A 144,179-nucleotide genomic window follows, 5' to 3' on the forward strand; every position below is an offset into this window, starting at 1 on the left:
ATGTGTATGGGCCCACATACCTGGCCCCTTCTCCTCCAAATGGCACTTTGTTCGTGTGTCCATCGAGCCAGGGGGACGGTATCGGCACGGCTGATAGTGGCAAGCTGATCTGCTACTGCATTATGTTGTGCCATGTTTGTCGTCACATTGGTATGGGCATCAATGTGATATACGGTTATCACATTGATGGGCAGCATCCCACAACAGCTGCCACAACTGTTTGCCCCATACTGGGAGGTCATGTATCAGCCAGTCGTTCTTTTGCCAATCAGGCATCCATATCACTAGTCCATTAGCCACAGCCCAGGAATCAGTAAACAAGCGAAGAGGGTGATCATGGGGGTCTCGTGGTAAAGTGACCACCTTCACCTCAGCATACTGACTGGAGCCATCATCCCCCTCTTCCAATAAGTGAGTTCCTGACCTGGGATGGTAAGCCACCGCCTTCCATTTCTGCTTTCCTTGCACCCACCGGCTGCTACCATCAGTAAACCAGGCATCCTCTTGTTCTGCTTTCTGTACCATCTCTTCCGTGGCCCCTTGGATCACCACATCATCAATATAATGGTGAATTGAGAGGGAAGGTGATACTGGCACCGTCTCCAAATCACGGGCAATTAGGCTGTGGCAAATAGTGGGAGAGTGTACATAGCCCTGAGGGAGGTGGGTGAAGGTATACTGGCGCCCCTTCCAGGTAAAAGCGAACTGATCCTGTGAGACCTCGTCTACAAAAATACTGAAGAAAGCATTAGCGAGATCAATGACAGCATACCATATTCCTGAGTTCCCAGTAGCAATGTTTTCAATAAGGGTAACAATGTCCGGAACTGCCGAAGCAAGTGGTGGGGCATGTTTGTTCAAAAAACGATAGTCAACTGTCATTCTCCAGGAGCCATCTGGCTTCTGGACCAGCCAAACAGGGCTATTAAAGGGCGACGTTGCGGGCCTCACTACCCCTTCTTCTTGCAAAGCATCGATGGTGGCAGTAATCTCTTCCTGCCCCCCAGGGAGGCGATATTATGGAATGCATACTGGTTTCGGGGGAGGGAGGCACCATCACAGGATCCCACTTAGCCCGATCCACCACTAATCTTTTAGTAATAGTCCAAATTCCAAATGCAAATCCCCCTTGGATTTGTATTAAGGGCCATACCAGCCAACATATTAATACCCAGGGTACACTCGTCAGTGGCAGCCACCAGGGCATGTAACCATATAGGGGAAGGGCCAGCACCCACCGTGGCGCGGACTTTTATTTCCTTCGCCAGGGTTATCGCTCCTCCCATCCCCTCTATTCGAAATGTTGGTCCAGTCCAGAGGTCAGGGTTACCCGGAATCACCGAGTGCTCCGCACCGGTATCAACCAAGGCCAAATATTGGCGGTCATTGGACTGTTAATGGTATGTAGGGCCGGGGTCCCCGTGTATCCGCCATATCTCAGTGGAGTAGACACGGGGGCCCTGCCCACACCCTCATGCTTTAGTAGGGTTCAGGGGCTTCCAGGCCACATGCCACTATTATCTATAAGAGCCTTTTTAACCATTTGTTGTATCTCATCACGGATAACTGGAGCAAGAGAAGCTGGCTCGATAGGAGCAGCAGTGGGAGCAGAAGGCACAGCTGGGCCAGGAGGACTCAACAGCTGGGGATGATGTTCCCCTGCCTTCCTCTTATAAAGGACATAAAGGACCGTGGTAGGTTTCCCATCAATATCACTTTTAGGTACGCCTAACTTTAACAAGCTTAGGAAAAGGTCCTTTCCTGTCGGTCCGTTATTAGCAGCAGACCATCTCTTTTCATCCTGCTTGTCTGATTTAACCTGGGTTGTACGTGAGTGGATTTTACCTCCCAACTCTAATTCTCAAAACCCAGATAAGGCGTGCACCATCTCAGACACAGGGTGCCCAATTAGCGGACTAATTACGGACAGAACCAGTCCCTGTACAGTGGGTTGGGCAGAACGAACCAATCTGGTATGCATTCCAGCCGTGAATATCTCTTCATCAGGGCTCCCCCCATGTACCCACAGCCTCAAACGGGCTGCATACAAGGCAGAGGCCAGGGCCTGTTGACGAATTACTGCTATACCCTCCTCTGGGGTGCCCCAATTATTCTGTAAAATGTAAATCCCAATCTACTGGTGATGGATATACTTGTAGCAGCGAATCCCCTAGAGTGGCAAGTAAGTAATCCACCTCTCTTCCTCTACCCCGCAGCTCAGCAGTGACCCGGATATCAGTAGTCAATGTTCCTAATCCCATCAATTCCTCAGGGGTTAAATATACATTACCCTCTCCTTGCTCCGAAACACGCAGGAGCCAGGCTGCCAGTTTTCTCCCGCCTTTTGCCTATATCGATCTCCAATGGCAGCCAGCTCTTTTATAGAGAAGTCACATATCATTGACTTCTCTTGACCTCTGCTCCCACTTTGGCCCACAGGGTCCTTTGCCCAGTGGACGGGACAAGGCCTAGGCCTTCCATAGAGGGAGTAGGCCATAGGGAATAAGCAGGGGTTCGGGTATTTTCCCCTGGGTCCGCTTGGGAGATCGGGGTATCCATCGCTTCAATCTCTACCCTTACATCATCCCCTTCCATTTGTTTGGGAAGTCTGCTGCCTTACAGGGTGGGCGTGAACAGCGAGTGGAGAGGGTATATGTTAGCCACATGCTGAGGAGTATCTGCATTATTACCATTGTCATTATTCCAGATATCCCCGTCCCATTCATCAATTACATCAGGATCGTCGCCATTCCTTATCATGGCACGAATACGATGTGGATCGGGTTCTACTCCATGCCTTTCTTTATCTACACAGAGCTGCTGCCGGAGTTTAATATTACAGCAGATCATTTGGACATGCTTATCCTCCCATTCTTTGGCTTGGTCCTGACTGGTGCAAACAATCTCACTCATCATGGAACAGCGTTGTTGCAGGGCTTCTAGCTCCTCCTCTAGTTGCTCTCTCTAACGCTGAGATTCTACTTCACACTGAACAGAGTGGCATAAGGCTGTGGCCAGCAGCCAAAAACCGTTTTTCAGCACCCCCTTTTTAACAGGAAATTTACTTTCTTGAAGGAGAATGGCAACCCGCTCTCCCAGAGGCGCACTTGATGGATCTAACTTCTCATCCCAACTGAGGGGCCAACATGCCAAACCCATCGTCTTTGAAAGTCCATCCTGGAACCAATAACTGCTCAGGGCTCACCTCTTTCTTTCGGCGAAACATCTTGAGACCAACCCTGCTCGCAGCGCCAATTGTCTTGGGTAAACTTATACCTACCATTTTGTTCGTTTTAGATTGGTCACAGTGTTTGAGCTACCGAAAGAACACGAACACACACACACACACACACACACACACACACACACACACACACACACACACACAGAGCAGTTCAGTTTATACAAGTCTTTATTACTAAATCTAAAGCTGAATTCATACTACAACATGCAAGCCCTTCCCAATTATACTTATCAATGCCTGGACTGGTCCCAACTGCCAAAGCGAGGCGACGACTGCACACTTGTAGTAGGTTGTCTGGGCGCTGGTAGCAGCTTCTCCACCTCCCCGGACCGGGACGTTGGTTGGAATCTTGAAGTTCTTCTTGCTGAGAGATGTTGCCACCTCTTGGAGAGTCTCAAACTTCAGCAGTGGGACCATGGCTTATATTACCCAAAAGTTGTTTACTTCAGATCTTATCTCTTTGAACAAATGATTTAATTATCTTCAAGGTCTCCTGACAGTCTACGACCAACAAAAGACAACTGCATCTCTGGGCCTCATGGTGGAAGTTGGATAATGTCTACTGATTCATATGCATCCCTGGGCCCCATATAGTGTAAATTTAGATAATAATGTCTTCTGATTCAACTGCATCCTGGGTCCCATGGTGGAATTTAGGTGTCTACTAATTCATATGCAACAAGCAGGTTCTCAGCCTTGCAGAAGCAAAGTCTGAAAAAGTAGGAAACACGGTTTAAATCTTCCATTACAGACGGGCACTAAAAATAAACTGTCATCCAACTTCTTAGCTGTTGTGTTGCTTTCCTGTCCTGTACAAACTGGGCTTGTCAGCATCAGGTGCTTTAACCTTGAATCTGTACCATCCTTTTTAATATTTAACATCTGACTTTTCTTTATAATAACATACAGAACTGCAAACAGCATTTGTGCAAACATGTCAGAGGCAAATTTTGCGGCTATCCTGGGCCTGGGTATTGTGCTTTAAAATGGACAAGTATGGTATCTTACGAAAAGCACACATCCTTTCTGTTAACAAACAAGTCATATTGAGGCAATGGTACAATCTAAGATTGAAAAACTACATTTAAAATTATGCCATTACACCTTTCCACTATCTTTACCTATCCTTGATTACTTATTGACATTTGGTCTAATATTTTCACCGTTTTGGTCAACAATAGAGCGTATCTGCAGTTTCAGCCAACTTTGATTGGTAGTGTGTTGAACAAGAGTAGGAAATTCTCTTCCCTTCGCAGCACAACATAAGTGGAGAATATCACTGTAAACCAATGGTTCCCAACTTTTTCCTTCCACCCACATACCACCTTAAGCAATCCCTTGCTAATCACAGAGCACCTATGGCATAGGGAATACTTAAAGTGGTATGTGAGTGGAAAGAAAAAGGTTGAGAACCACTGCTGTAAACAAATATTGCTGCACTGCTAAATATTTTAATGTTTGGTTTTCTCTGGAGTAATATAAGTTGAGAGATTTCTTGATTCTCTATTTGGTTTTGTAGTTTATATCTTATAGTACGTGGTTTTGGTCCTTTCTAAGAATAGAAACAACCTCATAAGCACATTATCAAAACCTTCTGAATTCTCGAAAACCTCTATCAGACTATCTCTTGACTATAGAATGTGCAGCCTTTTAATTAGCTATCCTTCTTCTTTGGCTTGGCTTCGCGGACGAAGATTTATGGAGGGGGTAAAATGTCCACGTCAGCTGCAGGCTCGTTTGTGGCTGACAAGTCCGATGCGGGACAGGCAGACATGGTTGCAGCGGTTGCAGGGGAAAATTGGTTGGTTGGGGTTGGGTGTTGGGTTTTTCCTCCTTTGCCTTTTGTCAGTGAGGTGGGCTCTGCGGTCTTCTTCAAAGGAGGTTGCTGCCCGCCAAACTGTGAGGCGCCAAGATGCACGGTTTGAGGCGATATCAGCCCACTGGCGGTGGTCAATGTGGCAGGCACCAAGAGATTTCTTTAGGCAGTCCTTGTACCTTTTCTTTGGTGCACTTCTGTCACGGTGGCCAGTGGAGAGCTCGCCATATAACACGATCTTGGGAAGGCGATGGTCCTCCATTCTGGAGACGTGACCCACCCAGCGTAGCTGGATCTTCAGCAGCGTGGACTCGATGCTGTCGACCTCTGCCATCTCGAGTACTTCGACGTTAGGGATGAAAGCGCTCCAATGAATGTTGAGGATGGAGCGGAGACAACGCTGGTGGAAGCGTTCTAGGAGCCGTAGGTGATGCCGGTAGAGGACCCATGATTCGGAGCCGAACAGGAGTGTGGGCATGACAACGGCTCTGTATACGCTTATCTTTGTGAGGTTTTTCAGTTGGTTGTTTTTCCAGACTCTTTTGTGTAGTCTTCCAAAGGCGCTATTTGCCTTGGCGAGTCTGTTGTCTATCTCGTTGTCGATCCTTGCATCCAATGAAATGGTGCCGCCGAGATAGGTAAACTGGTTGACCGTTTTGAGTTTTGTGTGCCCGATGGAGATGTGGGGGGGCTGGTAGTCATGGTGGGGAGCTGGCTGATGGAGGACCTCAGTTTTCTTCAGGCTGACTTCCAGGCCAAATATTTTGGCAGTTTCCGCAAAACAGGACATCAAGCGCTGAAGAGCTGGCTCTGAATGGGCAAATAAAGCGGCATCGTCTGCAAAGAGTAGTCCATGAAAGACCTCAACAATGAAGACGCTGTTTACATCCGGTACCACACGGATGGCAGTCTCTTCAATCTGAGGCGCCTGCAAGCTCACACCAAGACACAAGAGAAACTTGTCCGTGAACTAATTAGCTATAACAGCACTTTAAATGTCCTTGTGAACATGACCTCGCAGTGGCAGTCATCAGCAGAACTGTGTCTGATGACTATGTTCATGTAAAGTGGTAGACATTGTTCTCACCAACAGCACAGAAGATCAGGAATGGATCACCTCTATCCCCATTAAAGATCCTTATGGACCTGTTGTATCTTTTGAATCATTTTTGCTTTTATTCAAAAATTATATAGGCTGCATAGATCAGCAACAGGCATTTGGGTCCAATGTTTCCATGGTGTTTATGTCTGTGTTATTATTATGTGGTGAGTTGTGAAAATCAACTCTAAATCTGTCTCCTTCCTCCCCTTTTTATGCAATGTTATAAGTAACAATGTCCATTCAATTATTCATCAGGATCTCCCAGTTTGGAGCTCTTTTAATTTTAAGAAAGCCCATCCATAAGGAATGGAATTGTTTGACATTTGGATCTTTCAAAACTTAACAACCAATACTTTATGATTATGAAAAGTAGATATTTTAAGAACTGAGTGAGGGTTAAGTATAAACAGAACATCGATTGATAACACGGTCGGAAAATGAATGTCCAGGTTCATTGCAAGCATTCAGAAAACAGATGTTTAAAAAGTAAAGGAAAAGAAATGACACGAAAAATCACAGCAATAACTACAAGGAAACTGTGTCAGTGAAGGGTTAATAGTTACAAAGTATGCTTGTAAAGTAACTCTCAGTGATGATTGAAAGTAGACACTATGCGTGACTGACAGAGGTAATATCCATTCACCTTCACCCAGGCCACGTCGATGGAAAGAAAAAGCAAGTTCTCATTTCAGGTCAAGGTTCCTGCATTAGAACTGACTTGCTAAGTGCTTCCAGCATTTTCTTACATTATTCAAAATATCATCTGCAATGTAATAACATCCTTTAATCATTCCTCTATTGCGCTCATTATGAAAGTAGTACCATATTACAACATCTGATATAAGACTGTAATTTTAGATCAAGAACAGTTTCCAAAACTGTAGGGCTCCAAGTACCAATAAGTTTTTAAAACACTTTCAGCTTATGACGCACACCATTAGAACAAATTCTAATATTGCAATAACAACAATATTATCAGGAATATGTTTATGATTGTATTATGAATCACATATAGTAGAATTATCCGGTACATTGTTTCCTACTTTCTTATCACTCCTATTCTTTCTTATTTATTTGCTATTCTGTGAGACTCCTACATCTAATAATCGCACAGCAATTTAATCACTCCATCTTTGACGTTCCACTGCCAAAATTCTAAGGTCCAAACATCCTTTAAATATTTTCCATAACTTTATCTTTCCTCCCCCTAACAATCCTCGTCAAACCTACTTTAACTCGTCTTATGGTCCCTTCCCCAGATACATGGCTTAATATCAGTTACTTTTCAGAATCAGAATTTACTGTCATGAACAAGTCATAAAATTCATTGTACACTGAATCACAGTACAAACATTATATAAAACACCTTACAAAAATAAATAAAAATAGTGCATGAAAAGTCAAAATAAGGCAGTGTCCGTGGTTGATTGTTCATTCACGAATCTGATGGCAGAGAGGAAAAAGCTGTCCTTGTGCCGTTGAGTGCTCGTTTTTAGGCTCCTGTACCTTTTCCCACATGGTAGCAGAGTGAAGAGGGCATGGCCTGGTTGGCGGGGGTCTTTGACGAAAGAGGCTGCTTTCTTAAGACACCACCTCTTGTAAATGTCCTTGATGGAGTGGTCTTGTACCCATGATGTCGCAGGCCGAGTTAACAACCCTCTGGAGATTTTTCTTGTCTTGAGTGTTGGCACCTCAATAGCAGAGAGTGATGCAACCAGCCAGAATTCTCTCCATGGTACACCTGTAGAAGTTTTCAAGAGTCTTTGGTGATGTACCAAATTTCCTCATTGACACACCATCAATGACTCCAAAAGACTGAAGTTGAGTAAACCGATAGGCTTTTATTTGCTATAGAACAAAGGCACATCCATGCTGCTTGACTGTCCTGCACTGAGGAGGGGGTGTGGAAGAGTCACCTTTATTCAGGAGCCTGTGAGAGGAACCATAGGTACACTCAGCCAATGGTTGCGCACCAACAGATAAATATATACATACAGTGGTTTACCAACTCATACACCTCACAGTGCATACCTGTCAAAGTACAGGAACTTTTAGCAAATTTCCTCTAATGTGTCTTGGTATAAAACTACATTAAAGTAACATATTATTAATGATAAATCTTCTGCATGCCCATGTCATTTATGCATTGTTAATAGATTAGTCCTTTTGAATATTAAGATATGTTGAGGCATTGATTGTAAGTGACTAAGTTTGATCCAACTTTTATGAGCACCTTGACATTTTTTTTTGTAAATCAGAGACAACCAATTATCATATATTTGTACAATTGGTTTCCAAGAAACACTAGGTAGCTACCCTGTGAGAAGTCTTAGTTTTGTACATCACTTTTATATTTAATTTTAAAGAACAAATTATAGCTCAACACAAGTCTGCAATATTCAGTTGCCTTGAGACACGAAATCACAATCAATGCACAGAAACAAATCCTGCATCTCACAAAGTCTGCATTGATCATCAAAAACCAAGTTAAACTAATCCTGTACTAATCCATTTTATTCTCCCCACATTCCCATCCAGATTATATCACTCACCTACACACCAACCCACGTGGTCTCAGGGAAAGCATGCAAACTCCACAAAGACAGCACCATAGATGAGGATTGAACCTGGGGCTCTGGAGCTTAGATCTACTAATTGTACCATTATGGCTAATAACCACATCCATTTATATCAATGAAACACGCCTTGCATCTTATGGGAAATTTTAATTCTATTTAATCATATTTATGCATGGAATGTGAAGATTATTGGCTGGGTCAATGTCTTACTGCTTTTTTTAAAAACTGAACAACCAATATTTTGTGATTCTGAAGATAAAAGTAGATATTTTAAGAAATGAGTGAAGGTTAAGTATAAACAGAACATCTATTGACAACACTGTCAGAAAATGATGTCCAAGTTCATAGCAAGAATTCAGAAAAAGGTAAAAGTAAAGGAAAATAAATGACAAAAGAGAAACCACAGCAACTTCTTCAAATAACTGCAAGGAATGAGTGGTTTGCTGGGAGATTTCAGGGATGGTTTAGAATCACTCTCCCTGCTTTGGATATTGAGTCCCAAATTGACTCAGACTGGACAAGGAAGATGGATTTCCTTCTCTGAAGAATGTGACTGAACCTGAGCAGTTTTATGATAATCTGCCATCTTCAGAGACACTATAAATGATCCTACATCTATATTTCATGTTTTAATTCCCTAGCTGCTATGATGAGGTACAAACATATTTCTGGATAGTTATCAAATAATATAATCATTTTACTATTGTAGCCTAAAAGACCAAATTAGTTTTTAAATGCAAGAATTCTTCCTTTAAAGCAATATTACTTAAAATCAATTCTACCTCCAAACAGGGAAGAACAATGGAAAACCTATCCTCGATATCTATTAATGTTGGGCATTTGAACAAGTTAATTTTTAATTTAATTCAATTGTAATGATACAGCAAGATAGAAGACCCTTCCAGGCCATGAAATCAATCTATGGAATTAAACTACCAACCCCGTAGTAGGTTTTTTGGAGGGTAGGTGAAAATTGGCGGACCTATGTGAAGAACATACAAACTTCTACAGAGAACGGTTTTGATCCCAGGTTGCTAGCACTGTAATTAAAAGGTATCTCAGGATGATTTTCACCTTTTCTTTCCTCTCAGACAGTGTGAAGCATTCTTCCCTGATGACTTAATCTTTACTTACAGGCCATCCATGGAAAATTGCAGGCACCTGCCTTCTTCCTTTCTCGCTTCACAGCAAAGCTCTCTAATGCATTAGGTTACCATTCCTATTCAACAGGAAAAGGATCTGCTCCTTTCTGTGCCACATATTCATCTGATTCCTCTGTAATTGATATTGAACCTAACATGAAATGTCATCTGCTTTCTCTTTCCACAGTTGCTGTTTGTCTGGCTGAGTTCTTACAGTGCAGCATTTCTGTTTTAAGTTCAGATCCCTGCATGTATAATGTTATTTGCTTGCATAGTCTTCAGTTTAATCTTTGTAGACCTAGTGTGAGCTCAGAGCTTTGAGACATTTTTCAAGATCCTCTTCAAGATTTAAAAGTTATAGAAAGTGGTTGTTGATTCACCTGCTTCAAAAGGACATCAATCATCCTGGTGCCCAAGAAGAACAGGGTGAGCTGCCTCAATGATTATGACCCAGTAGTACTCACATCTACTGTATGAAATGCTTTGAGAGGTTGGTCATGACCAGAATTAACCATAACCATATAACAATCACAGCACAGAAACAGGCCATTTGGGCCCTTTTACTTTGCACTGAACTAAGTACTCGCAGCTCAGCAAAGACATGGATCTGTACCCACTGCAATTTGCTTATTGCGCAATCATTCTACAACAGATGCAATCTCACTAGCTCTCCACTCGGCCTTGTATCACCTGGACAACAGCAATTCCTACAACAGGCTAATTTTCATTGATTATATCTCAACTTTCAACACAATCATCCCCTCAAACTTCAAAACCTTGGCCTCCGCACCTCCCTCTGCAACTGGATCCTTGACTTCTTTATCAGAAGACTGCAGTCAGTGCAGATCAGTAACAACATCTCCTGTGCAGTGACAGTCATCACAGGCACACCTCAAGGATGCATGCTTAGCCCACTTCTCTACTCTCACTACACGCATGACTGTGTGGCTTGGCATAATACAATTCACCGATGACACTATGGTCATCAGCAGAATTACACACAGCAATGTGGAAGCATACAGGAGCGATAGGTTAGCTGGTTGAGTGGGGTCACAATAACAGCCTTGCACTCAACATCAGAACTGATTATGGACATCAGGAGGGGGATATCAGGAGAACACAAACCAGTCCTCAACAAGGGGACAGCAGTGGAAGGAGTTCAGAACTTCAAATTCCTGAGTGTCAACATCTCTGAAGATCTAACCTGGGGCTTTCATGTTAATGTAATAACAAAGAAAGCTTGCCAGTGGGTATATTTCTTTGGGAGTTTGAGGAGATTTGCTGTGCATTTGAAGACTTGCAAATTTCTAAAGGTGTATCATAGAGACCATTCTGACATGGTGCATCAATTTCTGGTCTATAAGTGCCAATGCGCAAGAGAGGAACAGGCTACAGTGGGCTGTAGAATCGGCCAGCATCTTCCCTCTATTAATAACATCTTTAAGAGACAGTGCCCCAAGAAAGCAGCATCTATCATCAAGGACATTCACCACCCAGGTCATGCCCTTTTCTCACTGGAGGTACAGGAACCTGAAAACACACACTCAAAGTTACAAAACCAGCTTCTTCTTCTCCACCACCATCACATTTCTGAACGGTCAGTGATCCTGTAACGTTACCTCACTTTTTCTCTTTTATGGCTACATTTTTTTTAAAGCTGAATTTACGTACCATACAAGTTGCTGCAAAACAAGAAATTTCATGCAATATGTTCATGGCAATAAGCTTGATTCTGAGACTGATATTCCCTTGCAGTGAAGCATATGAACAAAAATAGAACATGTCATTAAGCCTTTCAGCTTACTTCTTCATTCATCTAGATGACAGCTGCCATCGATCTCATCTCACCTTATTTCACTATTCCATGCTACCAGACTCCAGTAGAATCTAAAAATATTTACCAAGCATTTTGTTCTAGTGGAAGATTACAAATTTGCTCCTTACTTTGATTGTTCAAAATAAAATGTCTGGGGTTTTTGTACTGCAACTTTTGGGTAGCATTGTGGTGTAGATGAGATGCTAAGCCTGACCGCTGTCTGCATAGAATGTGGATATTCTTCCTGAAACCACTTGGCCTTTCCCAGTTGCTTCAATTTCCTCCCAGATCCAAAAGGCCATGCTGGTTGATAGGTAAATGAAAGTCAAAAAGAAGAATAGCAGATTCTGGAAATAAAACCAGAAAGTACTGAAAACACTATTCCACAGATACAGGAGACATGTTTGTGGGAAGGATAAATGGCCACTGTAAATACTGCCTTAGTTCAGGCAAGTGGTGAAAGAATAAAAGGGAAATTAACGATTCTATATAGAAGAGAAAAGCTTACCGAATTGCAGAGAGGTAGAAAGGTCTGATGGGGGCTGGCACTCACATGATGGGCCAAATATCATCCTATGGGGTAATGGTCAGTTCAAACACCTTGGTGAAGTTTTCTGGTTCAGGGTTTCGCTTGCAATATCGAGGGGTGTCCGTTCTGTCGGTTAGTTTTTCTGTGGTACAGCTGAAGTATTAAAATTCATCTGCTCTCTTGAGTGGAAAATACCAGATCTAATGGCACTTTTCCAGCAGGAGCTGGGAAGTCATCTTCAGTGGACTAATTAATCCAGGAGTAGGGTAGCCATTCCAGAGGAGGACATGTTCATATATTACCATACCGTGTTTAAAAATATATTTATTTTTATATTTAAACAGTATTGCAAAAACAAATGCAAACACACTAAAAACAGTGTGTGTATATATATATTATATATCGCTGAGAATATTCTCCCAGAATCACAGTGCGGCTTTCGCGCTAACAGAGGAACCACTGACATGGTCTTTGCCCTCAGACAGCTCCAAGAAAAGTGTAGAGAACAAAACAAAGGACTCTACATCACCTTTGTTGACCTCACCAAAGCCTTCGACACCGTGAGCAGGAAAGGGCTTTGGCAAATACTAGAGCGCATCGGATGTCCCCCAAAGTTCCTCAACATGATTATCCAACTGCACGAAAACCAACAAGGTCGGGTCAGATACAGCAATGAGCTCTCTGAACCCTTCTCCATTAACAATGGCGTGAAGCAAGGCTGTGTTCTCGCACCAACCCTCTTTTCAATCTTCTTCAGCATGATGCTGAACCAAGCCATGAAAGACCCCAACAATGAAGACGCTGTTTACATCCGGTACCGCACGGATGGCAGTCTCTTCAATCTGAGGCGCCTGCAAGCTCACACCAAGACACAAGAGAAACTTGTCCGTGAACTACTCTTTGCAGATGATGCCGCTTTAGTTGCCCATTCAGAGCCAGCTCTTCAGCGCTTGACGTCCTGCTTTGCGGAAACTGCCAAAATGTTTGGCCTGGAAGTCAGCCTGAAGAAAACTGAGGTCCTCCATCAGCCAGCTCCCCACCATGACTACCAGCCCCCCCACATCTCCATCGGGCACACAAAACTCAAAACGGTCAACCAGTTTACCTATCTCGGCTGCACCATTTCATCAGATGCAAGGATCGACAATGAGATAGACAACAGACTCGCCAAGGCAAATAGCGCCTTTGGAAGACTACACAAAAGAGTCTGGAAAAACAACCAACTGTAAAACCTCACAAAGATAAGCGTATACAGAGCCGTTGTCATACCCACACTCCTGTTCGGCTCCGAATCATGGGTCCTCTACCGGCACCACCTACGGCTCCTAGAACGCTTCCACCAGCGTTGTCTCCGCTCCATCCTCAACATCCATTGGAGCGCTCACACCCCTAACGTCGAGGTACTCGAGATGGCAGAGGTCGGCAGCATCGAGTCCACGCTGCTGAAGATCCAGCTGCGCTGGATGGGTCACGTCTCCAGAATGGAGGACCATCGCCTTCCCAAGATCGTATTATATGGCGAGCTCTCCACTGGCCAACGTGACAGAGGTGCACCAAAGAAAAGGTACAAGGACTGCCTAAAGAAATCTCTTGGTGCCTGCCACATTGACCACCGCCAGTGGGCTGATAACGCCTCAAACCGTGCATCTTGGCGCCTCACAGTTTGGCGGGCAGCAGCCTCCTTTGAAGAAGACCGCAGAGCCCACCTCACTGACAAAAGGCAAAGGAGGAAAAACCCAACACCCAACCCCAACCAACCAATTTTCCCTTGCAACCGCTGCAATCGTGTCTGCCTGTCCCGCATCGGACTGGTCAGCCACAAACGAGCCTGCAGCTGACGTGGACTTTTTACCCCCTCCATAAATCTTCGTCCGCGAAGCCAAGCCAAAGAAAGAAAGATATGCCTGTATATATGCGTATAGAGTGGCTATTCCAAAGGAAGATCTGGTCAAACGAGATAGAGAGATATATTGTCGTCCACTTACATGTGGGGCCACCGTTAGTCTATGTGTATTCTAGGTCAGTGGCACTGTTGCTCAAGGACTCAAGCTGATTTCTGCTCAATCCCGAGGATTGCCTGAATAATCAAAATAAGTTATTTAACAATATAAGAGTATGAAACATAAGAAAAGCTAGAAGGAATTGGCCCCTGGCTTCTGTCCCACTATTCAAAACAAATTTAATTGATTAACCTTAAGTGTAGAGCTGTAAAGGCGTGACATGGCAGGGAGAAAGAATATTGTCTTGGCAGATTGTACTACTGGCTTGGCAGATTGTGATCCTGAATTAGAATTGGTTTGGATGAAGTTAAGAAAATGTTAGTGTGAGTTGCTTACAGGTTTCTGAACAGAAATTGTGATGGAGGACACGATGAATGAGGAAACGGGTATTGCATACAACAGGCGTAATACTGTAGTCATGGGAAATCATACAGTACAAATCAAATTAGTATGTGAATTTGGGATAAATTTCTATATCAGTAAGTTGAAGGACAATTTGGGAAAATCCATTTAAAATCAGGTTCTCAGCATAATATGATAGAAATTTATATTAAATTTGAAAGCGATTTAGCTCAACAGGAGGGTTTTCAAGCTCCCTAAAGTTAGTAGGAAAGTCTTAGACCAGAGGACCCAGCCTCAAAGTAAAAGAACATTCATTTAGAATATAAATGAGGAGGTTTCCTCACGCAGAGGGCTGTGAATCTGTAGAATATGTTGCCACAGTCATCTGCAGAGGCCAAGTCATTGGGTATATTTGATTAGTATGGGCTGTCAAAAGATTATGGGGAGAAGACTGGATAATGGGGTTGAAAGGAAAAATACATCAGACATAATTTGAATGGTGGAGTTGATTCATTGAGCTGAATGCCTAATCTGCTCCTATATATATAGTCTTAAAGGGAACAATGAAGATGGGTGATGGCCAGGTTGGTTGGGGCACAGTTTGAAACTACATTAAAGTCTTAATGCTGGTGTGGTATCACCTGATGTTTGAAGAAATAATACATAATTTGCAATAGAAGTGTATTATTCTAAGGCAACAAGAACAAGTGATCAAACCATGGATTATGGGTGAAATTAAAGATAGTATTATAATCACAAGCAGAAACAGGAGAAAATATGCAGTAATGGGGAATAAGGAAATAACAGAGCAACCAACATATTTAGTACATCTAGGCAAAACAGGTCAGTCAATGTTTTGGGTCTGGACCCTTTCTCAAAACTCAAGGGAAAGGGTTGATATTATGTATATAAAATGGGAAAGAAGGTGGGGAAGGGGCCCAGAGGTGATAGACTATAGGTCAGAAGTTGTAAGAGTTGGAGAGACAGGTAGAATGAGAGATCACCAGAAACAGAAGGGGGGGGGGGGGGGGAGGGGGAAGTAAAATTAGAAAGGGGAAAAAGTAAGTACAGCAGTGGGTTAAAAAAAAAGATGGAAACAGTGGAACCAGATGGGGGTGGGTGTTACCTAAAATGAGAAAAAAAATCAAATGTTCTTGCCATTAGGATTAAGACTGTGCAAGAGGAATATGATATGTTACTCCTGAAGTTTATGCCTGGATTCACCCAAACACTGGATGAATACATTGTTTGCTGAGTTCCTCCTGCAATTGTTTCTTTGCTCACCCCTTCCCAGCTTCTTCCCCCTTTCTACATGTAATATCACCCACGCACTTGATAAAGTGTTGAGACCCAAAATGTTGACTGACCATTTCTTCTCATGGATGCTGTCTGACATGCTGAGTGACTCCAGCAATTGTTTGCTCAAATATTCCCTCTGGATAGCCTGAAACCCAACAGCATGAAAATTGATTTTTAATTTTTTTTAAGTTACCTTGCACTCCAGTCTGGTTTCACTGTTCCCATCTCTTCTTAACTCACTCCTGTACTTTAACTTTTCTACACCTCCCCTTCCCTTTCCCAGTGGTCTCTCCCTTCTCACACCTGTATCACTCTGGGCCCCTCCGCAAGCTTCTTTGCCGCTTTATAGACATCAATCATCCCTTTTCCATTTAGCCTTGATAAACGGTCCAGACTGATTGCTAACATTGGATAGTCTAGTCTGCTGAATTTCTCTTGCAATTTTTTGCTTGCTCAAGGTTCCAGCACCTGACTCTTTTGAGTTTCTCATACGCCTTGTAACTGTCTTCACACAAGGAGGCGCAAAAAAAAACCTTCTGAAAAATACTGGGGAGACAGACATTTCGTGTAAACGAAGGAGTAAAAATCAATATTAGCAAAGAAAAGCAGCTGATGCCGTCAAGTGCAAGCGATCGGATGAACAATATTGCAAACTTGTTAGTACCTGCATTATTGCTCGGATTGACATCTGCCACAATGCTAGATTCCAGAATAGTTCCTGCAGGTTTGAATAGAAATAAATATGATGCCGTCGAGTAAGAAGGGAAGGGAGGGAGGGAAGGGAGAGAAGGGGAGGGAAGGGAAGGGAAGGGAGGAGGGAGGGAAGGGAGGAGGGAGGGAGGAGGGAGGGAGGGAAGGGAAGGGAAGGAGAGAGGGAGGGAGGGAAGGGAGGAGGGAGGGAAGGGAGGAGGGAGGGAAGGGAGGAGGGAGGGAAGGGAGGAGGGAGGGAAGGGAGGAGGGAGGGAAGGGAGGAGGGAGGGAGGGAAGGGAGGAGGGAGGGAGGGGAGGAGGGAGGGAGGGGAGGAGGGAGGGAGGGGAGGAGGAAGGGAGGGAAGGGAGGAGGGAGGGAGGGAAGGGAGGAGGGAGGGAGGGAAGGGAGGGAGGGAAGGGAGGGAAGGGAGGAGGGAGGGAGGGAAGGGAGGAGGGAGGGAGGGAAGGGAGGAGGGAGGGAGGGAAGGGAGGGAGGGAGGGAGGGAGGGAGGGAAGGGAGGAGGGAGGGAGGGAAGGGAGGAGGAAGGGAGGGAAGGGAGGAGGGAGGGAGGGAAGGGAGGGAGGGAAGGGAGGGAGGGAAGGGAGGGAGGGAAGGGAGGGAAGGGAAGGAAGGGGAGGGAAGGGAGGGAAGGGAAGGGAGGAGGGAGGGAGGGAAGGGAAGGAAGGAAGGGAAGGGAAGGAAGGAAGGGAAGGGAGAGAAGGGGAGGGAAGGGAGAGAAGGGGAGGGAAGGGAGAGAAGGGGAGGGAAGGGAGAGAAGGGGAGGGAAGGGAGAGAAGGGGAGGAGGGAGGGAGGGGAGGAGGAAGGGAGGGGAGGGAAGGAGGGAGGAAAGGGAAGAGATCCTTCCCTTTCCTCCCCTTCTTTCCAAACAAAAACGGCGAGGAACTCAGCGGGCTCCCCAGCACCTGCAAAGGGGAGTCAGTGGAGAGACGAGGAGAGAGGCTCTGACGGACGGGAACTGATCCGAGGCTGTCCCCAGCGAAGGGGGGGAATAGACAGCCGGCGGGGGGACCGATTAGAGAGTGACACCGGTAGTGTGGGTGTGGTTCGAGTGACACCAGTAGAGGGGGAGTGATTGGAGGGTGGCACCGGGTTCCGCCCTCTCTGCGCTCGGATTGCCGCGGCGGTGGTCTGTTCTGGCGTCCCGGGGTCGCGGTGCTGACATTGCCCAGCAATGGGTTGCTGCGGGTGCGGCGGCGAGGAGGTGAGCCCGAGTGCAGTTGAATGCTTCCACCCTGTCCTTGCGTCTTCTTAATCCCACTTAATCCGTCCCTTCGCAAACAAAAGATCCTCACTCTATCTCTTGCTACTGTTTAACATTCTGCATTGACAGCGTTAGGAAGTCTTTATTTCACTTGTCAGGCACCTGCTTCCAGCGAGGACCCGCTCCCCGTCCCAAACCTTTAATTCCAGGGGAGATGAATGCGTCTCTGTGTGGGTTGTACTTCTGTGATTTCATCCCTATTTGTGGCTTTCAGTCCTCTGGGCCTGTGGACATTTCATTCCATTTGTGGGCGGTTGTTTTCTGTGAATATGTTGCCTTTTCCTTGTTTGAATCTTATTAATTCTAGGATATTATAACTCATTACCGCTGAGTGAAATTACCTCAATGCTACTTTCAGGTTATAATTGTGCCTGCACAATTTTTGAGCCATGGACTGTTGCTTTAGAAACCTGTCAAAACACATAGTGTTAAGGATTGGTTATGTAAGTGACTCGAATAGCTTGGTTCTATAAATAAGGGGCAACTCATTTTAATTTTGCTAGCAAAAAGCATACAAAGAACTATTGTGTTGGAGAGATGTAATTAGAAATAAAGAGAATGCTTGGTTTATGTATCTAAGCAGTGTGGGGGAAACTGAGCAGGTCCTGCAGCATGCACGGAAAGCAAAAAGGCAATTAATGTTTGGAGCCCATCTTCAAGATGACAAGAGTGAGGGTAAGACTGATTAGGCTTAAAGAGGGAAATATGCCTGGAGGCAGAGAAAGGGAGGCTCATTCAGAATGTCATGAGGCATGGGATCCAAGGAATCTTGTTTTTTTTTGGATTTGGAATTGGCTTGCTTGAAGAAGGCAGAGGGTGGTAATAAATGGGATGTATTGTCAGGAAGTTGTTAACTGATGTTCTTCAGGGATCTATTCTGAAACCATTACTCCTTGTGATTTTTATAGATGTCTTTTAATATACCTGTTGTGGGTCAGTAATTTTGCATATAGTACAAAGGTTGGAGGTGTTGTGGATACTGCACAAGGTTATTGTAAGTTATGTAAGGATATAGACAAGATTCAGAGTTAAGTGGAGAAATGGCAGATGGGGTTCAATCTGGAAGTGTGAGGTAATGCAATTTAAAAGGTCGAACTTGAAGTCCGAGTATGTGGTTAATAGCAGAATTTTTTTTTAAAGAATGGAGGAACACAGGCGACAAGGTCTATAGATCTCTCCAGTTGCCACATAAGTTGATAGGGTGGTTAAGAAGGCTTTTAGTGTGCTGGCCTTCATGAGTTTGGTGAATGAGTCCAATGGTCATGAGGTAATGTTGCAGCTTTATAAAACACTGGTTAGGCTACGCTTGGAGCATTGTGAGCAGTTCTGGTCGCCTCATTACGGGAAAGATGAAGATGCTTTGGAGAGGTGCAGAGGAGATTTGTCAGGGTGTTGCCTGGATTGGAGAACGTGTCTTCTGAAGTGAGGTTGATAGAGCTCAGACTTTTCTCTTTGGAGCAACAAAGGATGAAAGGTGACTTCATAGAGGTATACAGATTGAGGGGCTTAGGGTGGGCAGCCAGCACTTTTTTTTCCCCCCAAGGCAGTAATAGCAAATACCAGAGGTCATCTCTTTAACATGAGTGGAGGAAAATTTAGAGGAGATGTCAGAGGGATCACAGAGTGGTGGGTGCATGGAACGTGTTTCTTGACGTGAGGGAGGTTGGTACAATAGGGACATTCAAAAGCCTCTTAGATAGGTACATGATTGTTATGGGTGTGAGGCAAGGAAGGGTTAGATTGTTGTGCAGTAAGTCAGCACAACATTGTGGGCTGAAGGGCTTGTATTGTACTGCATTGTATACCATCTCAAGCTCTTTAGACTGAGAAGGAGTAAGCATACAGATTTTAAAACTTCAGTACATCGTAGCAAAAGAAAACTTGGGAAATTGTATCCTCTCTTCCCTTTCTCTCCATCCCCTGCCCACTTCTCCCCCCAGCACTAACGAAAGTCTCTTCTCTCATCAACACAAGATCACGCCAATACCATTTGATAGTTTATAATAGAAAATTACTTCTTCCATTGATGGAAAGAGGTCACATAATATAATCAAAACACAGTTTTAACTGTTTGATTGCTACCAATTTCAACAAGCACTGCACAGATAATTTTCTTGTTCCAAATGTTGTGAATTTGGTTTTAGAAGTTTAATTGAGCAGAAAAATCAACATAGGAAAACTATCCAAATGCATTCTATTTAGAGAGTTGCAGCATTGAAACTGATGGAAAATGGATTTCTCCCAGGCCTTCAGGGTTAAGGGTTGGGGGGGGGGGGGGGCGGGGGGTGGTGTGTTTGATTGGGTATTGAATTTTTCATTTGCTTCAGTTGGATTGTGATGTTTAATGTATTATTTTTCCTGCTGAATATCTGTATTGTCTTCCCCCACCCCCTTCCATTTGCTTCTGTGATACTTGTCTTGCTGCAGAAAAATTATATCGCTGCCTTGCTTCACTGGAATGTATCTTGATTTTAAAAAATGCCGTTGGAAGTGATTGAGTGGGCAAAGAGAAACTGGTGATTTTTTTTTCAAAAAGAAATCTACCAATATGTAGATATCCAAAATAAAAAGAATGCAAAACTCGAACACTTATTGGGAAATGAGTCAGGGCAAATGTCTGAAGTGTCATTTGGGAGGGAGGGGACACTTTGGGACTAGTGAACAAAATTATATTAGTTTTAAGATATTTATGGGAAAAAAAATTAGAATTGTGAAAAAGACATTTGACTGGTTGGTTATGGAGTGCATCAACTCCTATTTCAGGAAAGATCTGTACCCTCTTCAATTCACCTATCATCACAGCAGGTCAACAGCAGATGACTTCTGGCCCTCTGCTCCACATTGGATCACCTGGACAACAGGAACACCTATGTCAGGTTGTTGTTCATTGTCTATAGCTGTCAACAGCCCCTAAGGCTAGATAGAGCTGGATGAGGTCCTCACCCGGGAAGAGACATATAAGGCAATTGAACAACTGAAAAGTGGCAAAGCAGCAGGTATGGATGGAATCCCCCCCAGAGGTCTGGAAGGCTGGCGGCAAAACTCTGCATGCCAAACTGCATGAGTTTTTCAAGCTCTGCTGGGACCAAGGAGAGCTGCCTCAGGACCTTCGTGATGCCTTCATCATCACCCTGTACAAAAACAAAGGCGAGAAATCAGACTGCTCAAACTACAGGGGAATCACGCTGCTCTCCATTGCAGGCAAAATCTTCGCTAGGATTCTCCTAAATAGAATAATACCTAGCGTCGCCGAGAATGTTCTCCCAGAATCACAGTGCGGCTTTCGCGCAAACAGAGGAACTACTGACATGGTCTTTGCCCTCAGACAGCTCCAAAAAAAGTGCAGAGAACAAAACAAAGGACTCTACATCACCTTTGTTGACCTCACCAAAGCTTTCAATACCGTGAGCAGGAAAGGACTTTGGCACCTCGGATGCCCCCCAAAGTTCCTCAACATGGTTATCCAACTGCACGAAAACCAACAAGGTCGGGTCAGATACAGCAATGAGCTCTCTGAACCCTTCTCCATTAACAATGGCGTGAAGCAAGGCTGCATTCTCGCACCAACCCTCTTTTCAATCTTCTTCAGCATGATGCTGAAACAAGCCATGAAAGACCTCAAAAATGAAGACGCTGTTTACATCCGGTACCGCACGAATGGCAGTCTCTTCAATCTGAGGCGCCTGCAAGCTCACACCAAGACACAAGAGCAACTTGTCCGTGAACTACTTTTTGCAGACGATACCGCTTTAGTTGCCCATTCAGAGCCAGTTCTTCAGCGCTTGACGTCCTGTTTTGCAAAACTGCCAAAATGTTTGGCCTGGAAGTCAGCCTGAAGAAAACTGAGGTCCTCCATCAGCCAGCTCCCCACCATGACTACCAGCCCCCCCACATCTCCATCGGGCACACAAAACTCAAAACGGTCAACCACTTTACCTATCTCGGCTGCACCATTTCATTGGATGCAAGGATCGACAACGAGATAGACAACAGACTCGCCAAGGCAAATAGCGCCTTTGGAAGACTACACAAAAGAGTCTGGAAAAACAACCAACTGAAAAACCTCACAAAGATTAGCGTATACAGAGCCGTTGTCATACCCACATTCCTGTTCGGCTCCGAATCATGGGTCCTCTACCGGCATCACCTATGGCTCCTAGAACGCTTCCACCAGCGTTGTCTCCGCTCCATCCTCAACATTCATTGGAGCGACTTCATCCCTAACGTCGAAGTTCTCAAGATGGCAGAGGCCGACAGCATCGAATCTACGCTGCTGGAGATCAAACTGCGCTAGGTAGGTCATGTCTCCAGAATGGAGGACCATCGCCTTCCCAAGTTATATGGCGAGCTCTCCACTGGCCACCGTGACAGAGGTGCACCAAAGAAGAGGTACAAGGACTGCCTAAAAAAATCTCTTGGTGCCTGCCACATTGACCACCGCCAGTGGGCTGATATCGCCTCAAACCGTGCATCTTGGCGCCTCACAGTTTGGTGGGCAGCAACCTCCTTTGAAGAAGACCGCAGAGCCCACCTCACTGACAAAAGACAAAGGAGGAAAAACCTAACACCCAACCACAACCAACCAATTTTCCCTTGCAACCGCTGCAACCGTGTCTGCCTGTCCCACATCGGACTTGTCAGCCACAAACGAGCCTGCAGCTGCCGTGGACATTACCCCTCCATAAATCTTCGTCCACGAAGCCAAGCCAAAGAAGATAGCTGGCATTTAATGCCATCATGTCAGCAAAATTTATGACCAAATTAAAGGATCTGGGACTCTACTCTGTTCATCCCTCTGCAACTGGATCCTTGACTTCCTCATTGATAGACTGTACTCTGTGTGGATTGGAAGCATCACCTTCTCCTCGCTGACCATCAACATGGGTTCCGCACAGCTGTGTGATTATTTCCCTGCTGTAGTCTCCATGCACTCATGATTCTATTTGGCTCCAATGCAATCAATAATTTTGCTGATGACACAACAGTTGTTAGCTTGAATAATGGAAAATTGTCAAAATATTAGATGGATATTGAAAATCTGCCTGAGTGGTGCCAGAACAACAATCTTGCTCTGTGACAGCAATATTAAGGAGCTTATTGTGGGCTTTGGGAAAAGGAGGTTGAAAGACCATTCCCCTCTTTTCGTTGAGGGGATGGTGGTGGAGAGTGTTAGTTTAAGTTCCTGGGAATCCATGTATTAGAGGGCCTCTCCTGTAACCAACACGTTAAATCAACTGTGAGGATGGCACACCAACACCTCTGCTATCTAAGAAGTCAAGGACATTTGGCAAGTTGTCATATACTCTCTGGAAAGTAGTTTGACTGGTTGCATCATGGTCTAGTTTGGTTGCTCAAGTGCCCAGCAATGCAAAGGCTGCAAAAAGTGGCAAACATTGTCTGATTCATCATGGGCACCAACCTCCCACCCATTGACAACATCCATGTGAGAGGCTGGCTCAAAAAGGCAGCCAACGTCATAAAGAACCCTGATAACCATCTCTTTTCATTGTGACCTTCAGGCAGAAGATACAGAAGCCTGAAGTCTAACATCTTAAGGATCAAGAACGGTTTCTATCTGGGGCCACTAAAATTCTGCTTGCATTACTGAGATGTCACTTTATTGACTACAGTTCTGAATTTTTATCTATCAGTCCTTTTCTATTGATGATCTCCTTTTCTGTTAATGCTTATAGTAGTAATTTAATGCCTGGAGTTGTAGTTGTGTGTGCCTGTTTGGCTGCAGCAAGAATTTTGGTGCATCTGTACATTGTGGCAATGAAGTCTCAGTATGTTGGCAGCATGAATTATAAATAATTTTGAGGGTTAAAATATATCCTGATGATAATGAATTCATAACATGTACTAAAGAACAATATACATATGCATCAAAATTCTTTCTTGCTGCAGCCAAACAGGTACTTGGTTTAAAAATTATACAAGTAGGCATTAAATTGCACCATATGGAAAGATGTCATCACTATAAAAGATAGATATTCACCTTGATAGTTAATGCAAGAAAAAATAGCATATAGTGTTTCAGTAGTGCAGGCAGGTCTTGTAGTCATGTATAATGAGGGAGGTAAGAGGAGGCTCAAGAGCCTGATGGGTTTTGGGGGGGAGGGTCGTTGAGGGGGAACTGCTATTAAACCTGGACTCCAAGCTTTAGCGCCTTCTGCCTGAAGGTAGCTGCAAGTAGAGTATGATCACAGTCGCTGCTTCCTTGAGGCAGTGCCTCAAATTTCTTTATTGAATGGGAGGTCAGAATCATGGCTATATTTTTTTTAAAATTGAAGTTTTCACGTTTGGTTTTGAGTTGTTTGAAAAGAGGCAGTAGAAAAGTAAAGATAGTTTATCAGAACATCTTAGTGTGTCTCTGTAGAGCCTGTTCTGAAATTGCTTCCTGTTTGCCTTGATAAATGAGTACAGATGTTTTGTATGAAGGGCTGCAGAAAATCAACTCATAACTAAATTAAGACAAAAACTTGGGCATAAAATTGCAAATAATTCAATGGTCGTAAAACAAAGGTGATTATAGACTAGTTTAAAATGCTCTTAATCCAAAATTAAGACAAGATGGCACTAAGATCACCCAAGGCAATCCAAAAGGCAGAACACAGAAAATTCAGTCAGCTGCATGATTGTGTGATACTAACAACACAGAACACGTGGCAAGGGATCAAACCTCTATCAGACCACAAGAGAACCTTGCGAGTCAATGACATCTCCCTTCAGGACAGACAGAAAATCTTCAATGGACAGTTTAATGAGAAGAACAGGCTGATTCTTGCAACGATTGAATATCCCCAAAATATCATCAGAAGATGAAAACTTGTTGGAAGCGCCAATTTCAGAGTTGGAAGTCTCCCAAGCTATTTCTTTTCTTCATTCTGGAAAGGCCCCAGGTCCAGATGGTTTTACAATGAAATTTTTAAAAATCATTTACTAATTTACCTGCCCCTAAACTATGTAAAGTATTTGAAATTACTTTTTTTTTCTGGGACCTTACCGGCAACTTTTTATGAAGTGTCAATTTCATTGATTCCTTAAAAAAAAATCTGGCTGAATGTATACCTATAGGCCAATTTCTTTCCTGAAAGTTGATTTTTTTTTTAAGCTTCTTTCAAAGATTTTGGCCAGTATGTTGGGAAAATATCCTTCCCTCTGTTATATCTAAAGATCAAACTGGATTTATTAAAGGTGATTATTCACATTTTAACACCTGTAGATTATTAAACATTATTCCCATTCAGACATAATTTCAGAATGTGTAGTTTTGTATAGATGCTGGAAAGGCTTTTGACAGAGTGGAATGGAATTATTTATTTGAAATATTAAGAAGGTTTAATTTTGGTATGGGTTTATATCATGGAGTAACCCCCTTGTAGACATACTAATAATAACAAATCCTCTTTATTTAGGCTTGTCAGGAAGACTCAACAGTGACTGCACTTTCTTAGAAGACTGAGGTGGGCAAGGGTACCAGCCACCATGCTGTAGTACGGTTGCTGTAGAGCAGTGATTTTCAAACTTTCTTTCCATTCACCTTCAGTAATCCCTGTTCCATGGGTACTCTGTGATTAGTAAGGGATTACTTAGCGGTATGTGAGTGGGGGGGATAAAAGGTTAAGAACCACTGGTCTAGAGTCTAGACCCAATTTCTGAAATATTTTGCTTGAGGAAAAATGGTCATTGGCCCATTTCCTTGGGAGTTTTTTGAAACCATTCACATAACAAGTCAATTAAGTACGATTAAAACTGGTTTTCAAACTTTTTTTCTTTTCACTCACATACCATTTTAAGTCATCCCTTACTAATTACAGAGCACACGTGGAATAGGAAATACTTTAGGTGGTATGTGAGTGGAAAGAAAACATTTGAGAACCAATGCTGTAGAGCATCAAATCGGAGGCCAATCCACAGGTTCATGCGAGCGAAAGAGAGTATTACTGGGTTCTTTTTCTGCCCCCTCCCCTCCATCATTGATGTGATCTACCAGGTTCACTGTCTGAAGAGGGCTTGCAATATCGTTAAGAACACCTACCACCCCACTTATAGCATCCCACCTATTCCTGTTGGGGGGGGTGGGGGGAAGGTACAGAAGTATCAGAACCAGAATTGCCAGGCTGAGAAATGACATCTTCCCATGAGCAGTGAGACTACTGAATGACTGAACTGCTCATATAAATGCTCTGAGAATCTACTATTATTTAATAATATTTATTTTTGTATATGTACTAATCTAAATCACTTGTAAATATGTATGCAATGCAGTATTTGCATGTTTTTACACAGAGGACTGAAGAATGCCATTTCATTCAGTTGTTTATTACAATTGTATCACAGTAATAAACTTGATCTTTGTTTTGAATTGTTAAACCGAGTAACACGAGTTGAGAGTGATTTGACTGTATAGAGTGGCAAGAAATTCAACAGGACTACTACAATGGATAAGTTGCTGAGCATCTTCTAAAAGAGATAAAAATTGAGATTTAATTGTGAATCTGAGCCCTCCTCTCCTAATTGGAGTGCAGCATGCAAATTGTGTTTGCTCGAATTAAGAAGGGCTTTGAAGTATTTGAGAGGCTCATTTTAATTTTTAAAAGGAAGGTGGACTGGATACAATGTGGTATCTGGTAACTCAGTTTCTAAGAGTAAGGGTGGGGCAGAATGAAAAAATTGAGGTCTTGTTTAAAAAAAAAGGAGGGAGGAACTACAAGAAGTTTAGGATGGAGAAGTTGTCTTTGGTCCACTGAATGATACTGGAATTGATGATTTTTCATGGAACCTAATGAGGCAAAGGTGTATGTCCATTCATTGCCTGAAAAAGCAAGAGAGGTGGATACTGATATTTGAATGTATTATGAGATGAAAAATATTTTGCTGTAAATGGGGTGGGGGGGGGGGGAAGTAAGATTCTGAAAGAGTTTATGATCTATATATCAACTCAAAATGGTCAACCAGTTTACCTGCCTCAGCTGCACCATTTCATCTGGTGCAAGGATCGACAACGAGAGCCAACAGACTCGCCAAGGAAAATAGCGCCTTTGGAAGACTAAAAAAAAGAGTCTGGAAAAACAACCACCTGAAGAAACACACAAAGATCAGCGTGTACAGAGCCATTGTCATACCCACACTCCTGTTCCGCTCAGAATCATGGGTCCTCTACCGGCATCACCTACTGCTCCTAGAACGCTTCCATCAGCGCTGTCTCCACTCCATCCTCAACATTCATTGGAGTGACTTCATCACCAACAATGAAGTACTCGAGCTGGCAGAGTCCGCAAGCATCGAATCCACGCTGCTGAAGACCCAACTGCGCTGGGTGGGTCACGTCTCCAGAATGGAGGACCATCGCCTTCCCAAGATCGTGTTATATGGCGAGCTCTCCACTGGCCACCGAGACAGAGGTGCACCAAAGAAGAGGTACAAGGACTGCTTAAAGAAATCTCTTGGTGCCTGCCACATTGACCACCGCCAGTGGGCTGATATCGCCTCCAACCATGCATCTTGGCACCTCACAGTTCGGCGGGCAGCAACATCCTTTGAAGAAGACCACAGAGCCCACCTCACTGACAAAAGTCAAAGGAGAAAAAACCCAACACCCAACCCCAACCAACCAATTTTCCCTTGCAACCGTGCCTGCCTGTCCCGCATCGGAATTGTCAGTCACCAACGAGCCTGCAGCAGACGTGGACATACCCCTCCGTAAATCTTCGTCCGTGAAGCCAAACCAAAGAAGAAGATCAATGAGAAAATTAGAATCTATGATTTTTATGATGGGAAATTCATATGTTATTTGTATGCAATTATCAAATGCCCAGGGGAAAATAATAATGGGTGGAGATTTTATTTTTGATTCAATACTAGTTAGATTAGGGGGAAATATTATTAAAAATAAAGTAGTTGAAATTGTGAATGAGATGAGACTTGTTGATAGTTGAAGGAAAATTCATCCTAATGATAGGGACTATTCTTTTAGACACAAGATATATTCACGTATTGATATGTTTTTAGTGTCTACACAATTACAAGGTAGCGTTCAGAAGATTGAATATTATCAGATCATTCACCTTTAGTGATGTCAATTGTGTTGGAAGAAGAACAAAATGTAGGTTATAGATCGAGATTTAATACAGTACTTTTAAAGAGGAAGGATTTTTGTGAATTTGACACAGCAGATTGTGTTTTTCCAGAAATTAATGAACACTGTAGCAAATAAATTTATTATATGGGGCTCTATGAAAGCCTATTTAAGAGGAAAAATAACAAGTTACACATCTAAAATAAAGAAGGAATATATGAAAGGTAGATCAATTAGACAGATATATTGTATTTATAAAAGGAATTGCATGTTCATTAAAAATGAAGAAAATGAAGATTATTGGAATAAAAAATGAAACTTAATACAATTTTATAAAATAGTAAGAGATGTACTGCACATACAACAGAAATATTACGAATTAGGTGATAGAGCCCATAAAGCTTTAGCTAAAGCGGAGTAATTATCAAGAACAATAATAGCAACAAAAAGAGAAACTGGTCAAAATACATATAAAACAAGAAATTAATGATGAATTTAGGAATTTTTATAAATAATTATATCAGTCTGTATCTTTAAAGGACAAGGGAAAAAATAGATGAATATATATCACAAGTTACATTGCCAGAATTAAATGTTGATGAGAAAATGAAATGATCCAATTCCTTTACCAATGTTGAAGTTTTTGACATTCTGATGTCTTTGCCAAATAATAAGGCTCTGGGAGAGGACGGTTTCTCTCCGGAGTTTTATAAAGAATTTAAAGAGTTGTTAATTCCTGTTTGTTATGGGATCTTTGGATCAAATGAGGGACTCCAATAACTTATCAGAATCTTTTAAAACAGCATGAATAATAGATATTCCAAAAAAGGAAAGATCCTTTATTACCATCCTCTTATTAAATTCTTATTAAATACAGATTATTTGTAAAATTGTATCCAAATTATTATCTAACAGATTAACTAAATATTTACATAAATTAATAAACGTGGATCATACACTGACTTTATTAAACATAGAAGATCTGCAGACAATATAGTAAAATTTATAAGTTTATTAAATGTAGCCCAGAAAGAAAAACTACCAGCTGTAGTGGTGGTTTTAGATGCGGAAAAAGTGTTTGATAGACTAGAATGGGACTTTTTATTTAAAGTATTGAATGTTTTTAGAATTCCAAATGATTTTATAAATTGGATAAGAGCTTTGTATAATCACCCAAAAGCTAAGGTGGTCACAAATAGGCAAATATCTAAACATTTTTCATAAGAAAGGTCATCTTGACAAAAATGCCCATTATCCCCATTTTTATTTGCATTGGCTATAGAACCATTGACAGAAGTGCTAAGAAGAGATAATTAGATTAAGGGTTTTACAATGGAAGATAGAGAACATAAAATTAGCTTGTTTGCAGATGATATATCTTACAGTACCAGAAATATCATTGAAGAAAATAAATGTACGTTTGGCAAAATATGGTTTGATATCAGGTTATAAAGTCAATGTAGGTAAGAGTGAAGTGATGCCTATGAATGATGGGGACTATACTAAGTGAGAAGGTGATGAATTTTAAGTGGTAAAACGAAGCAATTAAATATTTAGGAATTAATATTGATAGAAATTTAAATAATTTATTTAAATTTAATCATCCACCATTACAAAAAAAATCCATGAAGATTTAAAGAGATGGAAAGATTTACCAATAGGAAGGATAAATTGTATAAAGATGAATATTTTTCCGAGGTTGCAATATTTATTTCAGTCATTCTTATATCCACAAAAATTTTTTCAAGAATTAAAAAAGTGTAAGAAAATTTATTTGGCATGATAAAATGCCAAGGATAGCTTTTGAAAACTTAACTTGGAAATGTGACCGGGGGGATTACAGTTGCTGAATTTAAAAAAAATATATTATAAAGCAGTTCAATTAAGATTTCTATCCTCCTGTTATCAAACTGGGGGGAAGACAGCATCAGAACATATTGAAATGAATAATATAGGAGAAACTAATCCAGATTTTTTTTGTATAAATGGAACAAAGAATTTTTGAAAGGAGTACCAATTTAAAAAATATTTATTCAAGATATGAGATGAAATTCGTATACAAAGAGGAATTAAGAACTACCAAATAGTTAAGATGATGTTAAAGCAGAATCCACTTATTCCTTTTAGTTTAAATAATCCTTTATTTGATATCTGGCAAAATAATGGGATAAAGAGGATAAAAAAATATTCCTTAGGTTGTTTTTTCTTGACTTTTGAACAAATGAAAGAAATATAATATACCAAAGAAAACCTTTCATACTATCAGCTTAAATCATATTTAAAGAAGAAATTTGGCATGAATTTTAGACTTCTAGAACAGACCCCATTTGAGTATTTAATAATTTGTACATTTATTGCAAAATTTACTAATATGTATATACAATTACAAGACACAATGCAGAAAAAAAGAACAAAGAAATCAAAGAAGTCAGTGAACATGCCATTTGGCTGGAAGGTGCCCAGATGGAAAATAAGGTGTTGTTCCTCCAATCTGCGGGTGGTTAGGGTGGGATAGCACACTCGACTCTGAGTCAGATGTGGTGTTTCATTTCCATTCTTGATGCACTAGTATATTGGAAAGGGTTGAGGCTGTCATGTGATAGCACTGCCCCCTACCTAGTTGGAGGACACACCAGCTGCCAATCAAAGTTTGGTTCCGCCCCACCCATTAGTACACATCTTGCTATTGTTTCCATGTAAATTACCTGGATTGCACTCTCCAGCTTACTTGGGCTATTGGCTGTTGTAATTGAATTAACCCTCCTGGCACTGAGCCATTGGCTCATGCTAACAACCTGGGCTGGAACCTCCAGCCCCATAAAGGTGCCATATGCTCTTTGTTCTCCCTCTCTGACAGCTTGGGACCACCCTGCTTTACTCCAGGCCTAGAAATGTGGAAGGGCACTGGAGAAACTGTTGGTAAGATGTGCACCGTTAAAAGGGTTGGGCGCATTTAATTAGTGTCCATTGTAGCATGGAGCTGTGCCTGCACTGAGTCAAGGTGGTGGGGCATGGTAGTGATTTTTCTTTCCTTGATCATTATATGTGCCAGTTCATTGTGTGTGTATGTGTCCATTTTGTTCCCATGCTATTTTCCCCATGTTCGTTATTTCTTTCACATGGCTTGATGTAAACTGTGTGTTGCATCAGTTACCATTTCCCACATTTGCCTTCTGAAAATAAAATACTTCCCTATCAAAACTGATTCTGAATCCTTGCCTTTGAGACCTTCTAAACCTGTTTCCTTACTCACAACTAGTGAATATTTTACTGTTGTCATCTTAAACCAAGGCTCCAACTTGCCTGTTCCATTATTTCAGTGGGATTTTAAATAATGCAATCTGAAAACCAGGGATGTCTCATGAAATCCAGAAACGAAATTAACTATTTGTTCATTTTGCATAGTTTGTGGAATATCAGAAAACAGTTGCTTTCTTTTTAATTTGAAGATTAACTACAATTTGTGCAGTTTACAGGCAATTTTGGCTCCATAAAAATAATTAATACACTTTTCCTCAAGTTTATGAGTTTTCATTTTGTGCCATTGCTTTATTTAATCTTAGGCATTCCTTCTACTAACAAATTCCATCAAGGATCAAGGGAGAGAAGTGTGATGTGTTTCAAAAGATGGTCCAATCTCTTGAATGACTGCAGTCTGAGCCTATCAGGCCTTCTTTGTAATACCAATTGGGAAATTGGAATCTTAATGAACTGGATCTGCAGCTGCTGTTCCTCATTCTAAATGCCTGATTTGAAATAGAGCGATCCAGAAATGGCAGAGTGTACCTGTGCAAAATAAGCCACACTTTGTGATATTTTTCCACAAACATCTGAAAACAATTACCAAATTGTTCAATAAACAGGTTCTGCTAGTACCTGTGCTCTTAGGTTCTGATGTGAGGAGAGAAGTCAACATATCTGAAACTGCTTGCACTCACCTTATTAACCAAATGGTTGGGGATCATCCTTGAAGTTTGTGACTGTAAATGGTGTACAACAAAATTATTTTACAGTGCTCTTGGTGGTTAATTTTTGTACTGACTGAAATTAGATATTTTGTGCAAAATATGATAAAGAACAAAATAAATGCAGATATCTTTTGGGAAGTGCAGCTACATTTTTGCATGTATTTGGCATATGATTTTCCAGAATATTTTTGGGTTAGGCTATCTGAGGATGACAACTGTTTATAGATGTACTCTACCATGTTAATATCAGCCCCACTTGAGCACTGGAGAAAGTAAGTACTTCCAGCCACTGATATTCTAAGCTGTGTGCGTGCACATACACGTTTTGTAATCAGTGCACAAATGCAATTAATGTATGCTCAAAAGGTTAGTTTCTTAAAATAATGTATACTTTATTATATATTAATTATACTTTTGAAAATTATTTCTTAGTTTAGAACTTGGAATGCAATCATTACTTGTATTATATTAAAACATGCCAATACAGTTTTATTAGCCATGAGTGATAGGCTGTGCCAAAATTATCTTGAAACAACTTCAAGTTTACATTTGCACAAGCATTCAGTGCACACATACTTTTATTACAGGAAAAAAACGGTGGCCTGCAATTGCGGAGATCGGGCTGGCACATCGCACGGCAGCAGACACGGACAGAGATCACTAAAGCAACTCCCACGACAATGAACCGGCGGGGGTAGAAGCTGGGGCAGCATCAGACCAACAGCCCTAAAATGGTGTTGGTCAAGCTACCCAGCTCACTCAGCAGAAACAGGCGGGGAAAAAGGGCATTCCCACCTGCTATTGTTCTTCATATGGCTGACGCAGTCAATCAGCAAAAGCAGTGGAAAACTTGAACAGTTTAAAGGCAGCCTTTCCAGCCCTAATAAAGAAGTGAGCTTAACCTGCCACTCTGTTTGTGTGTTTCTTTGTAACGGTTGGCTGCAGTACCACATTAGGTTTTTGCACACAGATTTCTAAAAATTAGAAGGAACATTGCCTCCAGTGGTAGCTTCAGCTGAGTGACCCCACAAACATTCCTTTAACTGAAAAAGTACAGAAGTTATCATTGTGGCTCTTACATTTGTAGATCTCTCTATTTCAATTAAGGGGCTTTTTTTTAAACTCCAATTAACTAAAGCTATTGCCCTATATGAGAGAAGTTATTAAACTGATTTGTACCAGTTAAACAATTGCAGCTTTGTTAAACTTGAGAAATAGCTTGTTATACACAGAGCAGTTGTGTTTAGATCTGCTTGTTTATTTTTAGGACTCTGTTCGACAATGGAAGCCACTGGAACAGCGCAGCTGCACGGATGTCCTTTGGCTACTGATATTTGTACTGTTTTGTATTGGCATGGTAAGTTTGTCTTCATCTTTGTTGTGTGTTCGTGTATATTACTATTTTTGTGTGAAGTGCTGAATAGAAAGGTTTTTACATTTTTAAAATTTTATTTTCAGCATGGTTGAAGCTGATTCCAGCCATTTTAAACTTAAGCCACTCAATCACACCCAAATTAACCTACAACTCCGTACATTATGGAGGATGGAAGGAAACCAGAGCATCAGGGGAAAACTTGTGTAGATGCGATAATACAAACTCCTTACAGACAGCACCGGATTTGAGCACAGGTTGCTGGTGCTATACATGCACTAACCATGCCACGCAGTAGTTTCCAGGGGTTTTAACTAGCAACCAATCTGTAGTTACTCATTTCATAGAGGAATTGTCTAGGGGTGACCTGTGGTGTATGTAACATGAGGAACCATAAAAACAGTAGATGCTGGAATCTTGAGTAAATAATGATAAGCTGGAGGGGCTCAGCAATTCAGGCAGCATTCATGGGGAGAAATGGTCAATCTATGTTTCACATTGGGACCCTTTGAAATTAAAGTAAGGGGTGGAGATGGCAAACATAAATGGGGACGTGGGTCATTGAGGAGGAGCCAAGAGGTGATAGGAAACTTGACAAATGCAAGTGGGAGAGCTGGAGAGGGTTTGAATGAAAAGTGAGAATAGGAGCAGGTAAAAGACGGATGGAAACAGCAGAAAACCGAGGACAAAGATGTCTGTGTGGGAATGGTCAAGGAAATTAGAATGACTGGCATCAGAGTTTTCAGCTTCCAAACTAAAATTAGAGATTAAAGAGATTAGGAGTTGGAGCTAGGATCAGGTATGGGGGTCAGAAGAGAATTGGGGGTAGGAAGTCGTCATTGTGGATGGGTGAAGAGGTTTATTTGTGGCCAGCAAGCAGCAGGCTTGCTTGCTCTAGCATCTGCCATGCCCTCAACTCCTGGAATCGGATTCATTGAAAATCATTCAAACCTTAACACATGATAAATCACCAGGACTAGAAACAAAAGTCCCAGTTTCCTAATAGAAGCACTTTGCATGTACCATTTCTCTCGTGCACTTGGTTACAGTAAAATTTCTAGGTTCTAAAAGGCTGCTGAAACCTATGAAGGGAGATATCGATGTAGATAAAGTATTTGAAGACCAGTAAGTCTTAATATCAGAATTGAGCAAATTTTTTTTAACTTTGGAGTGACAGCATGGTCATAGACCCTTCTGGTCTATAGAGGGGAAGGAATCTGCAGATGCAGACGGTTAACTGTTTTCAAAGATTGTGACTGAATAGATATAATTCCAGAAGGTGTATGTTCTCTAGATGCAGAAAAGGCTTTTGACAGAATGGAATGGAACTATTTATTTGAAACATTAAGGAGATTTAATTTTGGTGTGGGCTTTATATCCTGCATTAAATTGATTGATAATACCCCTTAGCTATGGTGGTTACTAATAATAACAAATCCTCCTTATTTAGGCTGTTTAGGGGAACGAGACAAGGATGGCCCCTTAGCCCCTTGCTATTTGATCTAGCTTTAGAACCTCTGCAATACACCTTAGACACTCATGAGGTTCAAGAGATTGCCATAAATGGAGTAACTCATAAGATTTCTTTGTATGCACGTGACCTATTAGTGTATATTCTGATCCCAAAAGATTTAACCCAGCTGTTATCTGTGTTTTCTCAATTCAGCCTTTTCTCTGGATTTCAATTAAACCTTCGAAAGTGATTTCTTCTGATTAATATGCAGTTTTCTCATTACACTTAACTTCCATTGAAGCTAATACATATACTTAGGAGTTAAATCTTTAAATCATTTAGTAATTTTATATAAACTAACTTTTTCTCCTCTATTTGAGTATGTGAGATTTTTATTTCTAGATTATCTTCTTTAATAGGTTGTATTAATGCAGTTGAAATGATAATATTACCTAAGTTTTCATATCTATTTCAAGTGATTCCAGTTTTTAATCCCACCAAAGTATTTTTTATATAATACTGACTCAGAGGTTTCTTCCTTTATTTGGAAGTACAAAAACTCTAGAATTAGTAAATTTCATTTAGTTCGGTGGGTCCAGATAGCTGTCTGGGCCCATCGGGGTCACCACTGTGGCACGTGCAGGAGCTGAAGGAAATCGCTGCTGCCACACCGAAGGTCATTACGATTGTTTTTATTCAAATTCAGCGCACCCTTTTAAGGGCAGCATGAGCTCAGTCACCTGGTGCATTGTGACATCATAATTGCTGCCCAGGGTGCGCGCTGGAAGGGATGCTGGAGTCAGAGAGAAACCTCTGATGATGTCATTTCCCCATGGCTGCCCCGGCACGTGGCGATACAAGCGGGGCCGTTTCACCATGAGGATGTGCGCTGCCACAGGCTGTTGAAATTCATTATCTCACTTTTTGGATTTTTTATTCTGACAAATTGAATCATCAGTTATGGACAGATTTAGAATTGAAATCTATACAGTAGTATTCTGTTCTTTATTGGGTACCTCTCTTCCATTTAGTTTTTCCAAGATCATTAAGAGCATTTCTAATCCAATACTGAAACATATATTGTGATTCTGGTTCCAATTTAGGAATTTTTTTATATTTAAAAAATACTTTGTTTTATCAAGTGCTATCTCTCTTTTTCAATCTGTTTGAGTTGTATCGAATAAATTGACAAGAGGAGAGTTACATTACATTAACGTATTTACAAGTGTATAAGAAAAAGTACATATTAGTATTTAACATATATATTAACTATAAACTTCTTCTCTTGTGTAACCAAAATAAAAAAAGAGAAAAAATAATTTTAGTGCTATCTCATGATTATTTTGATCAGCCATTCAATAATTGATCAATCCTTCTCTAAATGGAAAATGAAAGCTATTTTGCAAATTTATTTGAGGAAGGTTGTTTAATATCTTTTGAACAGCTAGCAAGTAAATATGACAAAAATATTCATTTTTTATATATTTAAAAATTAGAAATTTCTTAAATACAATATTACCGGACTTTGCATTTGTATATCCTCCTGATCAAGTTGAATCGAATTCTTCTCAGAAAGGGTTAATTGTAATTATATATGATGGATTCCTTGTACTCATATCGCCTCAAACCGTGCATATTGGCGCCTCACAGTTCGGCGGGCAGCAACCTCCTTTGAAAAAGACCGCAGAGCCCATCTCACTGTCAAAAGACAAAGGAGGAAAAACCCAACACCCAACCCCAACCAACCAATTATCCCTTGCAACCGCTGCAACCGTGTCTGCCTGTCCCGCATCGGACTTGTCAGCCACAAACGAGCCTGCAGCTGACGTGGACATTACCCCTCCATAAATCTTCGTCCGCGAAGCCAAGCCAAAGAAGAAAAGAAGATGTGATAGATTATTGAAATTACGTTCAGTACTTCACGATAAGATTAAAAAGGCTTGGGAAGTGGAACTCTCAAGAACCTTATCGGAGGATTGATGGGACAATATTCTTAAACTAGTGAATACATCTTCAATATGTGCCCAACATTCATTAATCCAATTCAAAGTGGTGTGTGCATCGTGTTCACGTGTCCAAAGATAAGATGGCTTGTATCTTTCCAATATTAACCTTGCTTGTGACAGATGCAACCTGATATTACTACATTTACATGAGTTTTGGTCTTGTCCATTCTTAGAAATCAATTGGAAGGATATTTTTAATATCTTTTCAACTGTATTTCAGGTGGAACTATAACCCAATCCAATAACTGCTCTTTTTGAGGTTATTGAACCAGACGTGGGGAGATTTTTTTTCCCTGTACTTGTGCAATGGGTTGTGGCTAGAAGAGCCATCTTATTCAAATGGAAAGACTTCATTTGATGGACCTCCAGCAGTGTTTCAATGGTTCTCTCATATTATGTTCTATTTAAGTTCAGAAAATAATAGATATCATGTATTTGATTCATTAGTTAAATTTGAAGATACATGGTGACTTTTTATGCTTTATTTTATCATTTGATATAAATGTTTATAATGTAATTAGATGTACTCACTCTTCCAGATGAGATATAGACTTACTTTTGTTTTTCGATTCACATTTTTGATTCCGGTATGAAGCAAAAGCTACAAAATGTATGTAGCCCTCAGGATAAGAAGCTCAGATGCTTTTTTTTTGGTTAGTTTTTTTTTTAATAGTATACTGTATATTTTGGTTTACAAGTTGAGTTATGAAACCCTAAAAAAATTCTCAAAAAGGGAGGGTCAACTTGTCCGCCAGATATAACTTGGAGACCTTAAATTCACCAAAAATAAAGCCAGATTGACATCAATTTGGCATACAATTCGATGCGGAAGCACCCCCCTCGCCCACCCCCTACCACTAAATCGGCGCCGCTGCTCCCCGACACTACCTTACTGCTGGGCACTGACATAACTGCTTTGACCTGGGACCATGAGGTTTCTGTCGCCACTCCTGCGTGGTAGGCTGAGCCACCGGGAGCTCAATGTCAGTGCTCCAGCTCCAAGGTCTGTCACCGCTGCTGCCTGGTTGGCCAAGGTGTTTTTGTTTTAAACTTAATTTACAGCTTTGTAACTTGCGACGGGGGTGCTTCAAAAAAATTTTTGGGTTGTCCCTGGGAGGACCAGACAGCCCAAAAAATGGGGGTTGACTTGTACTCCAGTCGACTTAAACTGAAATGTACAGTAAGTTAGGTGGTTTATTTTTTTGTCTTTTCTGTCTTCATCCAGTGCAATGGAGGGGGGACCGAGTTTATACTGTTTTAAGTTTCCTTCATCCTTCATACATACACAGACAGAGAGAGACACACTTGACATTATATTTTCAACTTGTTCCCTTTCTTCATTGTACTGGTTTTATTATTAAAAATACAATTTAAAAAATTGAAAAAGAAAGAATATGACTGAAAATATATAAAATGTTTTGAGATTTATATATTCATGAAAGTGAAGTTTGTTCAGTGTAAGTACAGTATAGTATTTTTTAAAATATTTTAATGTATTTATTCTGAATGCAGGTATATTAAACATTGTAAGAGCAAGTCTCAAGCAACTGGAAAATATATTTACCCGGCATATACCAATCCTCCTGGGTGCCAGATACCAGGGGCTTTACTTTATTAACTCAAGCCAAAATTTAAAAAGTTTATGGACAATGCCTTTACAGCGCCAGCGATTGGGACTGGGCTTTGAATCCCGTGCTGTCTAAGGAATTTGTACATTCTCCCCGTGTCTGTGTGGGTTTTCTCTAGGGGCTCTGGTTTCCTCCCACCATTCAAAATATGCCAGGGGTATCATTTAATGGGGTGTAAATTGAGCAGCACAGACTCATGGGCCGAATAGCCTGTTACCATGCTGTATGTCTAAATTTAAAAGCAAAATTGTAAGATATTAAGTGCAGAGAAGCTGAAATGGAATACATGCCCACAGATCTTTGATGTATTACTGGAAGTTGTACTGAAATTTTATGAAATGCAAAACCAAAACAAGCTATATGTATATAGCTCTAGTTGCCACTTAAGAACAATGCTTTCATAGAGAAAAGTTTGAGTTTATTCACAGACTAAAGGCTTGTGTACACTTACCCTCAAGCTTTTATCTGCAAATGCTTATTGATGATGCACCTAGCAGATTGGATATAGATTGCTACTAACACAATGCTATGTTACTTTTGTGACATTATCATACAAGAGAGACCTGGAAGAAAGGCTTGCATTTTCATCAACGAGTTGTTCAGTTTTATTTACAGCTATAAAACCCCTCTTTGAAAAGTTCAGTGCTGCAGCTCCATTCCCACAATGCATTGGGATAGGAATTTCAGTCAACTTTTGGTTTGTTAATGAATTATTGTTTGCTGAAGATAAATGCTTAAACTTGAAAAAATATTCTCTTGCAGGCTATCATTTGTGGTTTTGCAATAGCTTCTGGTGCTGCACAGAGACTGGTATTTGGTTATGATAGTTATGGAAATATTTGTGGTCATAAGAATACAAAAATCAAAGATGTCGCAATGAGTGGTCTTGATCACACAGACAAAAAGTAAGTATATTTATAAATATTTCACAATTATGTGCAATATGTCAAACCATGGATGAGGTCTGATATTTTATGCAGGTTTTGATTCTGCAATATGTGTTTAACTTCTTATTTGGAAATGGGGAATTATTATAGGAACCTTCAGTTCTATTTAAGTTTATTGTCATCTCATTGTACAAGTATAATCTGACTAAAAAGCATTCTTCAGTCCTCGGTGCAAAATATTCAGACGTACAACTAGACATATCCCACACCCCTGCAGAACAACTATTTGATCTATAAAAATAAATAAATTTTGTTTTGTGCAAATAAGTTTTGGATGGTTAGTGTGAGAAGTTCCTTTGGTCATTCAGCATTATCACTGCCTGGTGGTGCTGGCTGTGATCCTCCTATATCTCTTCCCCAATGAGAGCAGCTGAAAGATGCTGTGTGTAGGGTGGAAGGGGTCTTTAATGATTTTGCATGCCATTTTCAGACAACAATCTCAGTAGCTCACGTTGATGGTGGGGAGGGAGACTCCAGTGATCCCCTCTGCCACTCTTGTGGTCCTGTGGATTGACCTCTGAACCATTTTTCTGAAGCATTTGTACCACACTGTGATGCAACCAGCTGAGATGCACTTAATAGTGGCTGGTAGCCTTGCACGCTTCAGTCTTCTCAGGAAGTGAAGTCATTTATGTTATTTTACATAGAAATTATGTTTTTTTTTCCGTTCAAAATTTTTTTCCTACTTTCTGGTGTGGCTATGAACAACCAAAACTCAATCTCTGGTCCCTTACATAATTTTGCACTGAATACTGGAAGTTCAGTAAGTAAAGGGGTAAGTGCGCTATTCATTAATTCATTGTAGCGGACTGCCTGCAGTTCAGTTTAGACTGCAGACAGTCCACAAAAATGTCAAGGGGTGCCGCCGGAAAAATTTTAGAATGGGAATGTGTTAAGCATTTCCGTTCCGAATGTTTTAAACAGCCTGATTTGCAGACACTTGGCAAAAATTTCCCGTTATGCAGTAACTTTAAAAAAAAAACTGACTGTTGCACCTTCCTGACAAGTTGAGGGGATGTTGAGTGTCCACAATAGGTTACTTGTGAATTGCTCTCCACTTTCTCTACTACAGAGTTGTTGATGTATAGTGGATGGTGATTTTAAAAGTAAAAATGGTTGAACTGTTAAGCTGCATACACCTTTCATCTTATTAATTCAAAATGACTGGATTGCTGTAAGTTTAATTTTGGAAGGAAAAAATAAACTTTAAGATGTGTCTTGCTGATAGATGATCAGAACAATGGAGAAAACTCTTGTACCCTTAGCTTCAAATAGACCCTGATCTGTTGTCAGAGGTAGGGATAATGCATATGGGGACAAAAGAGATCCCAGGTAGGGGATTAAGATAAATTGGAGACTCTTCTAATTAGAGACAGCTGGGACAGTCCATATTCCCAATGAAAGGTTTAGGCCCGAAACATTGCCTTTTGCTTTCTTTGGATACTGTGTGACCAGCTGAGTTTCTCCTGCACTTTTATTTATTGTAATAGATCCCAGCATCTGCAGATTTTCATGTTTAACTTCACTTTTGTTTTCTGGTGGTTTAATTTTCAAGATGGTGAGATTTTTTTTGGTACACAAAGCAGAGAAAACTGCAACTATTTCCAGAAACAGGTCTGGCTGTCATCTTAGGCCAAAGAAAGGGAATATTTTTGCATTCATGAATGGAGCTTCATGGCTTAGTTCCTGTCTTTCGTAGAGCTTTGTGGATCTAGCTTCTAACTATTGTTGGTCTCTGAACTTTGATATCACCCTTCAGATTCCTACACATCTTTAGCCAACTCTACTTTAGACAGCTTGTCAGCTCTCTGTATTGAGCTCCAGAGCTTCATTCAGCTCAATTGTTTCAACTGTCAAGGTTTTTGCCCTGTGGACCAACCTGAACTTGTATTCATCAATGTATTTTCTAAACTATGCTTCTCTAGTTCTCTTTTGTTCATTGTGATATCATAAAGAATCAAAGCCATGATTATATGTGTTAATCTTTGCTAAAAAAAAAGTGTGTACATTTGTTGATTTTTCTCCTTTCATTTATTCATTTGTAGCGGCGGCTATACTGCTAACTGAAGGATCGTACAACTATACGGGTTGAGTTCAGTGAGCAAAACTGACTTATTGCAGGCTGCCTGGTTGGTGTTATACTCCCAGCCCGGACCTGGCTGAGAACCGCGCTGGGGGGCCCTGACGTCACTGGGGCGTCATGTGGCTCACCAAGCGCGGGCTTCTGAGCCCGGTGCCGAGGTCGGGAGGAAGCCCCTGATGGCCCCATTTTGGCCAGCTGCCCTGCCGCGTGCGAGACAAGTGGGGTTGGTTCACCTGCCTAATAGCATACCGCCACACACTCTCCCTTGAAATAACAGTTGGCTCCATGTCAAATATTTCAAATGCATTTCAAAACATTTGTTTATGAATTTTCTTGGAAATCAAAATTGTGTTCAATATTTTAAATTCTTGAAATTCATGTGAGGTTTTAGAAATGATTTGCTTTAATTTTTGATGAAAAAACATTGTTTGAATGCAGATAAGCTTGTTATCATGCTTGTTGAACTGTAAACATTTCCATAACAGAATTGGTCATTCTTGATGACAGCTAGAGTTTCTGGTGCAATTTTGGTCCAAATTATTTGATTTTCTTTAATAACCCTCTTGAAATAATTTAGAAATGCTAGAAATGTTTGTTTTGTATTCTTTATTCTAATATTCAACCTCAGTTTTTTTTAAAAATTGAAAAGAAAAAATTGCAAATGTGGTATTTAATTCAATGTTTCTTTCTTTTGTTCTTGCTTTCCCTCAATTCCTTCCTGAAAATACCATATACAGATATGTCTTTTTCTTTGAACCGTGTAACTGGGACATAGTGCACCTTAAAATTCTTTCAGTAGCATTGTGTGTGACTAAGTGTCCGGATATGGATCTTAAGACACTCGAGGATGTTCGAAGATTTGCAAAAAATAATGGTAAGCCAAAAAAAACAATTGGTTATGGGTTGAATAGGGTCTGTTTTTTTTTGTGCGGTCATCATTGTTTAAGATTTCAAGCTACACAGAATAGATGTGCTGTGTAATTAAATATAACCAGCTTGCATGACCAGGTCTTGAGCTGCATACTAATTTCCAGACTAAGAACTTACAATTTCTGGCTGTTCTCTGCTTTTTTTATATATTATCTGTTTCTCTTCAGCAAGCCATGTTATCTGCTGTTTTATGAAAGGGAACAAATGGAGTTACTTTGCTTTGATTTCTTGAAGACATTTCATAAGATACAGTGTGAAAGATTACTGTGGAAAATAAAAACAATGTCTGTAAAGTTTCAATGTAAATTGAAAATGAGCTTCCCTACAGAAAGCACAGGTTGCATCTTGCTTCCATTGTGGTGAGAGCTCATGCTGAAGTTGGCAGATGTCAGAGGATAATGTGTCAGATGTGGAGGCTTGTGGGGTAAAAAGTGAGGACTTAAGAGACTGTCTTTTTCTGCCATGTGGTAGAGGAAGGGCAAGGGAAGAAGTATTTTAAATGGAGGAGGCATGGAGTTTAGCAATGACCGTAGCATGAACTGGTCCTCTATTAAAGAGGACATTGTGTATGTCATCGAGTCAAAAGCCTCGTCCACCAGTCTTTTTCTTTTTCAGTCTTTTTATTAAACATATTATAGTAAAGAATACATGAGGAGAACAGAATACAGAATCGAATAGTAAAAACAGAAACATCAATATATTGCGATACATATACAACGTATTACATATTGAACAGTATTATCCCTTTCTCCTCAGTTTGGAATATTCAAAAAAAGACTGTTAAAACAGCATCTAATCTACCAAAATAAACAAAAGAAAACAAAAGGAAAAAGGCTGTGCAGCCTAAAATGAGAGTACACTGCAACAGATCAATACTAACTATCTGGTCCTTGCCAATTTAAAAAAAACGAAATCCAAAATAGTCTGAAAGGTGAAGTCAAAATGCAGATGAACTCGTACGAAAATACAGTACAACTCCGATTATCCAAAATGGTCATGACTGAGCCTATTTTGAATAAATGTTTTTTTCGAAAACTGGTCATTTTTTAAAAAAACAGCACAGTAGCAACAGCAAATCACTTGTAACTGTGTTTGAACAACAACAAACAACAAGAGAAGGCCTTTTAACCATTAAAATAAATGTTTAATTCTCACCAAAAAAAAAATAATGGCCACAGCTGATCACTGACACCTCCCCTCCAAGGCCCTGCTCCTGCGGGAGCCCAAGGTTCCTGCGGCTGAAGTCTGCCCGGCTGCCCAAGAGTTTTTTAAATTTTTTAAAATGTTTGGATAAATGAGGATTTTGGAGAGTCTGATTTCAGATAATCTGAGTTGTATTGTGAATCTGGTTCCAATTTAGGAATTAAAAAAAAAATCTAGTACTATCTCCTCATTACTTTTCAATAATTGATCAATCAAAGGTTTTGTTAATTTTGCAAATTTCTTTGAGGAAGGTTGTTTAATGTCTTTTGAACAGCTTGCAAGTAAATGACTTACTAAATGCTCATTTCAGATATTTACAGATTAGAAATTTCTTAAATACCATAATTACTGGATTTTCCATTTGTATATCCACCAGATTTAGTTGATAATATATTTCAATTGAATCCTTCTCAGAAAGAATTAATTGGAATTATATTTGATTATTAAAATTACATCCAATACCTCATGATAAGATTAAAAAGACTTGGGAACTGGAACTTGCAAGACCCTTATCGGAGGATCGATGGGACAGGATTCTTAAACTGGTAATGTGTCTGACATTCATTAATCCAATTCAAAGTGGTGCATTGTGTTCACATGTCCAAAGATAAATTGGCTAGTATTTTTTTGTAATATGAACCCTATTTGAAATTGGTACAATAACACACAAGGTTTGGTCTTTTCCATCCTAAGAAAACTACTGGGAAAATTTTTTAAAATATCTTTTCAATTATGCTCGTGGACGACGGCCCAATCCAATAACTGCTCTTTTCAGGGTTATTGATTCAGACATAGGGTGTGTGTGTGTGTGTGTGTGTGTTGTGTGTGTGTGTGTGTGTGTTGTGTGTGTGTGTGTTGTGTGTGTGTGTGTTGTGTGTGTGTGTTGTGTGTGTGTGTGTTGTGTGTGTGTGTGTTGTGTGTGTGTGTTGTGTGTGTGTGTGTTGTGTGTGTGTGTGTTGTGTGTGTGTGTGTTGTGTGTGTGTGTGTGTGTGTGTTGTGTGTGTGTGTGTGTTGTGTGTGTGTGTGTGTGTGTGTTGTGTGTGTGTGTGTTGTGTGTGTGTGTGTTGTGTGTGTGTGTGTTGTGTGTGTGTGTGTTGTGTGTGTGTGTGTGTTGTGTGTGTGTGTTGTGTGTGTGTGTGGTGTGTGTGTGTGGTGTGTGTGTGTGGTGTGTGTGTGTGTTGTGTGTGTGTGTGTTGTGTGTGTGTGTGTTGTGTGTGTGTGTGTTGTGTGTGTGTGTAGTGGTGTGTGTGTGTGTTTTTTTAAAAAACCTGTTCAACAGGTTGTGGCCTTCTCTACACCATTGGCTGGAAGAGCTATTCTATTCACATTGAAAGACTCCTGACATCCAATAGTGTTTCAATGGTTTTCTCATATTATGTCTTGTTTAAACTTTTTTTAAAAAAAAAAGTTGCCATGTATTTGATTCATTGGTGAAATTCAAAGATACATGGCGATCTTTTATTTCTTATTTTCAATGATGTAAGTGTATTTAATCTTCCAGATGAGATACAATCTTACCTTTGTTTTTTTTTGATTTATGGTGGGAACCAAAAACTCTAACATGTATGTGACCCTCAAGATAAGCTGCTCAGCTGTTTTTCAATTTTTTCTTTTTTTTAAATTAAGAGTAGGTTAGGTGGGTTTTTTAAAGTACTTTTGATATTTTTATTTTGTTTATTTCATGCATTGCAGGGGGCGGGGTGCGGGGGCGGGGGGCGGGGTGCGGGGGGTGGGAACCGAGTTTGTACTGTTTGCTTTTATCTTAATACATATACATGTGATTTTTGTATTTTTGGTTTTGTTTCATTGTACTGTATTTCTTATTGAAAATCAATTAAAAAAAATAAAAGAATAAACAGGTGTACTAATGAACTCAATAATGGCAAAAGGACTGATAGACCTTGACTGATAGGCCAAGGAAGACCCTCCACTGCTGATGACAGAAGAATTCTCCTCATAATTAAGAAAAAAACCCAAAACATTTGTCCAACAAATCAGAAACACTCTTCAGGAGGCGGGTTTTCATGTGTCAATGGCAATTGTCTGCAGAAGACTTTGTGACAGATATACAGAGGCTACACTGCAAGATGCAAGCCACTAGTTAGCCACAGAAATAGAATAGCCAGATTGCAGTTTGCCAAGAAGCATTCCAGAAGAATTCTGGAAAAAGCTCTTGTGGACAGATGAAACAAAGATTAACGTGTCAGAGTGATGACAAGAGCAAAGTGTGGAGGCGTAAAGGAACTGCCAAGATCCAAAGCCTACCACCTCATGTGAAACATGATGGTGGAGGGGGGGGGGGGTGTTGTAACTTGGGCATGGCTGCTACAGGTGCAGGAACACTTATCTTCAAAGGTAATGCAACTGCTGATGGCAACATGAATTTTGAGGTGTATAGAAACATATATGCTCAAGTTTGAGTAAATGTTTTTAAACTTGGACTATGATTCATCCTACAGCAATAAAATCATCCCAAGTAGACTGCTAAGCAGCAAATGAGCTTTTCAAAGCTAAAAACAGGAAGTTTCTTGAATAGCCAAGCATACCTTCCATATTCTGAGGAGAAAACCTAAGGCAACAAGCCACCAAAATGAGCAGGAGCTCAAAAATGGCTGCACTAGATGTCTGGCACAGCATCCCCAGAGAAGATCATCAGCACATGATGATGCCTATGAATCACAGACTCCAAGCAGTCATTGCATGCAAGAGATATGTAACTAAAGTACTAAACATGACTATTTAATATACATAGCATTGCTATGTCCCAAATATTATGGTGGTCTGAAATGAGGGGACTATATATAAAAAGTCCTGTAATTTCTGTATGGTCAAACCAAAATCTATACAAGTACCCTTGAATAAAATTTGGAATGTTCCCTTTAATCACGTGAAATGTTCGATTACAAATTTAAAATGAGATCACAAGGTCAAATAAAGGGGGAAAAAAATGCCTGTCCCAAGCATTATGGATGACACTGTAAAGCTCTGCATCAGCTGGGGGTTGTGTCTGTGGCCCTGGATTGAGGTGAGAGGGAGATGCAGACACATGTTTTATACTTCCTGCATTTACAGCAAGAAGTGCCTAAGGGGGTGGAAGATTAGACGGGGAGTAAAGAGCGGACCAGGGAGCCCCAGAGAAACTATGGAAAGGGGAGTGGGTGGTATTTCTGCCATGTGGTGAAGAAGGGGAAAGGGAAAGGTGAGATAAGGGTAGAAGTATGAAAAGTGGAGGAGAAATAGATATGGGTGTTATCACTGGCAACAGGGGTAATCCATACTTTATTAAAGAGGGCATTGTGGATGTCCTCAACTGGAAAGCCTCATCCTGCAAATGCAGCTGAGTAATTGGGAGAAAGGGATAGCATTCTTCCAAGAGACTGGGTGGGAAGAGGTATAATCAAGGTAACTGTTGCAGTCAATGGATTTTTAATAAATGTCTGTGGATAGTTTTTCTCATGAGATGGAGACAGGCCCAGATATGGATGAAAAGTGTCAGAAACAGGACAGGTAATTTTGCATGCAATACATGAAAGTGCTGGAGAAACTCACCAAGTCATGCAGCATGTACAGAGAACAAAGGGTTACCAATGTTTCAGGTCTGTGCCCTTCTGCAAGTGTTCAAGATGTCACAAATGCAGTGATCAAAGTGGCAGGGGAAAAAAATATTGAGGTTTGTTGCCTGATTAGGATTGGAACAGGGAGAGTTTCCCAGATCTCACAGGCAGCAAAGCTGGCCCCATGTGTGTACCCATGCTGCACCCTGGGTCTGGAGGAAATAGGAGAATTTGTTTCATGTATGGGGTAGTGTCACCAAGTGCAGAAAAATGTTGGTAGTTGCCAACTGGCTATGGAAGGCCCTGAGGCCTACTGGTAGCGAAAGGATGTGTGAAGGGATTGTACATCCATCGTGAAGATGAGGTGTTCCAGCCAGAAAACTGGAATTCTTCAGAGGTGGAAAACGTGATATAGGTGGGAAGGGACTGTGCAAAGAAAGACATGATAGTGTGGAGGTATGAGGAGTTAAGTTTACTGCAAAAACGATGGGGGTTTCCCAGAGCAGTTCTGTTTGTTTATTTTGAGCAGGAGATAGAAATGGGCATTGTGGGTTTGGGGAGCTGTTGGGTTCGATGCTGTGGCAGATAGATCACCTCCAGTGATGAGGCCCCTGATGGTCTGGGAAATAACATTCTAATGATGGTTAGTGGTGTCCTGGTATAGGGTAGATTTGAGAAGAGTGTTTGAGAGCTGACTTTTGGCCTCGGCATTGTAGAGGTCATTGGACCAGTCCACAATCATGCTCCCTTATCTGCAAGTTTAATGAAGTTGGGTAGGTGTGAAGTGAGTGGACAATAGCTTGTTGGGGGAGTTCTGATGCTGGAGTGGGTGAATGAGATGAAGTCCAAACTGTTGATGTCCCATTGGCAGTTGTAGATGAAACTGTCGAGTGGGACTTTGCAGAATGAAGGATGTCCAAGAGGAGGAGGAGGATATTTGGAGACTAGTGAAAGAATAATTAGCAGGTGTTTCTGAATTCCTTGTCTAAGAAATGGGGAGATCTCTGGCTACAATGTTAATTGGAATAAGAGTGAAATTATGCTACTCACTAAGAGGGACGACAGTCAATTTTGGCAGAACAGCTATCTAAAGTGGCCACAAAATAGGATCAAATATCTAGGACTGAGAATAGGTAACAATTTGAATAATTTATATGTTGAATTATACCCCCTTGAAAGAATCGAGGAGGACTTAAATAACCTGGGTCATCAGGGTCAATTGTATTAAAATGAATGTGTTTCTGAGGCTTTAGTACCACTTTCAGACATTGCCTGGGGATTCTTCCAAAAATTGTTCTCACAGTTAAGAATGTTCTAATGGAAAGATAGCCAGGGTCTCTGGAAAAATTGACCTGAGATTATAGTCTGGGCAGATTACATATCAGACTTCAAGAAATACTATCGGCAGCCCTGTCAAGATGCATCGCCTAACTCTTTGAAGGAGCAGATGTTCCATCCTGGGAACAAATTGGCCTGCACATGGTGGGTGAGAAGGTGGAAAAGGACTTTATTTATAAATGGGAAGTTAAATTGTTATCTGGAAAAGCAGATAGCCCTATATTAAAACAATTTTTCACTATTTGGAATAAAATTAATCAATATTTAGGTATCAAAGTGGGAATGTCCCCAAAACTTCCCTGACTTTGAATAGATCAACAAGATCCTGGACACTGGTGTTGGAGCAGCATCAGTTTCATTGAGGACTGTTATGAGTAGGGGCAGTTTGAATAACTCAGACAAAAGAATGGTTTATCAAATGACATTCTACTGCTACCTTCAGATAAGATTTTTTTTTGGAAATTTTATTTATTTAATTATTAACTATAACACATACATAAAAAACAATACACATAATTGAAAAAAACATGTTTTATATAATATATATATCTATATATATATATAGATATATATATAGATATATATATATATAGATATCATACTACCCACCCTCCTCCCATATTAACCCTCCCATACCCATCTAACCTAATCCACAAGAAGGAAAGAAAGAAAAGGTGATATAAACCAAAATAACAATTAATTGCCATGGATTATAGTTATACCACCACAGTGTGGCTGGAGAATTCAAAATTTTATACCTAAATAAGAGGTCCAATTTTACCAATAAAAAAAAACTATCATATAATTTTTTTTCCAAAGGAATACAAGATCTCAATTCCATATGCCATCTATATATACTCAAATCGTTCTAATTTTTCCAAGTAATCGCTAAACATTTTCTGGCTACAGCTAATGCTAATCTGAAAAATGTAATTTGAAATCTAGTTGGTCTTAATTCTAAACTCAACTTCTTAATATTACCTAACTACAATACTGATGGATCCAATGAAAAATTAACTTTAAAAATAACTTCTAAAAATTCTAAGTCGCTTGCAAAAAGGTTTTGCCATTTCACATGACCAAGTAGAATGTAAAAAAGAACCTACTTCCTTCTGGAATCTAAAAAAATATTTCTGAAGAAATTAGTTTATATCTCTTTAATTCTTTTGGTATTAAATATAATTGATTAATAAAATTATAATAAACTAACCAATATCTCACATCAACAATTTTAGTCATACTGTCTTTACACACATTTCTCCAATCATCCTGATTAATTACTATTCGTAAACCTTTTTCCCCATTTTAACCTAGATTTATGCAAATCTAACTTGGGCATTTTATTCTGTATAATGAATAAATTTCAGATATAAATCTCTTCCCACCATCCGTAAGTAAAATTTCAAATTTAGATTGTCTATGTAACCGTAAGACATGTCCAAAATTATCCAATAATAAAGCTTTAATTTGATGGGGGCGTGGGAAGGCACTTCTTCCAACAGAACTATTAAAAACCCGACCATAAAATCTTTTTTTTAAAAAAAAAAATTGTTTAAATGTATTGATATATAGTTACTATACTTTACAAGGTAAAATGTATTGATATTTAGTTAATATACTTTACAAGGTAATAATTAGGAAAACTGAGGCGCAACTTTTTTTTAAAACTTTCTAATACTGAGGAACTTGGGCCTATCTTTGAGATGGAGCTTGGAGAATCGATTTCAGCTCAGCCAAGACCGCAGTGGCAGTCCCTTCGCAAGACTCACTTAACTTCGGCACTGACTCCATGCAGTGTCGCGGAAGATGGCGTCAGAGCTCAAAGACATCCTCCAGACTACGAAGATCAATTGTGCATGCCTGAGGTTTCGCGCATGCGCACTACATCAACTTCAGCCCGTGCATCGGGTGGGGGGGGGATTCTAACTCCTGCAATCTAGCAAGGATGGATCAGCGGGAGGAGGTGTCAGAATTCGGGCAAGGGCAGAAATGCCATCGATTTCAACGGAGGAAGAGGAAGGTGACAGGTGGGGGACTGGAGGAGGAATAAATCAAGTACATAAGAAGAAGGGACAGTAATTTATAAGGGTGGGCTCATATCTAAGTATGTCTCAATGAAATCTAAATCTGATCCTTATTCAGAATCGACAAGTCAATTGGATATGTTGTCTAAGCAAATGGAAAATATGGTAAATCAAATGAGTCGAGGGTTTCTTCTATGAATAAACAATTTACTGGTATGAAGGAAGGGATGTTATTAATTAAATAGGATGCGGCAAAGTATATGATGCTAATGTATAAAGTACAAGACAAGTTCAAGAAAATTGAAGAATATTTTCATGATTGTAAAGATGATGTGGATCAATGTGAAGGAAATATGAGACAGATATTTATTCATTACTGGATGGGAAATTCAGAGGAATGACTTCTTGAAGAAGATTGATGCTTTGGAGAATCAAAGTCTGAGGAATAATGTTAAGCTTGTTGGTCTTCTGGAAGATTTTGATGGTCTTGATCTGGTTCAATTTTTTCAGAAGTGGATTCCTGAAGTTTTGGGGAAAGAATATTTCCCAAATGACTTGGAATTGGATAGTGCTCATAGAGTGATAAGAAGAAAACCTCTTCCTGGTCAACCGCCACACTCTATTCTGATTAGATGTTTGCGTTATCAAGATAGAGAATTTATTTTAAGAATTGCTGTTCAGAATCTGAGAAGTAATCAAGGCCCCTTAGTAGTTGAGAATAATAGTTTTCTTTTATGCTGATTTGAGTCAAACTGTCATAAGACGTCGTAAAGAGTTTAATTCTGCCAAAGCTGTTTTGTGGAAGAAAGGATATAAATTTGCTTTTCGATATCTTGCCATTCTTAGTTTTTTTTAATGGAGATTTTCAATCTCGAGTTTTTAGTGACCATGCTGAAGTTCTTACATTTGCTAAATTCTTTACCTGATAACAAACAAGAAAAATTGAGAGTTTTTTTCAAACAGACCGCACCAGCTTAGAAGAAGGATGGTATTCAAGAGAGGGGATCTCAGCAGTTGGTTAAAATTGATATTGATTATGATTAAGTTCATAAAGACTTGGAAGAATTTTATACTTGAAACAATTTGTTGATTATTATTTTCCTTTTGTTCTGTTCGGGATGGGTAGTTTGGCTTACTGCTCCTTCCGAAGTCGTTGACCACTTTGTGGCATTGGTCACTCCCGTACAATCGAGCGAGGTAATACAATATTTTTTCACTTTTTAATTTTTTTTTCTCTTTTTGGTTTTTTTTTAATGTATGGAGATTTTCCTTTTTTTTCTTGAGATTTTTTTATGTATTTGCCATGGAGAGGAGTACCATCATTTGTGGTAAGGTGGTTTTTAAGATAAATTGTAATGATGGCTAGTTTGAATTTTGCTACTGATAATGTTAATGGGCTCAATAATCCGATCAAGAGAAAAATATTATTGGCGTGTATTTAAAAAGTTGAAGGTTGATGATTTTTTTTTCTTTTGTTGCAAGAAACATATTTTACTGAGAACATCAGAAATTGGAAAGGTTGTCAAGTTATAGCTTTGTTTAATTCTAAAACAAGAGGTGTAGCTATTTTGATTAATAAAATGTTTTTTTTAATTGGAATCAGTTACTGAGTCAGTTGGTAGACTTTTAGTTGTTAATTGTAAAATGTTTTCTGAATCATGGACTTTGATAAATATTTATGCTCCCAATATAGAAAATGAGAAATTTATGTTCGATTCCTTTCTTAATTTGAATCAAGCATATGAAAAAGTTATAGTTGGAGGTGATTTTAATTGTTGTTTAGATGCATTGTTAGATAAATTTCCAAAAATAATTAGGACAAAAATGGCAAGACAATTAATAACATTAATGAAAAATATGAATTTTGTTGATATTTGGAGGAAATTGAATCCTAAAGAGAAAGATTGTTCATTTTATTCATTTTGACATGACTCTTAATCCAGAATATCTTTTTATTATCAACAAAATTGCAAGGTTGTGTATTATCAGCTGAATATAAGAGTAGACCTTTGATCAGTCATTCTTTGTTGTTAAAAAATATAGAATTTTGTAATTTTTTAAGAGATCAAATACATCTATTTTTGAAAATAAATATGGACTCAGTAAATTTGTTTTAAGGGATGCTTTAAAAGCATATTTAAGGGGACAAAATATTAATTTTACTACTAAAATTAAGAAACAACATAGCTGGGGTAAATAAATTAGAGAAAGAGATAGATATTTTAGAAAAAGATTTACAGCAGAATTCAACAGTGGTTAAGAAAAAAGTTTGATTACTATGAAATTACAGTATAATTACAAACTTATAAGTTGGAAATGTTATTACTATGAATGAAACAAAGATATGAATTAGGGGAAAGAACTCATGAGGTTTTAGCTTGGCAGTTAAAAACAGAACAAGTTTCAAGATTAATAAATGCTATCAGGAAAGATTCAATGATTATATATGAACCTCAGGAGATTAATGATGTGTTTAGGGAATTTTGAGCAAAATTATGTACATCTGAAGTACAGAAGGATGAAGCTAAAAATGATATTTTTTTAAATTTGACTTTGATTTACCTTCTTTTAGTAGTATGGATATTAAAGATTTGAATGCTCCTGTTACTTCTAGAGAGTTAATAGATTCACTTCTATCTATGCCAAATGGGCAGTCTCCAGGGGATGATGGCTTAACTTCTGAATTTAAAAAAAAAGACTCGTTAATTCTATTATTGATGGAAGTATTGAAATGGGTGACGGAGGTTCATTCTTTTTCTCAGGCAATTATTACAGTTATTCTTAAAAAAGATCAGGATCCGTTGAAAGTGGGCTCTCATATACCAATTTCATTGTTGAATGTTGATTATAAGGCTATAACAAAGTTTCTAGCTAATAGATTGGCAAAATATTTACCAGATTTAATACATTTGTATCAGGCTGGATTTATTAAAAATTGTTATTCGGCAGATAATATTGTGAAATTGATTTATTTTAAAATATTTCTCAGGAGGAATCCAACCAACCAGTGGTTATTTCATTGGATGCAGAGAAGGCCTTTGATAGAGTTGAGTGGAGTTTTTAAAAAAGTTTTGGAGAAATTTAAATTAAGTTGGATTAAGTCTTATATAAAAATCCTATTGCTAGAGTTGTGACAAATGGTCAGTTATCTTTACCTTTTACATTGAATAGGTCAACTAGACAAGGTTGACCAGCACTTTTTGCATTACTTATTGAACCTTTGGCTCAGATGATTAGGCAAGATAGTAATATTTAAATTATTAAAGTAAAATCTAATAAATTTAAAATTAATTTGTTTGTGGATGATGTTCTGATATACTTAATAGAACCTCAGAATTCTTTGAAGCGGTAACATGACAGACTGGTACAGTATGGCGAAATGTCAGGCTACAAAATTAATGGGGGGAAAAGTGAGATTATGCCATTAGCGGCAATGGATTATTCTCTTTGTAAACATATTGTTAAATTGAAATGATTGGATCAAATTAAGGGTTTAGGCATTAAGGTAGATAGTAATTGTAGTCATTTATATGAATTAAATTATTTACTGTTATTTTCTAAAATTAAAAAAATGACTTGAATTGATGGAAAGATTTACCAATGACATTAATAGGAAGAGTTAATTGTATTAAAATGAATATTTTTCCTGAGATTCAGTATTTATTTCAATCTATTCCTTGTAAGATTCCCTCAAAATTCTTTTAATTATTTGAACTCCATGGTGAGAAAATTTGTATGGAAGGATAAAGTGGCAAGGGTATCTTTACAAAAAATAACTGGGAAATATGAATTAGGAGGTTTACAACTTCTGAATTTTCAAAATTATAATGCGACAGTTGAAATTTATTAATAGAATGTTTGATTTGGAAGTCATTGATATTGATATGGGCTAATACTGAATTATCTCAAATTGGTGAGAAAAGGATGGATCGATTTATTTATAGATGGAATTCTAAGTTATTGACTAATTATAATTTACCTATTTTGAAACATTTAATGGAACGATGGTATAAAATAAATGGAGTTATGGGAAGTCAAGGGAAGATTTCAGGCAAAACTCCTTTGTATCAAAATAAGATTTTTCCCTTTACACTTAATCAAAAGGGTATTAAATTTGCACAAGATTGTTATGAAGCAAGTTATTTTATTTATTTTCAAAGAATGAAAGAGAAATATGATATCTTCAAATACTTTTTCTCTTCCCAGATTAAAGCTTTATTATTGGATAATTTGGACATACTTCACAGTTACCTAGATGATTTAAGTTTGAAATTTTACTTACATGGGGTGGCAAGAAGGGATTTATATTTGAGATGTATTCTTTATTACAGAATATAATGCCTAAGTTGTATTTGCATAAATCTAGGTTGAAATGGGGTAAAAAGATTTAGGAAAACTTATTCATCAAGATGATTCGATGAATTTATGTAAGGATAGTATGACTAAAATTATAAATGTCAGGTTTTGGTTAGTTCATTATTTTATTCATCAATTATATTTAACTCTGGAAAAATTAAGGAGATATAATTTAATTTCTTCAGATTTATGTTTTAGATGCCAGAAGAAAGTAGGTTCTTTTTTGGATTCTACTTGTTTATGTGAAACAGTAACACCTTTTTGGATTAGACTTAAGGAATTTTTAAAAGTTATTTTGAAAGTTAAATTTTCATTAGATTCTTTAGTGTTTTTGTTGGGTAACATTAAGAGGTTGAGTTTAGAATTAAGTTTAAATAGATTTCAAATGGCATTTTTGGGATTAGCATTAGCTGTAGCCAGAAAATGTTTGGCATTTACTTGAAAAAATGAGACTGATTTGGAGTATACAGAGGTGGCATATGGAGTTGAAGTCTTGTTTTCTGTTGGAGAAAATAACATATAATTGACGGGATAATTATTATTTCTATCATAAAACTTAGAGCCCTGATTTGGATTATGTGGATTTGAGTTTTTGAAACCCTCCCCCCGCCTCCTCCAGGCACAGTGGTGGTGTTTCTCTAATCCATAATAATTAATTGATGAATTTTGTTATTATGGTTAATCTCTTTTTTTTCTTTTCCTATCTTTGTAGGGAATAGGTTAGTGGGGGGTGCATAGGGTGGGGGTTGTAGGGAGTTAGTTGGTATAAATGTACCATGTATTTTTTTTAAGTTTTATCTATTAATTGTATACTTTTTGAATATATGTATCATTGTTTTAATAAAATATTCAAAAAAGTTTTAATTTGATAATGAAAATGTATTTAGTAATATTTCATATTTTTCATTCTTTGAAAGGAAATAAAATAACCTGCATCAGAACAATCTTGTACAAATTTAATTTCCTTTTGGTCCCATAATTTAAAAAAGTACATACAGTTATTTAAGAATAACTGTAATAATTACCTGAGGAAAAAGAATCCAGAAATGAATGAACTTCCATCTCCTGTTTCAATACTTACATCAATAAAGGAATGAATATATGTTGAATTTTTTAATAAAACTCTGAAGTAAAACCATCTTCACCTGGAGACTTCCCATTAGGCATAGATTAAAGTGCTTCTATAATATCTCTACAAGTAAAGGGAGCATCCAATTCATTTATATCCTGGTAAATGAAGGTCATAATAAAAAAAAATACAATTTTAACTTCATCTTTATCTGATTCAGAAGTATATAATTTCACATTAAATTCCCTAAATGCATCATTTATCTCCTGAGGTTTATATGATGTCATTGAATCCTTTCTAGTAGCATTTAGTGTTCTTGAAACTTGTTCTGTCTTTAATTGCCATAAACTAAAACCTTTATGCGCTCTTTCCCCTAATTCATATTATCTTTGTTTAGTTCTCTGTAACAACTTCTCAAATTTATAAGTTTGTTATGAATTATATTGTAATTTCATATAAATCAAATGTAATTTTTAGTCTCTGTTGAGTTCTGTTGTAAATCTTTTTCTAAAATTTCTATCTCCTTTTCCAATTTATTAACTTCAAAAGAATATTGTTTCTTAATTTTAGATGAAAAGCTAATAATTTGTCTTCTTAAATATGCCGTCAAGGCGTCCCATAAAACAAAACGTATTATTAACTGAATCTTATTTTCAAAAATTGCTGTATTTGATCCCTTATAAAATTACAAAATTCAGCATTTTTTAACAACAAAGAATTAAATCTCCCATCGATTTATATAGTATCAATCTTTTCTGAACCTGTACATCTTATTAATAAAAGAAAATTGTCTGACAATGTTCTACTCTTGTATTCAGTGGATATAGCACGACCTTGTAATAGCACTGATATTAAAAATAAATCTATTCTAGAATACAAATCATGTTGAAATGAATAAAATGAAAAATCTCTCTTTAGGATTTATTCTCCCACACATATTGACAAATTCATTTATTTTATTAACATTAACAATTGTTTTGCCATTTTAGTCCTAATGATTGCTTTCAGAGATTTATCCAATAATGGATGTAAACAACAATTAAAATCACCCCCAATCATAACTTTTTCATATGCCTAAGTCAAATTAAGAAAAGAATCTAACATAAATTTCTCATCCTCTACGTTAGGAGCATAGAATTCATCAAAGTCCATGATTCCAAATAAATTTTGCAATTGACAACTAAAAGTCTACCAACCGATTTGTTTACTGATTACATCATTAAATTATAATCTCTTGTTAATTAAAATAGGTACACCTCTTGCTTTAGAATTAAAAGAAGCTATAACCTGACCAACCCAATCTCTTTAGTTTCTGATGTTCCTTAAATGTGTTTCTTGCAAAAAAAAACAATATCAGCTTTTTAATATTAGCCAAAACTCTTTTTCTCTTAATTGAATTATTGACCCTAATAAAAAGAAAGCACATCAAAAAAAACCCTCCCACCAAAAGAAAATTACTGTACCACAGTCCTGCCTCCCTCTATTACATGGGAAGTGACCAATGCCACAAAGTGGCCAAAGATTTCAGAAGGAGAAGCAAACAAAACCACCTCCCCTGAACAGAACAAGCAATTTAAAAAAAAAGGTAAATAATTTCAAGTATGATAAGCTTCCTCCAAATCTCTGTTAACTTGATCATCATCTATATCAATTTCAAACAATTGATGGCATTCCTTCTTCTGCACTCCATTCTTCATCTCTTCTTGAGCTGGTTTCAATTGTTGAGAAAAACCTCTTGACTTTTCTGTTTATTGTCAGGCAGAGTTGGCAAATATAAGGCTTCAGTGTCACCATGATTGAAAATCTCCATTAAAAGCAAATTTATATAGTTTCTTCCACAAAACTCTTTATGACGTTTAATAACAGCTTGACTCAAATCTGAATAGAAGAAAACTCTATTAATCTTAGCCACCAAAGGATCCTGATTTTTTTTTTCTTGCATTTTGAGCTGCTTCCTGCAAAATCAATTCTCTATCTTGGTAACCTGATTAATACGGAATATGATGGTTGTTCAGGAAAAGGCTTTTTCATAATCGCTCTATGAGCTCAGTCCAATTCTAAAACATTGGGGAAATAATTCTTTCCCAAAGCATCAGGAATCAATTTCTGAAAGAAATTGCACCAGGTCTACCCCCTTCAAAATCTTCCAGTAACCCAACAATTTTAACATCATTTCTTCAACTCTGATTATCCAAAGCATCAATCTTCTTTAATAAATCATTTTGTTGTATTTCCCAACCAGTAAAAGAATCCTCCATCTGTCCCATCCTTTCTTTACATTGCTCTACAATCATGAAAATCCTCTTCAATCTTCTTCACTTTATCCTGTACTTTATCCATCAGCTTCACACATTTTGCCATGTCAGTCTTAATAGTTAACATTTCCTTCTTTATGCCAGTAAATTGATTATTCAAAGATGAAAAACCTTGATTAATCTGCTTTGATATAATTAGATACTTTGTCTAAACAAATTGAAATTGAACTGCAGGGACTGGATAATGAGAAATTTCAGACTTCTCCTGAATATACTTGGATGAGCGCCTACCCTTGTATATCACTGTTTCTTCTTCTTAGATAGATTTTCCATTTCTATTCCATCTTGAAATTGTTTGGAATGCAGTTATATTAATCATGTCAATTGCAAATATGTAGATAGTTGAACGGTGTTTGGCGGCATTTTCAAGGGTCTACAAGGAGTATCGTAGAGAACCAAGTATGCATCCTAGTGGTATATCGGTGGTGAGGATGTTCAAGGTGCAAGTGTTGTATCCAATCTACTCTATGGTCTGCAGGACAGCAAGTCAAGTATCTATTTGCAGAGAGAGATGTTGAGGCCAACATCATGGTGTTTTGGGGATACTTATTTTGGATAATGTATTGAAGGTGGTGATGTTGTCATCTGATACATCTTCTGTGTGTCGTTCAAGGGAGGACAAACTTTTTTGGTTGTGGATCACTTACAGAAAATAAAGAATCACAGGTCAAACAATATAAAATTTCAGCAGTTTTCAACCAGTTATACTGCAAGTAAAACTGTTTTTAGACCACAAATCCACTGTGGCATCAAATAAATTTTCTATCAAAATAACTGTACAACACTGAATGGTTTAACTGTTAACATTACATTAGTTTATTGATGTGCTCACATATAGTTATATCTGTTGCTCTTAAATTTAATTTAAATGAATACAAATAATACTCTAAAACTCTCATTCAAAAAGCAAAGTAAAAGGCTGGGTGCAAAATAAGAACAGGAGAAAAAGATCAAGAAAGGGACAAGGCAGTCTCCATCATTCCTCCACAATGCTCAGTGAATGCAGTTCTTGGTCCAAGTGTCCACCTAAATGACTAGAATGCAATGTGTAAATTTGTAGATAATCTGTTAATGATAAGCCATTAAGTTAAAATGCCTTGCACATCAGACAAAGATGCTTCCCCTTGACTGATGTGGAGAAAAGTATTAATTTTCCAACAATGTCTGAAATTTTCAGAACTCCCTTGGAATTTTGCATCTTTTCGGTTCAGCCATGTTTAATCAACTGAGAATTTTTTTTAGAACTGAGGTAAACCTTTTCAGCGACGAGTAACATTACAATGGTCGGTTTAGCAGTTGTTCAAAATAACGTCAACATCTAGTGTTGAAACTAAAAAGAACAGTGTACATACAGTGTAATTTATTGTTCAAGACTACGTTTTAACAGGCCATATTCCATTTCACCCTGGTCTGCTTAAAAATGGGCAACAGGCTACAGTTAGTCCAGGAGCCATAGTTTAGTCATCCTTGGTGTAGATGCTTCCAGACAAAGTGTAGGTCCATAGCGACTACTGTGGACTGTCTGTTATGCTGGAAGAATTGTAATGGGTCAAGGGTGGAGGTTCCTTTGGATGTGATGGTTGTTAATGCCAGGTAATGCTCTTGAGAAATTCTGAAAACCAGGACAAATTGGATCAAAGGAGACTAATGGGTAAACATAATAAATGGATGAATGTTTATTTTTATTGGATGATACTTTTGCATTATTCATTATTGGTCAAGTATCATGTAATGTTTCTGTTTTTGAACCTTTTGACTTTTCTACTGTACAACATCCTTCAGATGACGCAGTTTCAAATTATACTCTTTTGGCTTCTTAAATTTTTAATGTTGGTCTATCTAATCAGCATGAATTTAAATAATTTTTTTTTGGTTAGAAAATGCAGTATTTTGTTTTTGTTATAGGATCTCACCTGTGCTTGTATGATCTGGATCCTACTCAGTATACATCAAAAAATTTGAAGTCTTGCCCAATACTTCCTGTTAAATCAAGGTGAGAAATTTTTGAGTAATCTAGATTATAGTAAATATGACACTTTTCCACAAACTGTGATGTATTCAATTGATGTAAAATGCAAATCGTTTTTATTCAAGTAATTTGTTTCCTATCATTTGTTATACAAATCAGAAACAGATTCTTTGTGCTACCACATCTATGCCAACAATTATGCCCATCAACACCAATCCTCCTCTGCCTTGCCTATTCAAGTCTTGGGTTGTGATAGTTTTTTTTTTAAATGGTTGAGTTATTTGGATGTACCTTGGGTTCTCCTGTTTTTATTAAGATGTTAATGCTTGGGTTTTTTTTTCAAATCTACCTTATTTTTCTCTGTTCAGAACAAGGTTTTTCCACTCCTAAATATAGACCACGTTGGCCTAAAAATTTGAAGGCCTCTTTCAGGCACAGAAAAATAAACTATCGCCTAAGCACGCAGTATGTTTGGAGGTGAGATTAGCTGTAGCTGCTTTGTGCATGTGTTGTGGTGTTATATTATTATAGCCACTCCTTCTGAACTTTCTGATCTCTTGCCTGATATTTAATCACTGCTATTTAAAAAAAAGCTTCCATCTTTGTTTGATTTAACTCGAGAATAATCCTCTACACAACCTTAAAGCCTTCCCTCCCTCCTCCCTTCTGTTTTGTTCAGTTTACGGTTTGATGTTTGACTGTGGTGACCATTACTCAATTGTATACTAAAGTGTGTTTATTAATTCGATGACTTCCCATTCCTGTTACAGCTTTAATTTTCCAGCTATTTTCAGTTTGTTGAATTCAAACCAATTGAATCAAGTTGTGCTTGGTGACAAAGGGTAGATGCTGTAACCAAATTGATTTTTCTGTAAATTGCAGCCTAAAATAGACCGTCTGAGGATCTCTAATTGATTCCAAGCATGCTATTTTGCATGAGGAGAGATTAAACAGAGTACATCTATACCTTCATCACAAAGAAGTGACCTCATTTAAATGTACAAATTTCATTTAGGAGATTGGCAGGCTAGTTTTAGATTTCATATTTCTCTTGGCTGGATTGTCAAAATAAGCAGTTGACCATTCTGAATGGAGGTGAGAAGACATTTGGTCACCCAGAGAATAATGAATCTTTGTAATACTCCACGCTTAGAATATTATGAATGCTCAGTCAGAGTATATTCAAAACCAATCTAATAATCTTTGGACAATGAGGGGATAATGGATATGATATAAGTGCTTCTATATATATTTTTTTTAAAAAGCAGTTGTGGTTTGACTGTATGGCAGAATAGAAACAAGGGACCAAATTAGTTACTCCTGCTTCAATCCCTGTGTTTCTTCTGAGATTTCAAGGTTCTCACCATACTAAACATAGTGAGTACAATACATAAGGATTAGATGTTTGGTCTCGTACTCATCAGGTTTATTGAATGTGAGTTAAACTCACAGAAGAGTAATTTGTGGGTATAGTGTAATAGCACAATGGCATAGTTTGTAAAAGATGTTTTAAAGTCGGCAGTTAGGAATTTTGTAATGAGTAAGTAAAATTTAAGTTACTTATGGAATCGCTGTTGAATGCTTCGTGGTTTTGACATGATGAATCAAGGATCCTGAGATTAAGCTTCCTCTGTATTACAATTTGGATAGTACAAAGTGCTCGCATTCATTTCAGTAGTTGTGGCTGAAATATAAATCACTTTTAGTGTTTCAAGAAAGTTATTGCAGGCAAAAATATGTTAACATCTTCCTCCTTTAGAACGCTGCATTTTTGGCACTTTTTACTTTGTATTGTAATTGCTTTCATGTACACCCACATCATATTGAATTTGTGTGACGTGGGATAGAAATCTTACTTTGGTCAGGCATAATTTTCAAAATAACATTGAATCTTAATGCAGTTTTGGGCAGTGTTACAAAGTCTCAAGGTTTCCAGTGTGCGATTTTTGTTAATTTTTAATTACAATACCGTAGAACCTGACTCTGGCCATTGAAACCCGTGCCGCCCAATTAAATCACCAACCCTGTATACTTTTGGAGGGTTGGAGGAAACCAACACAGGTCATGGGGAGAACGTAGAAACTCCTAGATAGCAGCAGTTGTGAACCCAGGTTGCTTACGCTGTAATAACATTGTGTTAACTGTGCCATCCAGATGAAGTACATTGGCAAGCTGGAAATCTGAAGTCACTCTTTGTGGCTAGTATCCAACCGAAGAAGACATTCCATTATTATTTCAATAATAATCCTTTTGTTTGTGTTGGATAGGGTTCTTGGCCATTAAGCATTTTAAAAGTTCACTGAATTTAACATATCAAAATGTGAATATTCTGCCTGTTTTCTGCTTTGCTTTTCATAATGTTGCATTGATAATGTTTGAATGCAAACTGCTTTCTTTCACAGCTGTGGCAGTAGCTCAGTTGCTATAAATATCAAACAATGCCACCCAGGTAGGGATATTGCAGTTGAATCAAAGCACTGTTTTGTTGTAGATCTATTCTATAATTCCAGTTGTGGAGGAGAGAGAAAGGATTTTAATTTTAGAAGTGAAGGAAGGGCACAAAACTATTTGGGGATCATTTTTTTTGTTAATTTGTTCTAGATTGACGCCAATTGTTAATGCCTTCAATGCAGTGTCCCTCCATTTGTTTTCCAATAAACCTTGGGGATAAATATGCAAATTAATTAGGGGTACATAAATAACAGACAAACAACGTAGTCACAAGTGGATGTGAAATGTTGATTTATAGATTTTAATGTGATTTTTGATGGGTTTACAATTTGTTTTTTTTTAAATATTCTCTTCTACATCTCCCAATGCAATAAAGCTGGACTGAATAAACTGAATTGGCAAGTTTACTTTGTGTTGTGCTTTAAGCACAATTGTTGCTTGATTTGATTTGACGATTGGACATGAATATTTTAGAAATAAAATCATGATTATCCTTGTCATCATTCTCCATTATTGATATTGCTTTGACATTCCATTTTTCCTGTCTTTTTGTTTTGCACTAGTAAACCTATACCATTCTTCCATCGTTGTGTCCCAATGGATAGTGGCTGCAAAATCAATTTTAAGGCCCTGACTACCTTCGTCAGTTACAATAGTGTCTTGCAGAGAGTGATTACTGGAGTAATGACCAGCAAAGAAATAATAGTGGGACTTTGCTTAATGTCTCTAGGTAATGATTCTTGAATCTATACATTTTCTTAAAAGGTTAATCATTATTAAAGTAGGTGCTGTAATGTTATTACATAATATAATTTGAGCATGTGCTTTGGTTCTACTTAACAAATTATTTTGCCATGGGTTATGCACAACCTTTTTTTTCTTAACAAACATAAAAAAAATAGAAATTTTGAGTTGCCACTGAAATCTGATACATGCATTCTTTCTTTAGATCTTCAATTCAAAAACCACTTCCTTTGGTTTTTATTGTTCAGTGCAACCGATTATCTATTCCTTGTTCCGCTTCATTTGGAATCTGCAAATATTTTGATATGCTGTAGAAAAGTCTATTCCAGACCTGTTTGACTAATAGATGTAGAGTATGATTTGCACATGGATTGTTTAGAACTTCAGTAAGAATTGAGGATAAGTTTGTTACTTTTGAGGCTGGATTTCCATTTATTTAAAAGGCACAATGGTTTTTATGTTGCCGCTATGCATTATTAGTTAGTGTCAGAGAAAGATAGGGTAGAGATCCCAAAGTTTTGAGAAACAATCTTTGCTTATACTTAGCGTGCCTTTCATAACTTCATTGTCTCACGTTGATCAACACTCTAAAAACTTGAACAGATCATGATGGAGATATTACAGACAAGTGTAACTTCCAAATCGTATGAGAAGGGGCATACAATCTGTTTTAATTTTGATTAAGGCCATAGCATTATAGAAAGTTCTCCTTCATTCGTTTTTTGGCCAATGCCAGTTTTATTTGCCTTTGTCTGAAACTGAGTATTGTATTACATCACTTTGGATGAATGGTTGAAATAAAAGCATGTTCATTTATAATATTGCAGAAGCAAATTAAACCAAGGAATTATGGATTGAGAGTAAAGATTTTGTTGTAAGATGAAAGTAGAGCTCCTCATACTATTTCAGTTCAGCTGTACTTTGTGGTCTTCCCTTGCTCCTGTATTTGCACATCTCCTCCAGTCTATGCACCCTTTATGACAGTGTCCTACTTGTGCTTCACGTATATCACAATGTTTATTAGTTTTATATTTTTTCCATTCTTAAAGAAATTAGTTTTTCCAGAGCCAAACACATCAAGGATCAAACTTCATTAATTTACGTAACAAATGTTTAACTTTTACCTGAGTTCTCTGCAGTCCTTTACTCCCCCAACTATTCCATGAAATAATTATAAACATCACAACCCAGCTTGCAGCCAGGAAGCAGAATAAAATATTCAAATAGCACCAAAGATCAAATTTCGCTGATCTATTTTCCATCCATCCATCCCATTGGTAGATTCTATCAGTCTCTTGCTGTTCCTGGATTTGGAATATGAGGATGGTAGCTACTACATGGATGTAGTTGGTTTGATAATTATGGTGCCTGGGAGATCAGGGTTTGGAAACACTGTTTGACAAGAGTCCAGGAAAAGCTATGGTGCTGGAGCTTGCTCTCAGTCTTCTAACCAAAGGCTAGAGAGATGGAAATGACAATATCCTCAAGATGTTGAAAAACTGTAGAGGTCCAGAGTGACTTGCAGTTTGGAATTATTAGAGCTGTGCATAAAATGGAAAATATGTTATCTGAAAATGTTTTTGTGTAATACTGTGTATCTTGACTGAAATAAGGTGTACTTTAAGTTTACTAATTAGATAGCACTATACATTTCATGGTGCAATTTGACTAAGGGATCATAGGTCTGCACCCTGAAGATTTTTTGATATCTAAACTATAGTGTTGCTTGGTTTCACTGTTCTCCACCCACACAGTTACTCCCAATCCACACCACTATTTCTTGCTGGAAGCTTTGCTATTTCTTAGTATTTCACTCACTTTTACATGCCTATACCTAGGGAATCTTTCTCAAGGAGGCTGGAAGCTCAGTCTTCCAAATTGGTGACGTTTTTACGAGCAGCATGGATAGCATGCAAAACTAAGTTATTCACTATCTTGTGACAATAAACAACAAATAACTAAATGATACACTGACTCTGATTTCAGATGGTGGCTGCCCTGCAGCAATGACCTTTTCAGGTACTGAAGCTGAGATCCTAGTTTCGTCAAATCTGTCATTGAATAGGTTATTCAGTATGACTTAAAATTAATTTTAGTGTTTTTGTTTTGAAAGAGCAATACTTAAAACAAAACATTTTAAGCTGGCCAATGTGGATCAGATAGAGGTTTCCTTGTCCTGCCATTTGTTTCCAGTAATTTCAGTGGTGCCATGTCATTAGACTCCTGATGCAGGGAAGGCATTCAGACTGGCATTTCTCTGGACTTAAATTAATGTTGGATGTCATAAGCTATTACTCCATTAAATGCTTAGATCTAAGATTTAAGCATTTTTCTCTTGTAAGTGAGATAAAGGGGTTCCCCCATCTTGCATTTGGCTTGCATATCCAAATTCCTGTTGTAACTTGTTTGGCTCAAATCAAAACTAGTGCTGAAAATCTAGAGTTGTAAATGGAGGAATATAGTAGCTTACCTTAGATAACAATCAGATGAGCTAATTAAATCTAAAATTGTACCCCTTTGCACGTTATTTTCTGCAGCTCTGATTTGTAAGTGCAAAGATAGTTTCAAACAAATTGAATACTAAACTTAACTGCTTAGAAATCTCATTTGAATTTGCATACAAATATTTTACTGTTTTTGGTCCTTTGGTCCACTTCTTTAAACTGTGCATGCATTTGTTTGTGTGTGTCTGATCAAGATCACATTGGTGTCAGAAGCTCTGAGAATCTCAATCTGGGCAGATCTGTGGGGATTGAAAGTTGGCTTGTAATCATGCATAGAGAAATATTATATTGAGCTGGTTGACATAAATGGTACTTTTGCAAGCTGCAGAAAGTCAGGGATTATGTTAGAGGTAATACCAGTTTTGAATACAGATTTATGTAGAATAGGACAGATCTTCTGAAGCCATAGCAGCAGCTTTTAGAAGGTTGACATTACAAGTATCTTGAGTTCCACAGTTCTGATTCACAATCCTGGTGTACTAGGCTGTGGATGTAGAACTCTCCATGGAGCTCACTTTCCCAGCTTGTATTTCCTTCCCCCTCATTCATCTATCTTAGCAGCGATGACCTGAGATTGAAGACTCCTCCTAGAATGAAGAGAATACCATGTCCTTGCATATTTGAATGGTATAATCTCCAGCAAATGCCTGGGAGTTTTGTAGTAAACCATGAAAGTCTGCAGGCACCATGGTTAAAGTAAAATCACAGTGCTGGAGGAACTCAGCAGGTCAATCAGTATACTTTGTATAGCAAAGATAGAGATACACAACTAATGTTTTGGACTTGAACCCTTCATCTGAGAAATTTGTACTGGAGAATTGGGACCCCTGACATCTGACTGAAGCAATACAACTTGCTTAGTGAAAGTGTTTAACGTTAATCACAGGAAGATGTCTTAAAACGAGTGTTGCAAACATTTGGTTTAAAATAATCTTGAGATGGCTTAAAATGTGTGTATAGTCAAAAAAATTCTCAGGCATCTGATGTCCATTTGTCAAAGTATTCTCTGAAATCATTCATAGTAAGAACTTAAATTAAACTACCCATCAAGATTGCATTTTCCATCTGAGGATACTTTTCACTTTCCCTTTCATTTTTCGAGCTGCTTGTGGTTGTATTGAACATCTGTACTTATTCTTTTAAAAATATTTCTATTAATATTTTATAATTTCAAAAAAAGTTGAATTGTACAATTATGAAATGTGCTACAAGATCAAGTTACAAAAATGATCATAAGTAAAATTTCAATCATAATATTAATTAGAACAAAACAAAGGAAATAAATTTCAAAACCCCTTCCCTTAAACAAGGTTGAAGATTAATGTTCACATATCAAAGTGGCACAATCCTCGAGTGGGACAACACAATGCCAAAATTCCACATTAACACTCATCTGAATTCTGTAAAAAAAAACACCTGGGATGACATCAGCATCTTAAGCTGAATGCTGAACATGTAATATTTTTAGCACAGGATATTTTCATTGTGAAAGTACTGGCGAATGTCATCATAAAAAATGTAGAATATCTGCACTTTAAATGATTAGTGTCTCCCACTTTGATTTGCAGTTAACATTGTTTAAAAAAAAATCGAAATTTTGGTGCCTGCAATGGTTGGTTTTAGCACTTGGGGAAACAAAGAAATAGAAAGATAGTATCAGATTAACAGAGTTGAAGAATAACAGAGGCAATGGAAGACCTTTTTTTTAAAAAAAGGACAAGTTTGTGGTTGAGTTTTCCTACAAGTATTTTGTCAGTTAAGTGCATTTGAATATAATTAGAGATCTCTGATCAATAATTTATCCCTAAATTTATCCCTGAAATATTGTGTACAGACTCAAATTTATAAAACTCAACAACTTTAACTTCCAATTCCTGTTTCATTATTCTAATTGAGATAAGCAATGTGATGCCAGAAGAAATAAGATGAGGAATGACCAAGAACAAAGGTTGCATCTGCCAGAAGGCAATAAATTCATCTTGCATTTGACGGGACTAAATTAAACCTCAGGTCCCAGGAGGAAATGTGCCAGGATATTTATTAACTTGCAAACCTATTCTTCTCCTTTGTTTAAAAAAATTGTTCTTCAATTGTTCATGAATTGATTACATGAGTGCTTAGCTAATCAAATTCTTTATAATCTGTTTGTCAGTGTTGCAGTTGATAGTTCAAGTGTTTGCATTCATGTTTTTCAGTTTTGTCGATTTTGTTAATGGTTATAATCAGATACATCTCCAAAGTGCTAGTTTGGATCCTTGCAATTCTCACAATCATTGGTTCAATTGGTAAGTTGATTTTAGTTTGTAAATAAAAATAGATTTTAAATCTGTTCTGAATATTTAATTTCTGTAATCTTAAATTTTAACCATTTTAAGGGAACATTTAGATTCGTGGTACTTTACATTTCCTGCAAAATAAAAACTAACATGGAAGTTTAAAATAAAAGCAAGCTACAATCTCTTACTGTTGTGACATCAGGTTATGCCACAATTCTACTACCTTGATATACTGCAAGACTTTTCAACGTTGCATGTAGTTCATTAGATTTTATTTCTGCTTCATCTCAGCAATGTATTTCTTGGCCCATGCTGGCTAAATATTGTACCACATTAATATCAGTCAAAGATGTGGCTATATTGTAGTGTTGACACCAAGCTTTACCACGACACCATCCATTCAACTCCTCCTTTGCATTCTTGTTTTAAAGCATGTTGAGCTGCAGTGTCTTCCCATGAAAGATGAGGACAAGCAGAGCATCATTCTTGGCTTCCATGGGAAACATTTCTGTGTTTTAAGATCCTCCTTCACTCAGTCAGTTTTCTCAGATTAAAGCAGACTGCCCAAAATATCTGCTTGTCATTTGATTTTTGTGCAAAGCTTGGAGCTCGATACCTTCATTCACAGAAACTCTACCTAAACCGGTAACTTAAGCCATATCAACACCCGACTCAACGATTCCAATATCTTCTTGGTCAACTCTTCATTCTTAACATCATCAATTTAAACTAATGTAAAGTGCAGGGATTGCAATTCAATTCAAATCCATTTAAATTTGTGCAATACTCCTGGATTATCACGAAGTTCTTGTGCGTGTTTTGAAATTCCTCCATTTTCCTGTTTTCATCTTTTTAATTTTGGAACTTCGAAGTGAAGTTGTTGATCTTATTAATGCTAGCGATCTCTCCACCCCACCTCATGTTTTCAGGTGGTACAGCTGTCCTATGGTGGTTGTATGCTGATCATAAAAAGTCACTCGAACTTGACCCAAGTCCAGATGATGTGACAGCAGATAATGTCAAAGCCTTATTGGTGTCTGCCATCATTGCGACAGTAATCACAGTGAGTTTCCTCATTTAAAATCAGTTGTTAATGGTTTAGAAGTATGAGAATGACTTCAGAATTAAAGGGCTTAATTTTTACATATTAAAATAAAATGTACAAATACAGCACTATAACAGGCCATTTTGGCCCATCGCTCACTCACTCACTCACTCACTCACTCACTCACTCACTCACTCACTCACTCACTCACTCACAACTTGCAATAATAAATCTCATAACTATTTAATAAGAAACTTCTTTATGCACAGAGTGCTAAGAATATGGTACTTGTGATAATCTGTAGTAGTTATTTCAGATGCTTTGAATCCACAGAAGCACATAAGAAAGATATATGGACATGGGCTTGTATGAAGTGAAAAGCCTATTCATTTGTTTTGCCAAAGTGATTTTTTTTGGGGGCAGACTGTGTAGCCTGAAACTAATATTACCTGCAACTATAGATGCAACGAAGCCAGAGAAAACTTTGCCTCACAAAACAGTTTTTCTTTTACTTCTCTATTTGTTATTATCGTTATAAATTCTCATCCAGAAAAGTGCATTCTGGCAGCAGTAAATGAAGTACCACCTTTCAGGATCAGAGCTGATCTTGACGTCAGTGAAAAGAATTTTCCAATTTTTGGTTCTTTTTCTCATTAATTAAATGATGTGGTACTGGCACATTGTTGCCATGAGTTGGATGATGTTCACTGTTGTATCGAACTTATGATATCCAGGTTAGGAATGCACTATGAAGGCAGAGGCCTGGAGATGGTTGATGGATTTGAAAGGCTGAATCTACCTTCACTCCTCCCATCAATGCCCAAAGTGACTCCAGCAGTAATACTCTTCAATCTGAAATGATGCTGATTTTATTATGGGTGGTCAGGCAAAGATTTAAGAGGTAAAGAGGAAAGAAGAAATTTTATTTTGTACTTTAGTTATGCTTTTATGTTAATTTTATTTGTTTTTGGTTATATAACTCAATAAAAGCAACAAAATCTATAAAGCAACTTTAATATCGGGCAAAGCCTTGGATGCTAACAGGACATTATTGAGGTGGGATTTCCTTGAGGAAAATCCTGGAGCCCACTGACTTTCCAGGCCAAGTCATCAGATTCCAAGGTGCGGATTAGATTGTATGGCCATATCTGCCTATAAGTATAGGAATGGGTGTTCTGGAGGCACCAGAGCTGATTTGACGTGATCTAGCATAATGCCTCTTCAATTTGGAAATCTTTCCATCTGAGATATTAAAGGGTAGAATCATGTGCAAATTTCAAGGGTGGGGAGAGCATGACTGTGAGGAGCACGTCAATAATATTAAATGCATGCTGGGAGTATAGGAAGAGTTGTGAAAGGAGGGCCACGATTATTGACATGGATATATTTGTGTGGGATACAAAAATTGGATAGGAATGTCCAGGGAATTGGTATAATTAAGTCTGAAGCAGAAAAAGTGGAAGGGCTCAACAGATCAGGCAATAACTCTGGAGGCTTGTGTTGAAAGCCGCATCAGACTGACTGAAGGGTCAAATAACCCCTCTATTTCCACAGATGCTACCTGGTCTGCGAGTTTCTCCTGCAAGTTTTTTTGCATCAGATTACAGCATCTGCAGCCACTTGTTGAATCTAGGTGATCCAGCATCTGTGGATAATCCATTCCATAGGTGGAAAGAAATTGCCTTGAAAATTTCTTGAAATGTGGTTCCATGCAAAATCAGATTTCAGATTTATTGTCAGAGTACATACATGACATCACATACAACCCTGAGATACTTTTTCTGCAGGTGCGCAAGAATTATGACTAATTGGTAGTGCAAAAAAAAACTTTACACAGTGTAAACATGTTAACAAAGAACTGCAAACAGACAATGAATACTCTGTGCAACACAGAATAAAAAAAGAATATCAATAAAGTGCACAAGTAAGAGTCCTTAAATGAGTCTCTGATTGAGTTTGCTATTGAGGAGTCTGATGGTGGAGGAGTAGCAGCTGTTCCTGAACCTGGTAGTGTGAGTCTTGTGACATCTATACCTCTTTCCTGATGGCAGCGACGAGAACAGAGCTAGATGGTGAGGGTCTTTGATGATTGCTGCTGCTCTCCAACGGCAACATTCTCTGTAGATGTACTCAATAGTGGGTAGGGTTTTGCTTGTGATGTCCTGGGCTGTATCCACAATCTTTTGCAGGGTTTTATGCTCAGGGCTATTGGTGTCCCCATACCAAAACGTGATGCAGCCATTCAGCACGCTTTCTACCACACCTCTGTAAAAATGTGCCAGGCTTTCTGGTGACGTACTAAATCTCCACAAACTCCTGAGGAATTAGAGGTGCCATCATGCTTTCTTCACAATGCCATTGGTGTGTTGGGTCTAGGAAAGATTATCTGAGATAGTAACTCCCAAGAACCAGAATTTGCTCACCCTTTCCACCTTTGATCACTTGTTATGAATTCCTGCAATGTCCTATTTGCTTGAGGGAAGATATCAAAAAGCAAATAGAGTTTATGGCAGTTCTGAGCTCAACTAAGTTGGGTGGCTTCCATGTTTTGACAAACTTGATCTTTAATATTGCCAAAGGAGCGGCATGGATATCGTAGCAGTTAGCGCAATGCTGTGACAACACCAGTGACCTGTTTCAAATCTGGCACTCTAAGGAGTTTGAATGTTCCCAGTGTTTGCTTAGGTTTCCTCCAGGTGCTCCATTGTTTCCCTACACTCCAATGTGCCAGGTGATCTAGGTTAATTGGGTGGCACAGGCTTGTGAGCCAAAAGAGCCTTTTACCATGCTGTACCTAAATTTAATTAAAAAATCAAATCTATTGGTTGGCATCGAGTCTGTGGTGCGGATAGCAGGGTCCAGTTTGTTGTTATCTCACTTTCCATGACCTCAATGATAATGTATAAATAAATGGATAAGTCGGTGGAAGTGGTCAAACTTTTTTTTTACTAGGGATTAGGAGCTGCTATTTAAGAATTTTTTTTTTGCTGCATCACTGTGACTCTGTGAAGTGTTCAAGTTAAGATTTATTGTCAGAGTGCATACATGATATCCCTGAGATTCTTTTTCTTGCAGGTGAGGCAGAATTACCACTTATTGGTAGTACAAAAAAAACTGTACACAATGTACACACTGTAAAAAAAATGTAAACAAACTTTAATGGCTGCCATTTTTTTTCTTTATCATAGTAGATATGACTTTACACAAACTCAGTTGCCTTGTGTGCAATGGGCTTCGGCATCAGTGAAATACCCAACCTTTATCAACTTTATCATCAAACAATCAACCTTCAAAAAACAACAAATGAAATGAAAACCATTGATTTTTGGTGTAGTAGAAAGTCACTTTAGTTTTTGCCAAATGATTAACATAATTTCCTGTTCTGGTGTATCTCTGACTTGCCATCAATGGATGGGCAGAAGATTGGGCTTTAATGCCTTCTACTTCAAATCTTTGGAGACTTGAATTAGTCAAATGGATTGAACATTGGCTGAAAGGGAGAGGCCAGAAAGGGCGAGGCCAGAGAGTGGTAGTGGAAAATTGTCTGTCAGGTTGGAGGCCGGTGACCAGTGGTGTGCCTCAGGGATCTGTATTGGGCCCATTGTTGTTCGTTATATACATTAATGATCTAGATGATGGGGTGGTGAATTGGATTAGTAAATATGCAGACGATACTAAGATAGGCGGAATAGTGGATAATGAAGAAGGTTTTCAAGGATTGCAGAGGGATTTGGGCTGCTTAGAAAAGTGGGCTGAAAAATGGCAGATGGAATTTAATGCTGATAAGTGTGAGGTGCTTCATTTTGGTAAGAAGAATCAGAACAGGACATACGTCGTAAATGGGAGAGCATTGATGAATACAGAAGAGCAGAAGGATTTAGGAGTAACGGTACATCGTTCCCTGAAGGTAGAAACTCATGTGAATAGGGTGGTGAAGAAGGCTTTTAGTATGTTGGCCTTTATCAATCATTGCATGGAATATAGGAGTTGGGAAGTGATGTTGAGATTGTATAAGGCGTTGAAGCGGCCTAATTTAGAGTTCTGTGTGCAGTTCTGGTCGCCTAATTATAGGAAGGATATAAACAGAGTGGAGAGAGTGCAGAGAAGATTTACCAGAATGTTACCTGGGTTTAAGCATCTAGAGTACAGGGAGAGATTGGGCAGATTAGGTCTTTATTCTTTGGAGCGTAGAAGGTTGAGAGGGGATTAGATAGAGGTATTTAAGATTATGAAAGGGATAGACAGAGTGGATGTGGATAGACTATTTCTGTTAAGAGTAGGAGAGATTGAAACAAGAGGACATAAGTTAAGAGTTAAGGGGCAGAGGTTTAGAGGTAACATGAGGGGGAACTTCTTTACTCAGAGAGTGGTAGCGGTGTGGAATGAGCTTCCGGGAGAAATAGTGGCGGCAGAGTCAATTTTATTATTTAAGAAAAAGCTGGACAGGTATATGGATGAGAAGAAGGTGGAGGGTTATGGTCATTGAGCAGGTAGGTGGGACTAGAGAGGAATGTTTGGTTCAGTGCGGACTAGAAGGGCCTAATGGCCTGTTTCCGTGCTGTAATTGTTATGTTATGTTATGAATTATAGTATGGTCCCAAGTCAGTACAGTTTTCCTCCTCTCGGAGTCTGTTTGTAATGAGTGTAAAATGTTGGACAATCTAAATAATACTGCAGGGTAATTTTAGGGCACCATTGACTTGCATCTCAAGGTATTACTATTACTTTACTGTTACTCATGCTATTAAAAGCATGATGAAAGGAAACTAATGTACAATTATTATTTTGCAGGTCATTTTACTGTTGTTAATGCTAATAATGAGGAAGCGTGTGGCCCTTACTATTGCCTTGTTCCATGTGGCAGGAAAAGTGTTCACTTACATTCCATTTCTCATCTTTCAATCACTCTGGACCTTCCTTGCCTTGGCATTTTTCTGGATCTATTGGATTGCAGTGCTCCTGTTATTGGCCACAGCAGGTAGGGAGTGCTTGTTCAGAATTTATTTCTGCAATCTCAATTTGACAGATTGTGGTTTGTTATTTTCTCATAATTTCTTCCTATTCCTATCTGGAACTCCTGAGAACCTTTGTACAGATTAAACATATTCAAAATGCTTTCGAATTTACACCTTATGAGAAGTGAAGAGATTTATGTTTGGGGGGGGGGGGATGTTTTTAAAAATTATGGTCAAGAGCATATTATGGATAGAAGTCGCACTTTTTTTTAAACATTGGGACAGTAAGTGTCCCAAAGAATGAAATTTGTGTACCAAAAAAAGTTTGCGCAGTTAAGAGTACATACATATAAACATGCATTTTCATCAGTTTTTCATCCTTTGAGTTAATTAACTTCAAATTGCAGTATCATGCTGTATTTTCCACATAGCTCTGGAGAGAAAAAAAATCAGAGATTAAAGCCTGATCCTTTTGGGTGGTTAATGACTGTTTTATAATTTAATGCACAAATTGGGAATTGGTTATCCTAATGCTTGACCTGTTTGCAAGGCTCTAATATATGCCAATTTCAAGCCATAAATAGCGAATAAACATGCAGCACAATAAAAGATTACTAGACAAAATGGTATAAAGCACAAGAAAGAATCTCATCCTCAAAGCACAAAACTAAGAACATACTGTTTGAAGCCATGATGATCAAAACTGAATTTTCCTCCTCTCTTGATGATGCAGTTTAGATGATTAAATAACTTTTTGATCAAATTGATATTGCATTAATTTGCTGGATACTAGTTTTCTGTCCTCTATGTAAAACTTAAAATATTGTTTTCCATTACCTATCCAAATAGACTTAAATAATTATTTTTAAAGTAAGTATTTATTTCCTGATATGTGGATGGAATGTTAATAAAGGTCGAGAACCCCTTATCCAAATTTCCGAGATCTGAAATGCTCCAAAAATGTTTGAGCGCCGACATGAAGCCACAAGTGGGTGCCAGCTTGTTACCAACCATTGTCACTGCCAGACCTATGTGCATTACTCACTGTTTTTTGCCATCCAGCAAAATTTCTAGTATTTGTGCTGCATTTATCATCTTTTGTAAGCAGAGATCTAATTTTTTTTAATGGTAAGTACAAAACATTATTCACATTATTAAACACATTATTCCAAAATTGGAAATACTTCTGGTCTCGTGCATTTCAGATAAGGGGTAGTTGACCTGTACTATTATTTCAATTGTTCTTTAAATACTTGTGAACAGTGAGAATTCAAGGAGCACATTTGGTTTTTTGGTCATGTTTGAACAATGGCTTTAGAACAAAAATGAAAATGCCTTCATATTGTTTGGCAAATGCTGTACCCATTTTGTTTAACAAAAAAAAATCACTTGCTATATTTATGCCATTTGCTTTTCATCTTTTTCATTATAATTCCTATATCTGATGATTTTTAATTTATGCATGCACTTGGCACTAATTTATATTTTGTTTGGCCTATAGTATATTTGATTCATTTTTAAAATAAACAACAGCCCTTGAAACCACAGTTTGTTTCTTTTGGCCCCCCCCACCACCACTCCCCGACCACACCACCCCCCCCCCCCGCCACTACCCCACCATCTCTTCCATTATAGGTTATCCTCAAAAAAAAGACCAAGGCTATGTAGAGTTTAAAGTATCCGGTCCTCTCCAGTATACTTGGATTTATCATCTAGTTGGTCTCATTTGGATCAGCGAGTTCATACTTGCCTGTCAACAGATGGCTATAGCTGGAGCTGTCGTAACTTACTATTTTACCCGGTAAGAAATTAATGGGAATTTAAAACATTTAATGGTTATATTTGACCATAAATGTTACTTTGAGTTTTCAAGAAATAACTGTTTACCACCTTGTTGTTTCCCCATTTTAGAAAAAAAAATCACTTGCAGATTCCTGAGCATTTATGCACCATTAGGTTTTCACGAAACTTGTCGATCAGACTCCTAAGATTTAACAGCAAAATGTAATGTAGGTGGTACAGCAACCAATAACTATATAGCAAGCTCCCATCAATAACCTGAGATACAAGTAATCATTTAATCAATGGCTATGCTATAATTTGAGGGCTTTATTGTAGATAGAACACAAGAGAGAGCTTCTCTGTTCCTCTTTGTGTTGTACCTAGGAAACTTTGCATCCACCAGAGATGACATATAGAACTCAGTTGTTTAATTTATCATGTGAAAAATGCCACCAACCATTTTTCCCCCAAGTATGCACCCAGAGTGGAATATCTATCCTCCTCATTGTGACAAAATTTTTCCTCTTGGGGGGAGTCAAGTGATGTGGAGGATGTAGGACGTGGAATCCTAAAACTCCCAGGAAAATAGAAGAAAATTATCATTTAATTGAAGTAAGCAGAGATTAAAATATGAAGGAATAATATAAGAATTTACTCTTTAAAATGCCTTCGAAGAAAAGAATTATTATTGTTGGAGCAGATAAAGGTGTTGTTCCTGAATATGAAGAGAGGTCTTTGATGCAGAGAAGTCTCGGATCTGGAGCGATGATCAAGGCCCGTCAGAGAGTTGAGTTGCTGGGAACAGCAGCAAGTGTGACCAGCCTGTCAGTTGCGGAAAATAGCGTCAGGCCAAGGAAAACAGATTATTTAATCAAGGCCAGAGTATCAGATTCAAGTGAGATGATTGATTTCAGTGGTGAATTAACAAGTATTGTGGAACAAGGACAGACAAGGTTTGCTTCAGTTTATGAAGATGTTAAATGTAAATCATAGGTTAAAGAGAACTCTGATGGTGGATTGCAACAGAGGGTGTGGGAAATGTGGGATTAGATCAAAATGATGTGGAAAGAAATAAAATAGTTAAGATCTGAGGTTAAGGATATGAATGAAAAATATAAGCAGTTATCAACGAATATGATGCAAGTACAAGAACAAAAGGGTGAGGAAAATCAGGATATTATGAAGGTTTATCGAAAGGTTAAAAGTGTAAAGGAGAAGCTGAAAAAATTGGAGTCTGAAGTTGAAGAAATTGTTGAGAGGAAGATAAATTCAGAAAACAATTGAAAAGATGGAAAATTTTAGTAGGAGAAACTAACATTAAGATTGCTGGCTTGGAGGAAGGAGAAGAAAAGCATGACATGATTCAGTTTCTCTAAGGATGGATACCTAAGTTTCTGGGGGTGAATCAATTTGAAGGTCAAATGAGAAAACTCGCTCCATAGTAATTAAGTGTTCTAAATATCGAGACAAGGAAAAGATTAGCAGCAAAAAAAAAGTAAGAATAAAGAAAAGTCCACTTGAATATCATTGTTCCAAGGTTTTCTTTTACCTGGAAATTGTTACACCACTGTTAGCTTAGAGGAGACAGTTTAATGAAGTTGAGAAGTCTTTGGGAAAAGGGATGCAAGTTTACATTACATTATCCAGCGATGATAAAGATTGTAATACCGGATGGCAAAAATAATTTTTTAATGGATTACAAACAGGCATCAGATTTTGTGGAAACTTTGCCTTTTAATAGGCCAAGTAAATGAGAAGGAATTATTTGGAATGGAACAATGGACTAGTAAATTAGACACCCTGTTCAGATGTAACACCTGGGTGATGCCAGAGTCCATCGGCTACTGTTCATGGGCTCATTTGTGACAATGAGTCATATCTTGTATGATAGAGGGGGATGGTGCTATATTATTTAGCGCCAATAGGGTGGAAGTTCCAATATAGAATGGAGTTGCATTGATTATATTGATACTTCATTTTACTTTAGAGAGTTGATTCAACACAGAATTTAAATTGGATGATGGAAGAGTTGTGAGATTCTTAATGGACATTTGATTAATTTGGATTAATATTAGATATACTGGAATTCAATATTTAGAATTGATTTAAAATATAAAAGGTCCAATTGAAATTGATAAAGCACATAGAACTCTCAGACCACAGCCGTAATCAAATCAGATTTGGTGGAAACTTTGCCTTTTAATAGGCTGAGTAACTGAGAAGGAATTATTTGGAATGAGGCAATGGACTAGTAAATTAGAGACTTTGTTCTGATATAATATTTGAGAGGTGAAAGGTGGTGGAGTCCGTCAGCCACTGTTTGAGGGCTTGTTTGTGGCCATGAGCCATACCTCATATGATAGAGGGGGCTGGTGCTATATTTAGTGTCATAGAGTGAGTTCTATTAATAAATATGTTTATGAATGGAGTTATATTGATCACAATGATGTTTTATTTTACTTTAGAGAATTGATTTAACTTGGAATTTAAAGTGAACGATGGAAGAAATATGAGATTCTTAATAGATATAATTAATTAGGAGTAATATTAGATATATTGAAATTTAACATTTAGAATTGATTTAAAATATAAGATTTATGTATTTGGATCTGTTATAATGTGTTGGTTTATGTAATCTTTATAATTTTTTAAAAATATTCCATCCATTTTTCTCCAAGTTTTTTCCAGGTTTTTTTCTTAAGGGAGGCTTAGGATCTTTGGGGGGATTGGGTGGGTTGAGGGGGCTTCTTTTCTTTCTATTTTTCAACCTGTAAAAGCCATGTATGACAAATTCTGAATGAAATGTATGTAATGTAATTGATTGTATGGCATCTAGAAATTTTAAAAAAAAGCTTCCTCTTCCTCCTCAGCCTGGATAATGACTGTATAAAGTCTGTACGGAACGTACTCATTAGAAATGGTTTTAAAAAGCTTTGAAGTGATTTTTTTTTCTGGTCTGGCTTTCTGTTTTGAATTGCAATGTTATGATTTCCAAATGTTTAAAAAAAAAAGTAATTTTCAAAGCTGTTACCTTCCTACAGTAAAGTAACTGGGTTTGATATTCATTGAAGAGCTGAATAATATGAACAGACTTTGAACAGAAAGATTAGGACATGAAATAATGCATGATTCACTGGACCTTAGATATTCAAGTGGCTGGATGAGAATAGAACACTAAACCAATTGACTCAACTTAGAATAAATGCTACAAACTGGCTGCGGCTGATAGATATGTTAAACTTTAGAGTTCATTCCCCATTAACAAGGCGTCTTCTTTGTTAAGCAGCAATGAACACAATGAATGTTAGCCTGTCCACATAACACTCAGCATGAGAACAAAATTTAAAAAGTGGGTTTGCTAGTTGATAGCAGCAGACATTGCAAATATTCTCGAGCCCTTGGTATCCCAGTGGTTAGCAAGAAGATGAAGGTGACAGCTTAATTTGTTCTTCATATTGGTTGCACATTGAACATTTCTAAATATTGCCATTTTAGGAAATAGTATCCAGTTCCATCTGGGGATCAAAATTTGCCTTGCAATGAAACAATGGATGCTCTCCCTTTTGTTCAATAAGCTGATCTTTAGGAACCATGTTTGTGTGAAGTAGATATTTCCAACTTTCACACTGCCAGTTGAATGTGGGTTGAACCTGGGAATTTACTGGGTATTTAGTAGTTCACCTGCCATTGTGAAAGCTCTGAACCTGGTAAGGAGGTACAAAACAACCTGGGACTGATACAACCCAGGAGGTTGTATCAGAGCTGAGCAGTTTTGACTCTGCTCCAATGTCAGTGGGCCACCCACTATGCTGGGTAGCATTGGTGATGTCATTGCCTGCGGCAGTCTGGAGAGAAGGTCAGTGTAGTCAAGGCTAGTGTGATGATTTTGAAGGTTTTTAGTATAAGCATTAGTGTATAGTGTTAGTATTAGTGTTGTGACCCCACCATGACTACCAGCCCCCCCCCCCCCCACCCACATCTCCATCGGGCACACAGAACTCAAAACAGTCAACCAGTTTACCTACCTCGGCTGCACCATTTCATCTGATACAAGGATCGACAAAGAGATAGACAACAAACTTGCCAAGGCAAATAGCGCCTTTGGAAGACTAAACAAAAGAATCTGGAAAAACAACCACCTGAAGAAACAAAGATCAGCGTGTACAGAGCCGTTGTCATACCCTCACTCCTGTTCGGCCCCGAATCATGGGTCCTCTATCGGCATCACCTACGGCTCCTAGAATGCTTCCATCAGCTCTGTCTCCGCTCCATCCTCAACATTCATTGGAATGACTTCATCACCAACATCGAAGTACTCGAGCTGGCAGAATCCTCAAGCATCGAATCCACACTGCTGAAGACCAAACTGCGCTGGGTGGGTCACATCTCCAGAATGGAGGACCATCGCCTTCCCAAGATCGTGTTATATGGCGAGCTCTCCACTGGCCACCGAGACAGAGGTGCACCAAAGAAGAGGTACAAGGACTGCTTAAAGAAATCTCTTGGTGCCTGCCACATTGATCACCGCCAGTGGGCTGATATCGCCTCCAACCGTGCATCTTGGCGCCTCACAGTTCGGTGGGCAGCAACCTCCTTTGAAGAAGACCACAGAGCCCACCTCACTGACAAAAGACAAAGGAGGAAAAACCCAACACCCAACCCCAACCAACCAATTTTCCCTTCCAACCGCTGCAACCGTGCCTGCCTGTCCCGCATCGGATTTGTCAGTCACCAACGAGCCTGCAGCAGACGTGGACATACCCCTCCATAAATCTTCGTCTGCAAAGCCAAGCCAAAGAAGAAGAAGAGTGTTGTGATAATGGTGGCCAACTGAGAGTCTGGGAGGTGTGGGAGCTCCTATTGATAAGGGCAGAGGAAGAAATCTCCAAGCACATAATGGGCTGTTCACAGTCGTATATGCTTTATTTCTGCTACAATTTCACTGCACTGCATGTATGTAATACCTCACTCAGGATGTCACTACTAGAAGTTGGTTCTCCACCACCACGCCCCCCTCCCCTTAGCTTCGCGATACAAAGTATTTAATGTTAAAGGGTGCACACACCTGGAATTTCATGGTCCAGTATGAATGACCCACCCAGTATTTCAACATGGGTCGTTCACACGCCTATTTAGTGGGTTGGCAGTGTAAAAGGGGCTAATATTAACTGTTTAAGCTCAATAATGTGGCAATCTTTTACTTAAAATATTTGGGCGAGATACTTTGGTCAATCCATTTTATTTCTCCTTTTAATCATGCATTCAGATTGACAGTAGATACTTAAGTTTCCATTCTGAAACTCTGCATTGTTTTTTTTTCAATGTGATGCAAAATCTGTTTGTGTATTCCTTCCATTACTGCCAGTGAGGGCAGAGTGTGGGAGTTGGCATCATGAATCACATAAAGAGCTTGTGAAGCTGACCGCTGAGCATTGAATTACAAGACTCTTATCAAATTCTTTGTTTGCCTAATTGCCTTGAATGTTTGCAGATTGTATTTATACTTGTTACTTTCTGGCGATATTGCTATCACTGAACATTGCTTTGGTTTTGTTAGGTCAGATTTAGAATTATCCAGGAGTACAGAACTCTAGTAATTCTGACTGTCCCATAAATAGTGTGGCCATTTCAAGTCAAAGCAAGAAAAGTAGAATTAGGAGAAAAGTGGGAGAAATTTTTTTTTATACCTAAAAATAAAATTGCAAACTACTTTTTGATGGTTCAGTAACACATTAATCATGTTGCACGATTGTTGAACCTCAGTAGCAGTTGTCACTGTCCATCTCTTGGCTGGAGTTTAGCTTGTTCTCCCTGCCCTACTATCTTATGACTGCAGACTTTATTTCTTGAACTGTAGCGGCTTTCCCGCCTGACAAGTGAACCAGCGTCGCGGCGAAGTCCACAGCTAGCAGCATCCATGGAGATGCTCAGAGTGGAGCAAAGCTGCAGCCCACAAGTTATGTCACTTCCACCCCACTGGGGTGCTAAGGACTCTGGGGTGCTAAGGACTCTGGGACCGGGTGGGTCTTTTAAGTGCGGGATTTGAAACCAGTGAAGCTGTTACTCCAAAACTCTGCAAGACTCAGCGTGTTCCTTTCAATTTAGCGTCTTACTGGCCACATTGGTGACCCTGGAGGTCCAAAGGCATTTGGACTCAACGCAAACAACTCCAGCAACATGGGTTACACCAACAACTCAACTTTTCAAAATGCAGTTTTGCTGAAACTGCCGACTTTCTGGACCGCTCAGCCCCTCATCTTTTTCCAGCAGGCAAGAGGGCCAGTTCTGGGTCAGGAACATTGTCCCAGATGAGACCCGATATTCAGATGAGACCCGATATTACTACATGGTGGCTGTGCTCAATCAGGAAGTGGAAAGCCATGGATTTTCTACAGCAACTGAACTTTTGTGATCACCGGATGAAGAAATTCCTTTATTAAATTTAATAGTAATATCTGTTTATTGCCCTTTGTTTTCAATATTTCCTCCTGCTGTCCTCTTCTTCCTCCCCCACCCCCCCGTGCCAGCTCAAAATATACCATTAATTATAAAAACAATCACAGTCACCATTTAGCCTTTGTATCGATGGAATAACCTTTTCAATTCTGATATCATCCTTGCAAATATTTTGATTCATTTTATTATTCAGAAGGTCCTTCAAGATATTTGCTCATTTGTAAAGCTGCACAGCCTGATCTGCTGTCTTGGAAGAATTCATTAGGTCCCAACTTCATAGAAATGTACATCAAGCAAGCATCACTTTGAACTGCAGTTGGGTGACATTTTTGATATTGAGTAGATTAACTTTGATGTAATTTTATGCAAAATGTTCTTTTTGACATTGCCCTTTTAGTCTGTGGTCAATTCCAAAGCAATTGTATCTCAGGAGTGCAACTAAAAGCCATTATTGTGCAGTTATGTATCAGAAAATTTGTTTTTATTTTCATCTGAAAACCAGAAGACTTTGTAACAGATTTGAATTGTCCTTGAAGAAGATAAATAAATGTTGAACGGATTCTAGGGCACCAGCTTGTGGCCTTACTGTGATACTTGGTTTAAGAAAACCTGAGCATTACATTGTGTGATAAGAAAATGTTTGTATGTATTTGCTTGAGTCTTCTAAAAAAAAATTTCAAAAAAGAAAAGTGAGCATACCCACAATGCAAATTTCATTGGCGTTCTTGGAAGAATGTTAAATTAGAACCAATCTTTACTCAGTGGAAGTGTTTTATTTGAATTTTTTTTTTCAATTTTTAAATTTAAATGTAGACATACAGGATGGTAACAAGCCCTTTCGACCCACAAGCCCGTGCCGCCCAATCACTGACCTATAGCCCCTGTTCGTTTGAATGGTAGGAGGAAACTGGAGCCCCTCCCCCCCCCCCCCTAGGAAAACCCTCGCAGACACGAGAACATACAAACTCCTTCGAGTGCGGAATTAAAACCCCGGCTAACTGCAACGCTAACAGGGCCGCCCTATTGAATTGAACATCTTTCTTGCAGGATTTAATCCTTTGCAGTTTTCCTGCAGAGTATTATTTTAAAAAGATAAGTGTATTTGGATTTTGTACCAATCTCCAGAGAGCACTCACTCGATTCTGCCTCACACTGTTAGTGATGCATTTTGCTAAATTGCTGATGGTAATAAGGTCCAGAGGTACAACATGGTCCCAGGAATTGCTAACGTTCGTGTGACAGGGGAACCTGGTGTGTCAAGTTTATGTTTTTATTTTAATTTCTGACAAAAGAATCTTAACATCATTTAAAGCTTTAGTTTCCTCCCTTGAACTGGTTGTAGACTCAGAGTTTGGAACTATCATTATTTGTGTACAAACTGAGGGAGAATAGAAATGCAATCTCAGGTTTTTTTTTAAACTCATCGAGTGCCTCTGAATTGTGTGATCACCAACCAGAATTTGTTGTTATAGATCGTTTCGGGCTAGTTGTGAGCTTCCCTGTACTTGCTTTCAACCTGTTCATAAATCTTAAGAGGCTGCCTTTTGGCCCAGAAGCAGCTGAAGTATGTTTAATTAAAAATGATAAATTACTGATGTTTTAAGAAATAGAATATTCTTTTTAAAAATATGGAACAAAAGTAAATTAACCTTGAGCATTATCTCAATTGGGTTTTTTTTAAATCCTGATTTAACTTTTTAATCAAACTTGCTGATTTTATGCTGAAAAAGAACTTGACTGTTTTAGCTGTTAAAGATGTCTTTATTTTTTTAAAATATAGATGCTGTTAGGTCTGCTTTGTTCATGAATGAGTGAGACAAACACCAGGCTGAGTCGAAATCAGGGTTCTTTGTTCTTTATTACCGGATTGTAACACTTGCGACTAACCATGTTAGTCGGAGAATGCATTCTGCCGTTATCAGCAAAATGGTGATTTTTTATACCCTTGGATACGTGCTTAGAACATCATCATATCATTACTTGTCCAATGACTAAAACTGTTGCTATCCTTTCCCTGCTAGCTTCCTGCCTCTCAATCCATCAATGTCTCTCTTATCTTGTAAGTACAAGGATGCATTCACATCTTGTTACAGCCCTGTACATTCCCATCTCATGATGTTTTACCTAACAGGAGTACAAGGACACCTCCCCTTCTTGTTACAGCCCTGTACAGGGTAACTCCCTACACATTCCCATCTCATGATGTTTTACCTTACAATGCCCAGCACGGTAACAGGCCTCTTCAGTCCATGAGCCCGTGCCACCTAATTACACCTGATTGATCTACAGCCCTGGTACATTTAGAACAGTGTGAGGAAACCAGAGCCCTGGGGAAAACCCACACAGATACGAGAAGAACGCACAGACTCCTTACAGACAGCAAGGGATTCAAACTCCGTTCCCAATCATTGGTGCTGTAACAGCATTGCATTAACTGCTATGCTAACTATGCCGCCAAGAGGCCTAAACAATGCTGCAACTAGTGAGCAAAGTATCAGTATTAATCCACCCATTATATTCCCCCAGTAACATGATCTGAGTTCTGCAATAGCAAACAGAATTAATTCTATTACAGACGGTTAGGACCAGAATGGGTGGGATATTTTGGTCAGCTTGGGCAAATTTAGGCTGAAGGGGCCTGGTTCCATGCTGTATGACCTATAATTGAAATGTTTTGACACCAAATAACTTCAGTCAGATTATTTGAATAACTAGGCAATTTTCTATGTAAAAAGGGCATAGATTGAATTGTGAGATGATGCTGGATATGATGAAATACCTGCCTCGTGATGTGTCATATTCCAATTACTGCCTTTATCCCACCTTTGTTAGGGACAAGAATAATTTGCCAGCAACTCCAATCCTTGCTTCTATGTGTCGACTGATTAAATATCATCTGGGAACTGTAGCCAAGGGTTCCTTTATTATCACTTTAATAAAGATCCCACGAATGATTCTTGTGTATATACACAGCCAGCTGAAAGGCAAGGTAAAAAAAATGTACACTGTAGCAAACATTTACGTTTAATGTATTGTAACTGAAATCAAGTTTTATCATGTGTGAAGATTCTTAACACTTTTGTTTAAAATCTAGGAAAACGCATGTGCCAAATGCATGTTGAAAGCATGCATGTGCTGTCTCTGGTGTTTAGAAAAGTGCCTGCTCTATCTCAATCGGGTAAGTTTTTTTCTAATTTTTCAAAATATTTTTATTGAGTTTAATATTAGAAACTTGCATATAACATTCAATGAGATATATAACCAGTCATCTCATATACATATAAAGAAAATCAGAAAGCATAATATAACAGCGTTAGCAAATTGCCTATTCATATGAAAAACAAAGCAATTAAATATTCTTTGTGTACATAATTAAACCCATTTATCAAATTATTTGTTTTTTTTTAAAAGGAAAAGGAAGAAAACCTGTAAGACTAAAACTAATCTACCCCCTCCCTCTAATCAAGATTGTTCTAATTTCAGTTTTGAGATTATCTGATTCACTCTTTTTGGTGATCTTTAATGAAGTTAAATTTAGGACTATGGAATGTTTAGAGTTCATAAAAGTTATCGTAAGAACTTAAGAAGCAGATTGGTAGCCTTTTGCTTAGTGTGCAGGTTAATTGATAGAGTTTATTATCATATACAATGTACATATGCAGTGAAATGTCTTGCTGCAGCTGAGCAAGTACAGTAAAACCCCTGGTGGCTGACACCAGTGGAGATTGATGCCAGATAAGTGTATTTTCTGGTTGCTTGAGACATTAACGATGCCTAACCAATACACTTGCATTAAGATTAAAAAGTTTAAATGACAAAAGACAAAATGCTATACTTGCTCTGAATAAACGCATGAATATATAAACCTTAAAGCATTCTACTTTATTTTAAGTTGCATTCTTTGAAACATTGAACCTGTTGCTGCATCTGCAGGTTTCTTCCCCCTCCACGAAGCTGCCCAAAAGAACATTAATATAATACCCCCTTCCCCAAATTACAGATAACCTCTTGTCAGGGCGACTCTTACTAAGCATGGATAAGGAGATGTTTTAAGAGAGTCACCCCAACAGTGAGCAACACCAACCAGCTCTTCATTTCTGGATGAAGCTGTTGCCTTTTCACACAACTTTATTCAAAACAGCTGCTACATCAAAGCATGACCAAGACTTTCCGCTGGATGAATATTTGATCCCATCTTTACCAAAGGTTTACGTGTTACTTCAGAGAACATTTTATTTTTAAATTTTTAAACTTTTTTTTAACCTATTATTTTAATTTTTAAAATTTATTTTACTCTATATATTTTTTTGGCAGTTGCTTAATTCCTGATGCCAAGAGTTCTACTGTACTTTATTTTAAAAAAACAAAAAAACTACAATTGAATTAAATGGAGATGATAAATTAAAAATGGTAATGAATATCCACAGCCATCCTAATGCAAAAAGAGACTTTGCATTAGTGCAGATAATCCTTTTGTGGTGTTGAAGCAGACCCTGAGTAGTGTAGGGGAGGTTCAAAAGCCTGATTGCCATACTTTTGTTGTGACTTATGTCAGGGTTCTGAAAAGGACATTAAACAGTTCATTATACATATTACTTGATAGATTTTGAACTGTATATAATAATCATGATTCATCCCATTTCTCAGCGATCAATTGCACTCCTTACACTTTTATTTTACTTCTTCTGGATGGCTCACTGAATTAATTTGGGTCTAAATTGTGTGACAGATTGTTATATTTTATATCATATATAGACATGTTTTAAAGGAGATAAATTGAGGCTTTTTTTTAAAAGTGTAGTCACGCACAAATACAAACACATCAAAACAGATCTCATTTAAAATGTAAGAGCATGGCTCAAGCCAGACAGTCCAGGCTCCAAGTGCCTTTGCAAAAATTTTGAAGAATGCCTAAAGAGAATTTTAAAGTAGGTGTTAATTGGACACACTGTGAAGTAATGCATTATTGTTTTGGAAAGCAACAGATGAACAAACTCAGAAGATTGCAGTCTGAGTGCAATTTGCTGTTCTCCGAGGGTCGTGTGGTTTTCTCAGAGAGTGAGAGAGAGAATTCAGTTCTGCTGTTCAGCAGCAACAGTGGGACTGGAACAGGACAAGCTGGCAAACTTGTGGGAAAAACCCATTTTGAAGGCGGGTTGTGAGTTCAGCCTGCTCAAATCTCTTGTGGTCCAGATAAAAGGAGATAGCTGGCTGTATAATGTTTCACTTGAAATAGGGAAACAAAAAGGAACTCTGTGATGGCCTGAAAGAAAGAGTTGTTCATCTGGAAAACCCTGATGGGGCAAGTTTCTTCGGCAAGACACTGAAGTGGTTGATCTCAAGGAATCATTTGTGGGTGTCCAACGAGCAACAAATCTCTCTCTGAAAACCAACAAAGTCTAATGAAGATTCATAAATGTTAAATTCTGTGCACAGTATAAGAATTGCCTGATACTGGTGAACTTGGAGGATTGAGATTGGACTGTGAATCAAAGAACTTTTCTGAACTTACACACACATTACATACAAGTGCACTTATAATGAGAAGGGGGTCAAGTTAATAGTAATAAGTTAGAGCTTGATCCTGTTTTCACATTTAAAGATAATTAAGAGTAACTTTTGTTTAACCATTTGTCTTGGTGAATTTCTATTGCTGCTGGGTTTTGGGGTCCTCTGGGCCCATAAACAATTGTTTTTTTTTCCTGAAAAGCAAAAATGGCTGTTTGAGTTATGTTGATGTCTGATAGTTTGGTATATTGACTTTTGTTTGTCCTTATGAATTCATGCCAATTGATGGTTTTATTTTATCATCTACAGCCACAATTGATGGTCTAAATGCAGGGGCTCTATTTAAAATCAGATAATTGTCTCTTTTTATTGCAGCAAGTGTTTGAATTTTCTTCATTGTCATCAGATCAGCCATGATCTCACTGAATAGCAGAGCAGACACAACTGGCCAGATGACCCATTATGTCCGACAATTGAGTCTTGTCTTGTGAGGGTTTCCTGGCACAACATGAAGAATTCACCTTCCTGCCCACATAGCTCCCTCCTCCCACCTTTGCAGATCCTTCACCAGCAGGCATCATTCCTCAACCAGTAACATTCGCCCAAGAATCTGCATCATTCATTTGACTGGAGGTTCCCAACTTGGCCTTTAGTAGAAAAGAGAAAGGTTACTTGTTTCATATTTTGTTCTTATCTTTTTTTTGTTTGACTGTACCTTTTTATTTTTAAATTGTTTTATCTACAACAGTCTTAGTGGTTTAATTGCCTTTGAATACAAAATACATTTTTTTTTTTAAATACCAGCGGATCTCTGTCTCTGCACTTCTGTACTTGCTGTGCTGTGTACAGGATATCTAACTGGACTGCCTGCAAAGCACACTTTCTCACTTCATCTTAGTTTGTGACAACAAACTTGAATGACAGACCTGAGAAGATGAAGCCCTTTCCACAACTCTTCTCTTTTCAAAATTTGTCAGTATGTTCTGGAGCCTAGTCATTGCCTCACCATCTTGATACACTTTCAGGTTGTGGAGGTCAGATGTGGCACAATCCGTGCCAATCTGTAGGTGATGAGTGAATTTGCTCAAATAACTTTTAGAAGGCAATTGGAAAATACTTGTGAAGAATTACTATGCTGTGGTGAGAGAAAAACAGCAGAATAAGAATAATTGAACCATTCTTACAAAGATTATAATTGGAAAATGATCTTTACATTTATTGTTCTGATTGCATGAGTTGTCGGAAATTGAGTGCATTTCATTGTGGAATATGGGATCCACTGAAGGGTAGGTGCTATGTACAGGTATACCCAACTTTATGAAGCTAGAGTGTTCCGATGGAACCTTTCATAAGGTGAAATGGCATAAAGCGAAGAAGCAATTACCATTGATTTCTATGGCAAAAATTTTTGAGCATTCCCAGACCCAAAAAGTAATCCACCAAATCATGCCAAATAACACACAAAGCCTAACAATTTATAAAAAGCAGGAATGATAAGATAAATGTACAGCCTATATAAAGTAGAAATGATGTATGCACAGTGTAGTTTGACTTATCAGAATCGGGCAGACAGGGAGTTTTGACCGCCTGGCCGGCCATACACTGTTGGCCACTCCCCCCCCCCCAACCAAATCATACCAAATAACACATAAAACCTAAAATAACATGCCAGACACCCTGCTGACTGCTGCACTGGCCACTTTTATTTGTAAAAGTGAAAAACCTTTCATAAAAGTGAACACCGCTTTCTTCATAAAAGTGAATTTTCATAATTCAATTATTTGTAAAGCGGGTTATACCTGTACCTCAATTGGGAAATTGAAAGAAAGTTATTGCTCATGGGAAAGATCTTGAAAGAGAAAAACAGAGGAAATAATAAACAAAATTATGAGACCACTGTCATTGAAAAGTAAATAATTACAAAATGTATCAAGAGTGATATGGTATGTTTATCAATAGGATAATCATGGTAGAAATTAGCTGCAGAGAAAGTGTGGTACAAACTTTAGTTTACCTGTATTTTTTCCAGACTCTCAACCTTGTCCACTTAGTTATTCCAATCTTGAACTTACTCCATGATGGTCTTTTTCAAGTTGACACAAACACATTATCGTATTAAAGGAATATTTTATGAAGCAAGTTAAAATATTTCTACTTGAAATACTGGTATTAATGATTTTGAATCTTGTTTTATTGATAGAATGCATATATAGCAACAGCTATAAATGGTACCAGCTTTTGCACATCTGCCAAGGATGCCATTGTGATACTGGTGGAGAATGCTATGAGAGTGGCAGCAATAAACACAGTTGGTGATTTTGTGCTGTTTCTGGGAAAGGTTTGTAATTTGACTTTAACTTATTTTGGCTTTTTAACATGCACTGTCTTTAAGAGTAAACCTGATCAGTAAGACAGCAGCAGCTTGTGCAGTTTCAGCACTTAATCAGGAGGTTACACAGTAGCAGTGGAGAGAAACGGTTAACATGAGGCCAATTAAATTTCATCAGAACTAGGAAAAGTAAAATTGAAGATGAGGACCAAGATACAAGGAAATGGTGGAGGGCTAGAAATTTATATTATCTCTTTCAATTCTACACTTTTCCCAAATAATTTTTTCCCTCCATTTCTGGCTTCAACAATGATAAATTTATTTGTTCCATTACAAGGTGGTAGACTCTCAACCCTGGAGTTTCCTATTTCTCCAACCTACACCTCTTTTTAAAAGAGGAAGGTTTAAGGAGGACCTTAATGAAACAGAACATTGAGCCTTATTACCTCCTCTGAGCTTGGTGTAAAATGGTTCTGTGAGGAATGGGTGGTCTGCTTGCGATTGTTATGTGCTAAACCATTGCAGATTGTACACAAATGATATTTGGCATGTTTGAAATTAAGAATTAACCTTCATTTTATTTTTATTGAACTGCTTGTGATCCATGCTAAGGTTTTGGAGCTTTGCAAACAAAAAAAAGTTTTATTTTCCAAAGCATGCAACAATGTCTACATTCAAATTCATGCAGATAGATTGACTGCTATAAAATATTTTGAATCTCTGTGTTTCCTTTGTAATCCTATTGTTAATCTTTTGCCATTTTGTTCCATTTTCAGTTGCTCATAGTGTTAGTCACAGGTTTTGTTGGGATAATACTGCTCAATTACCAGCGTGATTATACTGTGTGGGTCCTGCCTCTCATCATTATTTGCCTGTTCGCCTTCTTTGTGTCACACTGCTTCTTGTCCATATATGAGATGGTGGTGGATGTCCTTTTCCTCTGTTTTGCTATTGACTGCAAACACAATGATGGGAGCCCTGGACGAGAGTATTACATGGATAAAAGCTTAATGGTGAGTGTTAGAAAAAAGTTAGTGTTTGTGCCTTAATTAACGTTATCCCTGGAGACTTGTATTGGAATAATTGACAAATTTAATGCTTGATTAAGATTAGGATATTGTATTTGGAGAATCTTAAAAATAATTTCTCATGTTTTATCAATGCTAATATTTAAATTTTCATGCCCACCCGTCTTCTAACGAGTAACGTTGAACTAATTTCATTTCTCAACTGCCTTAAATTTCTCAGTATTAACATATCTGCCCTATCCCCACCTATCGTTGAACAAAGTGAAAGAAGGGTGATGCTGTGGAAATCACTTCCCCCTTTTTAAAAAAAAATCATTTATTATGTGACCAATTTGACAAACTTGAGTCTTAAAATATTGAATATTGCATTTTCATCAGGATTAAAATTCTGGCTTTGATATTAAATATTCATTTGTCCTATGAATTTCTGTTAATTAATTGTATGCAGAAACAGTTTTTCATGTTTAATTAACCTTTGGCATGAATGGTGATCTTTAGTGCAGTTCTAACTTCATGGTTACTTCATCTGTTTCAGGAATTCATGGATGAGAGCAGGAAAGCAATGCGATCTGTCACTGGCAGTGGGGCTGAAATGAAATCAATGGTAGGTGAAAGTGAGGAATCTGCCATTCTCCAGGAGTTTCACTGTTATTACTTGTGTGTCTCTGTCTTTGTTGACTGGTCTCATTCTGGTGATGTCTTTGCTTTGTGCATTACTCAGGATCTGCTGCTCTTCCTCTTTATCTATTTACCAATCAGCTGGATTGGAGAGTTTTTTTCCTTATTTCGCTACCCCCCTGTAGCAGTTAGCTGAAACTGTGGACTCGAGTAATTTTATATTTTGAAGCGTGCAAATGCTGTTCTTGCACTTTTTGATCTTGGCATATAGGAGAGAATTGAAGCCCAACATACTGAAAAAAAATAGTGCTTATATTGACAACAATATGGCTAAGTATTCTTAAATATTTTGCCCTTTGACTTTTCTGCCACCTTTTTTCATCCTTGTTAAGATGAGCTAGTGAATGACTTTTTTTTGCAAGGTAGGGCTTGTCAGCTTTATTTCCCTGCTGAGATGCCCATTAAGATTAGATAAAAGTTGCACATAATGACTTCTGTACCTGGGAGAGTTAGGGCTGTGATTTAAAACTTTGCAATTGGTTATGATGTTACACATGTTGCATTTTCAGGATTTGTTTTGGTTAGCATTAGTTAAGTGGCATTAAGTATGTTTTTTAAAAACCAAATCTTGAACATTTTATATTATGCACATCTAGATCCCACAATAACACACAATTTTATCTTTTAAAACCCACATTTCTTTTTCAGTCCTTTTTTTAAACAAATTAGCAACAACTAAGAATAGCAAATGTGCAGAATAAGTTACGCGAATCACCTTGGTTTAGAAAACTGCACACAAATAAGTTTGATCATCAATTTATGGAGGGATCATTGATTAAAATTTAATTTCTCATTTTTTAGTTAACATTCAGCATTGGTGGTAAAATATTTGTCTAATATTGAACACGAGTTCCATTGCTTAAGATTTGATTTGCAATAGTGTAATCTAGTTTAGTTTCATTTTGCAACATTTTCTGAAGGCAATAGATACAAAACATGAAGTCTCCATTGCAAATTAACTTAACACTTAAGATTTTAGTATCTTTTTAATATATTCACTTTAGGTAATCTATAGCCCCTTTTCCACTGGCACCTTGGAATTAACAGGAAATTAACCAGTTAAATGTCCAGTGGAAAAGAAAAGCAGTCAGCACGCCAGAGTCAAATGACGTCAAATCAAGCTGGGGATTGACAGCCTCTCATATTCCCGGGGTTAGTTGACGCTGGGATGCTGATTAAAACAGTGGAAAGAGGACAGCTTCCATTCATTCCATTCTTTCGAAGGTAGACTCTTCGATCCCTGGGGATGAGTGTGTTCAGTGGAAAAGAAGTCATTATCCCAGTTAAAGGTAGCCCAATGGAAACAGCACAAACGGCTTCCTACCCCCAGGACACAGCGTGGCCAATTAACTGGGATGCCAGTGGGGGAGAAAAGGCTTATATTGTTCAAAATTAATATAGTCTGCAGTTTAATATAGTCTATATATAGTATAGTCTTAATATAGTCTACCCTAACTGGTACAGTGGGATGATGGACTCGTGAAATTGTGTATTTGCTGAACTATTCCATTTTTTGTTTTCTTCAGCTTTCAACTTTTGTTTTGCAAATGAAACTAATTTCCAAATTGTTTTCAGCCTTAAATATTTCTATACATGTTGTTTTATGTAATTGATTACCTTTTGTATTTGGAGTAAGTGAGCATTTTTCCTGCATGTTCCCTTTTAAAAATTAATTTAAAAAGCAAAGTTATGGAAATTGGGGCTTGTGTGTTTGAAAACCTAAGTAAATGCTTTCTGGGGCAAAAGGAATGAATTCATATTGGGCCAATGAAGTCCTGTTGACATGGATCATTAATGTAAGAAATGTTGCTTGTAATTCAAAGAGCAAGATCTAACAATACGGTAATAATGATCCATTTTAATGCCACTGACTGAGAGGTAAATAGTACTTGTTTTCCCTTTTTAATTAAATAAATGACAACAGTGCAGAATTTGCATTTTGCTTTTAGAATGCTGCACATGGTTTTCAATGCACATCACCCTCATTTATCTTTCCAATAAGATGAAATGGTCAATGGAATGAGTTGTTCTGTGGCTTCGTCTTATTGAGAAGCGGAAGAGTAAAACCACTGACAAGACAGTGTGCCTGATTGTTGCAAAGAGAATAGAGATTCTGTTAAATTAAGTTGAAGGAGATGAGAAAATAGAGGAGTGGTCTCCAATATGAAACTAAGTAGCTTGCTGAAATTTTTTCTTAAAGGGCCCTGGTTAAGACCATCTGGATCATTTCAGGTGCTATAAACATTTTATGGTGGAATGAAGAGTTGGCTTTTTTTTTCCAACATCTGTTTGAATGAAGTAACATGATAATTGATGAAATATGCAGTCTTCTCAAAAGAAACAGCATAAGGCTAGACTTTATGACAATGTCTAATAAATAGCTTGAGTCCTGCACAGGTGTTCCCCCACATTGAGAGGCACAGCAGTGGGCACAATGCTATTACAGTGTCAGAGATCTGGGTTTAAATCTGCTGCTGTCTATGAGTAGTTCTCTTCGTGACAGCATGGGTTTCCTCCCACATTTTAAAGACTTGAGGGGTAATTGTTTAATTGATCACGTGGGTGTAATAAATCAGTGCAGGCATGTGGGCCTGAAAGGCTTGCTATCCTGCTGTATCTCTTAAATTAAAATCTGGGCAAATGGATCTCAAATCATTCAACAGCCTTAGTTTATTTTTTGCAAAATCAGTGTGCAGATGTGGCATGTTATTTTGATTTAGTCACCCTTTGAAGCCCAAATGTTGATGCATTCACTTGACTGAAGATTTTTAATAATTGAAATTAAATCATTTTATAAAAATAATTTTAATAAACACACAAAACATCACTTTTCCCCATTTGAAGCAGAAATATAAACTATTAAATTAATGCATATCTAGAATCCAGGGTTATCTATTCAGAATAATGTAGTATGCAGATGATGCTTTGATCAATATTACAATAAAGTATCAATCCAAATTTGTACTCTGAAGTTTTTAAAAAATGGAATGCGCAACTTTTTTAAATTTAGTGAGGGTGCTTCCCACAGGCAGCTGGTTTAAAGTTTATTTTGGCTTAAATGTCTGTATTGTGAACTGCATGAAAATATCACACATACTTCACCCTAAAATGGACAAAATGTTAAGAGAAAAGTGTAACCAGCAAAAAACAAACCTTAACTTTAGTGACAGAATTCTAAACATGTATCGTATTAAAGTCACATCATTCAATGTGGATTACGTCTAAAGCAAAAGATGTGCATGAGTACATAGAACACTACAGCACAGCAAAGGCCCTTTGGCCCTCAATGTTGTGCCAGCTAATATATTTCTGCGAGGGGGGGAGTACTAAACCCTCCCTACCCCTTAACCCTCTATTTTACTTCCATCCATGTGCCTGTCTAGAGTCCTTGTATGCCCCTAATGTTTCAGCCTCCCACCATCCCTGGTAATGTATTCCAGGCAACCACAACTCTGTGTTTATATTTTTAAAAAAGCTTATCCCTGACGTCTCCCCTAAACTTACCTCTCTTCATTTTGAATATATGTCCTCTGGAGTTTGCTATTCCTGCCGTGGGAAACAGGTGCTGGCTGTTCACCTTATCTATGCCTCTCATAATCTTGTGGATCTCTATTAATCTCCTCTTATCCTTCCAAAGAGAAAAGAACTAGCTCTACTAACCTTGCCTCATAAGACTTATTTTCCAATCCAGGTAATATCCTGGTAAATTACCTCTGCACCCTCTCCATAGCTTCCACATCCTTCCTATAATGAGGTGACCAGAACTAAATACAGTAGTCTAAGTGTGGCCTCACCAGACATTTGTAGAGTTGCAGCATGGCCTCTCTGCTCTTGAACTCCATCCCTCTATTAATGAAGACCAGCATCCCATAGGCCTTCTTAACTATCCTATCAATCTGTGTAATGATCTTGAGGGATGTATGGATTTGCACCCCAAGGTCCCTCTGTTCATCCACACTCTTCGTAAAATTTCCTGCCTGACGAACAGTATAGTGTCATGTGAACTAAAAGCTGGTTCCATTGGGCCAATGGATCCTTTTAATTCTCTTTAAATAATTTTCAGAACTAAGAAAAAAAGCAAATAACAAACCAGCTGACTTTGTCCAAAGATGGCTTTATGCAAAAAGACGTCAAAAGATGGGACATCAGCAGTAGCAATTAAATTTACATTGCAAATTATTTTAAGATCGATTGTTTTAATGTTTCCTTTATGCTTTCAATTGACCTGGTTTTAAGAATTTATTTTAATATAACAAGATCCTTTGAGCCAAAGAATGGATACAAGGGAAAGTAGGGTGTTTGAATTGATAAACATTCAAAACATTGAACCATAGAATGCTACAGCATTAATGCAAGGCTCTTTTAATTATGCCTGCCATGATTGTGACTTTGAGATATTTTGGTACATGAAATGTTGGCAAATGATTGTTTAATCTTTGGGAAAAACACACAAATGCTGGGGAAACTCAGCAGATCAAACAGTGCCTTTATGTAGCAAAGGTAAAGATACATCACTAACATTTTGGGCTTGAGCCCTTCATCAAGGTGTGGGGGAACATGAGAGATGTCCAAGCAAAACGGGGAGGGGGCTGGTGAGAGTGGGAGATGACAGATGGAGGGGTGGGGGGAGGACCGCAGGAAGGGGAGAGGGGCTAGGTGGAGAGAAAAAGAAAGTAGGAACTGGAATAACTAGTTAAGGGGTGGGGGAAAAGGGGTGGGGGGGGAAGAAGTTGATTAGTGGAATGCAATGAACTCTATGTTTTGGGCGAAACGATCTCCTAATCTGCGACCAATGTAGAGAAGGCCACAGAGGGTGCACCAAATGCAGTAAATGAGTTCTTTGGAGGTACAGGTGAAATGTTGCTTTACCTGAAAGGCCTGTTTGGGACCTCAGACCGTGGTGAGGGAAGAGGTGTGGGTACAGGTATTACACCTCCTATGACCACAGTGGAAGGTGCCGAGGGGACAATGGGTGGGGAGGGAAGAGTGCACAAGGGAGTCATGGAAGGAACGGTCCCTGCGGAAGGCTGAAATGGAAGGAGAAGGAAAAATATGTCTGGTGGTAGGGTCCTGTAGTAAGTGCTGGAAAATTCCAGCAGATATTATGTTGGATGCAGAGACTGGTGGGGTGGTAGGTAAGGGTGAGGGGGATTCTGTGTTTATTGTGTCTAGGGGCAGATGAGCCTCACCACCCCTCACCCTTTCCCACTTTTTTTTTCGGACATCTCTCATGTTCCCCCACACCTTGAGGAAAGGCTCAAGCCCGAAACATTGGTGACGTATCTTCACCTTTGCTACATAAAGACACATTTTAACCTGCTGAGCTTCTCCAGCATTTGTGTTTTCTTTTCACAATTTGTGTTTTTTTTTCACTTAACCACAGTGTCAGCACAATTAAGCCATTAGTTTTGATGGTTTAAAAAAAATTATAAAAGTATTCTCAGCGCAGTAAGCTTTTGACACCTTTGGTGATTGTGGATGTCAGATATGTGAATTTTCCAGTTGACTGAGGCTCGGCTTCCAGTGCATTAAGATTAAACAGTTTAAAACCAAAACAAAAGGCAATACAAAATGTAATTTGAAAAATAATCAGTATTGAAGACCTTAATTATGTAAAGTTCACTTTAATCAGGTAATTCCCGTAACTTGCAAAATTTAGTCGCTGACACTGTATCAGCATTGTGCAAACCATGTCGATGTCATAATTAACACCCCACCACCTTTCCCCAAGTTTACAGATAAAGCTTTACTACAATACTTAGTAGTAATAAAGTTAAAGACTCTTACTAGCCAGGGAATGGGAGACACTTTTGGAGAGATGCCAAAATGGCATCAAAATGGCTTCATCCTGGGTGCCACCATTTTATTCAAACAGCTGCTGCAGATGGGGCACGACCAGGGCACTCCGCTGGCTGAATGTCTGCTACCAAGAGGTTGTGTCTTGCTTTGCAGAACATTTACTTTTACAATTTTAAACTTTTTTTTAATTCCTAACTTTTGTTTGTTTCATTGATTTTTTTTTAATTTTGCCAGTTGCTTACATTTCCAGTTGCTTGAATTCCCGATACTGGGAATATTACTGTATTTTGATTGGAAAAGCTGGGGATAGGAGTCAGATTTTTTTTTTTTCTTCAGTAGAGTGGTATTTTTTTAAAATTCAAGTAGTCTAAGATTGCACTGCACTCCTGTTTATCTTTCTAGGCCTCTGGATCTGGTAACGCTTGATTTCAGGATCTAAGGAACACAGGCAATACATCACTTTTATACATTTGAGTGTATTATTAACCCACAAATAAGAGGGGAGTATAATGGTTCATGTGATTTTGCGTTTGCCTGGAGGATAAATTTGTTACTTTTTCCTAACTGAAATGTTGCCAATTTCCTGTGACATGGAACCTATTCAGAGCAGTACATTAATTTTAGTTACATGGGTGAAAATGTATACTAATCTGGAGAGGAGGAAACTGTATAACCACTACTGTACAACTTTGGAACAAGTTACCTTTTTTTTGCCACACTAATTTGCTTTGTAGACATTATAATCTTGCACTCATTCTGTGTGCAGAACCTGCAATAATATTTCGTACGACAGCAGGGCTGTAGTATTTTTTCAGAATTGCATAGTATTTCTTTTGCTTTATATCCTCGTGCAGTACACTGCAGTTCTGTTACAACCTTCCTAATGAAATTGCTATACTAAAATCTCAGGATTAAACTGTCACTTTTTTCACTTTTTTAGTGATTTTTATTGTCAGGGTAACTCAGAATTGTAGGTTTCTATAAATGACTAAATATAGCAGATGGGAAAATTTTGCATTTAGGATGAAAGATTGTTTTCTACAAACCACAAGCAATGTGATGAATGGCCATAACCCTGTTTTAAATGATCAGGACCTCAAGTTCTTGACATTGCACATCTAGTTCTGCTGATTAGTCAATCCCAGGCTCTGGAGTTTACTGGACTGCAAGAGAAAGAGTTCATATGGTTAGTTTATGCAAAGTGAAGTCCACATCTGTGTGTTTCAGTAACATTGTTTTACTTCTACTTTCACAACTATTAGTGTGTAGAGCTGCAGCTAGAACGGGTGATGGGAAATCAATGGTTTTTCCTATTCTGTTTCTGTTCAGAAATGGGACCATTCCTATTTCCAGTAGAATCATGACCTTAGTGAAGTTAATGTATCCCCTTTCACACTGCCACTGAACGTGGGTTGAACTGGGCAATTTGGTGGTATTTAGCGGGTCACCTGCCAGTATGACAGCTCCCAACTGGGCAGCAGGGGGAGGAAAAATTCAACCGGGCTCTGATACAATCCAGGGGGTTTTATCCGAGCCCAGCCGAGTTGACTCGGCTCCAGTATGAATGGGCAACCTGCTCAACTGACACATGTCTGCATGTGTCAGTCTGGTAGTTTTAATATCAGTGCAGTTATATTTCAGAGGTTTTTAGTGTAGGTGTTAATAACAAAGCACAAAGATTTGATACTAGGTCTGCCAGATTGTGAGGGAGGTGGTATGTGGGCTTGACCTAAGTTTGAACAGTCTGAAGCCCGCGCTCTTTTATACATTGTATGCATATCTCTTATTAAATTGTGCGCATTTTTTCCCATGATCTTTCATAAATTGTGCTTTATTTCCACTACGATTTCACTGCCCTGCGAGTACATAATACATCACTCAGGACATCACCGCTGGAGGTTGCCCCCCCTCAGATCTGCGATATCCACATGAACCAGGGAATTGTTGGTCCAGTGTGAACAGCTCACTCAATATTGCAACATGGGTCATTTACTCACTCATTTAGTGGGTTGCTGGTGGGGTGGGGAAATGGGGTTACATTGTTAATCATGTTCAGAATCTGAAACCGTCCTGCTAATCTAGTCAGAATTGACTTATGAATGAATGTAATGATTAGAAAGCCAACAACTGCAAAACAAATATGATAGAATATTTTTCTGGTAGAGAAAATAAAATCAGAAGCTATTATTTAAAAGTTAGAAATCAAAAGGGAGCTCAGAAGAATCTTAAAGTGTGACAAGAATGAAGAGTTTTTAACCCATTGGGAATGTTGAGGTGAATAAATAAGTGTAAAGAGGCTGGGCAGGCATAGGAGAGCTAAGTGACTAAACTCATAGATATAGACAAAGACAAGAAGAGGCTTGGGTGGAGCATTCATTGGTTGGACTGAATCTCATGCTTCCATGCTGTATATCTTGTAATCAAATGTACTTAAAAGACTTAAATTTTCACTCATTTGCTTGTGATTCCAGAAGTGTATTGCAACGTCCTTATTGAAAAAGGAAGGGGTGTAACAACTGCTACAGTGTATTAATGCATTTCCAAAATGAAGTTCTAATAACTGGCCAAATGTTGCACTCCATTCTTAATTTCCCTTTGTTTTGGTGGGCAATGACACCATGTGTTGCCAAAGTAAGCCATTGCAGCACTTCTGAAGCAAAAGCTGAAAGCTTGAGGAAAAAAAATGTGTAAAATCTAAATTATTTATTGGAACTATTCAATCACCTTTTGTGAAAATGGGTGCATAGTCAGTTCCTAAAACAAAATTGGGATTTTTTTTTGTTGTTGTTTCCACTTAAGTTTAAAGGAAGCTCTAAGACTAGGTTTTAGGGACCAACTGAAGAGATTTTCATGCTAAATTTTTAATTGGGTTGTTTTAATCTCAAGGTTTGCTGATTTTTCATGTTTCATACAGCAGTGTCTTGAGTCAAATAATGATTTCCATGGAAGGTGATAATGTGGAGGATGTGTCCATTGAAATACTTGTATCCATTAGCATCCAACCTCCTTTCATTAGCTCTTGTAATTATAGACATGATCTCGAAATAGAGAATTCAAAGTCTGTCATCCATATTTTTGAAGACACCTGGAATACGCTATTGACCAAATGGTTGGAAATTGCTCAGGGTGAAAATTCTCTGAAATGTGCCATTGGCAAATTCTACAGAGAATTCAATTGTGTATTTCTTGCATTGGCTGTAAAGTTGTCCCACTATCATTAGTTACTTGGTACTCAGCTTATGTTTCTAATACAGTGTAATTCCCAATGTATCACTTTTTAATAGTTGTATATTAAAATTTTAATAAAAAATGGTTTGGCCTGTGCATCATTTTACTCAAAACATTTGTGTTTTTTTTTAATGTAGAAGCCTTTTTATCATTTTTATCATTTACAAACCATAGTGAGACATGCTGGAGAAGTGCTGGAGAACCAATATAATCTAAATGTTTGCAGTTATGTTTCAGCATTTAGAGGGTATATGCTGCTCTGAATTCACAGCCATCTCTACATTAATAACCAACATTATCATGATCGTTGAACTAACCTTTGTTTAAGCACTGTGTTCAGGTTCAGTGTACCTCTTGGAAATCATGTCAAAAGATAAAAGTTCACCATCATTTGAAAGATCAAGATTGATTTCCAAATGATCTTATCAAACAACAGCAGATTTATCATTTAATTTCATCTCTATCTAACTGTAGATCAAGATGTGTAGGCAAATAGAAGTAAATCACAATTCTGTGGACACTGTGGTAGAAGTAAAAACACAAAATGCTGGAGAAACTCAGCTGGTCAATTAGTGTCCTTTATGTTGCAACGGTGAAAATACGTAACAGGCTTGAGCCCTTTAAGATTTGGAAGAAAGTTGGCAGGCATCTGAACAAAAGTGGGGGTGGGGTGAATGCACCATCAATAACTCAAAAAACTGGAGTTACGTAACTATAGGATTTTATTTATAATAAACTTGAAGGTCATCCTGTGCCTTGACCCAGGCTTCCTGGGGAGGGATTATGATGATGGAGCCTTTATACAGGTTCAGTCATAGGATGGGCTAGAGCCAGATTAATAAGTGTACAGCATTTAACCACAGGGGGGCACAAAGACAAGAAATGATCGGTGGAGGGGACAACAGTGATCGGGGGAAGGGAGGGGAAAAATGAAAGGGGAGGGGGGAAAATGGTGAGCAGGTTAGCAGAAAGCAGAGAAGTCAATGTTAATGCCATCTGGCTGGAGGGTGCCCAGACGCAAAAAAAATGGTGGTGTTCCTCCAATCTGAGGGTGGTCAGGGTGGGATAATACATCTGCTATCACAGAGACCTCCCAGTACCCAACCATTTCAATTGTGAGTTACACTCCCATACTCACATGTTTGTCCATGGCCTTGTATTCTGGTGAACAGCAGTGGCAAACTAGCCTGTTTCTGTGCTGTAGATAGCTGACTATTGAATTGTAAGCACATATAGTAAACACGTTGAGTCAACTAATTTTATGCATCTTATATGCATTCATCAATGATCACTGTAGTTTGAGGTTGAATATGATCATGGGCCTTGGAAATAATGGTGCTTAGTCCAAGCTGCCCGATAAGTGAGGTTTGTTATAGATCTCAGGTGATGTTACTGATTGGATGCACAAAATTCAGCAGGCCTCAACAATCTGTGATAATGAAAAAAGGCTGTAAAAGGGATATGGCAAAAACTGCAGGTTTTTCCAGAAGGGAAACGGAATCAGACACTTTGCCAGTTTTCCAGCATCTGCAGGTTTGCAGAGGAATAACATCTCTCTACTCACATTGAAGCAGGTTTGACTGCCTTGGGTCTTGAAATTTCAGTTGCATGATTCAAAAGGCTGGCTTGTAGTTTTATTTTTTTTTTATATATAACTTGTTTCACTTGCATATTGGCTTCTTCCCTTTTCCAACTCCCTCTTTTTTTTATCTTTAATTTTAGGAAGATGCCTTTCAGATTTAAAATGTATTTGGCATTTTTTTTTGAAGGTTTAGATTAATAATGAAAGCTATCCATTCAAGGTTTAAATCCCTATTAATATTATTTCAATTTAATTCATTAAAGATTAATAAAATAGGAAAAAAATAACAGCAAATGGTATCAAGCCTAACATTCTAATTATCAGATGGAAAGTTTAATGTATTACTCAAAGTACTTTTTTTGAAGTCCCTTCCCTAAATACCCCTGAAGTTACCCACCAATTTTTATGGTACTTTTTGAGTGATGTCCTATGTTGAAGATGAACTTCAATTATTTCCATAGTGTAACTTCAAATGTCATGCTTTTGGTCTTGTTGGAATGAACCATTTTGAAACTGTTGAAATTTGCATTTTGATTCTAAATAGCTTTTAAGAGTATAGAAAGCTCCAATTTCCAGAATCTAGAGCACAAAATATAGCTGTCTCTAGAGTGGTATTGCGGGAGAAGCAGAAGTGTGTCCTTTGGGCGAAGCTCAAATCAGTATTCTGTGCACTCAGGTTAAAATAAGTCTCACAAAACCTTTTAAAGATCTAATGGTATGTCCACCAGATGCTCTTGGCAATATTTTTCCCTGAAGATAGCTTTTTAAAAATATACTTCTTGTAGGGGCTTGCTGTGCACAAATTTCTTAGGATGTTTCTTGCCTTTCAATTCATCTATAGCTGGAAATTACATTGGGACACGCTGTGGTTGTGAAAGATGTTTCATAAAGCCAAGACTTCCAATTTTTTTTAAAATTACCATTAAATAGAGCTGCTGACTTGATGTGGACTGTGAAATATATTTTCTACAGACGTTCAGAGAAGACCTCCTTATTTACAAACTTAAATACTCATGAAATATGAATGTGAGAGTTTGTCAAGCATATGCATAATATACTGATACACTAAAATTCTTGCTGCAGAGGTACAAAAATGTTAATAACCATCAGTATAAATTAAATTGCCATACAAATGGGGAAAAAAGTTAAATATTAAAATAATGGATAAATATTTTGCAGTTGCTGCAAGTCCAAAAGCCAAATATGTTAAAATAGTACAGATAGATCATTGGGCCTGGAGTCGTGTTATGAAGGTAGTACAAGGAGATTGAGAACCCTGAGAACAGTTGGAAAACCTGTCTTTGAACCTAGAAATGCCAGACTTCTCTACCTTCTGGCTGAAGGTAGGAGCAAGAAGAGACAGACCAGGGTGATGGGGGTACTTTGTGATGTTAGCTGTCTCACATAAATATCTTCAATGGATGGGATGTTGGTGGCTATGATGGACTTGGCTAGGTTTGTTACTTTCTGCAGTCTTTTGCATTCCTGGCCACTCGAGTTTCCAAACTAGGCAGTGATGTAACTAGTCAATAATCATTCTACAGTTAATCTGTGTTCAATGAAATGCTAGTTCTCATCAGACATAAAACAGGAGTTTATGTGGCTTCTTCATGGTTACCTCAACATGCTGGCCTCATTAGAGCTCTTTGATATGTGGAGGCTCAGGAACTTGAATCTGCTAAACCTGCTCCACCTCTGTCCTGACAATGCAAATACCTACTCCCTCCCATCTGAAAATCCACAATCAGCTGTTTGGTTTTGCTGATGTTGAAACCAAGATTGTTGTTCTGACACCATACAACCAGATTCTCAATCTCCATCCATTATTCGAACTCATCATTTTCCTTTATTTTGGTTAATAACAGTGGTGATGTCAGCAAATTGATTGAATCTGAACTTGACTATACAATCATGAGTGTAGAGAGAACAGAGCAGAAGACTAAGCATACAGTCTTGAGGTCAGCGAGGAAGAGGTGATATTGCCACACCTCTGATTGGAATCTTCCAATGAGGAGATAGAGGCTTCTGTTGCAAAAGGAGAAACAGAGTCCCAGATGTCAGAGTTTGATTATAAATTTTGCTGATATGGTGGTGTTAAATAATGAGCTGTAATTGTTGAATGATAGCTTGGCTATCTTGTAGTCCAAGTGATTTAATGCAGAGTGTGTAAAGGTTTGTGGGTAATTAAGCATTATCTTGTGACATTGTAAAAAAAATTCTGAGTTTTTGCATTCTATGTGGACAATAATGGGATTTTAACCATAGATGAACTTTTAGTTCAGTTTCAGGGGTGGGGGTGGGGTGGAGAACAAATAAGGCTTACATTTCCCCAGAAAGACTGTCAAATAAATCATTTGTAATGGTTTTCTTATCAAGAAGGAACAACATTTCACATGAGTGGCATTAACTGATGGGTTAGAATGAGTAATTGAAGCTAAGAAGTAATTAAAGACTTTGGGAGTAACCGTTAATGATCTATGTAACAACAAGACACTCTAATGTGAAAGCAGTTTCCAATTAATTTCCAATTAGTTAAAATATGTAAAATCATATGTAGGCATTGATTTTATTCACTACATAAATCAAACCCTGAAAGACTGACTTTTGAGTAAGGATTCAGTACCAGGAAAAAACAGTTGACTCTTGTAGTCCTTACTCCCACCAATGTTATACAATGAAGCATTAAAACTTTTATTTTAAAACTGGTTCTGTTGTGTTCTTTATTCACAAATAAGTTTGCAACATGCACAAACTTTTATAAGTGGAGGGGTTGACCTGTTGTTGTATTGGGTGAATTGAAGTGCACAAGACCTTGCTTGACCATAACTGATCTCTCAAAACACTTCATGATCAATGGCATTGGCTGAAGTTGGAGGTAGTTCATCTTGCTCAACTTGGGCACTGGTATGAATGCAATGGATTGTCTTTTTAAAGCCAGTGGGGCCCTCAGACCTCATAACAGTGAAAGGTTGAAAACTGCAAAATCTCCAGCCAGTTGGTCCATGCAGCTGGTAAGGTCATGGCCAGGAACACCATCTGGACCCACCCCTTTTGAAGGTTCTTTTCACGACTTGCCTTCTTTTGTCTTATGAAGCAGAGTTAATATACTGTTTAATGCTTGGGTATGATTAGAAAGTTTTGAGTTGAATTTCCTTCTTTTTTTTTCCTGCATTGTCTTAGTGTTTAACAACAACATCATTTGGGTGGAACAGTTAGCGTAGTGGTTAGCACACCAGGGATGGGGCCAGGGACTGAATTCTGTGCTATCTGTACATTCTCCCCATATCTGCATGGGTTTTCCCTGGAGGCTTCAAAATGTACCGCGTGGGTTGTAGGTTAATTGGGTATAATTGGGCGGTATGGCCAAAAGGGCCTGTTACTCTGTTGTATGTCTAAATTTAGAATCTCCATGATGGGTTCTATTTCCTTTTGTCCAGCCAATGGGGCAGATCCATCACTGCCCTGGGAATACTATCAACCTCCATTTGATCCAGCTGGTTTTGATGTGTTATTGAGCATAAGTCTTTTACAGTGTGCCACAGGCTATCTCATCACTGACAGTCAGGTAGATGCTGAATGCCTTTAACAGTAACTGAGGAGTTTCCCCGACTCACCAGATGTTAAAGCTGTTGGTGTGAATGAAATCAGATTTGCCAAAGTACATACATGACATCACATACAACCCTGAGATTTTTTTTTTCTGAAGGTGAGACAGAATGACCATTTATTGGTCTTTCCTTTGGCTTGGCTTCACGGACGGAGATTTATGGAGGGGGTAAAAGTCCACGTCAGCTGCAGGCTCGTTTGTGGCTGACAAGTCCGATGCGGGACAGGCAGACACGGTTGCAGCGGCTGCAGGGGAAAATTGGTTGGTTGGGGTTGGGTGTTGGGTTTTTCCTCCTTTGCCTTTTGTCAGTGAGGTGGGCTCTGCGGTCTTCTTCAAAGGAGGTTGCTGCCCGCCAAACCGTGAGGCGCCAAGATGCACAGTTTGAGGCGATATCAGCCCACTGGCAGTGATCAATGTGGCAGGCACCAAGAGATTTCTTTAGGCAGTCCTTGTACCTTTTCTTTGGTGCACCTGTCACGGTGGCCAGTGGAGAGCTTGCCATATAACACGATCTTGGGAAGGCGATGGTCCTCCATTCTGGAGACGTGACCCGCCCAGCGCAGCTGGATCTTCAGCAGCGTGGACTCGATGCTGTCGACCTCTGCCATTTATTGGTAGTGCCTAAACAACTGTACACAATGTATACATGTAAACAAATAAAGAACTGTAAACAGATAACTAATGTAAACAAACTGTGCAGTACAGAGATCATTTTAAAAAATCAAAAAAGTGCAAAAGAGTCCTTAAATGAGTCTCTGATGGAGTTTGTCATTGAGGAATCTAATGGTGGAAGGGGAGCAGCTGTTCCTGAACTGGTAAGTGTGAGTCTTGTGGCACATATCTTTTTCCTAATGGCAGCAGTGAGAACAGGGCGTGAGCTGGATGGTGTGGATCCTTGATGATCGCTGCTGCTCTCCAACAGCAACGTTCCCTGTAGATGTTCTCGATAGTGGGAAAAGTTTTGCTTATGATGCCCTGGGATCTTCCACTACCTCTTGGAGGGCTTTACGCTCAGGGGTATTTGTGTCCCCATACTAGGCCATGATAGAGCTGGTCAGCACACTTTCTACCACACATCTGTAGCAATTTGCCAGGGTTTCTGGTGTCTTATCAAACCTCCAGAAACTCCTGAGGAAGTAGAGATGCCGATGTGCTTTCTTCACGATGCCGTTAGTGTTAATTCATGAAATGTAAATATCTTTGTTATCCATGTGCGATTCTTTTGGACCTATCAATTTTTTTTCAATTTAGAAAAATTAAACTAATCTACAAATTTCTGTTTAGGTTGCTGCTTTTAATGGAGCTGGCATTTTTTGGTCTCACCTATGTAGAGAAGGCAATAAATTAGTTGGACAATGTGCACATAAAGTTCTGTCTAATCTGGAAGATCTCTTTGTGATCCTGGGTGGAGGTAAGGGGGAGATGTAGGCACACGTTTTACACTTTCTATGGTCACACTAGAAAGAACCTAAATGGGGAGGAAGGATAGTTGGGGAGGGGAGGAAGGAGTAGACAAGAGAATCTCAGAGAGACTGATCCTTGAGGAAAGCCTATGAAAAGGGGGGTTGGTGATGGTGGTGAGGAAATGTGACTGGTGCAGGATCAAGCAGAAGTATCAGAGGTTAACGTGTGGGCTGGAGAGGCTGGTGGGTGGAAAGTGAGGACCAAAGGGACTCCTTGTTCTGCCTTTGGGGTGGGAGGTGGGGTGTGGGCAGAAGATGAGAAAGAAGAGAAACAGGTGTGGGCTTTATCAAATACAGTCGTGAGGAATTCACATTAATTTTAAAAACAGACATTTCAGATTTTTTTTTGGGGGGGGAGAGGTAAAGGTTCCATTATTGTCAAGTAACACTACATTTAGAATGCAACATACATGCAGTTCTTAATTTTTTTTGTCTACCGTAAGGCAGACAGAGAGTTGCTACTTTGTCCAGCGCCCCTCACAGAGCACCTGGTGTTCCTAGGCAGTCTCCCCTCCAAGTAATGACCAGACCTGAGCCTGCTTCCAAGATCAGACAATCCCAGGCCTATTTATACTATTAGGGAAAGCAACATCCTGGGAACAGATGTGGTAAAGGAATTGGGCAAGTGTCTGCACAAGTCATAGTGTGTGGGAAGACGTCAAATCCAGATAGCTGTGGGAGTCGGTAGATTTGTAATAAATGTCCATGGATTATGTGTCTCCGGAGAGGGGTCCAGGAAGGAGAGAGAAATATCAGAAAGGCCAGGTAAACTTAAGGGCAGGGTGAAAGTTTGCAATGAAGTTAATTAAATTGTTCTCAATGGATTCCAGAGGTAGCACCAATGCAGTTGTTGATGTGGTCCAAGAGGAGTTGGAAAGTTGTACTTGAGCAGGATTGGAACATATCTGACAAAAGTGCGGGCTTAGCTTAGGCCCTAATCTACTGTATTCGGTGTGGCCTCCCCTACATCAGAGAGACCAAACACAGATTGGGTCACCGCGTCATTTAACATTCGTACTCTGTGGGCCCCAGCTTGAGCTTCACCAACCATTTCATTCCTATATAGACATGTCTGTCCTTGACCTCATCCATTGCCAGGGTAAGGCCAATCGTAAACTTTAAGAACTACACATTATCCCTCCTGGAGAGCCTTAAACCCAATGGCATGATTTTATAAAAATGAAAATAGGTAAATTATGGAATTATCTGGTTCCATTTTTAAAAATCTCTTTACCTACTCCTGCTCCTTTCTCACTTTCCTTGTCCCAATGGTCCCTCCCTCTACCTGTCTCTCCACCTCTCTCAGCTTCTGTCTAACACCCTCTCACTTCTTGGCCCCTCACCAACTTCTTTCCCCTTGGTCACAACCCTTCCTAATTTATTCTCAATAAAGTGTCCCAATCTGAGCATTTCTACCCGTGGATGTGGCCTGACCTGCTGAGCTTATTGTTTGCTCAAAATGGAGGATGCTGAGCATGCAACACACTCACATTGTGATTGTTTCTCTGAATACAGGGAGTATATTATTGGTACAGAAAATGTATTACACATAGACTCGAGTCATCTCCAAGACCAATCAACACAGCCTTATTCACAGGAATAGGGACTATTGGATGCATGAAGACTTGGAAGTGCCAGAAACACACAGGCCTTCAGCCAGCTATTGTAGAGGGAAGACTGATCAATTGTACCAGTTGATGTCTTTTGAACAGAAGAGGAAAGAGAATCATTACTCCATAAATCAAGTGCCAGAAAGAATGAAAGAACATGTGCTCCTCTGTAGACCTTGGTTTAAAAGGATTAATTTTTGGAGAGAGGCATTTGATCTTCCAAGAATCATAAATTCAGATGCAAATCCTACAAAGTACATTACTCAGTTATATCCACCACAATCAATTGATGGCAGAACGAGCTGCAAGTTGATAGTTTGAATATAAAATGTGGACATACTTTTTATAAATCTAAACAAATAATCAAGAATACAATTTATGTTCATTCATCATTGCAATTCTTCATTATGAAGGGCATAAAAAGAGGTAAAACCATAAAGATTTAAGAGAAACTTGTTTGAATTTCAGATGTTGAAACAGATTCCAGGTGTCTATAATTTGTGCTAAGACCAGAAAGCTATTAATATATTTCATTGTCAATCATGTTTAAAGTTGTGCTAAAACCCCAAATCCTTAATATCATGGCATGAAATCAATTCAAACAATCAGGCTATATTTTTTTTCTCTTAGACTCTACTCATCTAGCTGCTAATTTAGGTGCCTAATATTGATCAAATTTCAAAATGAAATGTGATTATTGATTGTAAAATGCTTCCAGGAGATCAAAAAGGGTGTTCAAAGTTCCTATATCAGACATATTTGATTTTTATTGGTAGATAAATGGATTATTATCTATAATAATAAGAGCAAGCTATTTGATGTTCAGCAGTAGAGAGGTTCTGAGAGGCTGTAAAAAGTCCAGAGGAGATTCACCGGGATGTTGCTGGGGCCTAATGGGCTTGAGTTAAGGTGAGAGATTGGATGGACTGGGCCCTTTATTCCTAAGAGTGTGGGAGGCTGGAGGATCACCTTATTTATAAAATCAAGGGAGACATGGATAAAGTGAATGCTCACACACTTATTTCCCAGGGGAGACAATATCACAACTAGAGGAAATAGGCTCAATGGGCGAGAGGAAAGTTAAAGAGAGACCCGAGGAACAATTTTATTTGGAACAATCTTCCAGACAAAGCTGAAGAAGCAGGTACAATGGCAATATTCAATAGATATTTGGTTAGATACAATAGTTAGATACAGTGCCCTCCATAATGACTGGGACAAAGACACATTTTTTTCCTTTATTTGTACCTGTGCTCCATGGTTCTACATTTATAATTTTAAAAATCACGTAATTAAAGTGCACATTCCAGATATTATTCAAGGTTATTTGTGCATATTTTGTTTTGACCATATTGAAATTACAGCACTTTTTTTTATACATAGTCCCCTTATTTCAGGACACCATGATATTTGGGATATAGCAGTGGTGTATATATATATATATATATATATAAAATACAGTACTTCATTGCATATCCCTTGCATGCAATGACTGTTTGAATTCTATGATTCATAGACATTACCAGTATCTTCTCTGGTGATACTCTGCCACCTTCAGCTCCTGCTTGCTTTGAGGACTTGTCCCTTTTAGTTTTCTCTTCAGCATATGGAAGGCAGGCTCAATTGGATTTAGATCAGGTGATTGACTTGATTGAATTTTTCCATATTTAGCTTTGGAAAAACTCCTGTTGCTTTTATAGTATGTTTGGGATCATTGTCTTGCTGTAGGATGAAGTGCCATTCAATGAGTTTGGAGGCATTTACTTGAACTTGAGCAGATAACATCTTTCTATACACCGCACAATTCATGTTGCTATTGCCATCAGCATTTATATCATTATTAAAGATAAGTATGTCAGTACCTGTGGCAGCTATAGATACCCAGGCCATAACACCCTAACCTCCATGTTTCACAGATGAGGTGATATGGTTTGGATCTTATGCAGTTCCTTTATGTCTCCACACTTTGCACTTGCCGTCACTCTGATACAGGTTAATCTTGGTTTCAATTATCCATAAGACCGTTTTTTCTGAAATTCTGCGGGTCCTTTTAAATACTTCTTGGCGACAGTAATCTGCCCGTCCTGTTTCTGTGGCTAACTAGTGATTTTCACCTTGCAGTGCAGCCTCTGTACTTCTCTTCATCAAGTCTTCTGCGGACAGCAGTCATTGACACATCCACACTTGCCTCCTGAAGAGTGTTTCTGATCTGTCAGACCGGTGTTTGGGGATTTTTCTTCATTACGACGAGAATTCTTCTGTCATCAGCAGTGGAGTCTTCCTTGGCCACCAGTCCCTTGGCAATTACTGAGCTCACCAGTTCACTCTTCTTAATGATCTTCCAAACAGTTGATTTTGGTAATCCTAAGATTGGGCTCTTACAGTTTGATTCTTGTTGTCACGTCTTCCTTCCTATTCACTTATATAGTCGCTTGGAGACTAAGTTAGGGGTTTGTCTCCGATGCATTTTCAATAATTTCCAATACAAGTTCAGTTGTATTTAAATCCTTTATTGTTAATGTGCAACGCATGTAACCTTCTTTTCTAATATTCTATGTATCAGATTCTTAACAACAAACCATTCACGTAAGACCTAAATGATGTTCAACTGATACTTAACTGATGCTGAAAACGTTCGACAGAAATTTTCACCCCCTAATTCACCCTCCGTCTAGTTTCCAAGTGCTGACACGGTGGTAGGACCTCATTTTAAGCGTGCGCATAACTCCTACACATGGTCCTTTGTGTGGTACGCTGCCCCCGGCTTCAACTGCTGCGTTGTCGGGGCTGAGCTGTGCATGCATGCGTAACCACACTCCATGGCGCAGCCGGGGCCGTGCTGAGTGCGCATGCGTCACCATGCTCCACGGGGCATGTGCACTGGTGGACATGTCATCCCTGACACTGCCATGTCCACCATTATGGTGCCTTGAAATATGGGAACTGTGTATAAAATGTGCTGTAAGCCAAAAAGTATACAAATAACATTGAATAAAATTTGGAATGTGCCTCAATCATTTGTGAATTGTTTGATGACAAACTTAAAGCAGTGGAGCACAGGGACAAATAAAGGAAAAAAAATGTCTTTGTCCCAAACATTGTGGAGTCCACAGTATATGGATAGAATGGGCTTAACAGAATATGGACTACATGCAGGAAATAGGATTAGCCTAGAATGACAACTCGGCATGGATTAGCTGGGCCGAAGGTTTTGTTCCATACTTTTTGACCCTTTGCCTTGGCGGCTGCCAGTAATTTTGTTTGTTAACTTTTGGCATTGACCAGCATTCCTTCTCACATTTGGTGTTCTTTGAGCCTTTGGGTACCAGTTATGTGGAATTTGCACTTGATTCTTTCCTCAAAATCACAAGATGGCGACTGAATGATTGTATGGCTTTCCACACTAGACGAAGTTAGCATTCTTGTGTTGGGACCGCAGTTACACAAATTGTAAAATAATATGTGGCTTTGTATGATGCTGTAGAACATACAAAGAAAAAGAAAACCAACAATTCCCTTTGCTGACTACCTATATCCCAAAGTGATCAGAATCAAAATTTATTGTCATAAACATGTCATGAAATTTGTTGTTTTGTCTAGTATAACAGATGCAAATTTACAATTAATTACATAGAATAAATAAATTAGTTTAAAACAAAAAAAGGTAGGGTAAGGTAGGGTCCATTCAGAAATCTAATGAGAGAGGGGAAGAAGCTGTTTTCTACTGCTCGGTGTTCAACTTCAGGCTACTATATCACCTCCCTAATGGTAGCAGCATGGTTTGAGTGGTGAGAGTCCTTGAGGATAGAAGCTACTTCCCTAACACACCGCCTCTTGTAGCTGTCCTCAGTGGGGTAAAGAATGATACCCATGATGATGCTAGATGAATTCACAACTTTTTGTTGTCTTTGCCTGTCCTATACATTACATCACTGTCAGATTGTGGAGGTGCCAATCAGTCAGAATTTTCTCCACGGTATACATGTAGAAAATTCTGTCTTTTTGTGACACCTCCTCCAACTCCTGACAAAGTATAATTGCTGGTGAGCTGCCTTTGTGATTGTGTTAAAATGGAGGCCCCAGGACAGATCTTCACAGATGTTGACACCCAGCAATTTGAAGTTCTTAAACCTTTCCACTGCTGGCCCCTCAATGAGGACCTGCTCTCCTGATTTCCCAAACCTGAAGTCCACATTCAGTTCCTTAGTTTTACTTAGGTTAAGTGCAAGTTTCTGTTGCGACACCACTCTGATTCACAGCTGATTAAGAAAAGTTGTGATTGTTGCAATGAAACAATATCAGTTGTCCTATTCTGCACAATAGGATCCCACCTTGTCAGTGGCTGAATGGTTTCCCTCTGAGCTTCATAGCTTAAAAAAATATTGTCAAAGTAAGTACATGTATTCTTCTTTCTTCTTTGGCTTGGCTTCGCGGACGAAGATTTATGGAGGGGGTAAAAAGTCCACGTCAGCTGCAGGCTCGTTTGTGGCTGACAAGTCCGATGCGGGACAGGCAGACACGGTTGCAGGGGAAAATTGGTTGGTTGGGGTTGGGTGTTGGGTTTTTCCTCCTTTGCCTTTTGTCAGTGAGGTGGGCTCTGCGGTCTTCTTCAAAGGAGGTTGCTGCCCGCCAAACTGTGAGGCGCCAAGATGCACGGTTTGAGGCGTTATCAGCCCACTTGCGGTGGTCAATGTGACAACCAACTGAAAAACAAGTACATGTATTAATGTATTCTTAACTGTATAGAGCTTTAATTTGTCCTAAAAATGAAATATTTTATCATTTTCTATTCAACAAATTAATTCATGCCAGCAAACCAGAAATATATTGCTTCATGAAGTTCAAATCACTGTCAATGTGAATTAATGTAATTTTTTTGGATTGAGGATTGTTCTATATGACTTTGAGGATCCCAACACATAATCTAAGTAAGCATTTCAGTGAATCCCAGGATTCCCTTTCAAATAAAGTATAAAAATAAGATTTAATCTGTGTGTGATTGAAATGAAAGACCTTATGGCAGTGGTCAAAGTTATTGATGGTGTAACAAAAAAAAAACTTGCAGATGTTGGACTCTTGAGCAAACAAAGCAGTTCCTTCAAGCTGCTGAAGGAACTCAGTCAGGCAGCGATCCTGGGTAGAAATGGTGTGTCAAGATCCTTTGTTGAGGCTGAAGTGGGAAAGGAAAACAGCAATTACATCAAGTGGTGGAAGAAGTGAGGTTAAGAGATAATAGAGTATTGGGCAGAAGGTGGGGGGGGGGAATAGAGAGAGAAAGACAGGTGGGGGGGGTGTTAAGAGTTAGTGAGAAAAGAGAGAATTGGTGTGGTTGAAGAAAAGATGGTAACAGTGGAACCCGATGGAGATGGCCTGACCTAAAATTAAGAAAAGCACATTCTATATGGTTAGGTTTAAGACTGTCCATGAGGATGATGTGTTATTCAAGTTTACATTTAGGCTCACCCAAAGATCCGTTTGGGAATGGTGAAGAGAATTGAAATTAAAGATTAGATCGATAGACTGTGCAGGTGTTCAGTGAAGTTGTCTCACTGATGGTGAATGCAGTCGATTGGGTTGGACACTTTTGATGAAATGTTTCCTTGGAGCCATGTTTACAAACTTTCCCTGTAAACATCTATTTTTTTTTAAAGCTGGTCAATTGGTAGGTTGGACCCATCAATTGGAGGTTATTGATGTGCAATAATTTTGCAGCCTTTTTGTCTTCATATGGACCTGCAATTAAGCTGTGATGAATAATCGAGAAGATGTAATGAGATCATGAATAAAGGAAAGTGTGTTCCTTCATTGCATTTTATTGGTCACTAATAGTTTTTAATTTTATCTAGACACAAATCGAAGTGCTTATAAATAGGATTACAAGCATTTGCATTTTTGCTCACTGCATAATTCAATTTAGCAAATTAATCATTACAAGGAGTTGTTGTGGCTTATTGTAATTTCAACAAACCCTGTGAAATTTCCCTTGGTAGAATAAAAGATAATGGAAGTGCACATGTAGGAGGCCAGGCATCATTGGTGGAGAGAGAAAAAGAGAGTTAACTGTTTCAGGTCAATGACCTTTCAGCAGAACCTCTGAAAGATGAATGTTTATTCTCTCTACAGGTGCAGTCTGATCTGCTGAGTAATTCTAACATTTGCAGTTTAATTTCAGCTTTTCAAGGTCTACATTTTCTGATTTTTGTTAAAAAAATTTCCTTTCTCCCTGAGCCTGTGGGCTTAACCTGGAGAGAATCCCAGACATGTGATGCCATTCAATGGACTGCTGGAAAAGACATCTGTGATTTTTGCATCATTTCATATGGTTCATCTGCTCATGAAAAGCAGACTTTGGCAATGCCTGTGAGGCCTGTTCTTGCTGAACCCTACCCATGGACAGAGAGTTCACCACCGGTAAATCCTCAACTTACCTCTCATACTGCATTCGCTCAGGTACTCTACCCCAGCGTAAGTTGGAATCCACTATGTAACCTCATCTGACCTTTCTCTTCCCATGTTTTGCCAATGTACTCTCCCTACTTTTGGCCAATTGCTTTCCCCTTCATCCCTCTGAACCCTTGGCAGAGTTGCTGCCTGGTAAGCCCCTCCCTCACAATCAAACCCATCAATGGCTGCTCAACATCTAGAGCAGTGGTTCTCAACCTTTTTCTTTCCACTCACATGCCACTTTAAATAATCCTTTTGCCATTGGTGTTCTGCAATAAGTGGTATGTGAGTGAGAAGAGAAGGTTGAGAATCACTGCTCCAGACCTAATTGTTACTGAAATATTTTGCTTGAGAAAAATTGTCATTGGTCCATTTCCTTTGGAGTTATGAAACCACGCACATAACGAGTCAATTAGGTACGATCAAAACAGTGGTTTTTGAAACTTTTTCCACCCACATACCACCTTAAGCAATCCCTTACTAATCACAGAGCACCTTTGGCATAGGGATTACTTAAAGTGGTATGTGAGTGGAAAGAAAAAGGTTAAGAACCACTAATCTTGCAGGAGAAAGGAATTGTCGACAACTTCTTTTGCTCCACAGATGCTGCTTGATCCACTGAGTTCCTCCAGTAGTTTGTTTTTTTGCTCCAGATTCCAGCATGTGCAGTCTCTGACAACTGATGGATTCTGCTTTGGTTCTTGCAGACTACTGGATTTTATGTGAAGGAGCTGGCATGAAGTGCTGAGTGCATTTCTGCCCCTAATTTGGATGTTGGGTCATTGCAAGCCCCTGTTAGGCACAGTTTGGTTTCTAAACAAAACGATTCCTTTTTGGGTTTGGTCTTGCTGAAGTGAAAATATTGATGGCCCTAAACCTTTGACACCTTAGAGAAGATCCAAAAAGCATTCTGGATCAGTAGCACTAAATCAGAGGCCCTAGGGAAAGTCTCGAGATGCACAAGAGATTGCAGATGCTAGAATCAGGTGGGGGGGAGCAACATCAGTGGGGGGGAAAAAAGAATTGGAACCCTTCATCAAGAGGAAAAGTCTGAATGGTTCTTAACTCTTCAGAAAGGATACTGAGCAGTAACCTGGAAAAGAACTGAAAAAAGCTGATGGATTTTCTTGGTTGGGCAAGCTGAGAACAATGTGGATTTGTGAGCGTACAAAAGTCCCCTGTGAATGCATCATTGTTCAGGGGACACCACTTTCTCCAGAGAGTGTGTGGAAGTGTCACCTCATGGAGTAGTTGAATCAGATAGAGAGAAGAAAGTACAAAAATGAGACGGTAAGAATTGGAAGGGTAGATGGACAGATGAAAATGGAGAGTTGGGAGGAGGCCAGCCTGTCATCTAAATTGCTTGCGGTCTAAATTGCCTGGGATATAAGCAGCGTGGACTAATTTGGGTTAAAGAAACTGCTCCTGGTCTGCAGAATTATATGAAGACAATGGAGAATGTGCACACACACACACACACACACACACACACACACACACACAAAACATTGGTTATATTGTTTCTTATCTTAGGGAGTCTGCATGCTATATAAAACTCAAATTTCACTCAGCCTTCATTGTAACTGATGCCGTGAAGACATAAATATCTGACAAAACTCATATTGGAACAGTTCTTGCAGCACTTATTCACAAAGCACATGGACATTGTTGTTCGTGATCAGCAGAAATTTGTCACTGTGAAGAAATTATTCAAAACTTTTTAAATGAAGGCTTCCTATTCTGTCAAAGGAAAATTAAACTAACTGCAATGAAAGATGAAGTTGCCAAGCAAGGTGCCCAATACAATGGCAGACTGCTACTCATCCTGATGGGAGTGTGTACTGCAAGCCTCTCTGTTGCTCTCTTCATGCAGTTGAATGCTACAAGTGCACCTGCTTTAGATCACATTTTTGAAAGAATGCATTCTATAGTAATAAGATCACTTTAACTTCTGGATGCTCAGACTCCACACAAGTGGGGTGAATTCACAATGGGTTTAGATTTAATTATTAAATGATCTACATTTTTCTTTAATTAAAAACACAAAATGTTGGAGAAGTTCAGCAGGTCAGTGTCCTTTATGTAGCAAAGGTAGATACAGAATCGACGTTTTGGGCTTGAGCCCTTCATTAAAGTTCGAGAAAATGCTGGCAGGCATCCAAACAAAAGACTTGAGGGAGGGGGTGGCAAAGGCAAGGGATGATTGGTAGAGAAAGGAGGGAGGGAATAGCAGCAATGAAGGGGAATAGAGATGACTGGGTGAATGAAAGGACTGGGGAAAAAAGGAAAGGGGGAGGGGAAAGCAAGGGCAAGCAGGTTTAGTGGAAGGCAGTTCATGCCATGTGGCTGGAGGGTGCCCAAATGGAAAATAAGGGGTTCATCCTCCAATTTGAGGATGGTCAGGGTGGAATTGTTCATAAGACCATGGCAGATGTGCAAGTGTGGAAGTATGACCCAGAATTAAAATGGTTGGCCACTGGGAGGTTGCTGTTACAACCAGAGTGGAGGCGCTGAAAGAAGCAATCTCCCAATCTGCGACCAGTCTTTCCAATGTAGAGAATGCCACAAAGAGAGAGACTGGTCGCTGATTAGGAAATTGCTCAGCACCTCTGCTCCGTTCACAACAACAGGAGCTCCCAGTGGCCAACCTTTTCAATTCTGATATGGAAAATTGGAGGAACAATAACATTTTCTGCCTGGGCACTCTTCAGCCAGATGGTATTAACATTGACTTTACAGCCGTTCACTAAACCTGCTCATCCTTTCTTTCACCCTCCCTTTCCTGTTTTTCCAGTTCTCCTACCCACCCAGCCATCCCCCTCCCCCTCATTGCTGCTGTACCCTCCTTCCTTTCTCCACCTATCATCTCCTGCCTTTGCCACCCCCACCCTTTTGATCGGATGGCTGCCGGCATTTTCTCGTACTTTGATGAAAGGCTCAAGTCTGAAACATCGGTTCTATATCTTTACCTTTGCTACGTAAAGGAACTTGTTTGACCTGCTGAGCTTCTCCAGCATTTTGTTTTTTTTTAATTCAACCATGGTGTCTACAGATTTTTGTGATTTACATTTTCCTTTCCACTGGTTTAGTTCTGTTACCCAGAAATGCTGCTCGTAACTGCACATAAATAGGTAAAATGCACAGGGCCTATGTAGAAGGCACTTGAGATTATCAGTGAGGTCTCCATGAGAAAAGGCCTAGATGTGGTGTGAAGTCCCCATCCTCAAAACATCCTGACAAGAGGAGCTACAGGTCTCTCCTGTTAAAGATGTGAATGATCTTCATGGTTTTAAAATGCCTTCCACATTCAGGGATGCACAGAAGTTATTGGGCTTGGTCTTATTCATTATGACCTGCCATTTGTCCTGTGGAACCAGTTGTGTTTGAGGCATTGTTCTTATAGCCATCCTCTAAGGCTTAGTGGTCCTTAAGCAACATCTAGGCTTCAGGTACAGGATAGAGAGAGACCTCCCCTTCACCCAACTACCACAGATAATCTTCAATACCTGTTGGCATTTCACTGCTTTCTAAAGGCTTTGGGAGTACTTTAAAAATGACTATCATGTAAAAAAATTGAAAGATACAAACAAAAAATGGAATGTAGCCGTGTGCTACTCAAAAGAAGACAAATACAAGTAGTGTAGTCAGGTTAAGCTCTGAGTTTTATTAGGGCTCAGGCCCAACTTTTATACTTGCACTGTTCTTGCTATGGCCCCCCTTGTCTGATGTCACAACATGCATCACAAAAAAATATGTTTCCCACACACAGCTTGTTTTCCTCATAAAATTGCCCTTCTTCCCTGCACGTTGTCCCTTTCTGTTGGCTGTGCAGCCATGCCAGCACCATTTTGGGATTCCTGGCCTTTAAGCTGCCCTTGCCGTTCACCTGCCGATTAATTTGTTGGGGCCAATGCTTCTGTGTGAGCTGCTGGCCTTTGGTTGCGCTCGCTGCCCGGAGTGCCGGCTCAATCACCATGGTGGTGGGCCACCACATGACCTGCCAACCTCCCTCCAGAACCAGCAGTATTGTCCTTGGTGCATAGAGGCAAAGTCTCTGCAACCTTCCATGGCCTGCCTCTTTGGTGTGGTGCTCCGGGCGCACTGAATCCAGGTGTGCCAGCTTCATCCTGTCTGTGGTGAAGACCTCCATCTTGCCTCTGACCTCCAGCTTGAATGTGGGTCTGTTGTTGCAGATGACCCTGAATGGACCCTCATACAGCCTCTGAAGTGGTGGACATTGTGGACCCCTGCAAATTAAAACATAATCACAGACCTGTAGGTCTTTGGGTATGTTGGTCTTCATGTGTCCATGCCTGGAAGGTGAAGTTGGAGCCAGGTTGCTGACTCTTTCCCTTAGCCTGCTAAGGAACACTGCAGAGTTGTCCTGATGTCTGCCTGGGGATGTACAAATTCTCCCGGGACCATCAGTGGAGCTCCGTAGATGAGTTCGGCCAAAGAGGTGTTGAAGTCCTACTTGGGAGACGTGCGGATGCCCAACAGCACCCAATGGTAGCTCTTCTACCTAGTTAGGTCTTTGGAGTCTGGTCATGAGCACGGTTTTGAGGTCCCTGTGGAAGTGCTCCACCAACCCATTGGACTCTGAGTGTTAAGCTGTTTGTGGTGCAGCTGGGAACCCCACAGGCTGATGAGGCCAGACCACAGACTGGAGGTGAACTGGGCCCCTCTGTTGGATGTGATGTGGGATGGTATCCTGAACCATGCCACTCAGGTCGAGATTAGGGCCCTGGTGCACGAGGTTCTGGACGTGTCTGCCAGCGGGACTGCTTCTGGCCACCTGGTGAAGTGGTCAACCATCGTGAACAGATAGTGGAAACCCTGGGATACTGGCAAGCATCCTACTATGTCCATGTTGTGATAGATTATATTGTGTTGTATATAGATATGTTTTTGGGAGATAAATTGGGGCAGGCTTTTAAGTGTTGGTCATATACAAACACTTCAGAACAGACCTCATTTAAAATACTGGAGCTCTGCTCAAGCCAGACAGGGCAGCTCCTGGGGGTCTTTGCAAAAATTTTGGGGTATGCCCAAGAGACTTCACTAATGGATTGTTGTTTTGAAAAGCAACAGATGAGAGAGATTGTAGGAGTAGTTTGGAGCCACAGGCTGTCTGGAGTGCAGCTTGCTGTTCTAAGAGGGTCATGTGGTTTTGCAAGCAGAGAGAGACAAACAGGTTTTTTTTCTCAAAGAGAGAGAGAGAGAGATCAGTTCTACAGTGCTACAGTCACCAGCAGCAGCTGGGACTAGAACAGGACAAGCTGGAAAGCTTGTGGAAAAAACCCCATTTTGAAGACTGGCTGTGAGTGCTTAGTTCAGCCTGGTCAAAGCCCTTATAGTTTACGCAAGAGGAGAGGACTGGCTACCGAATGTTTCACTTGAAATAAGAGAAACAAAAAGGCACTCTGTGGTGACCTGAAAGAAAGAGGTTATCATCTGGAAAACCCTGATGGGGCAAGTTTCTTCAGCAAGACACTGACATGGCTGATTAAAAGGGATCAATTTGTGTCCAGGAATAACAAATCTCTCTCTGAAAACTGACAAGAGTCTTCTTTCAAGCACCAAAGCCTGGTGAACTTCATAAATGTTAAATTCTGTGCACAGTATAAGAATTGCCTGCAACTAATGAACTTGGAGGAAATTGGACTGTGAATCAAAGAACTTTTCTAAACTTATACACACATGACATACATGTCCACATAGAATTTGAAGGGGGTTAAGTTAGGTTAGATAAGTTAATAGTGATAAGATAAAGTGTGATTCTGTTTTCATGTTTAAAGATTATTAAAAGCAACTTTTGTTTAAGTAATCATTTGTCTTGGTGAATATCTATTGCTGCTGGAATTTGGGGTCCTCTGGGCTCGTAACAACATGGGTGTGGTCGAACCTTCGTTCGGCGGGCTCGAAGTGCTGAGGTGGGGTCTTGCTGTACCTTGGTTGTTTGGCACTGCGTGCATGCCTTTGCCCACCCGCTGATCTGTTTTTGTAGTCCACACCACAAGCATTTGCTGGCCACCAGCTGGGCCGTAGTTCTGATGGATGGGTGAGAAAACCTGTCATCTCTAAGACACCGGGATGATAGGTCTGACCTGACCAGTGGCCACGTCGCACCGGAGGGTGGTGTTACCTGTGCCGACTGGGATGTCCTGGGGCTGCAGTCCTTATATGGCAGTCCTGTATTGGGGCATCTCCTTATCTTTCTGCTGCACCTCAGCCAGTGCCAAGAAGTCCACTCCCCTCGATAGCATGTGGATACATTGCCTGGACAGTGTGTTGGCCACCACGTTATCCTTGCCGGAGATGTGCCTTATATCTGTGGTGTACTCCAAATGTAAGAAAGGTAACATTGCTGGCAGGCCAACCAGGGATCTGAGATCTTAGCCAAGGTGAAATTCAAGGGCTTGTGGTCTGTAAAAGCTGCGAAGGACCTGCCCTCTAGTAAGTACCTGAAGTGGCAGATAGCTAAGTAGAGTGCCAGAGCTCTCTGTCAAAAGCGCTGTACTTCAGTTCTGGAGGCTGCAGATGTTTGCTGAAGAAAGCCAGCAGCCACCAACTTCCTTCAATCTGCTGCTCCAGAACTCCGCTGATTACCATTCCTGAGGCATCCACTGTCAGGGCCATTGGAGTGTCTGACCTGGGATCTGCAAGGAGATCAGTGTCTGTTGGGGCTTTCTTGACCTTCACGAATGCCTCCACTGACTCCTCATCCCATGTGATGTCCTTCGCCTTGCCTGCCATCCGGGCAAACGAGGACTGCATGATCCAAGCAGCTGGGGGGGATGAACCTGTGATTGAAATTGATCATCCCCATGAACTTCTGTAGTCCTTGTTGGGTCGTGTTGGGTCTGGGGAACATTCAAATGGCATCCACATTACTGGGTAGTGGTGTAGCTCCTTCCCTGGTTATCCTGTGGCCTAGGAAGTTGATGCCCCCCAATCCAAACTGGTATTTTGCTGGGTTGATCATTAGGCTGAACTCACACAGTCGTGAGTAAAAGTTAAGGTGGTGTGCCATATGTTCCTGTTAGTTCCTGCTTGCCAGCAGGCTGTTGTCCAGGTACATGAAGGTACTGTTCAGGTCTTGGCCCACTGCGTTCATGAGTCGCTGGAAGGTCTGTGCGACGTTCTTTAGCCTGAAGGCATTCAGAGGAATTCAAAGAGGCCGAACGGGGGGGTGATGGCGGTCTTGGGGATATTATCAGGGTGTACCGGGATCTGATGATATCCCTGTACGAGGTCCACCTTGTGGAAGATCATTGCCCCATGCAGGTTAGCTGCAGTCCTGGATGTGGGGTACCGGGTACCGATCCGGTGTTGTGGTCTCACTGTACACAACTTTTCAAGAATTGGACCTTGAGCTGTTACGGATTAAGCAATGGCTTGGGTTATTCGACACGTACACCAGTATATTCACACATAGTTGGGGGTTAAGTGTTGATAAGGTGTTTAATTAATAAAAATATTATTTTAAATATACCACCATCTGGGCTAATTTCTAAATTTCCAACATATCACTTATCAAACAATTTCACATGGGTGCCTCAAGTTCAAGCCCATCCTACTTCACACACCAGCCCTCCTGGCATGAAGCTAAGCAGTCCAAGTTGAGGGCACATGCTCTGGCTCCAAACACTCTGTTGAGCTGGGTGATGGATGGGAGGGATGACCCACTAGCAATCAACATCGTGCTCAGAGAGATCCCCCAGTGCCTTGATTTTTGCTTACTGAAATAGTTATCCTACTTCTTAGCATCATCATTCACCTGAACATTAAACTGAAAAACTGCCAGTTGTTTGCAGCTTTTATGACCTGAGCATATCCTAAAACATTTCACAACTAATGAAGTAATTTTGAGATTTAGTCATTTTTGTAACAATTGAATGTATGAAATTTCAGTGTGTGCCCAGCTTGGTCCCACAGACAGCATTGAGACAATAGCCATTTGTCCTCTACTGTAATATTTAGAACTCCCCTGCTGTTCTTTAAAATAGTGCCATGATTTTTTTTGCACCCATCTGAGAGAACAGCTTGGGGCCTAGGTTTAATATTTCATCAAAAAGATAGCACAGCCGACAATGAAGCCTGATATCAACACTGCTGACAACCACAGAGAAGGAACAGGCAAGGAACAAAATAAATTACAATGCAGCAAGAACTCAACCTGTCAACCAGCATCTGTGGAGGCAGAAGGTGCAAGTCAACATTTTGGATCAAGGTATAGTACTTAGACTGAGGGAAGAGGAAAGAGTGCCATTATAATAGGGTGGCTGGAGGGTGGGGGAATGGCAGTAAGAGGCTGGGATGTGATCAGTCAAAACAAATAGAAGTGAAATGATGGGTGGATAGAACCATGTCGTGGAGAGAATGGCTCAGAGGCTGGTAGGTGATAGTTGGAACATTAAACTTAGGCTCCAAGGTAGAGGATGATGGGCAGATGGAACCATGGGGGGAGGGGATGGGAAAGATGAACAAAGAATGGACAGGTGAGTGGGTGGGAGAACACCAGGGATGAGAGTTGCTTGAAATTGGGCAATTCAATGTTCGTACTAGGTCAGACTGAAAGGTCGGTGTGGGACCAGAGAGTTAAAATGGTATGCAACCAGAAATATGACAAAGAAACTGAAGTCAATGCTGATGAGTTTTATTAAACAGTAATAGATTGTGATACCATGCTGAAATATTTACTTTATAACAGGGAATGTCTTAATCCATTAGCCAACTTGTATTGTTCACATAAATAGAACTTCACTATACCAAGGGGATGAAGTCTAGGTGCATTAACATGAACTTCGTGGTGATTTAAAAAAAAAACATTAAAATATTGTTCAGGCCCCTAGGAGTGAGACTAGAACCACTTGATCATGGGAAAGTCAAAAGACTTGGGGGGGGGGGGCGGAGAAAGGTGAGTGGAAGTGAGGCCAATTTAAAAAAGAGTGAGGAGGGCAACTGAAGGCTTAAACTGAGTGTTGATTTGTGAGAGTGAGTAATTGAGATAATTGGCATGGACAAATAAAAGGAAGGGAAGCTAAAGAGTAGCAGCCAGTGAGTGAGTGGCTCAGAGTAGGAGTGGAGTTTTGCAGTTTTGGCTTGAGAAGCTTCGGAGAGCAGAGGCTGAGGACAAGCTCATTTCCAAGAAGGTAATGTCTTGATTTTAAGGTAGGAAGGGTTAATAGAGAGAGCTAGGGCAGTGGAATGTTCCAAGTGCTGGATATGGGAAATCTAGCACAGCACAATTATTCCTGATGACTACATCTGCATGAGGTGCATCCAGCTCCAGCTCCTGGGAGACCGTGTTAGAAGCTGGAGCTGGATCAACTCTGGATCATTTGGGAGGCAGAGATAGTTATAGAGAGGGGCTTTAGGGAGGGGACTATCACTAAAAGACAGGAGACAGGTAACTTTTAGGAGAGGCAGACAGTGCAGTGCACTCCTGTGGCCATTCCCCTTAACAACAAATATTCCACTGTAGATACTGTTGGGGGGTGGGGGGGGGGAATGATCTATCAGGCACAAGTTGAGTGGTCACATCTCTGGCACAGAGGCTGGTTCCCCAGCTTAGAATGGAAATGGGGAGAGCAGAGAGCTATGGAAATTGAGGACCTATTGGTCAGAAGAGCAGATAGGTGGTTCTGTGAACAAGATGGAGGCTCTGGGATGGTATGTTGCCTCCCAGATGCAAGGTTAATGATTTTTTTCCCATCAACTTCATAGCATTCAAGAGGCCATATGTATGGTCCATGTGGGGATCCAATGACATAGATAGGAGTTGGGATGAGGTCCTGAAGAGGGAATATAGGGAGTTAGGAAAGCAGGACCTCAAGGGTGGTAATCTCAGGATTGCTGCCTGTGCCAGGTTTCAGAGAGGGTAGGAACAGGAAGTTGTGGCTGATGAATGTGTGGCTGAAGAGTTGGTGCAAGGAGTAAGGGTTCAGATTTCTGGATCATTGGGAACTCTTCTGGGAAAGGTCTGACCTGTATGAAAAGGTCAGGCTGCATCTGAACTGGAAAGGGACCAATATCCTGGTGGGCAGGTTTGGTAGAGCTGTTGGGGAGGGTTTAAACTAGTTTGGAAAGGGATTGGGAATCCGAACGTGAGGACAGAAATTTGGGTAGAAGAATAAAAGCATGATGCTATATGCTCTGTGTTGGTGAGGAAGGACAGGCAGGGGACAAAACATAAAGGTGGCCAGTTAGAGGGTTTGAACTGTGTCTATTTCAATACTAGGAGTATTAGGAATAAAGGGGCTGAATTTAGAGCATGGATCAGTATGTGGAACTATGATGTTGTGGCTGTTATTGAAACTTGGCTGGAGGAAGCAGGTACTGGTGTTTTGCTGTTTTAAAAGAAATTGAATGGGAGATAGAAAAAGGTAGGGGGAGAAGTCACATTACTGGTCAAGGATAGCATAATGGCTGTAAAAAAGGAGGACGTTGCAGAGAGACTGTCCACTGAGTCGGTGTAGTTGGAAGTAAGAAATAGGAAGGGAGCAATCACTGTGCTGGGTGTAGTCTGTAGACCCCCCAAATAGACCTTGGGACACGGAGGAGCAGATAAGCAGGCAGATCTTGGATGTTGCAGGAAATACAGGGCTGTAGTTATGGGTGTGGGTGATTTCAATTTCCCTAAGATTAACTGGCACTTCCTGCCTGCAAGAGGGCCCAAATTTGTCATGTGTGTTCAAGAAGGATTCCTGACACAGTACGTAGACCGGTCGACTGGAGGAGAGGCCATACTGGATCTGGTCCTTGGGAATGAATCTGGCCAGGTGGCGAAGTTCTCAATCGGGGAGTATTTTGGTGAGAGTGACCACAACTCCCTTAGCTTCAATGCAGCTATGGTAAAGAATAAAAGCAGTCAAAATGAGAAAGTGCTTAACTGGGGAAGGGCTAATTATGAAGGAATGAGGCAGGAACTTGCGAGAATAAATTGGAAACAGATTTTGAAGGGTAAAAGCACAGAAGTAATGTGGAAGAAGTTTAGGGTCCACTTGTGTAGAGTTCAAGATCAATTTGTCTCACTGGGACAAGGAAAAGGGAACCGTGGCTGACAAAACAGGTCAGGCAACTAGTTGAGAGGAAGAAGGAAGCATACATTAGATAGAGGAAGCAGAAAACAGGTAAGGCTCATGAGAAATATATGGTTGCCAGGAAGGAGCTTAAGAAAGGACTTTGGAGAGCTCAAAAGGGGGCATGAGAAGGCCTTGGCATGTAGAATTAAGGAGAACTCCAAGGTGTTCTATGTGTATGTGAAAAACAGAAGGATGATGAGAATGAAGGTGGGGCCACTAAAGGTTAAAGGAGGCAACATGTGCCTGGAGGCAAAGGTGGTTGGGGAGGTTCTAAATTATTTTGTGTCAGTATTCACAAGATAAAAGGATCTTAATCATGGTGAGGTCGAAATTGAACAGGCCTGTGTGCTGGACAATGTGGAGATTGAAGAAGTGGAAGTGTTGGATCTTTTTAAAAACATTAAGATTGATCAGTCCCAAGGGCCGGATGTGACATATCCCAGGCTGCTGTGGGAAGTGAGAGAAGAGATAGCTGGGGCAGTAACTATGATCTTTGAATCCTCTTTGGCCATAAGGAAGGTATTGGAGGATTGGAGAATGGCATATATAGTCCCCTTGTTTAATAAAAGTAATAGGGAGAATCCTGGGGATTATAGACCAGTGAGTCTATATCAGTGGTGTGCAAACTAATGGAGAGGATTTTTAAGGATGGAATCTATTAGCACTCAAGAATAGTCAGCATGGTTTTTTTGATGGGAAGGTTGTACCTCATAAGTCAAATTGAGTTTTTTGAGGAGGTAACAAAAGAAATGGAAGAGGTTAGGGTGGTAGATGTGGTCTACAAGGCATTTAACAAGGTTCCCCTCTAGAGACTCATCCAGAAAGTCATGAGGCATGAGATCAGGGGAACCTTGGCTATGTGTATAAAAAAAATTGGCTTGCAGTAGTGGAAGGAGAGTATTCTGCCTGGAGGTCGGTGATGAGTGGAGTGCTGCAAGGATATTTTCTGGGATCCCTGCTCTTTGTGATTTTCATAAAAGTCCTGGATAAGAGGCACAAGGATGGGTCAGTAAGTTTGCAGATGACACAATGGTTGGAGCAGTTGTGAATGGAGCTGAAGGTTGTTGAAGGTTACAAGAGGATATAGATAGGATACAGAGTTGGGCAGAAAACTGGCAGATGGATTTCAATCTGGATAAGTGTGAGGCGATGCATTTTAAAAGGACAAACCAGAAGGCTGAGTACAGGGTTAATGGTCAGTTACTTCAGAGTGGGGATGAACAGAGGGACCTTGAGGTTTCAAACCATACATCCCTCAAGGTTGCTGCTGTGGTGGAACATGGTACTGCGGGCATGTCCTGACTGGACAGTCTGGTCTGCCTTCTGTATCTACAGTCCCTCTCCATAGGATCCTCTAATAAAGGCCAAGAGCCCTAGTCTCCTCCCTCATATCTGCCTTGGATGTGAGCCAGCAGCATGTAGAGCCATATCTGGGTCTTCTGATCAATAAAACCTTTGACTATTTGCTTCGTGTCTGCGAGAGGTCATTGATTGTGCTACAGCCGCACAGGTTGATGAGATAGTTAAAGAAGGCCCATGGGATGCTAGGCTTCATTAATAGGGGGATTGAATTCAGGAGTGGAGAAGTCATGTTGCAACCCTACAAATCTCTGATAAAACAACACTTATATTGTGTTCAGTTTTGGTCACGTCATTATAGTGTTACATACTCAACCAACAGTAATGGAAAATTCACTAAGACAATGGTATCTTCAAAACCATTTTTATTAATAAACATACCACTTCTTACTTAACTAAACTTAATTCTAATTTCATCCCACTATGCTCGTTTGTGTGTATATGTGTGTATGTGTGTGTGTGTGTGTATGTGCATATGTGTGTGGCAAAACCATTACAGTTCAGGTATAATTCTGAAGAGATGATTTTAAAGTTCAGTCAGTTTTGTTTTAAAACTCAGATTCTTTAAATTGTTTTGAACAGCAATTATGGAGTAGTTGTGAGGCTCATAAATTGTTTGTAGTTTTCAGAAAATTATTTCTTCATCCAAATTATTTCCCCCTCTTGCATGGCGGTTACAGTACTTGTGATCTCTTCATGATGATCTCCAGGGTTGCGCAAAGGAACCATTTAAAAATGGCTCTATTTCAGATTTTGCTTTCTTAATCAAAAGTGACCATTTCAATGGACACAAGGAGACTGTCCTCTCTCTTTTAATGAGATGGTCGGTAGTAGCTATTTTCTTCAAAGCAAATTTTTTTCATAAGAGAACACCAGTAGCTTTTTATTACCACATTTCAATCCTGTGTGACTTGCAGGATGTGTTATCTACACAATAGTAAGGAGTCTTCTCCCTTCAATTAATGTTCAAATTCCTCAATATTCAAAAATGCTCTGTCTTGAAGTGTCTTTACCACATGACATAACATCATTCCTGTCTTTGCTGTTTGAATTCCAGAAGTTTGAATGGATACATAGGAACATAGGAAGTAGGAAAAGGAGTAGGCCAAAAATGGCCCATCGACTCTAGATTGTCTGCTGACCAGCCAGCAGAACAACTTTCTTGCATAAACAGCTGCATTTGAGTTTTCATTCTAACAATATTGGTAAACATGCAAAGAGTATTTTGTTTCATTCGATGTTCTCTTTGAGCAACCGCCTTGTCCAAGATATTTCAATGATGCAATTTTATTGGGGTTGCTCACCAGACTGTGACTCCAAAAATGACTTATTTCTCTGAGTGTAATTGTGTTGTCCTTGTGCCCAAACACACAAAAATAAATTTGCTAAAAATATATATTTAATAATAAGATAAGATTATATATATGAGATTAATAATATCTCAATTCCGTCACAATAGGAAGGATGTGGAAGCTATGGAGAGGCTGCCGAGGAGATTTAACAGGATGTTGCCTGGATTGGGAAATATGCCTTATGAGGCAAGGTTAGCAAAGCTGGGACTTTTCTCTTTGGAGCGTAGAAGGATGAGAGGAGACTTGATAGAGATCTCCAAGATTATGAGAGGCATCGATAGGGTGGACAGCCAGCACTTGTTTCCCAGGTGATCAGCAAACACCAGAGGACATGTGTACAATGTTAAGGGAAGGAAGTTTAGGTGAGATATCAGGGGTAAGTTTTTTTTTACACAGAGAGTTGTAGGTGCCTGGAATGCCTTTCCAGGGATGATGGTGGAGGCTGAAACATTAGGGGCTCTTATGAGACTCTTAGGCACATGGATAAAAGAAATAATAGAGGGATATGGGGCAGGGAGGATTTAGTATTTTTTTTAGGAAGGAATTTCTGGGTCAGCACAACATCGAGGGCTGAAGGGCCCATACTGTGCTGTATTGTTCGATGTTCTATACAAAGAAATATTCATCAACAAGAAATTGAAATTTAATCACATCTTGTGCAGTAAATCAAGTTTGTAGAATTTATATTGGAAAGTTACAAGATCAAATGAAAGCAAGGAGTTATGGTGGAAAGTTAAAAGGTTAAATAAATTATACCATTTGGGCCAAAAATAAAGATGATCTACAACAGCTCTGTCTTCAGCTCTATCTCTTGGAAAAGATGCTTTTAAAAGAAAAATTCCTGTGCCATTCATAAAGTTCCAGGACAGCTCACTGAGTTGCCTACATTAGATGAACAACGGTGAAATTTAAAACCCCTCCTGCTTCTTTCAGCCTCCTTTATGTTTTTCTCCTCTTTGTCTCTGTAACCTATCAGCCAAATAACTCCTAATCTCATTTTTGCTTGCTGCATACCCACTGCACCCACGCCCCTTGATTTCTTTTGGCCTACTCCTGGTAGCAATGTCTTTAGCTATTCTGGTCCCAATTATTGGAATTAAAATTCCCCACTCAACTGTTTCTTTTTAACACTTATTTGACCAAGCGGTTGTCACCTGCCCAAATATTTGCAAATGGAACTTTTTATTAAATTTTTCTTCATGTTCCTGTCAAGCCTTTTTACGTTAAAATGTTTTGTGCACACATTAAGTTGTCTCTATTCATTTATATAGGTGCTTCAGTTACACCTGTTCTGGATTGGTAGCTCTATCATGTCTTAAGGGAAAAACAACAGCTCCGCAGACACACAAAAGCCAATGTTCAACAGAAACCCCATGGCCGAATAATGGGTGAAAAGAACACAGGAGGTCCAGTGATCTGCTGACAGCCACGACAAGCGTGGTTTCTTCAGCATTATCAGGCCCATTCATGACTCAAACATACGAGGAATCATCCCTCTGAGAGCCAAGACGGAGGTGAATTTTCAAGAACATAGAAGTTCTGCTACACCAGCAGTGCCTGCTGGAAAATAACTTCAGATATTTCCTGAACCTCTATCGAACCAGCATCCTGAGCAATGAGCCCCGAATGACACTCACTCATCTGTATTGGACAGGCTATGTTGCTTACATTCCAACTCCAGACACGGTGGGTGCTACCATGGCAAGAAGTTACTGGATGGATGGGTTCAAGGGTAGTCTCAAAACCACTTCGTGGGGAAAAAAAATGCAACAACATCATTGACTTCTGGGAATCTGTGGCAATGATCATTCAAATTGAGATGGAACATTCAGGAACCTCTTAGTCATTTGTCTGGAGCGATGCAGAACACTGTCACAAACTACCTACCTGCCCAACCTATGGGAAAAATCTGCAGTCCTTACTGAACATCCTCAGACAAATCAGGACCCTCAGATCCTGAAAGGAAGCAAATCATCTTTAACACTGAGAGAAGAAATCCAGCAAATAAAAAGACTGATTTAGGCATTTGGCATAACAATTGTACGGCTGAAATTATTCATTGCTTCATTGCTGTAAATAGTGCTGAAGCTATTTTTTTTATCCTGTTGGAACGAATTTATTGAAACATTATTTCTATATGGCTTCACAAATCCACTGGAGGGCAGCAATAATTCATTTTCCTTGGTGAGGCAAAAGTTTCAGAAATAAATCTTCAGAGGGTGCTGAACATTTATCAAAATCTGAAGGGGAAAGCTAGCAAGATTATGGGTGGAAGTGCAGGGAGAGCAGCTCTTGCACACCACTGGGATAGTCACAATGGGACAACTGTGCTTTCCTGTGTAAAGGTGGTTGGATGTGTGTGTGTGTGTTCATGAGCACATAAAATGACGTGCAGTATATACACATGCACAATATATAATGTCCCACACTGGTGGGGTTCATGAGATGTTGTTCTACAAATTAAACAGGTTTTGGTTTACATTCAAGCAGTAATTGCCAAGTTGAACTGAGTTACCTGATCTAGAGACATGATGTCTTCTTCCTAATTACCTCATAAAGGTTTGGGGGAAGAATTGTGAACAGTTCCAATCTCCATATAACAAAGGTGTAGCAGAACTGGAGAGTACAAACATGGATCATAAGAACTGAGGAACTCTCAGGAAAGGTGAACAAATTGCCATTTAGAGTAAAAGAAAGCTGTGAGAGAGTGGATGCAAAGATCAAGAATGTGCTTAAGAGACCCTTTGATTCCCTGGAATACTGGCCTATGATTGTTCCAAATGAAGAAACATTGATATTGAGAAAATTGAGGCCATGTATTGAGAATGCACTGAAGCCGGCAGTAGGAATAAATAATCTCAGGAGTAACATAAGCCACCTCCTACTCCACCTGTGGAAAGGTTTGCAGCTCCTTAACTGACCTCAACAGTCACCACAGATCCCATGGAAATGGAGTGAAAGCAAGTCACCGGTACCCTTGAAGGAAGACTGAGAAAGATGTTTCCAGGCAGATGATGGGTAGAGATAGAAGGTTCAGATGCATAGAATCTAAAGCCAGGACATAAATAACTAATGAATTTATCCCATAAAGAATTCCAAAGAACTTTAGTTGCATGTGGGTAGCATGGTCGGTGCCAAGGTGGGCATCCAAGGGCATTTCCTCCCCAAACCAGGTGCTGTGGCACCCCGTGCAGTTGTGGCCATCACTCGCTGTCAGATCAGCCCCACCCCCTCCTGTGTTACTCGTGTCTAGCTTGATGCATGGTAGCGACTCAACGCACACCCCCAGCTGCATCGGACAGATGGTGTTAACGACAGGTAGGTCCCAGCATCGAATACCACCCCCCCCCCCCCAAACCTACAAACTAGATAGAACTAAAACATGGTTCAGTAAACATTGGGGGATTTATAGAGATAAGGTTTAAAGTGAATTCAATGAATGCATGGGGTCAAACTTGCTGGGAGCGTTTCTCCATTAGCAGTAACATGGACAGACCTGAATGGGGAGTGCCATCATTGACATGAAGACACTTAGCCTGGTGTATCACTTCATTTCTGATCCTCTATACCCATAGTGTTACTTTGTTAAAAAGCACCAACAATTACTTCTTTCCCTGCAGGAGGAGGGTGACAAAGAACAGGAAGCTGAGTCATTTTGGCGACATTATCCTCCGCCTGCTAGAATAATGCTTTGTATATTCCAGGTGCAGTTTTCTTAAATCATATAAAAATGAAATGAAAACCTGGGAACTGTGGGTGAGGTTGGCCAAGAAAGCCTTCGATAGTGCCTGCTCTCAGCTCTGGGTTGTATTAACAGCAGCTTTGAAGGAACAACTGACTGGCTCCATTGTCTTCCAAAGCTAAACAACACAAGAAAGCAGCTGATATAGGGGAGCAGCAGTGGATATTGCCAAACTAGTTTTATCAGAGCAATCAATAGGTGGTTTTTAGCTACAGCACCTTGGGTAGCCCTCTTGGGACCCAGGTGCGATTAGTGGGGCAAGGGTACCTCCAGCACCTTTTAAGCTGAGGGGGGATAGCCCCAGTAAATCGCCAACCCGGCGATTTAAGGGGAATCCCACACCCGCGATGATGTGGTAAATGATGCGTCACGCAAACTAGTTTCCCCTGTCCGCGCTACCAGCTGTCAGTCTCACCCCCCCCCCCCCCACACCAGCTGTCAGTTTCCCTCCCACCATCAATCGTGCTAACCCCAACCCGTGGCAGCCGCCTCCTCTGCCCCGACGGCATCCGACCCCTCTGCCCCTGTGGTAGCTGACCCCTCTCCTCTTTCCCCCGCAGTAGCTGACCCCTCTCCTCATTCCCCTGCAGCAGCGACCTCTCCCCCCAACTTCTCCACCCCGGGCCCCTAGCAGCAACTCCTCTCTCCCCCCCAATAACCATGGATACTTTAGTCAGGGTTTCCCTGAGACACCAGCAAGTAAGCGCTGACATCACAGGAGTAATGGTGTCGGCTATTTTGCTTTTCAAGCTGCCGGTCATGCGTCTTGGGTAAATTTAACCGGGTTCCCTGACTACCTCCGAGGTAGGGCAGGGATCTGACTGACTTTGGACGATGCTTACCGGGTCAGACCCTATCAAGCTGCCTTGTGAGTGGGGTGCCCAGTTATCCCCATTTTACAAGGCAGTTTGAAAGCACCTAGTGAGTGAGTGCAGAGTTTCCATTTGTTTAATAGTGTAGTCACACAGACGAAAATAACATGCAAAATTATGACATTACTAGATGGATTTACTTAGTACTTCTTTCCTGTAAGGGTATACATCATGGTGCAATCGTGTCTGCCTGTCCCGCATCGGACTGGTCAGCCACAAACGAGCCTGCAGCTGACGTGGACTTTTTACCCCCTCCATAAATCTTCGTCCGCGAAGCCAAGCCAAAGACATACATCATGGTATAATGCATGTCATAATAAATTCATTGAACCATTATAAATGAAATCATACTATTTGTCTCTTCAGAATAATGCTCTGGGCAAATGGCATGGAAGATTTTCTGAAAGGAAATGGTGGGTTCTAGTGCAATACACACGAGTTTGCCCTGGGAATCATTGGGGACATTTTTTTGTGCCACGTAACAGTTTGCTGAATTGGGCAACATTCTATACTCAACAGGTCATGAAAGATAATCCTCAAATTATGTTGCGCAGAGTGTTATAAATCTTCATAGCTCTACCTAGAGATATGTGTGGGAAGTGAGAGAAATTTACAATTTCAGGGAAAACAGAAGTGGGGCAATAGGACTGGTGGGCTTTCTCTCTTGGGAGCCACGTGAACTCGATAAGCTTAACGGCCTCTTTCTGTATCACAATATGTAGATAAGTAAATCATGGCTACCTATGCTGTAACTCTTGCTCATGCTGTCATTGCCACAATTCACTCCAGCAAGGAATGATGCTCACCTGTTTCAAAAAGGCCTCAATCATACCAGTGGTCAAAAAGAGTGTGGTAACCTGCCCAAATCACTACCAGCCAGTGGCACTCACATCTACAGTGATGAAGTGCTTTGAGAAGTTGCTTTTGAAGCATATCAGCTCCTATCTGATCCGTATCAATTTGCCTACTGTAACAGCAGGTCTATGGCAGATGTTATCTCACTGCTCTATACAAAACACATCAATGACATCAATGACATATAAATCAAGATCCTCTTCATCGACTACAGTTCGGCATTCAACACCATCATCTCCTCAAAATTGATTAGCAAAATCCAAGACCTGGGCCTCAATACCCCACTGTGCAATGGGATCCTGGATTTCCTCATCTCCAGTTCACATTCAGTGAGGATCGGTAAGAACATCCCCTCCACAATCTACATCACTACCTGAGCACCGCAGGGTAGCATTCTTAGACCCCCGCTCTACTCAGTTTACTTCTATGAGTGTGTGGCTCAGTGCAACAACAACACCATCTACAAATTTGCTGTTGATACCATGGTAGTGGGTTGTATAAAAGGGAGCAATTGTTTAGTATATATGAGGAAGATTGGAAACTTGGCTGAAAGGTGCACCAACAACAACCTCGCACTCAATGTCACCAAAAACAAAGAGCTGATTGAGAACTTTTGGAAGGGAAAACCAGAGGTGTACAATCTAGTGATCATTGGGGAATCAGAGGTGGAGACAGTGAGCAAACTGAAATTCCAAGGAGTCAGTATCTTGGAGGACCTTTCTTTGAATCAACACTCAAATGTCATCAAGAAGAAAGGAGATCAGCCCCTCTACTTCCTCAGGATTTTGTGGAGGTTTGGTATGACATCAAAAACCTTGGCAAACTTCTGCAGGTTTGTAATGAAAAGTGTGCTGGCAGGCTGCGTCATGGCCTGGCATGGGGCTAAAAATACCTCTGAATGGAAAGTCCTGCAAAAGGTAGTGGAAAAAAACTGGTACATCACATCAAAACTCTCAAGAAGATTGACCTGGAACACTGCCATTGGAGATGATTCACACCACTCAGGTCATGCTCTGTTTTCGCTGCTACTATCAAGAAAAAAGTATAGGTGTCACAAGATTCGTGCCACCTGTTTTAGGAACATTTGCTATCTCTCCACCATTAGACTCCTAAACAACAATCTCAATCCTCGTTTAAGGACTTTTACTTTGCACATTATTTATTACTGATTTTTTTTTGTGTTTGTTTGCATGTCTTTGCTCTTGAGTACATTTTTGGAACTACTGAAAAAATAGAAATTCTGCCTTCCCTGCAGGATAATGTATCTCAGGGTTATATGTTCAAAGTTTAGATTTATTGTCAGAGTATCTTTGCATGACATCGCATAAAACTCCATCAAAAAAAAATATCAAAGCTCTCTCCCTGCAGTTGTGTGCGTGGGAGAAACACATACCTCTCACATGTTTCATTTTTCTTTGGTGAACATTGTTCATCTAACATCTCAATAACCTTGTCAAACGTACCATGGGTAGCTGCCTGGGCAAAATCAAATGTGTTGAAAATCTCTGTGCTTGAGATCAAACCATAATAAGTAGCAGAGCAATCTTCCATGCATTAGGTTTGCTATTGAGTCCAATAGCTTGCAGCTACAGCATAAATCGTTGTCTGAACAACCTCCACTTGTGGTTGACATTTCCAGTCCAATTTACAGCATCAGGAAACTTTACACTCTCCATGTTTTCCACTGCTATCAAATGATTAACACTCTGCACACAACTGGTAGAAAGATGTGATGTTTTCTTCATTGTAATAAATAAACTGATCATTTTATAACAACTATAATTTAGTTCTTGCGACTCATGGAGGCATCCATTTTGAATTACTCCTTGCTGCAACCACTTGTTTCTGACTCCCGCTAGTTTTTATGATTATATTATGTGCTCCCATTTTTCAGTTAATTTTATTTGTGTAGGACTGTCACATTAAGAAAACAGATTTAACAAACCTTGCAGGCTTTGGAGTGTCTGTGAAACTGATTAGGCAGGCTGAAGACTTCACATTCTTAAATTGGATGCATTTAAAGAGAAGCAAGGCAGATGCAGAGACCATGATTAAGACTGAATACACAGTTTTGCTCAGGGGCCATTTTAAAGAGACAGCACAGAAGCAAACAGCTCTCTGAAGAAGAAACACTGTGCTGGATTGGCCTCATACATGGTTATAGACAATCTGCCTGATTTCTTCCTGTTAGTTATAAAGGAATGAGTATATAGGCAATCCATTTGATTTCCCCCTGTTCTGCCTGCACTGCAGGATAATTTATCTCAGGGTTATATGTTCAAAGTTTAGTTTTATTGTCAGAATAGAGGAATGAGAAGACCATTTGTGACCAAAAGAGAGAAGGTCAATTTTGATTGACTGACCCACAGAAAGGGTTCTGATGGCAGAATAAATACTATGCATTGATGGTGAACAGACTGAGAGTAACTTGAGTTTGGCTGACCCACGAAAAGGGTTCTGGAAACTTTGTGAGTATCACTTGCTTCATCATCCCCTACACCAAAGAAGAGAGGTTTTTTTTTGTTGGCACTCATTTAAAAAAGGCATTTCGCAGGAAGCACCTTAACAAGGACCTCATAAGTTATAAACATTCTGACACCCCAGGTCTATTCCACTCACTTCAAGAATTTCATCTAAAGCCTGAGTGTCAACTCCACCTAAGGCCTGCGTGTGTTTCATTCACCTTCAAGCCTACAAGCCTACATGTCAACTGAACTTTGAACTGCCATCCGAGAATTATTACTTGAGTTAAAGTGGCTTAGGGTGTTCCACACACACACCAATATGTTTGCACATAGATGGTGTTAAGTTCAAGATTCAAGAGATTCAAGATTCAATTTATTGTCCTAATAGTAAAACAGTGCCCTATTACATGAAATTCCATTTTGCTTGCTGCAAGGCAGACAAATTTTCCACCGGCAGAAGTTGCCTAAGCGTCTCTTACATTTCTTACAGTTAGATCTACAGTCAGAGAAAGAGGAGAAAAAGAGTCCCCCCCCCCCCCTAGAATCACCGAGTGTCTATAGATTCTCCTCTGCAGTCACCCAGAGTTCAGTCCAAATCATTGGTGACCCGAGCTCCAGATCTGAACTTCCAACATAGTCAGGGTCTCGACTGCGCCCTCGGCACCCCTCACATCCCAGTTCCAATTACTATTCCAGCCAGTTCGAGCTAGTCTCAAGCAGTCTGCAGCCTGGCGCAAGTCTCCCGACAGCAGTCTCCAGCAGCTCACAGCTTCCACGGTTTCCTCACCTTGAGTCACCAGCAGCCTATCACTTGCACTGGTCCCTCAGCCGCAGAGCCTCCTCACTGTTCTGCCTCCATGGTCACAGTCCCCGAGAGTCTTCTGGTTCTCCTTCTCAGATTGGGGGTGGGGGGGGGGGGTGAGCTTCCCGACCTGTGGTGCCCTGTTCCAGTCTTTCGCTTCTCCAGAGTCTGCAGCCGGATAAGTGTAGATAAGTTAGTTAAATTAGATAAAGTGTTATATTATGGTTTATTAATAATAAAAATTATTTTAAATATAACACTGGGCTAATTTCTATTGCTGCTGTCTGGTAGATAACAATTATCACTAGCATTCTTTTGTTACAGGACACAGGCGAGCATGGGAGGGGAGGGTGTGGTGGAGAGAGTTGTGGGTGGGGAAGAAAGAGTTGCAATGGGAAAGGGAGTGTGGAAGGGTAAGTTGAGGCATGTATGTGAAGAATGGAGAGTGCGGGAGGGAAGAGATGAGCATGGGAGGAGATGGTGTGGTGGAGCAAGTGTGATGGGGAGGGGTGAGTGGGTGGGGAGTGGAAAATGTGGATGGTGAGGGAAGAGAGCTGTATGGAGGGGCGAGAGGGTGGGGAGTGGAGTGTGTGGTGGGGAGGGGTGAGTGCTGCGGGGAGGAACTGTGTAGATTTGAGCCAGTAAATGTAATTCTGGGCCAATGCAAATGAACCTCTGCATTAGATCCCTCACACTCCAGTTAAAGTCACCATTTCACCTTGGTTGCTACGGAATTCGAGATGAGCCTTCCTGCAGTCAGTCATATTTGGATCATTTATTTATTGTGGAAGGAATGCACCAACATTTATCAAAGTGTTGCCTTGAATACTTGTTTAAGGGAAAATGATGAGAAGCAGGCTTCCACCAGGAAATATTTAGTTTTCTTAAGTATGGACTCAATGTCGTTTGTTAGTTTAAGAAGCTGTTATCTTGCCAAGCTGCAGATCAGAACATAAATGATTGAAACCAGATGATGCCAAGGTTATAGTGGTTATCCACCAGAACTTATTGCTGTCAACGCCAATTTCAAAACCTGTCAGGGTGTATTCATGAAAGCAATGTTCATTAATAGGCTTAGTCTGTCTGATGGAACAAGGAAAAATTCACAGTACAGGGGATAGTCATTCAGCTTGTCTCTCTCATTCAAAATCTGTAGCATGAAGGGATTAACCCAAAGCTATTTTATTCAAGCTGAGTCTGCTTAACAATCCAGTGAGTGAGATCTATTGTTGGTTGAGGAGATACTGGAGAAAGATGATAATTCTGGATCTAGATCTATTGTCAAGGATTTAAAGTGAAATGTTTTATAGTTTCCATCTTTATATTGGAGATGGATGAGGAAAACTGTCAGTCAAATTGTTTTCTGTTTGTCTGGTGACCACATGACTGACCCAATGCTTGGAGGAGGTTTGCTCAGCTGATGAACAGGCAGAAACATATCTCCCATCAAAGCTGCAACTGACCAATGCAGCAAGCGAGAGATTCTGACAGCTACCTATGCTACATAGGGCACCGTTCACTTCCCTTGCAGAATGTGCCAAAGCACTTTATTACCAATGATAAAATGTTGAAAGATGTTTTTTTTTTCCTGTCTTGTGCATCCAGGTGGGGTATTGCCAGCAAAGGTGCCAGTAATTGCCCATTACTACCCTTGAACTGATTGCCCTTTCAGTGGAGAGTTAAGAGTCAACCGCATTCCATGAGATCCAGATTCTCATGCCAGTTTGGCTGCATAAGGGCACCAGAATTCTTCCCTCAAAAAAATTACTAAATTTCGATTTTTATAATGATCTGGTGAGTTTCGTTCTCCATTATTAATTTAAAATTTTCACTTTAAGATTATTTAGTGACTTAAATTTAAATTCCAAGTCTGTTTGTGTGTAGGTGGAAGGGGGTGGGGGGGGGGGGTGGGGGGGGCGAGAATGTTTCAAACTCTGGATCAATAGTTCAAGCCCTTAGTTACGATACAGCCACACTGAAAGTTTTGTTGTAGCATGAGAAACCTGGTAGTAGCAAAACAAGTTCCATAGCATCCTGAAATAAAATGACCCGATTTTTCAAAAAATTTGACATTGTTTTTGCATGAATCAATATCATAATAACATAACCAAAAACATGAGATTTATAATGGTAACTGTGACTTTGGAGTGTATTTGAAGAAAGTGATGCCCTGACATCACAAAAGATTTCATTTGAATGCAAAGATTTCATGTTTCATTAAAAATATAAGGATATATTCCCGTGAGAAAGAAAAATGAAATGAGAAAGATGCGCCATCTGAGGTTAAAAATACTTTGTAGATAGAGTATAATGAGAGAAAATGTGAGGTTATCTATTTTGGAAAGTAAATTATTACTGAAGTGGAATGTTGTGGTACATGAAGTAGAAAGACAGGGACAGTGAGTAATTGGGAAGGCAAAGCGATGATAAGGGATGTGGAGTATAAAAGTAGGGACATTTTGTTGCACTGATAAGATTGCTCCTCAACTGCCATACACAGTATTGATTTCCTCTTTTAAGAAATGATCTGCATGCTTCACAAGGTTCATGAGGTTGATTGCTGGGATGAAGTGGTTGACATAAAAAAGATGGTTAAACTGGTTAGGTTCCACTTTGTGGTGCCACACAGAGCATCAATCTGTTGTAGCAGATAGAAGCAGGAAGATTGTTGATAGAACCAAGAATGTTGTTTTCACTGGTAGGTAGGATTCAAACCAGGAGATATAGCCTCAAGATTCAGGAGAGCGCACTTAAGGCAAAGTGGTGAATCTGTGGAATTCTATGTCCAGTCAAGTCAAGTCAAGTGTAACCTGACAAAACAACGTTCTCCAGGCTTTGGAGCAAAAACATGCAGACTTACAACCAGACATAATGCATATACAAAGAAATAATGCATATGCATGTCAATTATGTATCACACACACACACACACACACACACACACACACACACACACACACACACACACACACACACACACACACACACACACACACACACACAACGTGGATGGTTTTGGTTAGTGTGAGTAGTTCTTTTAGTCATTCAGCACTCTCACTGCCCATGGGAAGAAGCTGTTCCTCAGCCTGGTGGTGCTGGCTCTGATCCTCCTGTATTTCTTCCCTGACAGGAGCAGCTGAAGGATGCTGTGTGCAGAGTGGAAGGGTCTTCAGTGATTTTGCACACTCTCTTCAGACAACAATCCCGGTAGATCTCATCAATGTGGGGTGGGGGATGGAGGGAGACTCCTGTGATCCTCTCTGCAACTCTTATATTCCTGTGGATTGACCTCTGATCCATTTTGCTGCAGCAACCGTACCACACTGTGATGTAGCCAGCCAGAACGCTCTTTTTAGAGCTCCTATAGATGTTTGACATAATGGTGACTGGTAGCCTTACCTGCTTCAGTGCCATTGATATTGCATATTTCTGACAAGTGAGGAGATGTTGAGAGCCCATTATAGGTCGCTATTTAAGTGAACTCCAAGGAACTTGGTGCTCTCCACTCTCTCTACTACAGAGTTGTTGCTGTGTAATGGAGGATGGTAAGTACTGGTCCAGAAGTCAAAGATCATCTCCTTCATCTTGGCCATGTTGAGACTCCGGTAGTTATTCTCGCACCATTTTATGAGATTTTCCACCTCTTCTCTGTTTTTTGATTAATCTGTTGAGACCAACTACTGTTGTACCATCTGCAAACCTGATGACACTGTTCGAGCTGGATCTGGTAAAGCAGTCATGGGTCAGTGGTGTGAACAGGAGCAGGCTGAGCACCCAGCTCTGAGGTGTGCCAGTGCTCAGCATGACAGTACTCAATATTCAGCTACTGAGCTGGATAGACTGTGGTGTTTCCATGAGGAATCCAGATAAAGAGAGGGATGTTGAGTCCCAACGAGGACAACTTCATCTCCAGTCTCTGGGGAATGATCATATTAAACGCCGAGCTGAAGTCGATGAACAGTAGCCTGGTGAATGAGGCATCATTCTCCAGGTGGGCCAGGATGGAGTGAAGCAACAAGGCTATAGCATCATCTGTGGAGCAGTTTCTTCTATAGGCAAATTGAAATGGATCCAGCATCTCTGGGAGGTGTGCTTTGATGCGTTCCATCACCAGACACTTGAAGCATTTCATAATGGTGGAGGTCAGTGCCACAGGACAGTTGTGATTGAGGCCTGTCATTGAGGGATGATGGTGGCTATCTTGAACCCTGTTGGGTTGATGGACTGCTGCAATGAGGTGTTGAAGATGTCTGTGAAGACCTCCATCAATTGGTCTGTACAATCCTTCGGTGCCCGACGAGGTATGTTGTCTGGTCCTGCCATCTTATGTCCATGAGGCGCAGTGAGATGCTGGTAGCGAGCAGCACAGAGAGGCGGAGAGTGGTCCTTTGGGACTCGGGCACAGGTTAAACGATGTTTCGGGGGTTTCACATGTAGTCGCCCTCTTTAGGTTTTTTTTTTAGCCCTGCGGACCTTCACCCAGTACCCTCGCTTACCGCACATGGAGTTCTTCGCGGGGCATTGGGCTTGGAGGATCCCTGGTCGTGTGTAGCTACAGTAGTCACCGCTGGAGTTGTGGTGGTCACCAGTGGCTGTGTAATAGACAGGCAGCGTCCACCACCTGGTGGTGCTGCTGCGTTCCTGTTTGGAGGACACACTACCTGCCAATCAAGGTTAAAGACTCACCCCAAACCATCAAGGTGACTATTGCGATTGGCCCACCTAAATCACCAGGTGGTGCAGTCCAGGCAGCCTGCCCAGACCTTCACCCAATTGGCCCAGTTGAATCACCTCGGCTGATCCCTGCTGACCCCCTGCACTTGGCTTCGAGCCATTGGCCACAGCAGCCAACGGGGCTCAGACTGCCTGGAGTGATTGGCCCCCCCCAATGCTGCCTGCAGAACTATAAAGGGCCATGTGCCCCTTTGTTCTGCTCTTTGGATTCCTCATGGCACGCAAGTAGCACCTTTCACACTGAGTTGGGGTGAGTCTCGAGGTCAGGTAGCAAGAACTGTGACCGTACCAGTCAAGGGCTGGAGACATGTAGTATCACCTTGATCCTGACTGTTGAATGTGTATGTTCATGTAATTTCCCCCAGTCTTCTGTCGGTTCCTCCATCATTATCTGAAATGTATATTTACCCCTTGCTGCTGAAGATCCAACTGCGCTGGGTGGGTCACGTCTCCAGAATGGAGGACCATCGCCTTCCCAAGATTGTGTTATATGGCGAGCTCTCCACTGGCCACCGTGACAGAGGTGCACCAAAGAAGAGGTACAAGGACTGCCTAAAGAAATCTCTTGGTGCCTGCCACATTGACCACCGCCAGTGGGCTGATATCGCCTCAAACCGTGCATCTTGGCGCCTCACAGTTCAGCGGGCAGCAACCTCCTTTGAAGAAGACCGCAGAACCCACTTCACTGACAAAAGACAAAGGAGGAAAAACCCAACACCCAACCCTAACCAACCAATTTTCCCCTGCAACCGCTGCAACCGTGTCTGCCTGTCCCGCATCGGACTTGTCAGCCACAATCGAGCCTGCAGCTGATGTGGACTTTTACCCCCTCCATAAATCTTTGTCCACGAAGCCAAGCCAAAGAAGAAGATTGTGTATGTGTATAGGTTTTCCTAGCATATTGACCCTGTTGTCCCGTTTTCATTCCCCAAATAAACGTGTGCTTTGTACCTCAACTTTGGTCTGGTTCTTAACCTGTGGGACCCACACAAATCCAAACCACAGCCTGATGACCTGGTCCTCTGAAAAGGCACCACTTTCACCTGTGAGGTCGTCAGCTCCCAGTTGGGCCTGTTTGAGCGATTTTGCCAACTCCAGCACCTGCCGCCTCACGTACATCAACCTCACTCCTGCCACGAGGGTGTCCTAGATTTGTTCCTCCTCTCTCACCCAGGCCTTGACTGCTTTGTAGAGGCATTTTCTAGTCAGGGCCCACAGTGCAAGGACATAATCGTCCAGTGACTCACCTGGATGCTACTGATGTTGAGAGAGTCCGTGCCTCA

General features: G+C 39.8%; 1 protein-coding gene and 1 long non-coding RNA gene across 3 annotated transcripts; one reads left to right on the plus strand and one right to left on the minus strand.

The window, feature by feature from the left end:
* Positions 1-3,416: 3,416 nt before the first annotated feature.
* On the minus strand, positions 3,417-17,604 carry LOC138757016 (uncharacterized). 2 transcript variants are annotated; one of them, XR_011353279.1, is made up of 4 exons: positions 17,485-17,604; positions 16,534-16,587; positions 14,214-14,305; positions 3,417-3,955 (listed from the first exon to the last, which is right to left on the minus strand). It is a non-coding gene; the product is annotated as an uncharacterized lncRNA (long non-coding RNA). The 2 variants fall into 2 exon arrangements; XR_011353278.1 differs by lacking the exon at positions 3,417-3,955 and adding an exon at positions 6,407-8,092 and having other exon boundaries at positions 17,485-17,601.
* Positions 17,605-17,628: 24 nt separating this feature from the next.
* LOC138757011 (choline transporter-like protein 1) lies at positions 17,629-99,507 on the plus strand. The gene is made up of 16 exons (XM_069923593.1): positions 17,629-17,783; positions 33,160-33,249; positions 39,114-39,256; positions 42,119-42,255; positions 60,076-60,163; positions 63,154-63,320; positions 68,034-68,123; positions 69,044-69,177; positions 73,951-74,137; positions 75,750-75,915; positions 85,185-85,341; positions 85,447-85,530; positions 90,061-90,198; positions 90,966-91,202; positions 91,753-91,821; positions 98,097-99,507. Exons 1-16 carry the CDS (start codon positions 17,754-17,756, stop codon positions 98,118-98,120), a joined length of 1,941 nt encoding a protein of 646 aa, XP_069779694.1. The 5' UTR covers positions 17,629-17,753; the 3' UTR covers positions 98,121-99,507.
* The last annotated feature ends 44,672 nt before the right edge of the window (positions 99,508-144,179 follow it).

This window comes from Narcine bancroftii, chromosome 1 (genome assembly GCF_036971445.1).
Source record: "Narcine bancroftii isolate sNarBan1 chromosome 1, sNarBan1.hap1, whole genome shotgun sequence".
NCBI classification, from domain to species: domain Eukaryota; kingdom Metazoa; phylum Chordata; class Chondrichthyes; order Torpediniformes; family Narcinidae; genus Narcine; species Narcine bancroftii.

Coding starts and splice junctions, on each gene's coding strand:
- LOC138757011 (XM_069923593.1), top strand. CDS start 17,754: ATGGGTTGCTGCGGGTGCGGCGGCGAGGAG. Junction 60,164..63,153: donor ATACTTCCTGTTAAATCAAG/GTGAGAAATTTT, acceptor GTTTTGCACTAG/TAAACCTATACCATTCTTCC. Junction 68,124..69,043: donor CACAATCATTGGTTCAATTG/GTAAGTTGATTT, acceptor TCATGTTTTCAG/GTGGTACAGCTGTCCTATGG.